This window comes from Ictalurus furcatus, chromosome 17 (genome assembly GCF_023375685.1).
Source record: "Ictalurus furcatus strain D&B chromosome 17, Billie_1.0, whole genome shotgun sequence".
Classification (NCBI taxonomy): Eukaryota; Metazoa; Chordata; class Actinopteri; order Siluriformes; family Ictaluridae; genus Ictalurus; species Ictalurus furcatus.
In genome coordinates, this window is record NC_071271.1 from 10,893,219 (window position 1) to 11,030,593 (window position 137,375).

Here is a 137,375-nt window from a genome sequence, read left to right on the forward strand (position 1 = left end):
GTTGGTCATGCAGCAGCATAACAACCCTAACCACCCAAATCATTCTACCGAAGAACGTTAAAGAAAAATAAAGTTAATGTTTTGAAATGGCCAAGTCAAAGACCTGACCTTAATCCAATAGAAATGTTGTGGAAGGACCTAAAGCAAGCAGTTCATTGAGAAAACCCACCAACATCCCAGAGTTGAAGCTGTTCTGTACTGAGGAATGGACTAAAATTCCTCCAAGCCGATGTGCAGTTGCTGCACAAGGGGTCAAACCAGATACTGAACTCAAAGGTTCACATACTTTTGCCACTCACAGAGATGTAATATTGGATCATTTTCCTCAATAAATAAATGACCAAGTATAATTTTGTCTCATTTTGTTTAATTGGGTTCTCTTTATCTAATTTTAGGATTGAGTGAAAATCTGATGTTGTTTTAGATCATATTTATGCAGAAATATAGAAAATTCACAAACTTGCAAGCAATTCAATTTTATTTGTATAGTGCTTTTTACAATGGTCATTGTCTCAAAACAGCTTTACAGAAACGTATAAACACAGGATACAGATTTTAAGTGTGTGAATTTATCCCTATTGATCAAGCCAGTGGTGATGGTGACAATGAAAAAACTCCCTAAGATGAAATCAGGAAGAAACCTTGAGAGGAACCAGACTCAGAAGGGAACCTGTCCTCATCTGGGTAACAACGGATAGTGGGAAGGTAAAAGAAAGTTTATTATGGTTTATACATGAAGTCTTTGTTGAACTAGTCCACTGTTCAGTAAAGGAGACCTGAGTGCAAAAGTGCATGTGGTAATTCCACATGGAAAAAAAAAAATGTTAAAAGGAATGATACTATTAATTAAATGAGTGTCTTCAAATATTAGCATCAGATGGCATTACATTTTAAATTGCAGATTTTTTTGTGATGTAAAAAAAAAATTTAACCAAGACAAATCATGTCAGATCTTTTCCCACCTTTAATGTGATTATAGCAACCAACAAAATGCAAGTGAAAAACTACTAGAAATGTTTTAGGAAAGAAAAAGACAAAACTTACAATAACCTGGTTGCATAAGTATGCATAAAGCACCTTTTGCTTGTGATACAAATTTACTCTACCAAATTAGCACATCCTCATTTGGGGAATTTTATTTTTAATACTCTTACTTGCAAAAATGCTCCAGATCTATTAAACGGCGAGGGGATCTCCTGTACACAGCCCTCTTCAAGACCTTCTACAGGATTTCAATAGGATGTAGATCTGGACGCTAAAACATCCATCATCTTCTTCTGAAGCTATTCTTTTGTCGACTTTGATTTGTGCTTCAGGGTCATTCTCATGCTGCAAGGTAAAAGTTATCTTCAACTGTCTAATAGAGGTTTGCAGGTTTTGTGCCAAAGTAGACTGGTATTTGGAGCCATCCCTGATTCCCTCTATCTTGACTAGAGACCCTGTCCCAGCTGAAGAGAATCATAATAACTGCTATGTCCATATTTGGTATAAGCTTATCTGCTGAAGACTAAGTCATTGCATGTTATGTTCACGTTTATACCATTTTTAAATTATATTGTTACTCTTTGGCACCTATCTTCTGCACTACCTGTTATATCAGACACTTCCACACTAAAACTGTGTATTGTTTGGCGCTACACTGTCACTTACTGTGCCTATTGTCCTGTTTTAGTAGTATTGTACTGTCCTGCGTTGTTAGCACACATCTGCACATGCACTTCGTGTAGAATGTGTAGATGTTATTTAGTTCTGTGTCGTCTCATGTGGTTAGTGTTTTGTTTTATGTAACAGCATGGTCCTGGAGGAATGTTATTTCGTTTCACTGCGTACTGTACCAGCTGTATATGGTTGAAATGACAATAAAACCACTTGAACTCAGCGCAATAGCAGTTACTTTCGAACACAAGTATGAATGTGTTTAGTTCATTCTTAGCACAATCACATGCCACAATTACAAAAGGGTGTGCACATTTATGCACTCAGCTTCTTGTAAGGTTTTTTTTCCCCCCCCTTGAATTTTGTTGGTTGTTATTCACAAAAATCTGCAGTTTTAACAGGGGTGTGTAGATGTTTTATATCCACTGTAGTTTTTTGAGTAGATGTACTGCCCAATACATACAGTTTAACATGACATTTATAGTGGTGCTGGACTTAATTCTGCTCCTGGCTGGTGTGGAAATCAGAGTTCAAGGTGAGAATGGCATGTAAATGAAAAGCACATTTGTTTTTTCAACAGTCTCAGCCTGCGTGTGTAATTCCTGCACAACTCTCTGAATAACACTTATAAAAGCAATAGGCTGTGGTTAAGTCTGTGGTCTGACTAGCAGTGTGTGCAATTTTGGTATTAAATCCTCATTATGCACAATGAACTCAACTTTGAATACAGATCTAAATCCAAAGTTATCCATTCACACTTTTCAGTTCAGAATCTAAAAGGGTGAACGAGTGATTGTATATAAGAGTGGACAACATGGCACCATTCATCCGTCCATCCATCTTCTATACCGCTTAATCCTTTTCAGGGTCAAGGGGAAACCTGGAGCCTATCTCAGGGAGCATCAGGCACGAGGCGAGGTACACCCTGGACAGGGACAACATGGCACCATTCACTCCTATTATGCAGTTTTAAAGCTTTTTTTTTTCCTTCAAAATGAGAGCCATTACTTTGTGAAAATTGGAGCCAGAGTCTGTGTAGTAGAGACCTTGGAGCTGGAGCATGCACAGTAGATACGGCCGGGTGGACAGTGGGTCCACCTGTCGCCTTTCCATATTAGTAATGGACACTGTTTTTAGCTGTTATGCTGATATTACCTGGAGTGCAACATAAGATTGCGTACCGGCTAACTCGAAGTACAGGCCTTATTAATTAATATGTGTGTATAATTTTTGCAGGTATGTTTGTTTTACTGTTGTCAGGAGATTATAGAGTTTTGATTCATGACTGATTTGAGCCATCATTTGCTAGCTAGGTGACATTATTGCTTTATGAATAGTAAAAGTAGCGAATGCAAGGTACCACCTGAAAATATACTGGTCAACAGCAGTCAACATTTACACTCAATATATATTTACTCTTCAGGATATTCTTGAGTTAAAAAATAACTGCTCTCCGTGATTTTTTTATTATTATTTTTAAATCTATCTGACACCTGTAGTAATTCACCCAGCTGAATTGAGAAGTGCTCTTTTTTGTGCCACTCATTGTGTTGATGAAGTGCGTTTATAAAGGAGTGACTGATTAACCTTACCAAGTTACTTCGAGTGTTCGCTAAGGTCACACAGTCAATAGTAAATTGTACTTTGAAATTTAGTTAGTGTTATCTGTCTGGGTTTATGCCACCACTTCACTCATGTTGGTTTGTTAATTATAATATCAGTACAACAAGACATCAAAATGAGCAACATTCATAACTCCCCAGTGAGGGTCTGTTAGAACAGTTTACAGCAGGACAAGACATTGGATTGCTACAGAACTGTCGAGCTTCATGTCCGTGTTGGAAAGTGCATGTGCATTCATGAAGCCTGAAAGTAATGTAAAACTGTCAATCACCTCATTAACCATGCCCTTTTATTGGGATGGCAGTGGTCAAATGAACATGTAAAATTGTCAGAACAGTATTCCTGAAAATAATTTGGGGAGATTTTTTTTGCCGCCTGTTCCATTAACTGATGTAGCCAGGGTTAAAATTGTACTGCAGCCAGCAACTAGAGGGCGTCAGAGACATTGTTGCTTCACTTTTGAATGAATCCCTGGGTGATAGCCAAGTCAATGCCAAGACAACCCCACTAGTTGCTCTGAAGAATTTCATTTTTCATTACTGTTGTGTTATGTGAAGACCCTAGTACTGGTGTATGAAAGAAGCACAGTGTCAGCATTTATTTTATACACACTATACATCAGGTTTTTCTTTAATCAGAATTGTCTGTACAACATGAAAGTCATGACAACTGAATTCATATGACACATGAACAGTTCTCTCAGATCCTCTTCTTATTCTGCTTTGTTTCTGGGCATTGAAGCCACCAGAAGCCAGTAACAGGAAAATCCAGTGCCTAAACAGAACCAGATAGATGAGATTTAGCAATAATGCACTAAGAGAGCTGCAGACTGGATTCAGAGATTTGAATAATGATTCCTTATCCTACCAACAATAGTGAGGGTCATGGTTACACGATAGAGTAGCATATCAGTGGTTCCCCCTTTGATATGGACCGGCAAACCATTGTCCTCCTGAAACACATATGATTGGTTAAATGTACTGCAGTCATGTTTCCTCTCTTACACTACATTAAATACACTATTTATTTGTATACTGGATTGAGTATTGCTCAAAACTGGAAAGAGCTCTATACAAGTATACAGTTTATGAACTGAGGAAAGTGTGTTTCCCTGCAACATGCTGCTCACCTGGAAAAGCTTCTGCTTCTCTGGAACCCTGTTCTTCATCTGCCTGGCTGTTGTATTGAAGGCCCTGGTGGCCACCTGTTGAAGTCTCTGCAGAAATTTCACACAAAGGATTTTTATTTCTACTAAAAATGGTATATTTCAATCAACACCTGTTAGACACAACTGTTCAGTTTTGTTATAAGCCAGCATGAGAAATTTGGTCCCAGTGATCTTGGGGGAAAATCTCCCCCAAGCTAATGAAATATGTTAACCTTTTTATATTATACACTATATGGTCAAAAGTATGTAGACACCTGACCATCACACCCATATGTGGTTCTTCTCCAAACTGCCACAAAGTTGTAACCACACAACTGTCTAAGCATGCTGTAAGATTAAGAATTTCCCTTCACATGAATACAATCCGGATGTACTACATGGTGTGGATTCTGAAAGCTCTTCCAGGCCAGACCCGTTGTCTTATGGAATAGCGCAGTATATACAGTGTCCACTGGATCCATACTGCAGAATCTGGGTATTTCTCACCTACTGTTTTAATATTGTTGTCTCGTTTGTTTAATTGGGTTTTCTTTGTCTAATTTTAGGGCTTGTGTGAAAAGCTGATGATTTTCGGTCATATTTATGCAGATATATAGAAAATTATAAAGAGTTCACAAACTTTCAAACACCACTGTATACAGTGAGGGAAAATATGTTTTCTGACACTTAAAAAAAAAATAATTAAAAAAAATAGTTATTTAATATAGTGTAGTTCCAAACATAAATTTTCCAGCACAAAATTAAATGTTATAGAAAAATGTTTGTATATCAGTAAAGAAAGCAGCCTCGATTATATAAGAGACCACTTTTCAGACAAAAAAAATATAATGAGGCTGGGTTTTCCTGCAAAAATTATAAGCGAGTGCGACAGTCAAAGTTTCCAGAAAAACTGTTTCTGGTTCTGCAAGACACTCAATAAAACTTACAGCTCATTTCCTTATAAAGCTGCACTAATTGTACCTGAGACTCCTTTTTTTAATCAAAGGGTCACACCAAATACCGACTTTGTTTCATTTATTACTGTTTACTGCTGTTTATAGTATTTTTGAATGTAGAAATATTTAATTGCATATTTAAGAAGGCATCTTTTGCTCTACAGCATTTCGTTGCATGTGTCCATGTATGTCCATCCATACATCCATTTTCTACATACATCCCCAAAGCATGGGGAGAACATGCAAACTCTGGAAGTGTGAGGCAAGCGTTCTAACCATTAAACCACCGTGCCCCCCACCTTTGCATGTGCATATGCATCATGGTGAAGGAGCTTCCTAAAGTTCTCAGGGACAACATGATTAAACAACTCTAGAAAAAAGCTGGTAAGACCTTAAACATCCCTGTGACTGCAAATGGTTCAATAATATTCTTTGTAGAACCCTATCTAACAGGTGCAAACACAAAAGATTTCAAAATGTATCTCAAATTCCCCGAAGATCAGCCGTTTCTGAAATACTCAAACCATCCCTTCTTGTACCAACATCCATGCCTCGGTTAAAGTCGCTGAGATCACGTTTTCCCCATTTTGATGTTTGATGTGAACATTAACTGAAGCTGTTGACTTGTATCTGCATGATTTTATGCATTGTACTGCTGCCACATGATTGGCTGATTAGATAACTGCATGAATGTACAGGTCTACCTTGACGGTGAGTGTATATTAAATAACAAACACAAAAGTGTCCGAATACTTATTTCCCCTCGCTGTAAATGCCCTGTGATTACACTATGCTTTAACATGCAGTAATGTTTCATAATAAGTCCAGTGTGCTGGTTCTGAGCCATAACAACAAAAAATTGTCCTTGTTCATTTTTTTTTTTTGCACTGTGTTCTTACATAAAACTCTTGATCCAAAAATGGTTTAAACACACAATATGCTGTTATTCCATTTCCAACTCGAGTCAAGTCTCTTTAAATGTAAATATTTTCAGTTCCAGAAAATATTATTTCCAACAAAGAGTCCTTTAATGTTTTATTTTCCACACAGCTGACATAACAGCATCTCCCACACTTTAACCTGCTTTCCATTGTCCTGATACAACCAGTTCTCTAGTTTGTTACATGATTTGACTGAATGCATTTTTTCCCACTGATATCTGCTCCGCCATTTTTGCTGGTCAAGACCTGATACCAATCTCTGTTTTTATTTCTTACTGACGTTGGCAACATTCACTCTGTCAGACTAACATAACAATGAAAGTTTTCAGCTAGCTACTTGCCCAGATCACAAGTTGCAGATTAGTTATGCAAGACAAAGCAATTTTCCACTGAACATTCACTTCACTCTTTCTCACATGTAAACAGAGCTCAATCACCTATAAACAGAAATATTTAATAGTTTTATTCATTACAGTTACAGTTACAAGAATAGGCTTATTGCAGTTAGATATATTGAAGTCGGGTAGTCAGAAACCTGTGTGCTTAAGTTGAGTTGTGGATATGAGCAGTCTAATTATATATATATGTGTGTGTGTGTGTGTGTGTGTGTGTGTGTGTGTGCGTACTCCAGTCTTCAGAGTGCTGGTGCTGAGCCATAACAACAAAAATTGTCTTTTTTTTGCACTGTGTTCTTACATTCAACTCTTCATCCAAAAACGGTTTAAACGCACAATATGCTGTTATTAACCTTGTTTAAATATTATAGGGTGTGTGAAGCTCCTGTCCCTTTTCCCCCGAAATATGATAACTTTATATTTCACAAAACAGCTCTCGTTCGATTTCAGCAGTAAGTGTACTGTGAGTCGGGTCACCTGTTTGCTACACATTATTCAGGCACACAGTGAGTGCTTTGGTGTCCAAGGTCAAATGTGCAAATGAAAATGGACTCGGGTGTGTTTTTAGCCTATGGGGACTGTGCAATGTTCACAGACCAATCAGAGCACAGTTCACTGATAGGGGTGGGACAGAGAAGCTCAGGACGTCCATGACATATGTGTGCCTCCACATGTACACAGGCTAAAGCAGGAGTGTGTGTCAGTGACACTGAAGTGACCTCTTTTTACTCTTTCTGAGATTTGAGAATAGATCCACATGAGGAAACATCTCCAATCTACAGCAAATCAGAGAATGCATAAGATGCATGTTTAGATTACAAGAAGGGCTTTCTTATACATTCTCAGAAGGTGACTTAAGAGAACAAATTAAGATGACACATTTCATTTGTCTAATGTAAGGCTTTCTTTAGCAGACTTTTATACAGCTTCCTTATAAAGTAGCTCCATCAATATCAGTTCACAAAGGTTATTTCTGGCCAACACATTTCCTCTTTTTTTCTTTTAAGTAACAAAATTTAATTCCTGAGGATTAAAACTGACTATTCAAATATGTGAGTCCAAGAGACAGAAACCAACATCTTGTTGTATTTCCCCTTAGACAGAAACAAGTAGTTCAGAGCTCAAGCTGTTATTGGCCTCTTTACATGAACAAGTTCCAATTGTTTTTTTTAAGCTAATTACTTTTTTTTCTGAACCTTTTACTGAATAAATACAGTTTCGTAGCCAACAAAAAGACAATGTGGAAAGAATGCAAAAGTAGTTACCAGTAAGTGTCTCATATCCGACTGTTCTCTGCGAAACGTCCTGCTGCTTGTCTAGTGTTGGGCCATACAAGGACACACACACACACACACACACAAACCAGACAGCTCTTGAACAGATGCCAAGTATGGTGTACAGGAGAGAACAAACTGCATCTGTCTTTTAGCTCTGCTCCACATGCTGTGTTCGAATTACCCCAAAGTATAACATGGAATTAACAATATAAACCAATATGAAGAGAAGAGAATGTTCCTAGTCCTTGTTGTTGTTGTTGCACTACTTTTATATTTTTCTAGTAAATAGTTTATAACTGCTGTGTGGATTAAAACACCAATATTTACATGAATATTCCACTTTGGATACATCTTTAGATTTATTGTTGAGCAATAAGCCAATTTTGACATGGCCAAGTGAAACTGGAAAGTGGCCTAAAAAACAGCATTCATGTGCTTTATGTGGTTTGAAACAGAGAAGTGTATATTAGCTGCAGCCTCGCAATCCAAGTAAACTTCAGAGTGAAAGTTCTGACTTCTGGCTGGAAAAGTATTTTAATGCTACAGGCTAATTATCCAGTACCATTTATATTATTTATATTATAAGATAAGATAAGATAAGATAATACTTTATTAATCCCCAGATGGAGAAATTAGGGTGAAGAAAAAATTGATACTAAGGAGAACAATACATATAAAAGAGTATATACAAGATGTATAAATATGTATAGACATAAGCGCAAACTACACACACACACACACACACACACGTACGTACGTGTATATATATATATATATATATATATATATATATATATATATATATATATATATATATGAGCAGTATGTACAACAAACAACAATGTACAGTAATCAAATATAAGTCAAATTATATAAACAGTATCAGAATGGCATTAAATTTGCTAAACATGAGTTTCATTTTACCCAGCCAATCATTTTGATCAGCTTGTAATTATAATGATATGATTACAGTAAAGATTGGTTCCAAAATTTACAAGACAAAACAAAAAGGTTGAACCTCACTTTTAAAAGAGCATATACAAACTAACTTCAACAAATTCAAACTTGTGACTTGTTTTATCCAAAATGACAATCAAATGTATACACTACATCAGTTATACTACAAAATTTTGTTATTACACAGTTTTATCAATTTTCTTACCCAGAATTGAGTTTTGCCTCACTGACTAGCTGAAGACAGTTACAAACACAATGTAAAAGACAAAAAGAATAACATCAGCTGTTTGTTTTGAAATTATCAAATACAACGTGACCTACTCCAGGGTTCCCGGTTCGATCCTGATGAAGTGACTACTGATTGAATGGTGGTTCACTTTTTGGTGGAAAATGGCTACATATTGAACTCTTTTGCGTTATTTGTTTGTAGAAGTTGGTGAAGGTCAACCAATTGTAATTTAGGAACAGTTTCAAAACACAGAATTGAAGAAGGGTATACTTTATTTTCCTCATGAATCTACCTACCTACCCACCTACATACCTGCTTCCAACACATCAACTTCAAGAACTGATTGTTCACTTCCTGCCTAATATATCCTCCTTCGCAGGTGCCATTGTAACGAGATAATTAATATTATTCACTTTATCTGTCAGTGGTTTTAATAGGTAATGGATGTATACACAGTCGATATCTGAGATTAACATCATACAGGAAGTGTGGGACCTGTAGAGACAGATCCATGCAGAACCCTTCATTCCACATGACAGGTTGCATATAGAAGAGAATTAATGCCTTTTTAAAGGCATTTATGTATGTTTTTACTGTTTACTGTTATTTCTAATATTTCATTCAATACTTTTTATCATTTGAAAGCATCTTCATTTCACAAAATATTTCCATGTTTGTAAGACTTAAAGTAAACAGATGTAAATGAAGTTGGGACAGCACGGTGGTGAAGCAAGTTGTGTTGGTGCCTCACAGCCCCAGGGTCCCTGGTTCATTCCTGAGCTTGTGTTACTGTCTAGGCATGTTCTCCCTCTGTTTGCTACATGAACTACATGATGCGGAAATACTAGTTCATGCATTCGTCACCTCTAGATTAGATTACTGTAATGCCTTACTGTCTGGATGTTCCAGTAGGAATATAAATAAGCTCCAGTTAGTCCAGAATGCAGCTGCTAGAGTCCTAACTAGAACTAGAAGGTACGACCATATCACACCGATATTATCAATACAGCATTGGCTCCCAGTAAAATCTCGCATTAACTATAAAATACTTTTATTAACCTATAAAGCACTAAATGGTCTCGCGCCACAATATCTAAGCGACCTTTTGGTTTTATATAATCCGCCACGCCTACTTAGATCAAAAGATGCAGGCTATTTGACGGTACCTCGAATAGTGAAGGCTACAGCAGGGGGAAGAGCTTTCTCTTATAGAGCCCCACAGTTATGGAACAGTCTTCCTATTAGTGTTCGGGACTCAGACACAGTCTCAGTGTTTAAGTCTAGGCTTAAAACGTATTTGTTTACTCAAGCCTACCCTGACTAGATTCTGTTCTACTACTTCGCAGTCATAATAATCTTTTTTCTCCCTCTCTCCTTTCGCCGAGCCCCACATGAATTTATGGAGATACTAGAGATCCAGATCCTTTCTGCCTCTGGATGGAGCTCAAATCTTCTTTAATTCCAGACTGCTGGGACTATGGCTGCTCCTAAGGCCATACAGACTTCATATAAATCCATAATGAACTTTTTCACACTATCTGTTGTTACCCAGATGAGGATGGGTTCCCTTCTGAGTCGGGTTCCTCTCAAGGTTTCTTCCTCTTAAAACATCTTAGGGAGTTTTTCCTTGCCACCGTCGCCACTCAGTGGCTTGCTCAGTTGGGATAAATTCGCACCTTTAATATCTGTATACCATGTTGATATTTCTGTAAAGCTGCTTTGAGACAATGTCTATTGTAAAAAGCGCTATACAAATAAAATTGAATTGAATTGAATTGAATTGAGTTTGTGTTTCCTCCAGGTTCTCCAGTTCTCTGCCAGTAAGTGCATAAGTCTAGCATAAATTAACAGATGTTAAGTGGTCTGCCGTTTCCCTTTTAGAATGCATGACAGGTGGCCCACCAACCAACATGTTGCAATCATTTCTTTTACCTGGCACGGTTAGCTAAATTCTATGTTTTTTTTTCTCTGACTACACCTGCAAATTAACCTACTGAATGAGATCTAGTCATGACTACAGGCAAAAAGTTAACAGTGAGAATGTCGAAAGAACTGGAAACCACTAAGCATGGAAAACCTTTTGTGAATTCTTGAAAAAGTCGATTTGCAACTAAGTTTTAAAAAAGTTATGATTATTAGATTGTCCAATTACTTTTATAAACTTTTATACACATAAAAAGTGCTGTAATTCCTACACTATACATCTGCTTTGGATGTCCATCCATACATCCATCCATCTTCTACCGCTTACTCCTTTTCAGGGTCACGGGGAACCTGGAGCCTATCCCAGGGAGCATCGGGTACAAGGTGGTGTACACCCTGGACAGGGTGCCAATCCATCGCAGGGCACAATCACATACACACTCACACACCCATTCATACACTACGAACACCACGCATGTCTTTGGACTGGGGGAGGAAACCGACATACCCAGAGGAAACCCCCACAGCACGGGGAGAACATGCAAACTCCGCACACACATGGCCCCAGCGGGACTCAAACCCTGGACCCTGGAGGTGTGAGGCGAACGTGCTAACCACTATTATTATTATTATTATTATTATTATTATTATTATTATTACTACTACTACTACTACTAATTATTCCATTTCAACTGCATTATGCTGTGTCAGACATATTTATATATGTGTATATACATTATACAGTCATAAATATAATGTCGTATAATCTCATCCCGTTTGAAAAAAGTTTGAACACCCCTGATGTATCACATTGTGGAGAATTGTTAGGGGCAAGTGTGCTTTCAGTCTTTAACAAGGCCTTCCAAATGATTGTATCACTTCCCTGTTGATGTTTAAATATGGAAACTGATGTATCTGTGTTTCGAAGCAGTTCTGCTTTCTGAAGATCAGTAGAAAAGGGAACCGAGTGCGATGTCGATCTTTGATCTATGAGAACTGCAGCACTGCCATGGCCTCGTGTAAGTACTTGTCGGTGATTTTCAAACAAAAACATGCAGTAAATACCGCACAGATATCGATGGTGATTTGTGACAGTTGGTTTACTTGTAAGACCTTCTTTCAACATGACAGAGCTTCTGAAAGTGTTAATGTATCCGATATTGCTTCAGATAAAATGTCCATCATCTGGGTTTGTTCTGCCGTTCTACTGATTGGATGGGTTCTTGCACAGGATCAAGCGCAATGGTCCACGAGCGAGATAAGCCAGTAAGTTTCACTTATTTAAATCACTGTGGAGCGTGAAGATAAAGGTTTGTCTGCTTTTAGTTTGTTATAATGGTTTTATATACACTTTTATAGATTCTTTGGGTAGTTAAGTGGTCTTTGGGGGTCCTAAAGGTGCTCTGCTTGGAACCGTATCTAAAAGGTAAACATATATCTGTAGGGTTCATAGAACCATTAAGGATTCCCTCCAGAGGGACAAACCAAAAAACCCTTAACTGATGTGTACAATATGTACACACACTCCAGTGCTGTACGAAACTATTATATTCTGTAGTTGTGTCATGTAATGGAGGATCAGACGGATGCAAGCGCAGTTCAAGCTTTTATTTAAGATACAGGCAGACGAATCCAAATCGATAGGCAAAAACCTAGTCAAAATGCAGGCACAGGGTCAGGCGATCTACAAGCAGGCATAAACAGGGCAGAGATAAGAAACCAAGAAATGAGGACAAGAACAGGATCAAATCACTGGGAAGTAAGGACAAAGATCAAAGGCTCCGTATGGCTCTGGCTGCAAAACACAGAAACGCAATACTTTCGCCCAGAACACAGACACATGGGGGTTTAAATATCAACAAAATCAAAGGTAAAACAGCTGGACACGCAAGGGAGATAACAAATAACAAGACAGGGGCACAGACAAAACATAAACCATAACAAAACACACAAAAGTAAACAAAGTTTGACAACCCGGAGGTTAAAATACTACCTGAATTCAGGGTACACTTAACAGCTTTATTATTTAACTCTTTCTTGCATTAATGATTATCAAACATATCCAGATTTTATTAATCAAAAATGCATGCGAATTCTATTTTAAAAAATCACCTACAGTGCTGTGTAAAAGTATTTGCTGATTTCTGATTTCTTCTGTATATTTCATACTAAATTGTTTTTGTATAAAATGAAATACAACATAGAATTAAAGCTGCAAGCAGCGATGAACGGGCCCTCGCACCCGGGTGCATGTTGGGGCTGCTCTGCCAGGGGAATGCCATTTAAAAAATTTTTTAGCACTTACGTGTTGTTAGGAGTGTATCACGATGTAAAACAGGTAAATTCCTGTTCCCAGCAGTTGGCACTATGAGTATAACTGAATATTGGCATGTAGATGTCTTGACGCCAGGACTCTTATCAAACATGTGAAGTTTTGTGAAGATTAGGCATTGTATGATTGAGTTGTAACAACTTCCTGTCCAGTAGCAGTAATAGCACGTTTTAGCACTTAGTGAAGTGTTGCTAGCATGTTTTAACATGTTTCTAGCATGTTTCTAGCATGTTTAGAATTTGCTGGCATATTGTTTTATATGTTGCTAGGAATACATTAGTGTAAAACATGTCACTTCCTGTTGGCAGCAGGTGGCGCTCTGACTATAACTAAATATTGGCAAGTAGATGTCTTCTGGGCAGGATTTGTATGAAACATGAAGTTTGGTGCAGATTGAATATTGTATGTCTGAGTTAGTGTAAAACTTGTCACTTTCTTTTGGCAGCTGGTGGCACTATGACTATAACTGAACATTGGCATGTAGATACGCTCGTTCGTGTCAAATTTGTGAAGTTTGGTACAGATAAAACATTGTATATTTACATTATAACTACTTCCTGTTTCGTGGCATTAAGTGCGTGCTTTAGCACTTAGCTAAGTGTTGCTAGCATGTTGTAATCTGTTCCTAGTATGTTGGTAGCATATTTACCACTTGCTGGCTTATTTTAATACGTTGGTAGGAAAGAATCACGGTGTAAAACATGGCACACTGTATTGTGTGTTTAATATACAGCACTGTATATATATATATATATATATATATATATATATATATATATATATATATATATATATATATATATATACACACACACACACTCTACTAATATTGGCACCCTTGGTAAATATGAGCAAAGAAGGCTGTGAACATTTTATGTAATTGTTTAACCTTTGGATCTTTTGTTCAATAAATTTACAAAAATACTCTGCTCTCATGTATATCAAACAATTGCAAACAAAACACAGGTTTATCAAAAAAAAAATCTTTGTTAAATATAGGTGTGCAACAATTATTGGCACCCTCATAGTCAGCACTTTGTGCTACCTGCCTTTGACAAGATAACAGGTCTGAGTCTTCTCCTATAATGACTGATGAGGTTGGAGAATACATGGCAAGGGATCTGAGACCGTTCCTCCATACAGAAGCTCTCCAGATCCTTCACATTTCGAGGTCCACGCTGGTGGACTCTCCTCTTCAGTTCATCCCACAGGTTTTCTATGGGTTTCAAGTCAGGGGACTGGGATGGCCATGGCAGGACCTTGACTTTGTTGTCAGTAAACCATTTTTTGTGTTGATTTTGATGTTTTTAATCATTGTCCTGCTGGAAGATCCAACCATGGCCCTTGTGAAGCTTTCTGGCAGAGACAGTCAGGTTTTCATTTAATATCTGTTGACATTTGATTCCATGATGCCATGTATCCTAACAAAATGTCCAGGTCCTCTGACAGAAAAACAGCCCCAAAACATTAAAGAGCCACCACCATATTTAACCATGAGCATGAGGTACTTTTCCATATGGCTACCTCTCTGTGTGCACCAAAACCACATCTGGTGTTTATTACCAAAAAACTCTATTTTGGTTTCATCTGACCATAGAACCCGATCCCACTTGAAGTTCCAGTAGTGTCTGGCAAACTGAAGACGCTCGAGTTTGTTTTTGGATGAGAGTAGAGGCTTTTTTCTTGAAACCCTTCCAAACAACTTGTGGTGATGTAGGTGACGTCAGATTGTAGTTTGGAGACTTTCTGACCCCAAGATGCAACTAACTTCTGCAATTCTCCAGATGTGATCCTTGGAGATTTTTTGGCCACTCGAACCATCCTCTTCACAGTGTGTTGAGCCAGTATAGACACACGTCCAATTCCATTCCATGTTGAGTAATAGCATTTGCAGTTGACTGGAACTTCTTAATTATTGCCCTGATGGTGGAAATGGGCATTTTCAATGCTTTTGCTTTTTTTTTTATAGCCGCTTCCCATTTTGTGAAGCTCAACACCTACCAAGGGTGCCAATATTAGTGGAAGGCATGGTATATGTTAACAAATACAGTAATTATGCCGATGTCTTCATAAAAATTTTTTTTAAAAAACCTAATAATGTTTGTTAGTCTAACTTTTTTTTAACTTGACTAAATATTTTGTGTAGCACATTTTGACAGAAATGCCTATGGGTTGTTATTTGCTTGCTTAACAAGATTAGACAGAAATGGCTTGTTTTTGTGTGTGTGTGTGTGTGTGTGTAACAAGTTTGGACAGACATGTCTTGCATCTGAGGGGGAACACCACTCAGTGGAGCAATAATAGTGATTTACCGCTAATATATTTCTAAAAAAAAAAAAAAAAAAAAAAAAAAAAACATGCATTAACTGGGTTAACTTTATATTTCAAAGACAGTTTTTAACTCTAAATGTCCATGTTCAGCTCTTGTAACTGGACTTGCATGCTCTTCACACTGCAGTGGCCAGGAAGCTTCTGTCTGGTGAGTCAAATAGGTTCAAAACAAATAAGTAGATTTATGTTTATCACAGAGCAGTGACGTTTTCTTTGATGGACATCTTGAAAATAATTGTATGAAGTATGTATTTATCTGTATGTTTCTACTCTGCCCATTCTGCATTTCCACAGAGCATCGACAATAAAAACATTTGCCGGATACCACAGGATATCCAGGAGTGGACCATCCATGGCCTTTGGTAAATATTTACAAAGGAAGAATCACTCAGTTCATTTAAAAAAATAGTTTTAGTTATTATGCATAATCGTTCAGTGCAATAATTACATTTACAATATGGCTGTAACAGAAATTTCACTAGCAAGTAGGAAAATGTACCTCCGAAAATACATCATCCTTTCTTCTTGTGGTTCTTGAAGGCCTCTGAAGGATCATTACTGCTGTGCATGTTGGCCAATATTTCATTCTCATCTTCAGGTAATCAAATACTCTAGACTGGCTTAAAAAAAGACCTGCTCAAAAACACCAGAAAAAAAACCTGTATTACATTTTTGCTTTTACAGGAATTGGAGCCAGAAATCTCCCAGCTTTGGCCTTCATTTATAAAAACAAGGAGCGACTTCGCATTCTGGTAATGACCCCTGATCTAAAACGTGTACAAAATCTCACAGGCTGTCTCTGGATATGATCTTCTCACCTGTGGCATGGCAAATTAATATGCAACACTGTAGTGATGAGTGTTGCCTGTCACTGTACCACCTTTTGTAGGTAGAATGTTTCTGAAATTGCGACAGGAAACATCACTTACTTAGCAGAATAAAAGCTCGCATGGGAAACTTGTGATTTCATTCTAATGGATAAAATTAAACGTATTTAGCAATAGAAAAATGCACATAATTATTGACATGGGAAAGGTATATGTAAGGAGATATTGAATTAACATGGAGGCGTCGTCAGGACAGAGGTCTTTTCAGTTTCTCTGTAACATGACAGGCTGCAGTCTTTTGTCATTAATTTCAAGAGAGAGAGAAAAAATTCATGAGGCTATAACACAAGTGACCACAGGAACTAACTTGTCTTGTGGATGTTATAGAACATTAAATGTAATGGTTAAAATATATAACATGTCATTCATTAATAAATTAAAAAATCGTAGTTGGCACATTTCTGTGTTATAAGAGGAATAACTTAGGGTTGATTATTTTCCACAAACAGCACATCCTGAAATGTTATATTCTTTAAGGACTGTGGTTTTAATCTCTCATGGCTTTTGGCAGGAAAGACGAATGGATTAAACATGGAACATGTGCAGGCTGTGTGGAGAACATGGGTTCTCCGGTTCTCTACTTCAAGACAGTTCTCAAGCTCCGGCTGCTCTTCGACGTTGATAGGTAGGTGTCATGTACCAATATTATCATAGCACACAGTTTTGTTCTGGATACAGTACTGGGAAGATGGACTTACAGTATAACTCTCATTTTGACTTGTAAATAGTGCCTTGGCAAACGCCGGCATTAAACCTTCCTGCAATGTTTCCTATAAGGTAAAGTTACTATTGTTCTCATGACATTTCATATTCAGTGCAATAAAATAACACCGGTTGACTGATGCATTACTTTCGATTGTAGCATGATGACCTGCATGGTGCACTGGAACCACTGCTTGGAGATAACTTTGTGTTACAGTGTGTGACGGATGGGAAGGTGAGTTAATAATTCTGTTAATAATGTTCCTCAGTGGTCGAATGAACTTCCGACCACAATCCGGACCGCAGAATCCGTCACTATTTTCAAAAAACAGCTAAAGACCCACCTCTTCCGTGAACACTTAACTAACCCCTAAAATGCCAACCCCTACATTATTTAAAAACAAACAAAAACAAACTTACTCTGGCTCTTACACCTCGATTCTGCACACTTCGCTCATCTAGAACTCAATTAAAGATCTTGTATAGTAGCACTACTTGTATTGTTCTCCGCTTGATATATCGCTTTGCTTGTATTTCCTCATTTGTCGCGTTGGATAAAAGGGTCTGCTAAATTAATAAATGTAAATGTTATACACCGATCAGTCATAACATTAAAACCACCTGCCTGATATTGTGTCGGTCCCCCTTGTGCCCCTCTGATCCATCCATTACAATTTGGCCCTTGTCAAAGTCGCTCAGATCCTGACTCCTGCCTGGTTTTCCAGCTTCAAACACATCACCTTCAAGAGCTGACTATTCACTTACTGCCTAATGTATCCCACCCCTTAACAGTTGCCATAGTAACGAGATAATCAATGTTATTCACTTCACCCGTCAGTGGTTTTAATGTTATGGCTGTTCGGAGTATACTGTAATATAAGGTGGACAACAAGCAAAAAACGCCTTGACTGTCCTTTATTGACTGGCTGCTTTCCAATTTTTAACCCTTTTAGTGAATGGATTAAGAGGAAAAACGTTTACGTCCAGTCCGTGTTTTTGTGCGGTCCTGATGGTGCTCTGAAGTTGGGCCTTTTCAAGTCATTCGTTAAGATCGTGATTGTTGGAGGAACATGAACGGCTGCAGCAAACTCATGAGTACATACTATGCAAATAATGCGATTTGAAAAGCATTGTTCGAGGATGTACATTGATTATTACAGCAATATGAGCCATGTTTGACATTTCCATCTACTTTAAAACCAGAACATTTCAGAAAACCTTTTGTACTTCTATAGTAATATTAACAAGACAGCTCTAAGGCTGTGAGGAGAGAACAGCATTACACATGAATACCAATAGGATCATTTTGGTTATGAAATCTTTTTACAGCATGCTCTATAAAAGTTCAAGCTAATGTAAACAGAGCATTTTTCATCGTGCATGCTGCCGTTTTACATTTGACACGACGGAATTCTGACTTAACCCGGGTGCACACTGCAATTTTTAACACTCTTTTGCGACTGGTGCTTGTCAGAGAGTATGAACACGATCCCCGCTGTAAGCGTCACACTGTAGGATCTCAGTCGTCATTAATGTCGGACTGTACGACAGGCACGACGTGAAACACGAACGCACGCAAGACGACTCGTACGGAGTAGGAGAAGCCACACTGCAGGACTGTACCTCAAATCTTCTGACACTGGCAGAATTTAATTCAGAGACTACAGATTTTGGGCTAGGATTATAGGAATCTTTTAGGATTCTCAAAATTTGTCCCAGACGACCAAATCATGGCCAAAATCGTACAGTGTGAACCCCGGTTTAGGTGACTGGTGTGGGAAATTGCACATTGTACTAGGAACTCAAGAACATAAAATACCAGACTAGGAAATGTAATGCAGCATATGGGTTGCCTTCTGACTTTTATATCTTCCAATACTTTTCTTTCCATTATACCAAACTTAATACTTATGAGATAATCAGCTGGTTATTACTGTCGGTTTTGTTTATTCAATGTGCAGGCATCTCAATTTAGCAGACAGCTTTTTATCAGAAAACATGCCTCCTGTTTGTCTTTCAGTAAATGGTTCACCTGTATAATTGTAGTCCCTCTCATAGCACAGAGACTGCTATAGAGCGTAGAATTCAATGCTTTATTAAAGAATAATTATTCTCTCTTGAGGTCGTATAAACAAGAAGCTCTCTTCTTTGAATTTAGGAAAGAGAGGCATGGGTGCAGTTAAAGATCCAGGTCTCTAAGAACGTGACTCTTGGATGCCGGGTGACAGAGGAACTCGAGAGCAACAAGGTCACGAACACTACTTACGGACACCCCTGCCCTACAAACACCACCATTTTCTACTTCCCTATAAACCATGAGCATCCAAAACAACCATGCACCTGATCACAGCATTAATCAGTGCTGTCTCAGGTACCCACTAAGAGGATTTCATGCTACATGCTACCCTGAGTAATCTGCTTACATGCTAGTCAGTATGAAGAGACTTAACAGTTGTTAAGCCACAATTTAAGACTGTAAGGGTAAAAATGGAGCATGTTCATATAGCCATGGTACGTGAATCATGTTAAAAGAATGTCTGAAGCATTGCAAATTGCAGTTTTTTAATTTTATTTTTTATTGACGTGGAATCCATTTGCCAGAAAGCAAGACATCAGTGATGATCTATAGCCACTATAACACTGACTAATAAAAAAAAATGCAAGTCATTTGAATTACCTCTTGATTTAACTCTATGATGGGACACAAAACCACAAATAAAAAATAAAAAATATTCATGTCTGATGCAGCTGTATAGAGTTCGTTTGTTCACACTTCCAGTTTTCCGAGGAAGCGGAGATTGAGAATTTTGAGCTGCTCGTCCAGCTCCATTCGGACGATGCCATCCTCTCCATCAATACTGAGCAGGACACCGGTGGCCTCTCTGTCTTCTCCCAAAATCACCTTCACCTGCATGTCACATCCACACATTTAATATATGTAATGCAAAAAATGTTCTTTCAGTGCTTTGAGCACCACAGTAGCTGTTATTTTTACTCCTATTCTGACATCATTTCATCTTACACAACCTATCCTAAAGACGGCCCAGGAAAAAAAGTGGGGTCTGTGAAGCTAAGCCAGAGGATCCATATTGTTTTCATTTATAATTACAGTTATTGGAAATCACAACCCACCATTATCAAAGATCATATTTATTATTAATTCTTAGTTATTAGCCTGTTTGCCTGGTCACTTGAATTGAATGGGTTTTAATCAAAACCATAATAACTCAATAACATCTAACTCACCTTAGATCTAATGTGTTTGGTCAGTGGAAATTTCAAGAATAGAAAAGAAAGCACTACAGCTCGAATTAATAGACAGTTTCTCCAGGATTTTGAAATTGTGGAAATGAATGCAAAAGCAAGCAAACGCCATCACAATATTTGGAGGAGCTTGCAATTTTTCAAAATTACTGTAGATTTGGGCAAAGCTGCATCGTGACGTCATCACAACGAGCATTCAGCCAAAATCCTCTTCAATTCACATACGTCGAACATGGGTACAGCTATGTTCATCGCGAAAGACCATGCGGAACAATTTCACACGATTGCAATTTCGCCAATTCAAGAATCAAAAAAGGCACAGCAAATTTTTTTAAATAGCCGTAGCAAAATCAAGCATTTTTTGGATGCAAAAAACTAACTGAAGAGACAACATATTTTTATATTATACATTAGGTTTATATATAAATCTGTGCTTAGGGGGTCCATGGAAATGATTTTATAGTTGAAGGCGTCCCTGGCAACAAAACGCTAGCGAACCCCTGGCCCAAGTAATCCTGATGCATCGAAATGTTGACTGTAGCTTTTGCAGTGTGTTTGTTTTGGCAACTGTACCTTGTTGTTTTTGGTCGGAGTCACAGGTTCCAGGTGTTCACTCGAGATGCTGACTACTTTCTCTGTTTCCTGCAGATAGACCGAGCACATGCCACCCTGCGTGCAAAACACAAACCGAGTCCAAGAGATAAGTGCCGACTGCCTTTCATGTGCACGAGCTTGCGATTTTTGTTTTGTTAATCACTCTTCACGGTCACATGAGATAACGCAGCTCTAACATTCACACTAAGGATTCAACACTTGAACACAAACTTAAAAAATCTTCAGCTTTTAAATAAATTAATAAAATATTATTAATTATATTATTATTATTAATAATAATAATAATAATAATAATAATAATAACAACAACAACAACAGTCGTCTTCAAAAGATACATGTAGAGCCAGAAGGTTAACATGACAATCAAAAGAGAATCAAAAAACAAAACAAAATAAGAAATAAAATAAGAGCTTACAGTCACGCTGCGGATGACGCCTGTCTGGTTGATGACTCCTCCATCCAGAAATGTGTCCTTGACACGCACCAGGATGTCTGTAGTGACCCAGTCACTGGAGGTCTGGTCAATGTTTGAGCCAGGGGTGTGAGGGTTGTAGCCGCCTGGGGATGGAGCCCCAGGAGTCATGGGGCTGTAGCCGACCGGGCTAGGGCTCGGACTTGCCTAAAGGTCATACAGTTAACCGTCATGTTAATTCACACTTCATTTGTATAGTTCTACCTAAAAAAAAAAAAGAAAGAAAAAAACAAGTGATGGACCTGGTATGCCATGGGTGAGGGTGTGGGGTGGTAGCTGGCTGGCGAGTGGGTGTTTTGGTAACCCACTGGACTCGGGGCCACCTGGTGATAACTCTGTGGACTAGGGCTAGGCTGATAAGAGCCCTGTGGAGACGGTGCTGCATATGGAGAATACTGGTCTGTGTTGTACCTGCAGAATAAATATACAGCCCCACGTTATGCTCCAAGTCCATCAAATCAGGCCAAAACAAGTATGACCACATACAAATACATGTCCAGAAATCGCCTCACATTGCTGGAGTTCCAGGAGTCTGGGGATTGTATTGGGGATTGACTTGTGGAGAGGGCACTTCTGGATAGCCAGGGGTCTGAGGATTAGGCGTGCCCCCATAGCCCTGAGGAGACGGTGAGGGCTCGTCATCATAACTGAACTCATAATCCTCATCCGGCCTGCGCAGAAAACAACATTAAGGCTAGGAAAATTAGAAGCATTAAATCTAAATTAAACTGGCTTATAATGTATGCAAGCCTTTCTCTCTTGCCTTGATGGTGTGTTGGGATTGTTGGGGTCCCAAGCTCCACTCTGTCCAGGTGTCCGGCTTCCATCATGCAGCGGGGTCTGGGAGCCGTAATGAGGTGTTCGGCTTCCTGTAACAAAGCAGACTTCTGGGAAAAAACCGCCAAAAACACAGCAAAGGGAGAAGCTTAAGTGATGCCTCTTAATTGGTCTTACCATCGTGGATGGGTGTCTGGCTGCCATACATCGGGGTACGAGAGCCTGAACCATACATGGGCGTCTGGGAGCCATACATTGGAGTGCGACCATGAGTGGAGGTCATTCCTCCGTGTCTCTTAGCACCACTGATTCATAAAAGAAAGAAAGAAAGAAAAAACAATTTTAAAAAAACCCTTTTGTGGAATTTCATGAATAAAGAATATCTTTAACTGAGGACAATCAATCATATATTTTGCTGTGAAGAGCTCCGTGATGAAACTTGAAAAAGGATGACATACACACTGGTCAGACGCTGACGGTCCACAGAAATAGTCTGACAGGTTGAGTGCAGCTCTACTCTTGCTGTTGATTCTGTGGCATCTTTGACCACCCCGATGTAACCTGTAAAAGGACAATAACCAGAGCCTTTAATGAAAAACATGTATGAATAGTTATAGCATTTTTGACTGATGATTTCCCACCAGGGAGCAGAAAAGAAAAAGGATTATTATGTAAAATTATGTAACTCAGTGCAGGAATTTCTTTAACAAAAGTGCTGCAATATAAAATATTTCAAACCCATCTCAAAGTATTGGAACAGCAAGGCCAATTCCTTTCTTTCTGTTATACACTGAAGAAACTTGGGCTTGAGATCAAAAGATGAATATGAGATGGTAGATCAGAATTTCAGCTTTCATTTCCTGATTTTTACATTTATATGTGTTAAACAACTTCGAACCAGACCACCCAATTTTTAGGTGAGTAAAAGCAGTGGAACAGATAGCCTTAAAGTAAATAACACTTAATATTCAGTAGCATATCCCTTGCTTGCAATAACTGCATTAAGCCTCCAACCCAATGACATCACCAAACATTGGTTGCATTCTTCTTTCGTGATGCTTTTCTAGGCTTGCACTGCAGTTTCTTTCAGTTATTGATTGTTGGGGGGGGGGGGGGGGTTCTCCCTTCGCTCTCCTCTTTATGAGGTGTAACGCATGCTCAATTGGCTTAAGGTCTGGTAATTGACTTGGCCAGTCTAACCCCCCCCCCCCCCCCCCTTTACCCATGATAAAGTTCTTTGTTGTGTTTACAGTGTTTTGGGTCATTGTCTTGCTGCATGATGAAGTTCCTCCCAATTAGATTGGATGCATTTCTCTGTAAACTGGCAGATGGGCACTGTATGTTCGGAGGGGACTGTATGTGCTGGACACACAAACCATATGGGTCATCACCACTCCTACCTTTGTATGGTCCTTGGGATATACGGACTGTCTGTCCAATCAGGTCATTGTCTCGTCTTCCACGACCACGTCCCATTCCACCGCCGCCACCTCCCCTCTGCATTTGACCTGGATGTGCAGACAACAGAATTTTGAAAGTTTAAACAAAATCACACAACATCCATCATTTGTTTTAGTATTTCATTTAGAATTATTCATGACATTGCTGAGGGCATAGCATCATTTACCCCCTCCTCCTGGGTGCATTGGACTGCTAATTCGAGGACTCATGGGAGCAAAACCACCAACAGTGAAATTGGTCACATCTCTAGGCTGTAATATCAAAATAGATCAATGTAACGTTAAATATTCTATAAGTAACAATAAAGAGGCCTTTTTTTTGCTTTTCAGGTTATTTTAGAGTGGTATGTGGTATAAGAGCACAATATTTGAAAGCTTATCGCAAACTTACCTTTGAACCGCCAGCCAGTACAAGATGGCGTGTCTTACAGACAAACATGCCTCCATTTTCAACAAGCTTCTTACAGTGAAGGAAGGCAAACCCCCGGAAGAGATGCCGAATTTCTCCCTCTCGCCCCTGTCAAAACACAATCATCAAGCGCAAATCCCTTACAAATTTTTCACATTAAATCTATTGTACTGTAGATACATTCTTTGAAGGATGTAACTGTAACAGTACACAAGACATAGGTAACTGGATAAATAATCCAAAAGCCTGGTGCACCTATCAAAACACAACATTGCCACTAAAATGTAAGGATTCCATGGGTGTAGATTTGGTTTGAACATTGGGGGAGGCTGAAGTGTGAATGTGTATGCTTCCTGATGTTTTTAATTTAATTAAAAATAATAATAAATTGGGAGACAAAAAAACATGTTATATCTGCAGTGTCATTACATAGTTATCCTCTGCTTATCTAGCTTTCTATCGATCTACCCATCCATCCATCTGTCTGATCTTATCAATCATCTACAAGTGTTTATGATCAAATGATATTCATTAAAACTAATTACACAGGGCATAATAACAGTCCAAATGAATGCACACTGTACCTGATTAAACCTTATACACATCATTAAGTGTGAACAACCTTGTTGTTGTTAATAACTGGAACTATTAAAATAAAATTAACATAACATGGCAGTTTTTCACAAATTTGTTTTATTGATGGTTATGGCTACATTGCAATAAATTAGCTAGCTAGCTATGATATATATGACATACAATATACTCGGCCAGAGCCATGTCACCCTGCAGTTCTTGCCTGGTTTCCCACTGAATTTAAGCAGGGTTGAGCTGGGTCAGTACCTGGATGGGAGACCTGAGAAAAACTAAAGTTAGTGAGCCGTGTTGTATGGAACCTGAACCAGACGGTATCAGTGGTGAACCGAATCCCATTCATCACCAGTGAACTAAAGTGTATCAAGTAATTACTTGTTTAACTGTATTGTTTTTGTATTGAATCATATACCAAGTATGGAAATGTTTAGTGGACCCTCTGACAGAGAGAGATTAACACCCCTAGAATTTTGTTATGGTTCTTCAATATGCCCAGCAGCAGACCAGAACAAGTGCATACCAGTATGATGTAAGTAACTGATAATTGAAGCCACTACTTTGTTGTAAATGACAATCCATGGGAGTTTGATTCACTTTAAAAGTCTGTCACATGATAGCTTTCACATGTCCTCCCCATCCCTCTTTCTAGCACATGGAGGCCAAGGTCACATGGCAGAGCATCTATAATCATTGGTCACAGGGAAGGAATAGTACTGCTCTGCTCGAGTGAAAAGGCAAAAGAATCAGCACTTATGGAATTGAACAGTATTAAAAATCAAAACGAGACTGTGGTTTTTGAATGATTTTTTTTTATGCAACCCTAGGCAGCAATTTTTAGTTCAATATCCTCTGACTGAGACTGAGCATCACCACTTAAACACTGTTGGAAAGGGATCAAATATACAGAAGATGCTGGAAAAGCAAAGAACGTTGCAGGACCTGGAGGATTTTTCTGAAGGACAGTGTGCAGTTTAACTGCTCAGGACAAACAAAAGGACTCATGAACAACGATCACAAAACAAAAAAGCAGTCGCTGATCATCCAGGTAACACAAACAGTATTAAGAATTGAGGGTACGTAAACTTCTGAACTGGTTCATTTGTGTAAATTCAGTTATTATTGTGTCTTGTGAACTATATGTAAACATCTGTTATGTGAAATAGTTTATTCAGGGCAGTATGAAATAAAAAACAAAAAATGCTTATTTAAAAAAAATAACAATTTGAAGATGCTACAAGGGGTATGTAAATTTATGAGCACAACTGTATTTTGTGTGGTTTACGGGTGCCTTGAACCTTGTAAACTGGCATTGCCATGTTTAAGCCACCAGCGCATACAGGCGCAACTCCAGACACTTCTCACTCTAGCTTATGCTGGTGTGAGAGACCACGGTCACTCATACAAACTCACACACAATTTCATTTTGTTGAACGTTCTTGCCCTCTTCTCTTATGACCTACATTTATATAAAACTTCAGAACTACATGTGATAAGTTGTTGCTGTTAATAATTCAATTCAATTCAATTTTATTTGTATAGCACTTTTTACAATAGACATTGTCTCAAAGCAGCTTTACAGAAATATCAACATGGTATACAGATATTAAAGGTGCGAATTTATCCCAACTGAGCAAGCCACTGAGTGGCGACGGTGGCAAGGAAAAACTCCCTAAGATGTTTTAAGAGGAAGAAACCTTGAGAGGAACCCGACTCAGAAGGGAACCCATCCTCATCTGGGTAACAACAGATAGTGTGAAAAAGTTCATTATGGATTTATATGAAGTCTGTATGGCCTTAGGAGCAGCCAATAATAAAGGTTACAAAATATTTTGACCCCAAGATTTTGATTTTGGACGCTATTCTTCAGTTCAGTGAGATATATTGAGATACGCAAGCTGATCTTTGCTTACCGAATGTGGTCCATCTATGACTTTGACAATGTCCTTTACATGGATGTTGTTCTGCTCAGAGTCCAGGGCGACAGCAAAGCGATTGTCCTTCCGCCTATTCACTGCCTGGTGCCGCACTGTCAGCACCTTACCATGCATGTTAAGTACCTGGGAGAAGGTCCACATACTGCAGGATTAGAATCATAAAAGCACCAACAGACTTTACACACTTATGGGTGCGATCTGAACCAGCTGTGAGCATATGTATATGATCAGAAAGATCCAATCAGATGACTGGACAGTCACTACCTGGAAGGTCTCTCTCTCCAACCGGACAATGACACCCACAGTTTGTGGATCCAGCTGAACCAGCTCCCCCCATTCATGCTGTCCTCCTGCATCAACTCCAGATGCAGTCTCTGAGCATAGCTGTAAGTCCCGAGGCAAGACCTTAAGCTGAAACGCACAATAAGATCATCAACGTGCTATATGTACAAGCAGTCAGGTAAAAATCATATTATCAAATAATCATGTGTTGAATCCCATTATAAAATGACTATACAGTGGTAAGTCTATGAAATCGTATGTGATCTTAAGAGTGCCATGACCATTGGGAAAAGGTCAGGTACGTTCTACAATGCTTACAGGTACTGAGGTGTTGTGATGCAGCTCACCTCATGCATTGTGAGATCAGAGAAGAGAATGACAAAGTTTTCTTCAACACGAACAATAAGGCCCGTGTCGCCTTCATAACGGCCAGCAATGACTTTCACATGGTCGCCCATGCGAAAGTACTTCCTCAACTCATGAGCTGGAAACTCTAGAGGGTCCTGAAGACAAAAAATTGAATCTGTAAGGCCAAAGTTTCAACTTCAGAGATTTTGCTACTGCGTGTTGAAAGTGTAGTAACTTTAACCTCTTTTACTGGTAGCCAAAAAATGGCATTTTTGTCTATTTTGGGGGTACCTGTGTTCAGCAATGATTTGTTTTGTGATATCACACACCACAGTAGTGGTTAATGGCTCCTATGAAAGTAGACACTTAAGACTTTAAGAATTAGCAGTTATTTCAAGTATTTCTTCTTTTACCTAACCTACCTGGGGCAATATATTCAGAATTTTTTTTTAATTATAAAAAAAATGATTTACTTTTAACACAAATGTTATATCTTCACAGCAAATGTTGATATCAATCCCATTCCTGGTCTCTAAGATGCCCCAAGTACTTGTCCATGAACACTCAAAATATGAGGAAGTTATCTCTAACCAATAAAATTGTGTGTAAGGTTATCCAAACACAGGTAAAAACCTCTCAAAAATGGCACAAAACCTCTCCAAAAGGCACCAAACTTCTCCAAATGACATAAAACCTCTCTAAATGGCACAAAGCCTTTAAAAATTGCAGACTTCGAGAAATAGCAAACATTTTTTTTAAATGCACAAAATAACCTCTCCAAAAGGCACCAAACGTCTCCAAAAGGCACCAGACCTCTCCAAATGGCACAAAATGCAAACAAATGGCAGTAGCATGAACTCTGTTACACAATGTGTAATTTTACACACACAAAAAAGTCTGAAACATACTTACAAAATATAATGTTTATTAAAAATAGTGCCAGAGCCCCAGGTGAATGAGCACTTGCTCTCCCAGACACACCAGTGACCCTTCTCCTCTGACTTCTTTGGGGGGGAAGATAGAGCCCCTCAACTCAATCCACATAGTCTTCCTCCAAAACTCAAGACCAACGGATGCACGCGTAAAAAGTTTGGTTGTGCTGACTACGCTTTTGATTTTCTCAGCCTCTGAGTGGTCACTCATGTCGAGATTGGGCTTGTTTGAAAGCTAGAAGTATCTACAATTGGTCCAAGTGTGTGTCAATCAAGCTGGAGTGCCCGATTAAAATTTAGGAGGCGGGTTGTTCAGCATAGCCAAAGCAGATTCGCGTTTTTTTTAGATAGTGTCTCAGTTCAGTTTATGGCTAATTACTAAATTCCAGAGGGGTGGGATATCAAAACACAATGCATTTTGAAGAGGACATTTGTGACTAAAAATGGAACTTTGCATTTGTTTTCTTCAATAAAGCTGATGGACTTTATACCGATGGAAAGGTGCATGATTTACAAAACCACAAGCGAACTGGATTTTCGTCTATGTAGGTAATGTAAGGTAGTAAACATTTATACAAGTCTGATCTTTGGTTTAAATGTTATAATTTTATTGTCAAAGTTGTATACAGTGTTCATCTATCAAAAAAGCTTTAGTCGTGCTCTCCGATTTATCTCTGCCTCAATGTTTTCGTGGAGAGGTGTGAATTGCTTGCCCAGCAGGGAGCTCAAACTTCAGCCTTTTCCCCATCCCCCTGCTCACCAGGAGTTAAGCACACAGTCATGAAACTGCACACAAAGAAAGCCACCAGTGTCCTGACTAATCTTTACCAGAACTAACTGCGGCGATAAAATAATTCATTTGTTTATACTAATTGAAAATGTCCGATAAGTCGTTTTTCATTCCGCCGGCAGAATGAACGCAAGTGTCGGGGTGAAAGGGGTTAATAAATTGGGTGCTCCTACAACAACAACTGAATTTTATTATTAAGATTTTACAAATTAATATAACAGTTTACTAATACTAATGCCTAAAGCACCACTGATAAGTTGCCTCATGCAGTAAAAAAAACCTTCGGAAACGTGAGAAACGCATAAGTCAACACACGACAAGACATTGACATAAGTCAACAAGACATTATAATCTAGTTGTGTGCATGTACCTTCAGGTCCTCATGCTTGGGCATGATTGTTATCTTGTTGCCATCTACACTGAGAATTTTCCCCTGAAGGTTGATCAGCTCACCCTCACACACCTCCACATTATCCCCAGCCTGGAGGTTGTGCTCTCGCTCTTTACCTGTAGAGATCAGTCAGTAACTTAGCACACTAATCCAAATCAATCCTTCTGTCTGACACACAAATTCCTAAAGTTTGAATCACACCTGTTGTTTCTGTCACCACTTCCAGATCAATGCCCTCAGGCTGATCCTCAAACTTCTCCAGTTCAGAGAGAGTTGGTTTAATGCCATCGGTGATCTACAGGGAAAACAACTGAAATCAACTACTCATCATTGTATCGTCTGTAACTATGTAGAACCAGGGCTGGAAGAAGATGTCTCTTACCACAGCAGACATGGCAAAACTTTTAAAGAGGAAGCCTTTGCGACTATATCGGTTTCCTTCAAATATCATAAAATCTCCATCATGGCTAACTTCCCCTCCAAGTGACCTAAAGAGAATGACATTCTATTTTTAGAAATCATATTTCTAAACAAAACAAAGCAAAAACACAAAAGACGTTACAGCATCACTGAAAACACAGGAAGCAAGAGATGCTCCTACAGAGACACTTCGGTCACTCTTACCTGATCTTCTCAGCGTCAAAGAGTCTTTGCGGTGGTCTCTTGAACTTTTTTCTCTTTGCAAACCAGTCTTTCTGTGAGAGTGATGAGGGATAAAATGGGCTTTAGGTCAGGAAACTCTTTTGATCAAATCATGTTTATATACGACAACTCTTACCATGCTCATCCTTGCTTTAATTCGATCCAAGTCAATTCGAGGAATCATTTTCAGTGATATTGTATTTTGGCTTGGTTCCACATAGTCAACCTAAAACACAAACTTCATGAATATCTAAACAACACGCACAAACAGCATCCTGGAAAATTCAATCTCTAAAACATGTCTCCTTTCTAGCATAATTTTTTTTTTCTTGATGTTCTACATTCACACTTGACAAGCTTGAGCACCCCACCTGCGCAATATCGTCTTTGTACAAGCCTCTTTTAAGCCGGACCCAGGATTTAGGTTTAAGATTTGTCACTTCTTTGACCACTTTGAGGACATCAGTCATCTCCTTAATGGGCACCATTTGCTGGTTCCAGAAGCCCATTCGCAGGTTTCCAACTCCTTCGATGGCAGCTTTGACATGGGTCTGCTTATATGCCTCAATATAGATATATCCCTTCACATGCTCAGGAGCCACTACTGATTTAATCTGAAGTGGCTGTGTTGAGAAAGAAAGGGGATAGGAAATAAAAATTAGATTAATATAACCATATTCGAAATAGATATATTCTAAAAAATGTGAACAAAGTTTTTGATTCATACTACACACACACCAAAAAGATCTTCTTATAAATATTTATCACTAAACATTGCTGGGTATTAATGAAGAACTTACTGTGTCAGTGCACTGGTAGGCAATGAATTTCCTCATTAACGCAATGGCAGTTGCTCTCTCCTCACCAATCTACACAGAAATATTAATATAAATAAGACCTACACAGTGCAATAAACATTTTAATTCCACAATTTAATGCATTATCTTAAACCTGCATACCTTACATTTGACTGTCCACAAATTTGGATCCCTGAAATACAGCGCATTTTTCACACATTACAAAGAGCGTCTTTGTAGAAGTCTACATTCAGAACATCATTTCATTTGATAAGGGAACTCCATAGACTATAACCTACTTGACACCAGGGAGCAACTGTTGCTGAGTGATGTCATCAGAAAGATCTTCTGATCCTCCATAGAAACTGGGAGGGGGGTTTGGGGGAAGAAAAATAAAGAAGTCTTAAACACGGTATATGACCACGAAAAACCACTGCCTACTCAAAAGAACTACTGATAAATGGATGACGTACTGTTCTCCTCCTGAAGACTTGGCATATTTCCTCATATAGTACTCTCCCAGCGCTTCCTCTCTGGAATCTCTATAGATGGGGAAAAAAGAAAAAAAAAAAAACAGTGTAGAATGATTTAATATGCCCAGCAGCTCATCCTGACAGGAGAAATCACAAACGTGGGCACACTTTCTCACTCATACCTCCATAGATTCTGCAGTCTGCGGGAACCGGAATGATCCTCATCCAGTGCTACAGGATCGAGGTTGGAAACTGAATAAAGGGAAAAAGATAGTGATTAGGGAAAAAAAAAAAAGAGAGAATAAAATGCTTTCAATTTTGAAAGCATAGTGTATCCACCTTACATTCAGCCAGGCACGTGCAGAAAAGGGGGTGGGGGGTGCGCTCTGGGGGCGTTCCCTTTTTCTAAATTATTTAAAAATGCCCCTTTCAACATTAATTAATAAACAAATATATTATGTAAAAATTATTCAAATGAACATAATAGCATGCACAAAACAGTAGCAAATAAATCACAAGAAAGTCAGAATTTTCCTATTTATTTGTCCGATTCGAGTCTGCAGGTATATGCTGAGATCACTAGCTCTTCTGCTAATCTTTTCATAATATTAGCAGCATTTTATATGCTTATAAAAGTTGTTTTCTAACTAATTGAGTGGGAATGTCTTGGTAAGTAAGCAGCACAGAATAATAATGAACCCACTTTTCAAGATCGTGAATATAGTTATACAATATACACATAGTAACTTTCCCCTTGTTTACTAATATGGTCAATTTTGTCCTGTACCCAAAGTGATCCGAAACAAGATCATTAAATTTTCAATTTATCTTTTTAAAATGAAATTTAGAAGGCAAACATGACAAGCTTTGAGAGTAAAAAGCCAGTTAAGCAAGCAGTGCTGCAGTTTTATGGAAATCAAGAGTGCTGCTGCCAAATGTAAATTTAATTGTGGAATGTAGTTTTACTGACTTTTACAGTAAGTGACACACAGTGGGTGTGTCACTACATTTGTGGATGGTAATCCCGTAGTTTTTTTTTTTATTATTATTTCACAATTTTTACATTTTCTTTTAAAGATGCTTTGGATTCATCTCCACTAAAATTTTGTTGTAATTATTCCTATAAATGTAAAAAAAATAAACTACCATTAGGTTATATTAGTAGTGTCATTCTCATATTCATTATTGTGACCACACACAGCCTGTTTACAATGTCTACCAGAGTGATAAGAATATGTAGTAAAATTAAAGTTAGAAAAGTAGTTAAAGTAGTTAAATTAGCTCTTTGGTGATACAGCCCTTTTTTAAATAATAATAAGAATAATAATAAACAACTATTTTATAGAGTGCCTTTAAAAGAGCTTCTCAAAGTGCTGTTCACAAAATAAGCATAAAAAAACCCCAATGATAGATAAATAAAAATAACAACAACAACAACAACAACAATAATAATAAAAGTAGACATCAGCAAGCAAATGCTAGTTTAAAAAAGTATGCTTGAGTAGAGCTTTAAATAGGTCAACGGTCTGAGCTTCCCTAAGTTCAAGAGGAAGAGAGTTCCAAAGGGTAGGAGAATAGACAGAAAAAGCCCTGTCACCCAGAGAACTCAAGCAGGTTTGTGGAACAGTTAACAAATTACACTGTGAGGAGTGCAGGCTGCGATTTGGGGTGTAAGGAATTAACAAAGCAGTTGAATAATGAGGAGCCAAGCCATGTAATGCTTTGTATGTCAGGACAATCAACATGGAACCTGACCGGGAGTCAGTGCAAGGACTCCAAAACAGGAGTAATATGATTGCATGTCCTGGTCCCAGTCAGGATCCTGGCTGTTTTCTGAGGTGAAAAAAGGATGCTTTAACAGTGCTCTGAACAAAAGAATCAAATGTAAGGCTGGTATCAAAAATGACTCCAAGGTTCCTCATTTCCCTTTGAGTCTCTAGAACAGAGCCATCAACAAACAGAGACAGTGGACCAGCTTTGAGAATATGATGACGAGAACCTATAAGAATAACTCTAGTTTTACAGCTATTCAATTCTATTAAATTACTGTGATTAACATCAGTATGAAACAGTTTTTTTACACTTGAGCCCCTGCCCCTGTGGAACTCTCTGCCAGTCCCTGCTTTCAGCCTACAGTCAGTAAGCTGCTTATCATTATCATCATTATTAGTATTAAAACTAATGTAACTGGTATTTAAGCTAAACTATGTGTGGATATGTTAGGGGAATGGCTGAGTTAGCTAACTGCTACTAATGGTAGGTAGTTCATCAAGTTGTTGTCTGGACCAGTGACTCGAGGTGTGCGTGGAACTCCCAAAATAATTCAGACAAACCCTGACCACACCTGCAGTTATTATTGTTTGCACCAGCCCGTGATATGTTCTGATAAACCCAGTTTGCTCTGTTTTTAAAAAAAAAATATAGATAAATGAGTAAATCACTGTGACCCTGACGGTGGATGAATGAAAGCAGTTAATGCATCATTCAGCACTGGAAGGGAATAGAAGGGTTCAGATTAGGCTTATGCAATATCGTTTTTTCAATTTTAATATTTTGTATAAATCATAATTTAATATAAACAATTTCACATTTAAGGAGAGGGGAGGCATAAAGATATTATTAGTTATGCATATATACACACACATATATATAAATATATACATCTTACAAACATTCAACCACTCGTTCTTGAGATATCGTGCTAACGATAACCTAGGACGAACTGACACCAGAACACATGATGCCTCCTCCACATAAAAACAGCATTCTAATTATTACCACCGTCACCAAGTGTTCACTGTAGGCCTATTTAATGTGAGATTGGGAGAAAGGGCAAAGCGTCAGGGAGAATATTGGAGAATTCAAAACACCTGCGCTCATCATTCCAAATTAATACATGCCTCATCTCCCATTTTATTGGGGTGAAAAAGACTCAGATTTTGGATTTTTTTTTAACAAGTGTCACAGGATATTGTGGCAGCATAATATCGTGTAGGGATGACAATCATCGTTAAATAATTGTTTTACTTATACATTGTTATATCGCAACAAACCTTGATTCACCTTAGGATCTTAAATTATGAGAAACTACAGACCTTGGATGTAATAAATTGTACCAAAAATGCAAAGATTCTTCATGTGAGCTGATAAACTGGATGCATTTATAATCACAGTAGTGAAACACATACCTTCAGCCTCCTCTGCTTGAGTCCAGCGGAGATTTGTAGAGGGAGGAACATGAGCCATAATACAATTTCATGTGCATACAGCAATTGCAGGCAAGGGCACAGATACATACACAAAAATAAACCAAAGAAGGGGAAAAAGGAAATAGAAAGAAAAAAAACCATCAATAATGAGCAGGCACTGAATGGTATTTATTTTAGAGATGGAGATCATGCCAAAGTCCTTGTTAGTTGATGCAATAAGCATGGGAGTTTACTAAATTCACTACATTTTTTAACTGAAAGGAGCAACTTCAGGCAAACGATCACAAGTTGGTTTCCCTTGAGATCTTACCAATAACTTTACATTCCTAATGTTCGTAAAGTTGAAGTTATTCATCAGAATCAGAACTACATAATGTTAAATGGAAACTATTTCTAGAACCTGAGAGAAAAGCCAAAACATGTATTTGCCATCCTTGCTCCTTAACCAGAAGGTGTGCAATTTGAACATTAGCAAAACAAATGCATGACATGTGTTATGTGAGCCACATAGTATGGGCATGAATTTGAACGAATATGGGAATTGTGAGAATTAAGTCAATTAGACAAAGAAAACAAAGATCAGAGAAATCTGGAGTTGGTTTACCGTTAACTGAAGAAGGCATGCACAAGAGACAAAGAATTATGAGCACAGGGAATACAATCAAATAAACTAGCACCAATTAAAATCATGTTAGATAAACACGTTTGTGAAATTGCTATAGTTAAAACTTGCTTGCTAACATTGTACATTGGTCTGTTACATGCCTTTTAATACTTAATCAACTAATAATCAGTCTTGCACCAATACTAGCAGAAGTCATTTAGCAAAGCCTAGCATTTACATACAAGCCTTTAAATCTTAATACAGTAATACTAAAAAAGTATTACATCTAAAAACAAACCAATAATTATCATTACGAGACGCTTTGTGAAAAGCTCACCTTTCTCCAAAATATCCTCGGCTCCTTCCTCCCACTGATCATCATCTTCATACTCATCGTCAACGTCTAATCACAGGACAGAAACACAACCGTAAATCAGCGCAAAATAAACTAATGTATTGGGCTCTTTAGGAAAAGTGCTCGAAACCAGAGAGATTAAATTTTGGTAGTTTTACCAGCTTCATCTAAGATAAAGCCTCCATGACGAGGTTTCTTTCGAGGACGGTCATCATCCTCTTCCTCTTCCTCATCATACTCCTCCTCATCTTCCTCCAAGTCCTCCCCCTCTTCTTCAGCTTTGTCACTACCAGCAACACTTCCTTGACCTTCGTCCTCCTGAAAGGGATATACCATTCTCATCAACTTGAAACTGTAAATTAATCTTTTAATTTATCATTACATTATCAATATACAGTAGGGCTGCACGATTATGGCCAAAATGATAATCCCGATTATTTTGATCAATATTGAGATCTCGATTATTTATCACAATTATTAATTGATTTTAGTGACAACATATTTTCACATTTATTAGTGACACATTTTAGTGACACACTTTCACATTTATAAAGTTTTCTCATGCCACAATATAACACACACCTAGCATGAGAAAATTTGAGCTGGTCAATTATGACAGAATTGTCTGGATTGGCTGGAGTCAGTTCTCGAACCGCTCTGTGTATATTGTGTATATATCTGAATAATCTCATGTAGGATGTGATTGGGTGAGTTCATTTACCCGTCAGATAAAGCGCGTCACAAAGCGCTTTAGTTTTAATGGTGTTCATTACTTACGCTCTGATCAGGATTTTTACAGCCGATACGATCCAGATACCAATCTTTTTTTATTTAAACTTTAATCAGGAGGTTTATCATAAACAGTTAAATGTAAGCCCTCTGCTCATGGTCACTGTTAATTGAATTAAAACAATAGCAATGAGACATACTGTTGGCTATTTGATAAATAAACAAGCATAAAATATTTATTTTTAAATATCTTAAACAATAGAGAGTCCTAATTAAAAGTAGACTAACACAAAAATTATCCATATTAGAAAAAAGGCTAATAGCTTTCGATGGAAACAGCGAACAAAGCTTAATGTCAAACTGATATTAAATTCAACTCATAGTAATTAAACATTTTCATTTCTCATTTTATTTATATTTTATGAAGTTATTATTATATCTATTTTTATATTAAATGATTTATTTACAACTGAGCACATTTTCTGTCTTTACATTTTAGTAGTTTTATTTTTGTTTGTTTATCAGTTTTAGATGGGTTCCCCCAGTACAGTGTCCATGTCTGCTGATAATATTGTGTTTTGGGGGATTACATCAAAACATGGAAACTGGAGTTGAATTTTCTAGTAATATCTGGCAACCATGAGTTTAATGAAGTGAATTAGAATTAGTGAATGGAGAGCGGCAGTGTACTGTATTATTTACAGACCGAACAGTTGCTACTATTGATTATGATTGGTGAGGAATTATTTAATAAATAAGTTTGAATTAAACCCACCTTGTAGCGTTATTATTAATTTACTCCGCATGAAGCCGCTGTGTCTACACTAGCAGGTGAAAGTTCAGGTTATTTTGCTGGATCAATAAAAGATGGCGGTTTGTGAGATCAGGAAGTTGAAGCAGATGTTCAGTGTTACTCTTCATCATAATGGCTTCTCTGCAGTATTTAACCCTCTTACCCCGTATGGCCGAAAAACCGGCTTGCCCGTCTTTGATCTATTCCCGTAAGGACGATATACCGGCTTGGTCGTCTATGCCAAATCCCCGTAAGGCCGATATAGAGGATTTACAATGTAAACGTTATCCTGTAAGGCCGGTGTACCGGCATTACTCTGCTATGATTCCTTACTTATTTAATTATTATTTTTTAAGCCGGAAGGTTGATGACGTCATGACGTGATTATGACATTACGCCGTCATTACGATGAAGCTGATCCAAGCGTGAATATTGGTGTACCAGTAGAAGTGAACTAAAAATGCCAGAGCGAAAAGCTAATCGTGTTCCAGCTAAAGTTACACCTACAGTGAACACAGGTACATCTAAAACAGTGAAAAAAAAAAAAAGAAACCATACACAGTTACACAGGCGAGAGCGAGGATTCTAGATAGTGACAGCAGTGAAAGTTCAGGCGATGTTGAAACTGAAACTGATAGCGACGCAATCTCTCCTGATTCAGACCCTGATCCGTCTTCATCTTCAGCATCAACCAGTGCGACTGACACTGCAGGGGTTTAGAGTCATAACCTGACCATCACTGTGCATTCGTGAAAACACTACCTGCTGGTCTGATTATCACCAGAAAGTTGACTTTTGGTGCTAAAATGCATTTATTTATTTATTATTTACTTGAATTTATTCAATTAAAATGTTGATTTTGGCCCAGGAACTCAGGGTTGGCGTGCTGTTTCTCTGGGGAGTATAGGGTTATGGGACATAATACTGTGGGAACTTAGGAGTAAGAGGGTTAAACATTTGTTCGGTTGACTGAGGTGATGAAAAGCAGTGTGAAAGTAACTGTTGCGCGGTGTAGATGTATTTTGGACTTCCTTTAGTTTTTATTCTGATTGCATCATACAACTCCGAACAGGTCACTCGCACCGGTGTGCAAAGTACTTTTCAGTCACAAATGCTAGTGAAATGGTCACACTGTAGAGCCCCGAGTTGATCTGCAAAGTTTTTTCCTGTTCGGCGTGATGAGGTTTAATGACCTCTATTTAGCATCGTGCTATTTAGCATCGTGTTAATTTCATGATTTCCCCTAGCGCAAGCACTGGAGCTCGAAGCGAAGCTAGCAGCTTGAGGGATAAAATGCTAATTCCGTTTCGGGGTTTTGGCACTACAAAATGACATCATCCCTGCGCTGCCCTATGTCATTGGCTTTAGTGTAGGAAGCGCTTGATTTGATCTGCAGCGGAGTTTTCTATGAGCGGAGGATGAACTTTAAACGTGAATATCGCAGTCGATCATGTTCATTTAATCGTGGGCAGTCAAAATCGTAATCGCGATCGATATTCGATTAATTGTGCAGCCCTAATATACAGCTTAAAAGTAATGCAGTGGCATGTTTAAATTACACAGAACACATTTTGGCTACTACTGTTTTAAAGGAACCTGCGTGCCCACAAACAATAACAGAGAGACCAAGCTCACAACGGACAAACATCTTTCTTGCTTGCTTGTGCATAAACAGAGAGCAAGTCTTTTCACATTCGTACGGAAATTTCAAATGTAATTAAATCTGACAGATCAAATTAAAGAATAAGGAAGTATCTCAGTAAGGTGTTGGACCTTTGGCACGGATCCTACAAGCCTCTGGAAACGTAATCGGGTGATGAACATTCTTCCTGAAGATATTCCCTCAGTTGATGTTTTGAGATGGTGGTGCAGAGCACTGTCTCACAGGTCGCTCTACAATTCTTCCATACAGTGAGGGAAAAAAGTATTTGATCCCCTGCTGATTTTGTACGTTTGCCCACTGACAAAGAAATGATCAGTCTATAATTTTAATGGTAGATTTATTTGAACAGTGAGAGACAGAATAACAACAAAAAAATCCAGAAAAACGCATGTCAAAAAATGTTATAAATTGATTTGCATTTTAATGAGGGAAATAAGTATTTGACCCCTCTGCAAAACATGACTTAGTACTTGGTGGCAAAACCCTTGTTGGCAATCACAGAGGTCAGACGTTTCTTGTAGTTGGCCACCAGGTTTGCACACATCTCAGGAGGGATTTTGTCCCACTCCTCTTTGCAGATCTTCTCCAAGTCATTAAGGTTTCGAGGCTGACGTTTGGCAACTCGAACCTTCAGCTCCCTCCACAGATTTTCTATGGGATTACGGTCTGGAGACTGGCTAGGCCACTCCAGGACCTTAATGTGCTTCTTCTTGAGCCACTCCTTTGTTGCCTTGGCCGTGTGTTTTGGGTCATTGTCATGCTGGAATACCCATCCATGACCCATTTTCAATGCCCTGGCTGAGGGAAGGAGGTTCTCACCCAAGATTTGACGTTACATGGCCCCGTCCATCGTCCCTTTGATGCAGTGAAGTTGTCCTGTCCCCTTAGCAGAAAAACACCCCCAAAGCATAATGTTTCCACCTCCATGTTTGACGGTGGGGATGGTGTTCTTGGGGTCATAGGTGTTCTTGGGGTCGTAAGTTCATTACTTGACTGCTGTTTTGCATAATAATGTTACATTATTTGGAAAATTGGATTTAAAAAAATCTGTTAAATTTTATCATTACAGAACTGAATGAATAATAATATTTAATTTTGTTTTTGTTTTGGTGTGTTCATTTCAATAAAAGTGTGATCATTTTATTGGTTTGTAGTTTTTCAATTCAGATGAATTACATTCATGAAATGAATTAAAAAGTCTTATATTATTAATATATTATATTAATTATATTATTAATTATAATTATTAACTATATTATTAATATTAAAAATATTAACACAATTATACAAAAAGCTATTTTAAAATGGGTTTTTACAAAAAATTCATTTTCGGTTTTCGCTCAAGTGCATCCTGCATTTTCGGTTTTGGCCCAGAATTTTTCTTTCGGTGCAACACTAGTAGTAAAAATTGGGAGGTTTATTTCATTGGAATGAGGTATACAAGCTCATGTGACAGTCTGGGAAAACCCACTTTAGCAATATTATGCCATTAAGATAAAGGTAAACCAGATTTTAACTGGGCTTGTCAAGATAATTACATTATTGACTTAACTTATGATATATTTCCATGACCTCGAACATTTTTGCTGACCACGGTATTGCCCGTTGTGTTTACGCATATTTGTTTATATAAGAATGAAAGTCACCAACATATTAACCATTCTGTTTCTGTCCTCTTGTCTGCCCTTAGGCTGTCAAATTAAAATGTCAAATATTCGGTGAATTTAAGATAAAAATGCACAAACTGTGCATTCGATTTTTAAGATGTGTAGCATGCACGAGCGCCGATTCTAATTAAAGCATACTGTTAAAAATGACATGCAAGATATTAACAATGCAATAACAGTGTTCGTTTTTTGAAGAAGAAAAATCTAGAAAGAATAGTTCTAGTGTTTGAAATAATCCAGTCAGACTCAGTAATATCGGGGATTGAGCCGCTTAAGCTGTGTGAACTGAAGCTGAACACTGAATGAACAGCGGTAAACTGAAGCACTTCACTAAAGGGTTAATAAACTCACTCGAACACATCCTATACACACGTGAGATTAATCAGACGTTTACACAACATAAACCTAATATTACAACTAATGCACAAAATGACACGGATACACAAGTGAGCTTAAATTTAAATAAGGCGCTAGGTAGAATGGGTAAATCACGCTGTGAATACGCTCTTTTATTTTCCATTACAATTCCAATGTCTGAATAGTGTTAAGAATGAAAAGGTCATTGCTCTCTGAAAAGGTGTACTTGCATTATTATGCTATTATATCACTGTCATAAAATTATCATAGACTTACAATAATAATGAACATCACAATTATTTCTGGGACAATACATCTTCCAACAAAAGCAGTTCAGTGACAGGCCTAAGTTTCACTTACTATCTAGTATATAGAAACACATGCATCCCGCCTACTATATGGTATATAGAAACAGATGCACCCCGCCTACTATATAGTATATAGAAACATGCATCCCGCCTACTATATAGAAACAGATGCATCACGCCTACTATACAGTATATAGAAACACATGCATCCTGCCTACTATATAGTATACAGAAACATGTATCTCACCTACTATATAGTATATAGAAACACGTATCTCACCTACTATATAGTATATAGAAACACATGTATTTCTCCTACTATACAGCAGGTAAGTGTGCAGTTTCGGACGCAGATGTACTCTCTTTTTAGCGTCAAACGGTTGAACAACTGCTGTGTGTGTGTGTGTGTGTCCTGTCACAAAATGCAATGAAAAATCCTACATGACGTTAATAGTGTGATTAAGGTGTGTATGTGTCTATAATGCACTTCGATAATGCGACTAAAACAGGAATACTCCACATGTCTTAACTCCATTTGTGTTTACTTCGAGTATGACTTTAGCCAGATTAAGGTCATCAATAATCGCTGTTTACATGGTAGTTTCTTAATCAGAGTACTGTCTTAATCTGGTTAATATCGAAATATTGTTGTCCATGTAATCGTACTGAGTAACTCATTTCCCGTGGTGGTAAACTTGTCATTCTTTCATATTTAATGATGATTTTCCATAAGTAGATTAGTTTGTAAATGTAGATGCGAAGGGAATCTTTTTAATGCTTTCCCCCCGTTCCCTTTTCACTTTTGGGGGTAAAATGTAAGCAGATTTTTTTTTTTATTTAATGCTCTAATTTTACTTCTGGTTGAGATTCATTTTCAGTGTAGTAATTAAATGGCTTTACTTCATTCTCCTCGGCCTCGACCTCCTCAGCCTCGCTGCTCCTCTCGCTCTGATTGTCTGAAAAGTCGCTATCGTCAGTGTCAGACATCACTGTGCTTCACCTGTTCCACACACACACACAGAGTAATAAGTGCACTGGCAAAACAAAAATAAACTAGCAGAGAAGAGATATAGAGCTGCCTAAACCTGAACTTCTCTCGTTGGGAATCTAACGCCTGACAGCACTAAAAATCTATTTCACCTGTGAGCTTGAGGATAGCATTTAGCCAGCTAACGACAAAAGGGTTTCGCTAAAGAATACACCCAAACACTTAAGTAAAGAGAACTGTACGAATTTGATGTGTGAGCGTGCTTTTATATGAATATAATTAGCTAATTTACTAAGCTAATAGGCTAACAATAATCTAGTGGCTAGCTAGCTAGCATATTTGCTACCTAGTGAGTGAAACGGCATCTTTCAAACAAAACATACATGAAAAAAATAGCACACGTCAAATAATTTCCAACAATAGCTTTGTGGTTATATATATATATATATATATATATATATATATATATATATATATATCGGAATACCGACAGACTCTCGTTATCTAGTTAGCGTTAGCGGGATTTAATAGCCAGCTGTTGGAGCAATGTTCAAGAGCAGCTCAGTTTTAAACACTGTGTTGTATTAGAAAACATTCACTTATTACTAAAGCATACTTCTTACCTTTGGGTGTAATCAATGTTAATACAAACAAGCAAGTGAGTAAATTATAAATATTATTGGGTTTAAACAGTTCCGCTCGCGCTGGGAAAACTACGGCTGTTTTCGCTGAACGGCACCACCCCCCGCACACAGATTCTGCTTCCGTTTCCGGTCCGCACAAAGGAACAGCGCCGCCGCATGTCGTGGAGAAACAACACATCAATACATGTCTGTATCAGTACAAACGCCAAACAGTACGGAGAAATATTTGACCCTACGACCCTAAATAAACTGTAGGTAGGTAGGTAGGTAAGTAGGTCAATGTCATGTAACAATACATAATAAATACATAATAAGCCTTTTTAGTGACATGCCTTCAAACAAATTGTGCCAGTCACCGTATGGATCCAGTACAGAGAGAACATATGTAAAACATTACAATTAAGCACACTCTAATCACATTATCCAACATTTGGCATTTCTGAAGCCTGCTGTATCATCCAGCTTAGTCTAACCAGCTGCCAAAGCACAGACCGAGCTGGTCAAACTGGTAGACAAGCCTGAGCATACTCTTCATAGTCATCTGTGAATCTATTGTTGTACTAAGACAAAAGAAGGTTGACGTAGTACACTACAAATGAATTTTGTACATAAGGAGTGGTCAATGTAAAAAAACAAAACAAAACAAAAAAAACCCAAACCAAAACAAGCAGTCAGAACCTATCATTTAGCACAGGAACTTGAGTCTGTGTTCTCTCCATCCTAATTACTCTCTATTGTCTCATTAATAAAATTAGCATACACACTCTCTTAGGTTTATTGACAGTGGTGGTGGGGCACTTATTTTCCATGGTGCCCTTTCACAGTCTGTTTTCTTTGTTGAGCTATGTGAGCTTCCTGAAGCTAATTTCTGTTTATATTTCAGAATGTAAGAAGTAATGGCATGTTATGATTAGCACAGGATACATAAAACATGCAAAAATGTAAGTCCCAGATGAAGACATTTTCACAAAAACCAGCTAAATGACAAGAATTTTTTTTATTTATAACACAAAACAAAAGCTTAACTGTTTGTTGTATTGTGTATGTGTGCTTTTCTTACTATATTGCCTCGCCAACAGAGTTTTTCGACTGATGGTATTCTTAGTCCGTGACCTAATGAACCAGTATTAGGATGTATGTATGTATTGACAGAGACTTCTAAGCACTTCTGTAAGTCGCTCTGGATAAGGGTGTCTGCCAAATGCCATACATGTAAATTATTTACATAACACATGTAATATATTTATACAGTAATGTAATATATTTACATAACAAATAAATATCATAAGCATGGTGTCCCTTGCTCAGTGGTGTTGCAGATTCTGGGGCCTTTCAGAATAGGTGCATGCATATATATATGAAGGTAATTGGTTGCACCAGCTCTTATATTATATTTAGGGGCTTCATAGCAAATGGGTTGAATACATATGCATGCATCACTTTTCCATTTACAATGTTTAAAAAAATTATTTAAACAAGTTATTTTTTTCATTTCACTTCACTAATTTGGACTATTTTGTGTATGTCCATTACATGAAATCTAAATAAAAATCCATTGAAATTACAGGTTGTAATGCAACAAAATAGGGAAAATGGCAAGGGGGTGAATACTTTTGAAGGCACTGTAGTTGTTGGTATCATATGAGCTGGTTTGAGTACTTCAGAAACTCCTGATCTCCTTGGATTTTCAACAGTCTCTAGAGTTTATTTAAACATTGTGCAGAAAACAAAGAACATCAGGAGTCCATGAGAGAGAACAGATGAAAATGGCCAAACTGGTTCGAGCTGACAGGATGACTACGGTGACTCAAATTACCACTCTTTACAACCATGGTGAGCAGAAAAGCATCTCAGAACACACAAAACCTGGATCCGTGAGGCAGATGGGCTATAACAGCACATGGAGTTCTACTCAGGAATATGTTTCACTGTGTACCTCAACTGTTAAAAGCACTCATCTTTTAGATGAATTACTGCTTGAACACATAATTCCCAAAATATGGAGCAAAGTTTTGAGAAATTCTTCTGCTTTTTCTTCTTTGTAGACCTCACACTGTGGGCAACGCTCAAACTTGTCCTGCAATTGAACACAGGAATCAAACACACAATAACAAGTTTTATGTCAGATTAATAGGACACAAGGCATTTTATATATATATATATATATATATATATATATATATATATATATATATATATATATATATATATATATATATATATATAAATATATATATATTTTGACTGGTGTGTGTGTGTGTGTGTGTGTTTATATATATATATATATATATATATATATATATATATATATATATATATATATAAACACACACACACACACACACCAGTCACAAGTTTGGAGACACTTGACTGAAATGTTTCTCATGATCTTAAAAACCTTTTGATCTGAAGGTGCATGATTTTGAAATCATTTTGAAATCGGTGTTGTAGACAAAAATATAATCATGCCAACATATTAATTTCTTTCATTAGAAAACTAACATTTTATTTACAATAATATATTTTTTTAAACTGATGACTTGGAGCGAAATATTCTGAAAAGCAGACAATAAGAGTCCAGCTTAGGTGTGAACTCCTTTAATACTGTTTAAAAAGCATCTCAGGTAAATTCCTCAAGGAATCGGTCGAGAAAAAGCCAAGAATACATTTCTGGAAATTCTAGGCAAAAGGGGGGTGTACTTTGAACATGCTAATTAAATTATTTTGATTTATTTTGGATTTTTATCACAACATAATTCCCATAGTTCCATTTGTGTTACTCCAGAGTTTTGATGACTTTATTATTATTCTAAAATGTGGAGAAAATAAATAAATAAAGAATGAGTGTGACTAAACTTTTGCCCGGTAGTGTGTGTGTGTGTGTGTGTGTGTGTGTGTGTGTGTGTATATATATATATATATATATATATATATATATATATATATATATATATATATATATATATATACACATATACACACACACACACAAAAGAAACGTCTCTTTTAAAGATAATTTAGTAAAATCCAAATAAGCTTTACATATCTTTAATGAAATGGGTTTAAACAATGTTTTTCATGCTTGTTCAATGAACCATAAACAATTACTGCACATGCACCTGTGGAACAGTCCTTAAGACACGAACAGTTTACAGACAGTAGGTAATTAAGGTCACAGTTACAATAATTTAAGACACTAAAGAGACCTTTCTACTGAATCTGAAAAACACCAGAAGAAAGATGCCTAGGGTTCCTGTTCACCTACATGAACATGCCATATGCCTGCTGCAGGGAGGCATGAGGACTACAGATGTGGCCTGAGCAATATACTGCTATATCTGTAATGTAAGATGCCTAAGACAACGCTACAGGGAGACAGGAAGGACAGCTGATCGTCCTTGCAGTCGTAAATTACATGTAACTATGTGTCCCCCAGACGGGATCGAGAACGGGATCGAGAAGAGTGGGGTACCATCTCACAGCAAGAACTGACAAATCTGGTGCAGTCCATGAGGTTTAGATGTACTGTAGTACTTAAAGCAGTTGATGAACACACCACATACTGACTGTTACTTTTAATATTGACCCTCCCTTTGTCCAAGGACTCATTATTCCATTTCTGCTCGTCAAATGTCTGTGAAACTTGTTCAGTTTATGTCTCAGTTGTTGAATGTTTTTATGTTAATACAAATATTTATATGTTAAGAAATTTGCTGGAAATAAAAGCAGTTGAATGTGAGAGGATGTTTCTTTCTTTGCTGAGTATATATATATATATATATATATATATATATATATATGTATATATATATATATATATATATATGTGTGTGTGTGTGTGTGTGTGTGTGTGTGTGTGTGCAAGCCAATCAGCTCTTGTGCCAGCAAAACAGCTCTGATCTTTCGAGGCATGGACTCCACAAGACCTTTGAAGGTGTGCTGTGGTATCTGGCACCAAGATGTTATCAGCAGATCCTTTAAGTCCTGTAAGTTGTGAGGTGGGGCCTCCATGGATCGGAATTGTTTATCCAGCACATCCCACAGATGATCTAACAGATTGAGATCTGGGGAATTTGGAGGCCTTGAACTCTTTGTCATGTTCCTGAAATCATTCCTGAACAATTTTGCAGTGTTGCAGGGAGTATTATCCTGCTGAAAGAAGCCGATGCTATTAAGGAATACCGCTGTCTTGAAGGGATGTACATGGTCTGCAACAATATTTAGGTAGGTGGTACGTGTCAAAGTAACATCCACAGAACATTTCCTGGACCATCACACTTCCTCTGCTGGCTTGCCTTTTTCCCATAGTTCTTTCTAGTGCCATCTCTTCCCAAGGTAAGCAATGCACACACACGCACCCGGTCGTCCACATGATTCATCAGACCAGGCCACCTTCCAGCTCTGATGTTCAAGTGCCCATTTTAGGCATTTAGGGCAGTGGACAGGGGTCAGCATGGGCACTCTGACCTGTGATGTACTGTGTGTTCTGACACCTTGCTATCATAGCCAGCATGAACTATTTCAGCAATCTGTGCTACAGCACAGTAGTTCTGTGGGATTGGACCAGATGGGCTAGCCTTCTCTCCCCACCCTCATGACCCCCTTGCCAGTTCACCGGTTGTCCTTCCTTGGACCACTTTTGTTTAGTACTAATCACTGCAGACCGGGAACACCCCACAAGACCTGCCGTTTTAGAGTCAAAGTCACTCTGATCATTACGCTTGCTTCCAACAAATCAACTTCAAGAACTGAGTGTTCACTTGCTGCCTAATATATCCCACCGCTTGACAGGTGCCATTGTAACGAGATGATCAATGTTATTTACTTCACCTGTCAGTGGTTTTAATGTTATGGATAATCTGTGTGTGTGTGTGTATGTATGTATATATATATGTATATATATATATATATGTATGTATGTATGTATGTATGTATATATATATATATATATATATATATATATATATATATATATATATATATATATATATATATATATTTATTATGTGCTTAACTATTCACAATGGTGACATGTGCACACAGACCATATTTGTTTTAGCCAACTGATGAACATTTTCCTCACCAGAAAGTTCAATATATAACAACAAGGCATTCCTATTATCAACATATTAATACATTACAAGAAATGTGCCTTGGTATACTGACCAATTACAGATATTTTTTTGGAATATATATATATGTGTGTGTGTGTGTGTGTGTGTGTGTATATATATATATATATATTTCATTTTCCTCAAAATGTTCATCAGTTGGCTAAAACAAATATGGTCTGTGTGCACATGTCGCCATTGTGAATAGTTAAGCACATAAGCATCACAAAACTCACTTAGTCTGGCAGCAAAACTACACATTCACAAAATGTTCACTGCCAAAAGCTCAAAAAGTTGGCCATAGGGCAATAAGACAATAGTTTTATTATCTTATCTAATAAAAAATAAATACTCAAATGAAATGCAATGCCAAAAGTTGTGAAGATATGAAATTATCTGGCTGGAGAATGAATAAATAAGTTCCTCTTCATAGACTCAATAATCAGTCGACATTTCTGACATTACTGTTGCAAAAAACATTGTTGACTTCAGGATCAAGAAGAGAAAATGAATAATAATTTTTTTAAACTTTGTTTTTCTAATATATTTATCACACACTACTACCCAATCATTATAACAATATTATTGCATAATAATATTCATTATGTTCATTCGAGTGAATGTTGAATATAAACACAGACCCCAAAGTATCAAACGTCACAAATATATCTTCAAATGTTCTTCCACAACATACAGCATTAAACCTTGGTCCTTTAACAGTATGAACATAAGCAAATTCTTATCTGTTAACAAGGAAACATCATACTCACACTAAGCTGTCGACTAAGACTGTTGAGCCTTTTGGGTAAAGTCGAATTTTGCCCAGTCTCTCCAACAAGAACAATCATCTCCATTTCAAAGCACCTCAGTGTGGATCTGGAACAGTTCTGCTGGAGCGAGAAGACAACATCTTGAAGCCTCTATGGTAAACACAGGCAAAAACACCAGAATATTTTATAACTTTATGTGCTTAAAATAAATACATAAAGAAAAAATACCATGTCTTGTGAATGTTGTGAATAAAAACTGTTTTTACTGTATGTAACTGTCTTGCCTGTATGCTTAAATATGCATGCAAACACATCTGTAAGGGGGGATATGGTTTATGTGCTGATGAAATTGTTCCCAGAAAATTATAAATACTGTATGTGTGTCCTCAGAAATACTGACATGTCAGTTAGTGTAGTCTTGAAGATTTAACAGACTAATTATGTATAAACATGTACAGAGCCCTCCACTAATATTGGCACCCTTGGTAAATATGAGCAAAGAAGGCTGTGAAAAATTGTCTTTATTGTTTAACTCTTTTGATCTTTTGTTAAAAAAATTCACAAAAATACCCTGCTCTCATGGATATCAAACAGTTACAAACACAACACAGGTTTATAAAAAAAAATCTTTGTTGAATATAAATGGATTTTTCTAACAAAAGATCAAAAGGTTAAACAACAAAGACAATTTTGCACAGCTTTCTTTGCTCATATTTACCAAGGGTGCCAATATTAGTGGAGGGAACTGTATAGGAGACACACTTCTGCTTTCATTTTTAATAAGTGTAATAATGAGCTACATAAATTAAAATGAAGAATACTATTACATGCAAGAAACACATACCCCATAATTGCTTAGCGTTGGTGTGTATAGCTTGGAATCGTTTAATCCCTGTTATGATAGAAGAATACATTGGTATCATTATCAAAATGACTAAATTATAGTTGTTATTATTGTATAGTTTTTTTTGGAATGAGTTTGTTAATGTAAGAGAGAAATTAAGTATAGTAGAATTTGTCAAAATAAAGGTACAAATTCATCTTCAGCTTTTACATCTATTATCATTTTAAAGGCAATGCCAATCTGTTTAAAACAGGACAGACTTGTAGTGATACTAATTTATTTGTATGAATTGAAACTACTAAAATTGGTATGCTGTCAAAAGAGAGACCATATAGTGTATCATGTCAATTCAGCAGCTGTCTAACAGCTATCATATGCCTGGGTCTTGGCAAACTTACAAGCATGCAGTGCAGCCAGAGATGAGTAGAGTAGCCAAAAAATTTACTCAAGTAATAGTAGAAATAATAATGTTAATAATTACTTGAATGAGAGTAATAAAGTATCCAATGAGAAGACTACTCAGACCACTGCAGCATATCACGAGACTTGCGACCTCATTATACGTGATTTAAACTAATTATTAAAACTACATGTATTCATTAACATTTAAAAGTAACGGAGGAATACCACCGAATGTAGCGAGGTAAAAGTACATTTCTGTGATTAAAAATGAACTTGAGTAAGAGTATAAGTATGGCCAGTTAAACTTACTCATAAAAGTACTTCTTTTTTTCCCAAAAGTTTCTCAATGTAACAAAGTAAATGTAGTGCGTTACCACCCAGCTCTGAGTGCAGCTAATGTGGAACATCTACAGAAGAATGTAAGTTGATCTGTTTGTAAACAAACAGCAGGAGTGGATAAAATCACTAGTTTGGGAACCCAGGACAAGAAGATGTCCAGGACTTTAGTTTCTTATTATAGATGCCCAACAGACATGTAAGCGTAGTAGGCTAGCAGTGACCAGCATTTTTATCTTCTCTCACACAGCAAAAAGATGAAATAAATAACCTAATCCATACTGACTTTAACAAAACATACATTTTTATCTTATGTATACTTAAATAAAATACACTGCACGGTTGTTTGACGAACTTTGATGCAGTTACTATAGCATGCATTATATATGCTGAATCCCACTGACTCTCCTACAGTCTGATTAATTAACAGGTATGTGACTTTTTCTGAATCAGGAACATGCATGTATGAGTAAACTGACAAAGCTGAGCAAAAGTCAAGTGCAATGTAAAGCTGTCATATAACTATCCAGCTAGAAAAACACCCAGACACTGCCCGGTTACATGAAATGGAACATAGTTTATGCTTGATGTGAAGAGAAAACAATATAGCTTACAACCAACAAAATTTTTGTTGAAGGCACAAACACAATGGCACAAATAATCACTATAGCCAAATCATCCCCTATGCTGGAATTCATATACTTGCTTCTGTCTGAATTAATGCACTTTACTACCTAACTAGTTCACCATACTTCATTACATTATGTTGGCTACCATTTTTAGCCTAGTCAGTTATTTTTCAGGGCAACCAAATTATGGGATTAGTGACGCATATTACAGCTTTCACTTTCACAATGAGCTAGCTAATGGATTTATGATTTGTCCACCACAAGACAGACTGCTCACTATCCAGTGTGGTTCACAGACAGGGCAGAGACAAACACTTTGGGCCAGGATGAAATCTTCATCCCCTGCTGTGGATGACACTGCAGTGCATCCAACAGACTACGTGACCAATGTGTTGATAGTCCTCCCGTACCTGCTTGACCAACAGACCAGACCATAAGCAGGTCATTGTGGCACAGCAGACCACAAACCTTGCCATTGTCATTCTGGCTCTGGGAGCAACCCAGCATACTGCAGCATGTAGGCTCAGCCACATCTACGCGCTGTTTGTATGCAGACAAGTAAAACGTTTTCTCACAGTGGATTAATTGGAATGGAACAGATTCATTCTTAAATCATTTGTACAAGAGTTTACACAAGAAATTAGGTATTCATGAAAATCCCATAAGTTCAGGAAAACGGTAATATCCTAGGGTGTTGTAGGTGTTCTGCGTGTTGTAGTTGTATCCTACTGTCAGGTCACTGCTGACAGTAGGATACAACTACATCTACAACACCCTAGGACAACACCTAGGATAACATAACATAGCCTACAAACATGGCTGCCACTGACTACAACACCTAACAACCACAGAGACAAGTTCACCAGCTTACTGATTACACTTTCATCTTTCTGCACAATCTCATAATCACAACCACACATTATATATATGGACTCTCACACCACCCATTCAGTGCGAAATATACATTCTGTGTTTTGATACCAGTCGATACCAAACCTTTCTATTGTCATAGTCTGGTTTTCTGATCCTGTTTTGATTTTCTCGTTTTTGCCTTTGCCTTGCTTCATGTTGTTTGTTCATTGCCTGACCATTGCCAGTTTTTTGACCACGTTTTTGTCTCACGATTTGGATTATCCTGCAAGCCATTGTCTAAATAAAGCCGTTGTCTACCTGCATTTGCATCTGTATCTGTCGCCTGACACCAACTCATGCTCCTGAGTGTGTGTAAATTTACACATAAAACGACAAAATAACTTTAAACAATTTTAAATTATATTTTTTGCACGGATTACTGCACTTTTATAGATGGAGTACTTTGAAGTCTTGTTAGATTTCCAAACTGTTGGATTTCCATGTATCTCAGGAATCTCCAAATCTCAGATTATGCCTTCCAGACCTCAGTCAGCCCTTTCAGCCTGTTCTACCATTACTTCTACTAACTTCTGTGCTGCTATGAGCTAGAAAGTGTGGTTTACCGCAGAGTTCAGGCCTGGGGGGTCTAAAATGAACACACACTGACTTCATGCATGCTCACACAGACATCCCACTTTACTCATGCAGAGCAGAAGTATTTATACACATTGATAACGGCAGTGCGTGGACGGTTTCTACTGGTGCAGGTGCCAGCCAGATAGACAAAACAAAACACACAGCACACTATGAAAATAAGTCTTTTCAAGAGACAGAAAATACATGTGCCAGCTATAAGAAGGATGGCAGTTGATCAGCTAATTTAAAGAGGTAATTAAATGAATACAAGGTAATTAAATGAATAAATTCATTATAGGTATTTGATAGCAGTTCATAATATAAGAGAGTACAAGATATAAGAGAATTTCCTTTCAAGTCTCAAGCCAAAACACATCCTTGTGCTAGTTCAGTGAGTCATGGACTAAGAATACCATCGAGAAAATTTTGTGAACACCAGTCATTTGTTTATTGGCATTAAATTAGAGAATCTAAAAAAATCACAAGAAGAAAGTGAGCCAACACAAAACTATAAATGAAGATAAATGAAACTAATCATTCAATTATGACAAAAGATATGTCACCGACTAAACAGGATGGACTAGTCAAAATAATTTCCATTTCTGCCTTTCATCTTTTATCTTTATCATACTTTAAGAGCCCAGCTATCTGTGCAATGGAATTTTTATCGCATTTCATAGGCATGACTTAATGCAAGTGTCATGTGTCTGAAATGCACTTTGCACATATGCATGCAAGTATGAAGAACATCTGCTTTTATGAAACTTTTTTGGAAAATCTGTTGGAAGATTTTAGTTCAGTTAGGCTTATGCAAACATTTCCACACAATATTGAAAAATGAGGCCACTGTGCATAAAAAATGTTTTGGAGCTTTTTGCTGGAAGTGTCTTTCTTGCCTTACTCTAAAAGTGTACTTAGGAGCATTAGCTGACCATTGAGCATTGGGATAGGTTGACAGTTTGCAGCTGGGAGTATAAAAATAGTCAAAACAAGAAGCAAAGTGTTTCCACTGTGGTTCAAGCCTGGTTCCACTGTGGGATCTAGACTTGGTGCTAAGCAGTTTGAACTTGCTATTCAAAGAAATGAAAAATATGGATATAACGGGTTTTGCTTAAGATAGTTTTTCTTGGCATTTGTTATGGCCATTGTGTCAGCACACAGTATCACTGCTGGGGACTATAGTTAAAGCCAAACCAAATCAGCCGTTCGGCCAAAAATATCGGCGCTGATGTTTGTTAATGAACCTAATAACCTATCTGTTCATGAGGGTCTAGTAAGGGCTATCTTGGCCATGGAGGTCTCCATCTACCTTCACCCAATTTTATAGTTTAAACGGGTTAATTATATTATCCAACGTGTGTAATATTTCATCCCTCATAAATGACTGAGGTGGTGCAATTAGTGTGAATACCTTCTTGTGTACTGGCATATGAATACTGTGCGCACATATAAATGCACTGTGATACCAGCTACTTTCTTCTTCTTGCCTTGTACACATATCAGACCACAGACCCCATCAGAGTAGCTGCTGTTTGTCTTCCTTCTGTCAGAAGATGCAGACTCCTAATGGCTAAAACAGATGCTTCAGGAACTTATAAACCCCTGTTTCTTTCCGTCTGCACTCCTGTAATATTTGCACAGAACTCCTACAACCCCAATTCCGAAAAAGTTGGGATAGTACTGAAAATGCTAATAAAAATAAAAAGGAGTGATTCGTAAATGTACTTTGACTTGTATTTAAACAAAAAATGTATATAGACAAGGTATTTGATGTTTTACCTAATCAACTGCATATTTTTTTGAAGATAAACGTTTATTTTGAAATTGATGCATGCAACATTTTCCAAAAAAGTTGGGACAGGGCAGTTTAGGACTAATAGTAATGTGACAAGTTGAAATAAGAAGGTGATGTGAAACAGGTGAGGCAAATCGTCTAATCATAGTATATAAGGAGCCTCCAAGAAAGGCCTAGTCCTTCAAGAGCAAGGATGGGTTGAGGTTCGCCAATCTGCCAACAGATGCATCAGCAAGTAAACCAACACTTTGAGAACAACATTCCCCAAATACAAATCTGTAGGATTTTGGGCATTACACCTTCTACGGTGCACAATATAATTGAAAGATCCAAAGAATCCACTAAAATCTCGGTGCGTAAAGGGCAAGGCTGAAAACCACTTTTCAATGCGCGTGATCTCCGATCCCTCAGACGTCACTGTCTTAAAAACCATCATGAGTGTGTAATGGATTTCCTGACATGGGCTCGGGAATACTTTGGTAAACCTTTGTCACTCAACACCATTCGCCGCTGCATCCACAGATGCAAGTGAAAGCTTTACTATGCAAAGCAGAAGCTATACATCAACACTGTCCAGAAGCACCAACGACTTCTCTGGGCTCGGTCTCATCTGAGATGGACAGTAGCACAGTGGAATCGTGTTTTGTGGTCCAATGTGTCAACATTTCAAATTGTCTTTGGACAAAACAGCCGTCGTGTTCTCTGGACCAAAGAGGAAAAGGACCATTCAAGCTGTTATCAGCGTCTGGTCCAAAAGCCAGCATGGTCCGGGAGAGTGTCAGTGCCCAAGGCATGGATAACTTGCACATCTGTGAGGGCATCATTAATTCAGAAACATATGCAACATATGCTGCCATCCAGAGCAGGACAACGCCATACCACATTCTGCCCGGATTACAAGCGCATGGTTGCGTAAGCAGAGTGTGTGGATGCTAGCATGGCCTGCCGGCAGTCCTGACCTGTCTCTGATTGAGAATGTGTGGCGCATTATGAAGTGCAAAATAAGGCAACAAAGGCCCCGTACAGTTGCGCAGCTGAAGAAATGCATAATGGATGGAAATGGGGGGAAATTGCCCTTGCTAAACTTAACCAACTGGTGTCTTCAGTCCCAAACGCTTAATAAATGTTATTAAAAGAAAAGGTGATGTTACACAGTGGTAAACAGTCCACTGTCCCAACTTTTTTGGAGTGTGTTGCAGTCATCAGATTTGAAATGAGTGTATATTTTCAAAAATAACTTCAATTCACAAAGTAAAACATCAAATAATGTATTAATAATGTGTTATATAGTACAGTATAGTAGTACAATATAGTCAGGATGAACTGAATTTATAAAAGACTCTTTTGCTTGTTTGTTTTTTGCATTTTCCATACTGTCCCAACTTTTTCACAATTGGGGTTGTAATTCTGATTCTATTAATGTATAGTCATTAATGTTACACATCTAATTTAATTACAACTGCTGCCACTATAGAATATATTCACAAAGTTTAAATCAATATGTATAACTAATATTTGGATATGTTAATAAAGTATAATCTAATACATATAACCAACATTTAGAATTGTTACTTAGAGGCATAATCTAAAACCATAAAACACTTTTTAATCACGTTACATTCTAAGTGTGCAAATTGAGTTAGAAGAACCTAGTGTTTGTCTAAAGCAGCTTTACTCTATGGCAATAAATTAGCGATTAGACATTCACCAGAACTGTGTTTCCAATCAAAGCCCTTTAAGCTAGCAATCAAGTGTCAAAATAACAGATAAGACCTCCAGGAGGAAGGGTATCAGGCACGGATTATAGGCAGAAAATAATTAAGGTATAAAGGTGAATTATGGGAAAAAGTAAAAACCCTGTCCTGATAAAGCATTTAAGAAAATACAACTGACAACACATGCGCCACATATGTAAGGTATCATATGGATATGAATAATTAATTAAGGCAATGGAGATAGGTTTGTTTCTAGAAAGAAAAGGTGAATGCCCCGACTAGGGATAATTTTAGTGCTTCAGAAAGGTAATGTAAACATGCAAAAAAAAACACACACATAGCCCCGGCGGGAATCGAAACCCGGAGGTGTGAGGCGTACGTGCTAACCACCACCGTGCGCCCCGGATCGTTAACTCAGCAGAATTCCCCAAAACATCTAGCCTAGTACTTACGCAAACGTTGATCACATTGGGAATAGAAAATAAACTATAGGCTAATGCAGCCAAGGCAGAATTATGAGAAACAGCAATGATTAATTAATTACTTATCCGGGTCTTCAGGCTATGCAGTCTGTTAGGTCACCTCACCTCCGGATCCGAGTCGTTCTTTTATCACGTCTGTTTCCTGGAATCAGAAATGATTAGTTCACCTTTCAAGTCTTCAGGTTCGAGTCGTTCGTTCATCCCCTGACCGCCACATAGGCTGAATGCAGTGGAGCTGTGACGTGATGAGCTGAAGTAATCATTTCTGTTTCTGGTACTGCATGGTGCATTGTCTATAGGCCGGTCACTGGAAGAACGAACCACTCTAAGCCGAAGACGCGAGATGTGAACTTATCATTTCTGTTTCCTGTACAAAACCTATGGGGATGTTGCGCGGTCAAAAATGAACGAATCACTCTGAGACAACTTGTATTCAAATTAAAGATTCGTTCAAAATGAACGACTCGTTCATGAACGACACATCACTTATGCTTAAGGCCTAGTGACCGCAGCCTATTACCGTTTGCATTTTCATTTACACAAACATACAGTGTCTGCCAAATTTCAAATGGAAACGCAGAGCCTTGCTTAGAAATATATATCTGGCTATTATAAGATCAGCCATAGACTATGAGAGTATGGTATATAGTTCGGTGAGCAAGTCAATGCTGTAAAAGATTGAGGTGGTGCAGACACATGATTTAAAATTATGCTGCGGGGCATTTAGAACATCCCCCAAAGCTGCCCTGCAAGTAGATATGGGAGAAATGCCATTAGAAGAAAGACAAGTAAAAATGGTATACTGGGTATCCCTGGAGGGACATAATAAAGAACATCCAACCAAGGCAGTATTTACAAAATTGTTGTCAACACGGAAGAGGAAATATAAAAAGTATAGGCTGGGAAGTGGAAGAAATTATGAAATATATAGGCTTAAACAAGATAAAATATAGTAATATAGTCCCAATGTCTGCAATCTCACCTTGGATGTTTGTAATGCCTATAATAGATCTTAAATTAGTAGAAGAAATAAAGAAACAGTATAATGACCCAATAAAAGTACAAGTTCATCAATATATTGACCATGATGTGACAAAATTATACGGATGGTTCAAAGGATCCAGAAATGAATAAAACAGGAATAGCAGTATTTGTACCACAACATGAAATAGCTATTAAGAGAAGAACTCCAGATTTTTTTATCCGTACTTGCAGCAGAGCTGGTAGCTATTGTTATGGCCCTTCAGTGGGTAGAGGAAAAACGGATAAAGAAAGCAGTAATATGCTCAGGTTCATTGGCAGAATTAAAGAGAATTCAGTATGGCCAATCAAAGTGTAGACAAGATCCTGTGCTTGAAATAATGCAGAGCATATTTAGATTTATCAATCAGGGCATTTCATTTCGGTTTCATTTATCTGGATCCCAGCTCATTTTGGAGAAGAAGGAAACGAGGTAGTGGATAAGAATGATTTGAAGAGTGCATTGAAGTTGAATAATATAGGAATTGGTATAAAAAAATAAGTAAAGCAGAAGCAAAGACAATTATTAGAAAAGCACTAATAGAAGCATGGCAAAACCAGTGGGATATGGAGGAGAGGCCGACATCTGTATAAAATTCAAAGGGAAGTAGGAGTACGAAATAATGATAATGATAATGGATTTAGAAGAAGAGAAGAAGCGATAATAACAAGACTCGGAACAGGCCATACAGCAGTGAATGGAAATCTGCATAAAATAATAATTTAAAAAAAAACATCCTAATGGATTGATTATGTAGGCACTGTGGAATGAATGAAAATGTTTTTGCAGTATACAGCATACAACAGAGAATGACAAATACTGGAAACAAAAGTACAGAAAGAAGGTGAAAAGAAGATGACTTTAGAACATCTATAGAGTAAACAGCAATGGGATAAAAATATAAGAATTGCTTTGATAAGATTTCTAAAAGAAACAGGAAATTACACAAGAATATAAGATATTTAATTATATTTAATTTCATCATCATTATTATTATAAGGGGTTTTTTTCCTAAGCACTGACGCATCACACTCCAGTTCAGAATGTGGCGGTAATGCACCAAATGCTGTTTTGCCAACCAGCAAAACAGTACAAGAAAAAGAATAATAAGAATTTGCAATTGCATTTCCCATGCGTTACACTATGACCCTGTCATATTGAAATAGCAATAGCAATTACCCTCCTGTTTGCTATTCATTTCCTCAGTGTGGCGTTCGGAGCTTACCAAGATTGAAACGGAATGGAAAATCCATTTATATTTGCATTTTCCATGCCTTACAATGAGACCTGCCAATCAGTGTTGGGATAAGAGTATACTATGGGGTGTGTTTGTATTTGGAAATGACGTCACTCACAGTCGACCATATCTTAGACTGCCTCGCGGTCACCTGAGATTCACTGCACATTCGAGATTCTCTCTTCTATTTCTCAAGCAATAAACACACAGAAATGACAAAACGTGTATGGTCTTACTCTGGAGTGGAACGAGAACCAAGTACAACTGAATATATTTGACATTTTTCTCCCGTTAAATCCCCCTGAAGCTAATCTCTCAGAAACACAACTCACCAGCGCTGTATAGTAATGGAGTTCGTAATGGACCGTCTAAAATGTGCATGACCTGGGCAACTGTGCAAGATTCTACCAAGATTACATTTACATTTACTCATTTAGCAGACGCTTTTATCCAAAGCAACTTACAAATGAGAAAATACAAGCAAAGCGATATATCAAGCAGAGAACAATACAAGTATTACTACCGTACAAGATCGTTTAATTGAGTTCTAGAAAAGCAAAGTTCGCAGAGCAAAGGTGTGCCAGAGTAGTTTGTTTGTTTTAGGATAATGTGGGGTTGGCATTTTAGTGTGTTACAGTTAGTGTGAAGATTATAGTCATCTACTTGACAGGATATCTAACGTAATTCAGTATTATGATACAGTATGAATACACAGTATTTATTTATTTTTATAGCATATATTATATTAATAATTATTATGATATTCATTTTTAAATGTGATTACACATATAAACAATTATTATTATATAAACATTATTGTGCCTCATAAAACCCAGGGTTAGTCTTAGCAACTACAGCAAACAGTCTGGCCATTTGAACAGTCTGGCCATTTACCTCTGATCTTTCATCCACAAGGCATTTCCTCCTGCCAAGGTGCCACTCACTGGATGTTTTCATTAGGTCTGTGTATACGCTACACAATGCTATGTAGGAAAATCCCAGGAAATCAGTAGTTTCTGCAACTACCCTATCTGGGACCAACAATTCTACCACAGTCAAAGGCACACTGTTCCTCATTCAGATAGATGATATGATCAGATAGATGATATGATCATTTCAGCATGATCATATGATCAAGCTCTTGAATTGTAGCTGCATGACTGAATGCATTGTTCTGCCACCGCATCAGCCAATTACTATCGATGTTCATTCATGAAACATGCCGTCAACCATAGCAATGCAGTCAGCCCTGCCCCTTACTCTTAGCTTCTTTTGTGAAGCATGTGGGGGGAAAAGTGGAGCAGAGAGAAATCTGTCACTTGCAGCGTGCAAAGTCTTTCACGCTGCAAACACATTTTACCAATTAGTGTCCATCTTGATAAATGGAGCACGTAAAGAAGAATCTCTCTCTCTCTCGGCGCATGTGCAGTGGAAGACAGAGCATGGTGTGTAGAGCACGTGAAAGCAGTTTGCCTTCTTGCCAAAGTTTTCTGCGAGATTGTCTTTTTGCTCTTCTTTCATTTAATTATTGAATGTTTAAGTCATAAGTGAGTATCAGTGACCGGTAAAAGGCCTCTGAGGCCTGCGGGGAGACGCAGGCAAAAAAAGACTTGGCAAATCATGCTCTATCTATAGAAAAAGTTTTTTGTCTAATTTGTTTACTTTGTTGGTGGTGGTGGTAGTACGTAATAGTAGTAGACATTTTAACTTTACCCACAGGTTTAAGATTACAGTTTATAGAGCTATACCGATATTTGGCTACTTAAATAATTTGCTAGATGAAAGCTAATCATTATCAGTAATAATGTAGTTAGCTATTTAACGTGGTTACCATTTCACTTGTCCAGTAAATGATGAAAACACAACAGTAGATATTAGATATAGACAACAGGTAACGGGATGGCAATATATTTTACGTTTGACGTCTCTCTCTCTCTCTCTCTCTCTCTCTCTCTCACACACACACACACACACACACACACACACACACACACACAATTCAATTGTCCAATTGTTTCAATTCTAGTGGCTGGTAGCTCTAGACCCAATGTATCCATTCATCCATTCAAGAATTCATTCATTAATCTGCACTAAGATTGCTCAGATTCTCCAAATTCTGCAAATTCTCAGTCTCCAAATTCTCCCCAGATGGGACACCAGTCCATGACAGGAGACACTACTCAGTGTAAAAAAAAAAAAAAAAAAAAAAAACAATTTCTTTGAATTCTTTATCAAGAAAAATAAAAGTAAAAGCTGAAGCAAATGTCCAAGGCAGAAACAGCTTTAGAATGAGCGATAAGAATCACTGGTTATAGATCTCGTCTATGCAAACGAGTGATTAGGCTTAGAGAAGCAATGGTTTCTCTTTCAGTTGAATAGAAACATGCGCGTTTGAAGAATAAAAAAAGAGAGAAAAGATACAACAGGATAGAAAGCTCTGACAGGTGAATAGAGTTCAGTACCAGTTTGGAGAAGTTGCTCAGGAACGACTGCACCAATGTTATAGACTCCGAACTGCAAACTGAGTTACACTTGGCTTGTCTCAAAACCATGGCGCCGAAATAAAAAAGCAGTGGCGTTAACTCCATGTAAAACTGGTGCTGTTCTGCTCTTCTCAAAACCATGATGTTCCAGCTCGGGCTCGCCAGGCGCACAACATCTCTCCGCATTTCCACATTTTCTTCTCGTCCTAAAATTAAATTACGCACCCTTGAATATCCATATGCGCCCTTCCGTTGTAAGACCCAGCGGGGAAATAAAGAAAGAAAGATAGAGAGCCAATATGGAGAGCTTGATCAGGCAGCTGCAGCTAGTACACACGCATCGGGTTGTTTTGCGTCTGAGATCTGGGTCCAGTGTGAAGTCCTAAAGTGCTAAACTGTTCGTATTCGACAGCTCTAAGATATGAGATTAACAAAGCTCCGCCTTAATAAAGAAGAAGAAGAAAAAAAACAACAGCATACATGACAAACAAAAACATTTAGAGGGAATTTTCCCCGTCATATCCCCAGTAATAATAACTTCAATAAACTGGGTACCCCAGTAACAAATATACAGAAACTGGGGTCCAAACTTTAAGAAACTGGGCTACCCCAGTAACAAATATACAGAAACTGGGGTCCGTTCAAAAGTATTTGTGTTCGTGTGAAAACATTATATACAAACTATCCTCAGCACGAAGTAAGCATTGTGCAAAAACATCCTGTTTGCTTTGCCAAGACAGTAAAAAGAAGCATAAAACGCAACAATCATTCAACTTGCTGTTAAGAATGATCGACTCTTTTGAGCTGTTATGTAAAGGACGCCCCCATGTGAGCACAACCGGAGCTTACAATTTTATTCACTCACTCGGCACATTTAATGTCCTTCAAAAACAATTTCTTTCTTCTAGGACTATTTGTGTTTTACTTGTGCACGAGTACAATTTCTTATTCCATGGACCTGGTCTCCTTTGTACTGCAAACTTATAAGTCCCCATAAAGTACTGGAACGGCAAGGCCAATTTGAATGTTTTTGCTATACACTGAAGACATTTGGGTTTGAGATCAAAAGATGAACATGAGACTATAGATCGGATTTTCAATTTTCATTTCCTGATATTTAGATCTAGATGTGTTAAACAACTTAGAACATGGCACCTTTGGTGGCAGACCACCCCATTTATAGGTGAGCAAAAGTATAGGAACAGATTGTCTTAAAGTAACGTAAATAACACTTAATTTTTGGTTGCATATCCTTTGCTTGCAATTACTGCATCAAGCCAGGAACTCACTGACATCACAAAACTGTGTCCTTCTTTTATGACGCTTTTCCAGGCTTGTACTGCAGCTTCCGGTGTACACCACAACCACTGGTGTACTAACAACCAGACGTTGAACAGGTCAGGCAAGGAAAACAACAACAGTTGATGACAGAAACATGTGCGTTGTGAAGAAACACTCAAACACCTCAGGGCCTTCTGCACACAGAATTTTTTTGTTGTTGTTGTTTTTTTTTGCACAATTCGGTGTAAACTCTAGAGACTGTTGTGTGTGAAATTACCATGAGATCAGCAATTTATGAAATAATCAAACCAGCCCTTCTGGCATCAACATCCATGCCACGGATATAGTCAAAGAGATCACATTTTCCCTATTCTGATGTTTGATGTGAACATTAACTGAAGCTCTTGACCTGTATCTGCAGGATTTTACGCCCTGCTGCCACATGATTGGCTGATTAGACAACTGCATGAATGTGGTGGTGTACGGGTGTTCTTAATAAAGTGCACAGCGAGTGTATATACAGTATATGGATTCTAAAGTGTCAAAATGTCTAATTAAAATGGATGACAACTCAGGAAAAAAACATACACAGATTTTTATTTATAATAAGGGGACAAATTATTATAGGGTGTATTCAAATGGTTTGACAATTGTCATATTGGAAATAACTATACATTATGAAATGCTGCAAATTCTGCAAACTCACATAGTCATACTTTTAATAACTATTCATAGTTATCACAATACATACTATAGTATAGAATTATACAATATATAGTTAAAACTATATATAGTTATAAGTACATAAAATGCTGCACATTGATTTGCTTATTCCTATTGAAGGAAGGGCAGGCAGGATGGACTGTATTATGGTATACTTTTTAAAATAAAATATTTGTTCTGATTCTTACTAACATTTTTCACTTTTTGTTTCTCATGTACAGAAGCAGACTGGAAATATTTTATGAAACCTAAAAATCTAGATAATCTAGAAAGCATGAATTAAGAGTCCACCTTACCATTACCACAGATATTACTAAGGTGCTTTCAAAGGATGTAGTGGATTGGGTCTATAAATGGACTCACTATGAATTTGGAATGATGGAATCTATCTCTCGATTAAAGCAGTGGCATGTTTGATTAACCTTAAAAAACAGCAACACTCTTCTACCTTCCCTTATTTGTACATACAAATTTCTTGTCTTACTACTCTGTAAAAAAACACAATCATTTAGATATGTTTGGACCACATAAGAAATTGTGCAAAATACAGAAAAAGAGAAAAAGTGCTGTAAAAAAAACAAAAAACAAAAACAAAAACTACTCCATAAATAAGAGAACTGCCTATTTCAGCCAAAGAAAAAAAAACCCTTCCTTTTCATCACAGAGGCTTTGGTTAAGTTACATAGAAATTAGAATATTTTACAATTATATCAAATAATAAAATAACACTGCTTAAAAAACAAACCAGAAATTCTAGTAGGGCAGTAATCCAAATTTGAGTTGTATGTGAAGCACCTTTTGCAGCTAAAGAATTAGCAATGAGTAATAAAAAGAAATTTCTTGACACCCGTAATTTGCCATCTCAGTAAAGTGGACATAAATCTCTGTCCGCCTCCTTTTACACATGGTAAAGTGCCTGGTAAAAAAAAAGCAGGAGGCACTATAATATGCCTCAGATGAGTTCCACTTAGAGCCTTTTGCAGTTCTGCAGTGAGAGTGTACAGCTATTTATACTGACCCTTCTCGTGCCCTGGCTCTCTATCACTGGTGCCAGAGTTTGAGTCAGGCTAACCTGGGCATTACTAAAGGATGCAATTCTCCCACTCCCGGCAATCTGTAGGTTGACAGTTGTGGCATAACTGGTTTTTAATGTTGTCTTAGTCTCCTTTATTGGCACATTATCCACTTGTTTTCCATCATCTGAGTGCTGAATTTGAGTGTCCTTTTCAGGTACAGGGGTGGCATGAGCCACATAGGCACAGATAAGGCTATTCCGGCAAGTAGTCTTCCCCAGTTCTGAGTCCTCCTGTCCAGTTTCAGGACAAGATGATGAGGGTAAAAGGTTACACTGAGACCTGTCCTCTGTGTTATAAACTGATGGCAGTTCATGCACTTCTGGCCAGTTAAAGTTTGTTAGGTGCTTTCCAGCATCAGTGTTCTTCTGTGCAGTCCCCCTAATAGGAGACTGAGGTCCTGGACTAACACACATAGGGGAACCATTACAAGAGCGCATTTGAGGAATAGTTGGGTGTGACTCCACATCAACTGCCCATTGTCCATTTTCAGCAAAGGACCTATGCTCATTTCTGAATAGACTTGATGGGCTGCCTGTTAGGTTCTCAAATGGCAAGCTGCTTCCTCTTGGTCTTCCCTGGTTCTGAGACAAGAATAGTGAACATGGAGATGATCCCGACACTGGTGAAGTGATTCTGGAGTCTCTAGGAGTAGAACTTGCCTCTGCTCTTGTTGGGGAGAAAGGTGTCACTAGTGGATTCATTGGCTGTGGGCTTACAATGCACCATATATTTGTAGGAATGCCAATAGGAGGTGGGGAGGTTACCCTTGGACTTGTACATGGAGACAAAAAGCAAGATGAAGGTGTTTGAGAAAGTTCTAAAGACAAAGGTGTGAAAGGACTGGCCCCACCCTGTCTGGGGGTCCGTGGATTAGGAGGCTTGGTTATTAATGGACCAGCACTACTCTGGACAAATGGTGGGGAACAGATGCGCGTGATTAGAGATGGTGAGTGAGAGGGTGAGGGAGACTGAACACGTGAGTTAGGCTCCGAGGATGGGAATGGTCGAGCAATTCTGTTGTAGGAGGTCCCTCGATGTGGATCATGAGAATGAGGACCTCTGTACATTTGTGATGATGGCTTTTTATGACTACTTGTCCAGGCATGACTACAAAGACTGTTACTGTTGTTGTTGTTATTGCTATTCAGAGGAGTATGAGGAGAATGTTCAAGATGATCAGCTCTTGTATTAGTAACAGAGGGGATTGAGTGGACATGTACAGGGGAAGAAGGGGATACTAAATGTTGGCTGTGATAAGGAGGAGGGGATTGTACTGTTGATGGACTATTCGAGCAGGAAAGGGAAGGGGGACGTTTTGGACTTTGGCATCTTGTCACCTTACTGGGTAAACCACTAGAATCTGACTGTACATATGAGTTCAGGATGATAGGTTTGGGGGAGGGAGACCTTAATCTTAGAGTGGATGCATGCAATGAACTGGAACTGGAAGGGGGAGAGGCAGCCTGCGTGCGAGTGTTCTTTTTGGCCATGCATTGAGAAATTGTCTGACTAATACAAGAAGCAGCAAGTGATTTGGCAAGGGCAGAAGAATTTGTAGAGGAGTTTGAATAGCTTATATTAGGTGAGGGTGAGTGCAGCTGAAGGCTAAAGCTAAAGGCAGATGATGGCTTTGAGTCAGAAAAACTTGAGGGAATGTTTGAAGAATTATCACATAAAGATGGTTTACTGGAAGACACCACAGAAGTTGATGATGAGATGTCTTGGTCATATTCCTTGGAGCAGAGCCGTGTCTGTGATAGTCTAAAATAAAATCAAAACAGAAATAAGATCAAAATGAAAATGATACTGTAACTCTTGAATACAAATCAGCAGACAGATATTAAGTAGCTGGTAAAGTCTGAATTTTACTTATAGTTTACTCTCCCTCTTATTAACAGTATTATTATTCTCAATCTGTATTATGTACATATACACACACACACACACACACACACACACACACACACCTGCAGTCTGGTAACTCTGTCTCTTTTGTTAGATTCATGTGATCATTTAACAATTAGATGTACCTTTTTTCCATAACCAATCATGTCCTAGAATTCTACAGTTCTCGGATTCACTGAGAGTATACTCTCCTTCTTTTCTATGGCATAACAACATCCTGCTCTTCTTCAGGGTGGAATTTTCTCCACCAGTAGCTAAGTGCAAATACAAAAACATACTCTATGAAGTACCTTTTGGAGGTCATGTTTGATGTGTTCCAGGGAGAAAAGCTTCTTCCCAACGCATTAGGCAGATTGGCAGGTCTTTGGCTGTTGAATTTTGGAAGATTATCTATGACAGGTCTACAGGAAGGCGATGTTAGGGGATGGCTTGACACCAATAAATCATTGCTTAGTACCTCTTTGCCTTCCAAAGACTCTGGATTTACCATTTGCCTGGAACCAAGCAAAGGTGGTACATTTGTGCAATTTGTTTCAGGTGAACATTGATACTGGAGTTCTGAAGAACACAACTGATGTGATACATCAAAGTTCAGCACATCTGGTGATATTTGGGGATTTTTGTTGGACATTGTTTCTGAGACTCCATTCTCCAAGTACAGTGCCAATTCTATTGGAAGAGATGTATCTTCAATATTAACAGGGGATACAGCTACATTAGGAATGGAGTTCTCAGTGCAAGAAATGATCCCATCCAGATCATCAGTGGAACCAGAATTTACTGATGCCCTCAACTGGGTATCACCAACTGTATCCTCAGTAGACTGTAAGCTTTCACAAGGCTTATTAATTAAACTATTCTTCTCTTCAACACCTTGGGCTTCTTCCTTGAGGCTTGCAACTTCTGATTCATTTATAGAGTTAGAATGGCAATCCATCACTGGTTTGTCCACAACCGATAACTGACTTTGATGTTCATCTTCTCTCTCAAAGATCAGATTTTTATCTACTGTTGAATGGTCCTCCCTAATCGAATATAAAGTGTGGTTGGCATCCTGCTCAAGAAAGTTGCCTTGTGATCCTGAGCTCTGAAGACGTGACATAGCTTCGTTTTCTTTGCAAAGTATTTCTTGAGTATTTCTCTCTAAGGAGCTCTGAGTTCCCAAATTTGTGGCCAACTGTTCTTCCATTATTTCAGATAATACATCAGATGAAATTGTGGAGGATTCAAATGAAATGATTTCTGTTGCACTAGCTCCAAGTTTGGTGACTTGCTCCTTTTGTCCAATAATATCGCAATAATTTTCTTGATGACAGGTAGTAGTGAAATGCTCTTTCACAATCACATGCCCATATGACCCAGGTGCAGCGTGAGTAACAGACTCCATGTGAACATCTGTCAAATAAGAAAACAAGCTCTGAATTGAAATCACAAATAGTTATGCATAGTTAGAGATGTCATCTATAAAAAATAATGTCTCACCTGAGAGTTGATTCTGTGTCTTCACTTCTGCCTGATGCAGCAGTATCTGAGACTTTGGAAGGGTATTTGCTTTACATGGTCCCTTTGTAAACCGGGTTCTTTTCTGATGTAATGGTACCTTCATACTACTTGACTTGGCCATATACATTTGTGCTAGCATCTGTACCTTACTCAGAATTTTTTCTGAATTCTCTACTAAACATTGATCCATTGGAGCGGTTTCAAAGAATCCTAGGCTTGACACATCTGCAATGCCTTCGTAAAGTGTCCTACTGCAGGTGACCGCCTTACCATTGCGAGACCACCGTCCAACTTTAATCTGATTAGGTAGACCATCCAAACTGCCATTAGGGTAAGTCCTGTCTCTGGGCACAGCAGTGGGCTGAACCTCTTTGATAGGTTTTTCTGTTTGTTCAGGGCTTTTATCCTTTATGCTTTCATTTTGGTCCTGTTCCAGTGCAAGCTGCTCACTGAGCACAGGAGTCATCCTGTCAGTTGCAGAAAATGGATCTTTTGCACATACTTCTTTGTCCTCTGCAAATCTACCCTCCTTACAGGCAGACACATTTGGTCTTTCTTGAAGACCTGAAGCTTTCCTCTCCTTCTCTTTCCAGAGCTCCATACAGGGTTTAAAGTCACAAATCTGCTCATCATCATCTGATTTCGACTCAGTCTTACGTTGATCTTGGCTGTTATGTGCAACAGCAGCATCAACACCGGTGTAGTCCGGCTGACTGAAAATCTTTGCATTTTGGTCAGGTACAGTAGGTGATGTGGACGTGATTTCATTCTCATTGGAATCTGAACGCCCACTCTCAGAATCACATACGCTGACTTGGTGGACAAAGAAATTAAAGCGTGACACAGAGTCTTTTACCAGGCCAGAAGGGATGTTAGAGAAGCTATTCCTGCGTGAAACTTGTCCATCTTCAGCCACTGCCTCTGCTGCCTCATAGTAGCTGCGAATTTTTTCAATGATCTGCCTGTGACTTTTAGTCAACGTTTGTTCAACTTCACCTGTAGGCAGCAGAGGGTCATCAGCAGGTTTGTGTACAGAAGAGGAGTTATCACACAGTTCAGCTGGGGTTCCATTGACAATTTCCTCCATTTTATTTGTTAGGGCAGATATTTTCTCTTTGGCAGCGGTGTCCTCACTTTCCTGCTCCATGAATTGTTCAGGCATGAGTCCTGCCATGACTACATCTGATTCCAGTGATTCATTCCCATTCTCATAGTTATGACTGGGCAAGTGAGATAATGATAATGATGAAATATCTTCCCCAGAATCTTTTGTAGATGGTGAGTCAGATTTTAAATTTTCATGTGGAAAATGATCAGTGTCATCCTCTTTGTTTATATTAATATCTAGTAGTGGTTGCTTATCCTGTGGGCTATTGGAAACAATATCCAGCTGATCTTCCTCTTTTACCACATGTGTTTTCTGATATTCCTTTAAGTCCTGTGGCTCAGTGCACTGGGTCTCCATGGGCTCTGAACTGGGCTCACTCTGTGGAAAGAGCAATAGTATGATAAACAGCCAATGCTTTGTGTGGGCAATTAAACATAGTAATCAGTATACAATATATTATCATATGTATATTGAATGTGAATGAATGTGAAGTCCTATCAAGGGTTGATTTACAGCATACTTCATAATTTTATTCTTTTGGCTTGACAACAGAAGCTTATTATAATTTTTTCTAGATTTTTTTTTTGTTTTTATAGATTATTATTATCATTATGAGACCCAAAAATTCAAAATGCTACTCCTCACAGAGCTTTTAAGCTACATGCACCAAACTCACCACCTTTAATCTGTTCTGACTTAGTGTGCTATGACTTTTCTAAGAGATTGATCAGACTATATTTTTGATCGAACAGACGATCAAAAATCCCAAAAATTCACTTACGCAGACAGAATGTTCAAGATTTCAAACTCCAACTGTCAAAACTCACACACACCTGCATGCCCCTCTTCTCTCCCTCTCACTCTGTCAATATACCTGTAACACACACCCTGGAGTCGCCCGCCCGCCCGCCTCTATTTTTATCTATCTACATACCTACCTACCTCTATTTCTATCTATCTATCTATCTTTATATATATATATATATATATATATATATATATATATATATATATATATATATATATATATATATATATATATATACCTACCTACCTACCTCTATTTCTATCTATCTATCTATCTATCTATCTATCTATCTCTATTTCTACCTCTCTATCTAGCTCTATCTATCTACCTACCTACCTCTATTTCTATCTATCTATCTACCTACCTCTATTTCTATCTATCTATCTATCTTTTTATCTCTCTCTATTTATCTCTATTTCTACCTCTCCATCTATCTCTATCTATCTACCTACCTACCTCCCTCTATTTCTATCTAGCTATCTATCTACCTACCTACCTCTATTTCTATCTATCTATCTTTCTATATATATCTATCTATCTACCTACCTACCTACCTACCTCTATTTCTATCTATCTATCTATCTATCTATCTCTATTTCTATCTATCGATATTTTTCTCTATCTCTATCTATCTCTCTATCGATTGATCTATCTGTATAACCAACTCTACAACTATTGGCACTCACTCACTATCAATCTATCTATCTATCTACCTACCTCTATTTCTATCTACCTATCTATCTATCTATCTATCTATCTATCTATCTACCTCTATTTCTATCTATCTATCTATGTATCTATCTATCTATCTCTTTCTATCTATCTCTATTTTTCTCTATCTCTCTATCGATCTCTCTATCGATTGATCTATCTGTATAACCAACTCTACAACTATTGGCACTCACTCACTATCTATCTATCTATCTACCTACCTCTATTTCTATCTATCTATCTATCTATCTATCTTTCTATATATATATATCTATCTACCTACCTACCTACCTACCTCTATTTCTATCTATCTATCTATCTATCTCTATTTCTATCTATCTATATTTTTCTCTATCTCTATCTATCTCTCTATCGATTGATCTATCTGTATAACCAACTCTACAACTATTGGCACTCACTCACTATCAATCTATCTATCTATCTACCTACCTCTATTTCTATCTATCTATCTATCTATCTATCTATCTACCTCTATTTCTATCTATCTATCTATCTGTGTATCTATCTATCTGTTTCTATCTATCTCTATTTCTATCTCTCTATCTCTCTCTATCTATCTATTGATTGATCTATCTATATAACCAACTCTACAACTATTGGCACTCACTCACTCTGTCTATCTATCTATATTTCTATCTATCTATCTATCTATCTATCTGTTTCTATCTATCTATCTCTATTTCTATCTCTCTATATTTTTCTCTATCTATCTATTGATTGATCTATCTATATAACCAACTCTACAACTATTGGCACTCTATCTATCTATCTATCTATCTATCTATCTCTATTTCTTTCTATCTATCTATATACCTACCTCTATTTCTATCTTTCTATCTATCTGCACACAGCCTGAAGCCCCTCCTCTCTCCCTCTGTCAATGTAACTGTAACAAAATACGCTCTCACTCTCTCTCCCCCTCCCTCTCTCTCGCTCTCTCTAAGTATTGGCACCCTATCTATCAATCCAACACTAAAAGTATTGGAACGCTATCTATCCAACTCCAAATGTATTGGCACCCTACATGTCCAGCGCTAAAAGTATTGGCACCCTATCTGTCCAGCTCTAAAAGTAGTGTCACCTCAAATAAGCGAGTTCGAATTAAAAGATGTTTAGTCAAAGTTTCTCGATGGAATTAGTTGCTTTGTTTTATTTTGGTAATGGCAACGAGTGTTCAGGATCCTAGAGAGTTGTCCCCATCAGCTGTTTCCTTGTCTTATGTTTATATAACTGGTTTTGAGAAGGAGCTAGGGCAAATGCTAAATATAGTGTGTGGAAAGAAAAAGACTAAACTATGTAAAGATCTTGGTATTTCAGAACAGACAGTGTGGAGTAGAGAGCAATGTTTTTCAGCTTTGGAGAAATGTGTCAATTGTAAAGACCCTGACGTAGTGGTGCAAGTGTTTAGACAATGGCATGCTTTCCTAATGCAAGATATGGTTGAGAAAATCACTACACTGATGCAGGAATGTGCTAATCATAAACATTTCCACTCAAAAAATTCTCAAAAAATTAACTCTCTCCAGGCTAAAGTCAGCTGCAGTCTTTGAGCTCGTCATATTCCAAGGATGAGTCAGGTGACTCTGGCTTAGATCCAGCAGACATCAGCGTAGCACCAATGTCGATTAAAGAATCAAAGCCAAAAGGGCAGGATGAGGCTAAAGTTACGATAAAATATCAGCCACTGAGCCCTAAGCAAGTAGATAAAATGACAAAAGATTTTAAACATCCTAGAGAAATGGGCATGGGTCCATTTCAGACTTAGATGTCACATAAAATGAAGTTGTACAATCTGCATCCGTTGGATGTTATTGCCATATGCTCTCAATTATTTCTGCCTACTGAAGTGGAGAAGTTGACTGATTTCTATGATGACTTTGAAGGAAAACAGTCACTCGTGTCGGTCAGAGGGGTACAGAAATATATAAAGGGTGTCCTCGAGTGCATTTGTGGTTTGTGGACAGTTGGCATAAAACTGCTGGGTGTCAACAAGGTAAAAAAGAGTCTGTACTAGAATGCACTCAGTGTTATGCTCAGACGTTCATGCTGTATGGCGGATACGAGGCGAGTTCCGTTTCTGATGTTCTTGGAAGCCGTGTTCCTGTTAGTCAGTGGGCTGATGGTTTAAAATCTGACTTGCCTAAGGTGCTGCCAATTCAACTCAAAAGTATTAGCACCCTATCTAGCTATTCAACTTGAAAGTATTGTCACCCTATCTATCTATACAACTATAGATGTATTGGCACCCTATCTATCTATCTATCTGAAAGTATTGGCACCCTGTCTATCTATCCAACTCTACAAGTATTGACACCTTAGCTATCTAGTCAACTCTAAAATTATTGGCACCCTTGCTATCTAGCCAACTCTATAAGTATTGGCACCCTGTCTCTATCCAACTCTACCAGTATTGGCACCCTATCTATCTGTCTCCCTTTCTTTCTTAAATTGCACATTTACCTTCAGATTTCAAACTGATAACTATTTTAAACTTTCAGACTGGCTTTGTCAAACCAACATGGTTTGTCGTGATGAAATTTACCTATTTCATTCCTATTGATATTACAAATTTACAAGATACTAACTGTTTTAGATATATCAGTGGTCATATTTCCTAATTTATTTCTTACCACATTAGAAGACAGCTCTGGCATGCCCTCTCGTGCACGGCTCTCATTGATAAACTGCATGATTTCTTCTGTGATGGAAAGCGTTGGAGGTGTAGGGAGTGGTGACATGTCCTCATCTTCATCCTGACCAAGACCCAATTTATCCTGGCCTGAACCAACCTCTATGACTGATGATGCAAGAGTACTGGCACTGCCAGAGGAGGCCAAACTCTCGACCTGTGTGTAAAGCTCACCTTCACTACCAGCCTAGGAAACCACAAATACAAACACATAAGAAGAACTGTCAGGTCAAGTACTTTTTTGTTTAGCACATGTTGTGTCTTCATTGAAAATGCTACAGAAATTGATACATTTACTCTGTAAAATAAGTCTGCTCTCACCTTTAAAGAGGCTATTGTCCAATGGTGCATGGTACAGAAATAAAAAGGAGCACAGAAAAATTAAAACCAAACTTTTATTTGGAATAAATGCTAGGTTAGAAATTAAAATATAAGTTATGGTAGTTATGTATTCATTTCCTATGGCATTTATTATGGGGAACACACTCACCACTTTGTTGAAATGCTGCTTCTATGTCTTTGGCAGGAGCTAGAAGCATAACAAGTCATTTTGTAACACCCAAGCCAAAAGTAACCACAAATTATTACTAAAATTAGTTATCTATGTGTTACCTCAAAGCACTCTATTATGAATATCTGTATGTTGTTCTGTAATTTTCACCTGACTGTCTGCGCCCTCTGCGATATGGCAGGTTCCCTTCCAGTAGCAATGGAAGGTTTTTCCTGGCCTTCTCAGGGGTGTAGATAAATTCTGGGGGTTCTGAAGAATAGCATAAGCAAAGTAGCAATACAGGATAATTAAATTCAGTTTCTTAAATGTACATGAAAGCCTGTGGTCCCCAAGTGATCTTCTGTAAAACAGCCCCTTCCTGCCCTCCCCTTGAAATATCTATCAGCCTATAAATATGGTGAAGTCATTCACACAATTTTCTATGGATTGCCATCTACAATACATTGATATTAATATAGTAACATTTCTTTAAAAAAAAAAAAAAAAAAAATTTAAAGTGTGAACTCTTGCTAAAACTTTCTTTCAAACCTGATTGTCTTCTTCCTCTGTGAAAGCCATGGGCGTCATCTAATCGAGGAGAAGGGACAGGCTTTCGGTTTGGCTCTTGTTCAAACTGAGGTGCTGAATGTTATGAGAAAATAGCTCATTAATAAAGAACACAAATTAAAGACACAAGAAATGCATAACATAATTTACTCAAGTGCGTGAAATCTGCATGAATGCAATGAGCTGACTTTTAGGGGTTGCCATTCCTGGCAAACCCTATGCAGCTGTAGTTATTAGCTGGAACATGGTTGTGGTTTTCTGGTTCTTGCACCATGCAGATCAAGATCTATCTAAACATGCCTGCATTACTTACATGGACAGAAAGTATCGCCAAGGACCTGCCTTGCCTGTAAAAACAAAATATTAGGCTGTAAGTTAGCTACTAAAAAGACTTAGATTCCTAGAAGTCATTCTTTATCATAGAGGAGCTCTGTACAATGTTTCAAATAATGTTTGAATAATCTTTTATGCTAGATTATAATTATAATAAGTTAGTAGATTATAGCACTGCTCTGTTAAATTCTTGATTGTGATTAGTCAGAATGCATTGATTCATTTTCTATAACAACACAGCTCTAATTCACAGGGACTTGTATGGTGGACATCACATAATTTTAAGTCTATAAGTTTGTTATTTAACAAAGTAAAATATATAATCATTCCTATGCTATCTTAAAGCTTTCTGTATGGAGAACACTTATGTAAGATTTATGGATTGAGACTTCACACTAGTACTTTGAGGTAATGTTGTTCTTTTAGGGTGGGACAGGAAGGAAGAACTATTTAGGACAGGTTTGAAGTCATAACAAGAACTAACTTGTTTCAATGTCATTCCACAACATTGAATGTTACTATGCAGACACAGAAAAGTATCTCACTCTGTCCCTTAATAAATACAAATGTGTAATTGTTGGTAAATCACTGTAATATAAGAGGGATAATTATTCCTTACATGAATTCTGATCATTATTGAATTCAAACGTTATGGAATACAATGCATGTCTTGGTGTAAATATTACCTTCTGGGGGAGAGATGCAGGATGGTTTTCCACTATTAGCCTCTTGAGGTAGTGCAGCCACAATCGTTTTTCCTCCTGGTTTTTAGCCTAGTAAAAACAGAAAGTTCATAAACTATAGACCAATGTTAAAAACAAATGGTAACATAGTTGTTATATACCATACCATTGTTATAAAAACAATGGTAATATATCACTGTGGCAGGAATGTAGACTCAATGAATAGCTGATTCTCAGTGGATAGTGAATAGTATTTTAATCAGGTACTCCTAAATATTGGGGCACCTATAATTTACCTTTTACATTTAAGTCATTTGGCTGACACTTGATCCAAAGTGGCTTACATTTGAGACAGGATACAACTGAGAAGTTGAAATTTAAAGGACCCGATTTTGCATGTACAGCATGTGTTAATGTTCCTGTAGCCCAGGGGCGTCCAATTTTATCAACAAAAAGCGGTGTAGGGTGTAGGTTTTCATTCCAATCAAGCAGGAATCACCACACCCAATTCTACCTGTTTAATCAGTTGATTAAAATGCACCCACACCGGCCCTTTCTGGAAAGATTGGACACCCTTGCTCTGGCCCTTCATCAGCATCAGTTTATGACCACTATTGGTTGGATAATTTTTAACTGGTAAACTGTTACTCAATCCAACAGTTACATTGAGGCGTTTAAACAGTGCTTCAACTGATGTACTGTGCCAGTATGGTGCAATACCATGGCACTACCATGTAAGTGTCACTGCTGTATGCCTGTTCAGGTGGTCCTATGCTGGTCCATACAGTATACAGTATATATAAGGGATAATCCACGGCAAGGTTGTGCGTTACATGACTTTAATGCACGACGTGGACACAAAGAACCACCCGACTTGAAGTGGGGTGCATTAAAATCGTGCAACGCACACCTAGCCGTGGATTATCCCACTTATAACGTGACCACCTGCCTGCATTGACAAGTTAAAGCCTTCACTGATGTTTGACTGAAAATATAAAAAATGTTTATTTAATTTAATAACAATTTAATTTTTGGTAAAATTTGTATGTTATTTTATATACGGGTCATCAGATATAGAATTCTGCCTGCTCTTAATCATACACAGAGATAAAGTAGTGTGATAAGAGCACATTAATTTGAATAAATAGCTATTAGAGATAGAGAGAGAGAGAGCAAGATGGGGTGTAGGGGAATTGTGTGTGTGTGTGTGTGTGTGTGTGTGTGTGTGTGTGTGTGTCTGTGCCGCATCTCTACTGATAATGAAGCTGTGAGTTTAACTGTATGTTTCTATGGTTACAGTTGTTTATAGGCGCATTAATTTAGAACAGCCATTAAACTGACTGGAACTGTCTGTGGTTTTAACGCACACCTTCCAGCCAATCAGAATCAAGTATTCAGACAGACCATGGTATAAGTACCTAACAGAATGACAAAGCAGTATATCTTTGATGTCTCCCATCTTTCATTTCTTACCTGAACAATGTGCTGTTGTTTTGGGATTGTCTGATCTGACACCTTGAAACAGAGAGGATCCTTCATGTTCTCCACCAAGAGCAAGTTACAACACTTGAAAATTACAAAAGAGGTTATACATGAACAATTTTTTGACTTTCACAACACTTCATATCTGGACAACTAATCCAAACATTACAGTATACCAAAAGATTTACAAAGTGATTTGTAACACTGATGACTCACAAAAATGTGTGTGCTGTAGATGAAATGTTCCATCCTCTTTTTTGCAATAAGCAGCATTTTATCAAAGAGGAAGAAGGCCCTCTCTTTTTTAACCCTCTGAACCCGGAAGGAACCTTCCAGAACCAGCTCTCCAAAGCCGCTGAGATCAGGACCAGTCCAGTTTCGCAACAGACTCTCAATCTCCTGTCAGAGTGTGACAAATTTGTTAGGTTCCACTTCAGTGCTAATAATTTTAGCCTTAATTGTGTGTATTTGTGTGTTTCCATAGCCTAAATACACGCCTAGGCAGAACCAAAACGGCAAACATTAAGCTTTTAATGGTCTTAACAACAAATCATTGGTCAGAAATTAGAAACAGGGAAATTCACATACAATATATGGTTTTCTTATATACAAAGGTAAAATCATGATAATCATTAAAATGTTTAATGTAAAATTCTAACTAACATGCCTGGGTGTATAAAAGTTTCCAAAAATATGTTCTGGGATTATTTTTTTTTTTCTTAAAAGATTAGTCATTACTATTCTGCCACAACTCCTGCAGCGCATCAAGGGCCACAACGTTTAAACATGTAGAGAAATCAAAGGGAAAAGTGTCACGGTAAGCCAAGGAGGAGATGCAGGATACACGTGCAGTTGAGACCTTTATTAAGGAAACCAATCCGAAACCAAATCCAAAACGTGAAACAATGGCGTGGTCAAAACAGGTGAACAGCAAACAGGATAAACTAGGCTAAGACAGGAATCAAATAACGAGGACCGGATAAACGCCATGAACAAACTGAGGAAAATCCAGCTTGATCTCTAGTAGACACTTTGCGATGAACATAGACACACGAGGGGTTTAAATAAAAACGTAATCAAGGGTGTAACACAAAACAGCTGTGATTAATGAGAACAATTGAGGGAGACATCCAGTAACGGTGGAGACAGGACATAAATCATAACAAATACACACGTACGACATAAACAAAGTCATGTCAGTGAATCCGAAAGTGCGTGCTGTCGCGCCTTCTGCGTGAGTGGAAGTCTCTGACAGAAAGCTATCCCATAATAAGCTACTTTATCTATTTGCTTAATTCTTGCTAATTTCTTGACCAGTTATTTGTTGTTGAGATGATTTAAAACTTAATATTTTGCCATTTTGGATTTGGCCCAGTTTAAAATTTATTTATTTTTTGCCCATTATACATATACATTTCAAGCAACTTTTTGGTAATTGTATCTCTTCTGTAGAGCTGCGACAACTACTCGATAAAATCGATAATGATCGATTATGGAAATCGTTGTCAACGAATCTTATCATGGATTAGTTGGTCTGCACGGGGTACATTTACTCATTACGTTACTTCTGTTCCGAAAACACGCTTCGGAGAATAAATACTAAAGTGTGTCCCAAATGACGTGATATACACTTTCACTATGCATTCTGCACTACCGTCTAGTGCGGTGTTTCTCATCCGGGGTCTCAACCCTAGTGGTCAGTGGTGTAATTGCAGGGGGTCCGTAGGAATGTTTTTAAAATGTTTAAATAATATCATGTGTATATTTTTGTTAAATGTATCAAAACATATTCAAATGAGATGTTTCAAAAATTAATCAATTTGGTTATTCGCAAATATCATGTTAGTTGAGCTGACGATCGTTCATTGATGGATTTATTTTACATTTATTTACAAATGAACTGATCATTTGCAAAAACCTGAGTGGTAGACAAGTTCAAGTGTTGCATTGATGGATATAATAAACAAAGGATAATTCAGAGAGTCAAATAAAATGTCACACCAACAATAAAATGTAAAAAATAAAATCTTAATGTTTTGATTAAATTTTAATGTTAATATTATTAATGTTAAATATTAATAAAATAAAGCAACATATATATAAATTACTGTTTAATATATAGCCTATAATTGTTGTGGAGGGATGGGGTTCTTGTGGCTTGTTAGAAATATTCTTGGGGTCCAAAGCTCACAAAAAGTTGAGAACCACTGGTCTAGTGTATGAATTTTAGAAAGGTAATATCGTCTCAAATGGAACACATTATTTTTTTACTAACCCGAATGTGCCCCCCCCCCCACCCCGATTAATCAATTAATCAAAAAATAATCGGCCAACTAATCGATTATGAAAATAATCGTTGGTTGCAGCCCTACTCTTCTGCATCTCTTATTTCTTAGTGTGTCAGTAGAAAAGACCTTATTTAAAAATGTATTTAGCCCCCAAATATTAAATGTTACCAGGAATCATTTTCTCTGTAACATTGAAGAAAGCAAGACATTTAGTTACAGGGCACGTTTCAAATCAAAATGTCATTAAGGTTGTCTGGTTTCACCTGGAGAAACAGAAGTGAGACAGTCAAAGTCTACAAAAGGATTATAGCAAGTTCTACAAGATTTCAGATTTCCTTACAAAATTATATGACCTAAGAGAACCGAGAATTGGGTTTTAAAAGGCAAATGTGGACATGCTAATTATTGACTTGGTTTAGTTTATTACTGTTTACTGGTATTTGTGGTCATTTATTTGATATATACACTCACTGGTCACTTTAATTGGAACAGATATACCCCTTCTCTTTCATATAAATATTCAATCAGCCAATCATGTGGCAGCAGCGCAATGCGTAAAATCATGCGGATACAGGTAAACAACTAAAGCTTTTGACCTGTATCTGCATGATTTTATGCATTCAGCTGCTGCCACATGACTGGCTGATTGGATAATAACACTTCTTCACCACTATCTGACAGATGGCGTCATAAAATCCGGAGACAGATGTATCTTTATTTATCTGCAGATGTGTTAAACTGTTCTGTATTAAAAGCAATGGCTTTGTATTACTGATACTGACTTTTTTTAATTACCAAAAAAGACAAAACATTTTTATGTTTTAGAGGGTACTGTAATTTGTAAACAACTTAATATTTTTTTTTTATGATTTATATTATTTATGACTTATTGCACTGAAAAACAAAAGACAAAATATTTCTGCTTGCACCTGGAGTCGTACTGCATGTTCCTGTTTCCGCTTCATGTCGTTAATGTACCAGGCCACAGCTGTCATGGTGATGATGGCGTCTTCCACCATCTCATATCCTGAATCACTCTTGTCAAAGTGCTTGGACAGCTCCTGTCAGAAGGGGGAGACATTGATTACACTCTTGAAACTGCTAGCTGCACATGAAAGAACTACAACACACTATTCTGGTTCTTGCTTCTCTTTTCTATTATGTTGCTTTATAACTCTTTTAGATAGAAACTAGCTTTCACAGAAACTACCTTAAACAGACAATGAAGTAGCAGTTACAGAATTTGTGTAAATCTTACAGATTAACACCCAAACTCTAAGCTAGAAAGAGCACAGTCATGTGTAAAACAACTCCCTGTCCATACACTGACCTGCAGCAATAGGTGGTACTTCAAGATCCTCTGTACAGGTTTTAGCAGGTAGGTCTCTAGTGGCAGTGAGTGGCAGAGAGTTGCCTGCCTCTCCTGGAAGAAGCGCACCAGGCTTTCGTTCTTCATGCATTCCCTGAGGACGGCCACTGAGCTGGTGTTTAGGAAGAAGGTAGAAGGTAGACAGTCATGGGCAGGACAGTCCACTGAGAGACATAAGATAAGCAGCACTGTCTGGCAGGCTTGTCATATCACTGTGCTAATGGATTCAGCTGATGGCTCTGTAAAACGTCCTTATGACAAACCTAAACCATTTACAAAAACACCCAGCATCTCAAAATGCAGCTGCTAAGGTGTCTGCAAACTGCATCAGGAAAAAATACTGCTGGTCCTTGAGGCATAGTGGGGTCATATGGTTCAGGTTCACACTCTCATACTAGCACAGTGAAAGCGGTGCAGTGGAGCCAGTGTTATTTGGTTCTGTGTCTATATGAGTGAGTAAATATGACTGTGGTCATGAATCAGCTTGAGCAGAACATCTGCTGCTGAGGCATTTTAGTGGCCCATGGGAATGAAGTAGAAGAAATGGAAACACAGCCTTCATGCAATGTAAGCCATCCATATGAAAACTGTCACTAGCAGTGAAGTAGTGATAGGAGCACTAAAATCTAATATCTATCAATAGCTCGACAATGGATTAAGCAATACTATATACCACAAGGTCAAATCGACGGTATGATAAGAAGGATGAGCAAACTATTAAACAGATTAAAGACAGATAAGCAGCTGCATTTGTGATTTCTTTTTGCGTTAAGTGTTTCAAGCCCATAATGATCTACTGGATTCAAGCTATACTTTAAGTGGACAATGTGTGCTTAGTCTATGGCCTTTTAGTTTCTCTTCCAAAGGGGAAAAGGTGCTAGCCTGTTTATACTTGCCAACCCAGGTCACTAAAATAAACCTTAGCAAAGGAAGTCAACCTCTTAGTCAAGGTTCTAAATACAGAGCATATTTTTTTAATCAGTGGATTATGTTACTTAGCTCATCAATGGGTCCAGACTTACATTCCTCCCACTCATAGTACACATCTGTACCATTAGTTTTGCTGTAGTTACTAAATAATTCATAGTACTTACAAAATAATATGCTATAACTGAATAAAAAGCCAACAGGGGTTTAAGGTAATGTGTGGTTTTTAAAGGCGTTTGTTCTGTATATGGTGGTTTGTTGTATAAGCGTTTAAATCTGAGGTAATTACAAGCCATAACAACAATTGTATAGTCAACATGTAGTGAGTTACTGTGTTCTGAAATGAGATATGTGAGTGCAAAGCATTCCATAACTAAAGCACAGAAAACATACTGTAAATAAATCTACTTACTTGGGATAGTTCATGCAGTAAATGGTGTAAATGTCAAAGGCTTCACTCTAAACCAGAAAAAAATAATTAATTTATTACGCAAATAAATACACAATTGTCTATTTTAATATCAATATACAGACCATATAGCTGAACTTTAAAAACTACTTATAACTCATACAAACATATACTGGAGGTTTTCAGAAGGGTGGATAATTGGCAGAGGAAACATGGGAGTCATTATAGCAACTTAAAGGGTTCAGCAATTAGCTTAATGGTGGGGATCTTCAGCTGCAGCTCTTATGATCCATCTAGGACACAAACCCGCAATCACGCAGCTGCTGGTTTGGAGCCCTGTATCAAAATGTAAACCAGTGCTACCCACATACACTATTTTTATCATCACATCATAATTACGTGATGTCCTTAATCTGCTTTGGATACTGTGTTTCATAACTGGGAACTGATGGCCACAAATGGGCTTCTGTCCAAGCATGTAAACATGTCTGATTTGTGCTTTATTTGGAGCCTGATGCTCACTTCAGAAATCTTTGTTTTGGAAAAATACTGGTGTCTGATATTCTTTCACTGAGATCCTGAGAAAAGGCCAAATTAGTCCAAATAAGGTCCTAAAATAGCCACTGCTACTGGTATGTACTTGGTATGTACTTCTATTTTTTTTAAATGAATTGATCCTACAATATTCCATTACTTAATAGATTCCTCTTCATTAACCACTTCATGCGGTTAGGAGCCAATCCTAGGAACACTGAATATTAGGTGGAAATAAACCATAGCATGGTACCATGCATACACACATTTACAGTTAGTGGAAATTTAGTGCAGCCAATCCCCCTATGGGCATGTTTTTGGGAGGTGGGAAGAAACCAGGGAACCTGGAGACAACCCACACAGAGAATGCATAGACTCTGCATAGACAATAACCCAAACTCAGGTTTGAAACAGGGGCCCTGGAGGTGTGAGTTGTGAGGTACTACCTTGCCACCCTGGTTTGGATACTGTGTATCACAACTGGGGACTGGAACTGGCCAGATATGGACTTTAAGCATTTAATCTTATTGGATTGGTGCTTTATTTAGGGAAGTGGTAGCTTAGTGGTTAAGATGTTGGACTTCTGATTGGAAGGTTGTGAGTTCCAAACCCAGCACTACCAAGCTGCCACTGTTGGGCCCTTGAGTAAGGCCCTTAGTCCTCAACTGCTCAGTTGCATAAATGAGATCATTGTAAGTGGCTTTGAATAAGGGTGTCTGCCAAATGCTGTAATGTGCTTTATTTAAAGTTTGATGGCTAAGCTCTCTAGCTTAGAACTCTTTCTTTGGATAAAAATACTTTTTTCTCTGATAATGGTTTAATCCAATGTACTGTGCTTAACTACACACTAATTGATCCCAAAAAAAGTGCTCCATTCGGCAAGAAGAAAATGTGGCCTTAAATCCTGGGAGAGAGGTTGATACCATCAGCAAACAGCAAATACAGAGAAAAAAACATCATTGACATATTCAACTCCTCACTAAACACAAAGATGGCATTGTCTGTGCTCCCATGCCACCCAGGTCTGGTCATTAGCCTGTCCCTGTAGTGTGGAGTGTGTCAGTGAAAGGGACTGCAAACTCCCTCAGTTGACACACATGCGCATGTTCAAAGGTCAGCACAGTTTGCTGATATGTTTGGGATTCATTCACAAAGCCCATCTGTCTTTCACACAAATACCTCACAGACAATATTCCACTGTTGTGCCTCTGCTACACTGCCAGGCTACATATGGCACATTCACACAGCTGTTTTTTTTAACAAGTTCAACAAGCTGTGTTTGAATAAGCAATTTCACCACTCCAAGGAAACATAAAACATTTTAAGACAATTTAAATTATAGAATTCTTTCTTACTTTGTTGTGGCAGTGAAATAAAAAATGGGGAAAAAAACAAATTTTTTTCTTTGCTGTTTGTAGGACACGAGCATCATGTGACATGTTACAGATTTACATGCAAATGATTCTCTATTAATGATATAATTTAAAAGTTCATGACCTCACTGTTCTTTACTTACCCTCTCCACAAAGCATTCGGCTATAGCTGCTGCATGAGGGCTTCGCTCCAGATCTTCCAAAAGCTCACTGTTGATAGACCAAATATTTTAGTCACATCTTGATGTGATTCACAAAGTGAGAACTCTGCTGCTGCCTGACTTCAAATTCTCACAAATACTGTTCATCTCAGAAGTAAACATGATAAGAATGATAAATGTTTCAAATCTAGGCAGTATCACACCGCAGAGCATGGAAGCCCAATTGTTTCTCCTGAGCTAGGATTTGGGACTAGTTTTTTGTTTGAGCAGTGTTATTCTCCTTCTATGGAGACATCTGGGACTGGTGTTTCAAAAGGACGACCCTGGCTACAGTAAACCCCGATCCCTGTCTCCATTTCCACATAGCATTCATTTGTTTCTTTTCCATCGGTTCAACCCCACTATCGCCTTAAGAGCACACAGATGGAATACATCTTATTTTGGCTCAGAGACCAACCCCCATCCCATTTCCCCCAGATCCCCACAGCAGACCTTACAGACATTGAACCCCATTCTCTGGATTTTCCTGTTGCAAGACCCCTGGACTAGAACGCTAAATAATTCTGAATATGTGCATGCCATGTGTGTGCTGCCAGCTCACATTTCTTCCTTAACTAAGATGTGTATAACATTATCACAACCCATATGCAGATAAATATGCTTCCTGAGAATACAGTATGCATGATTTATATCTATTAAATGGCAGTGAGCAGAGAGAAAGCAAAGGAGCTCTGCATATAGTGACTGAATGAATCAAAAACAGCAGGCGTGGATTATCTTGGACAGCATCGTTGGCGGGACAGAAGAGTAGTAGAGGGATTTAGGGTTAGTTTTTTGTAAAACAATAACTATCATGAGTCAGACATAAAACAGAAAAACTGGGATTTTTCACTTGTTCTCCAGGGGTTTTGGTGTGAGGTTGCAACCCTTCCCTTGAAGATCTAACAAGAGCTTGGTGAACATTTAGCTGACTGAACACATTGGACTTCATTCAATTCATCAGCAAACTTTGAACTATCATCACTAAAAAGGCATCATGTTACTATACTGGTCAGTCTGTGGGGAACCCTCCCCGATGCTCCAAAGAAAACAACGTGGTGCTCTGTAAGTTCTCTGATCACGCTTACATGTGGCCGAGGGGAAAAGTTCACGGGGAAAACCGCTGTGCTCCAGATTTCAGCGTCTTTTCCTCCTCCTCTGGAGACAGAGTACGTTTTGCAGCTGCCCTTTGTGGTGAGGGGGCTTCAATTTGGTTATAACAAAAGTGGAGGGGAATTCATGCCAGTCTGCTGTAAAGCACAACAAGGAGCTGGCGTTTCCTAAGTGCCATTTATGGTTTGTGATGCTCGAGGCTTGGTTACAATACAGAGGCAGAACAAAACAATATTGTTTATACAGCTTGGCAGTATGCTTTTTTTTTTCCCCAGAACAAAGATCTCCCCATATAAAAGGCTAAATAAGAGGTATAGTACTCTGATCACAGGCCATACATCTACTTATATTCACACTCTGGTAGCCAAGATGGCTATAATAACAACCTGGTTCATCATCTGAGAATTTGGCACTAAAAATCAGAGGAACATGTTGGCTCATCTGAGCCAAAGACTTGAGTTATATGCTTGTTATATGTTTGCTATTACTTTTCCATGCTGTCAATCGCGAAACACTTACATAGACTTTTAACACCATTAGAAAATGCAGGCCAAGTACTGATCAGATCTTTAAATGTATCAGAGTTGTTCAATAAAGCATACAGAATAATGAATCAAGGTTTCAGAAACCCCATGTGTTCCAAAAGTGCTGTTATGGAATCCGTATGTGGTGAAAGAGAAGTAACCTGGGGAATTTAACACTGGAAGTGTTGGAAAAAACGATGCTGATAATCCCTATTTCTACCTCCTATAGGTTTAATCAGGATCAGGAAAGGGAGTTACCTGCAAGGGACCTTAAATTCAAAAACTCCCTTCCTTGCCTTCTTTCCTTCCATCTCCACCTTAACCTCTTCCTATATTGTTTTAATGACTTATTTGGCCTCTTATTCTATTCCTTTACTCAGCCTACTGTCATCTGGCTTCTTTCACACATTCTCAACATCTGTCTGCTAATGCAGTTAGTGTGGTATGTACTGAGAAAAGCATACTTTATTTAAGCATTTTTCATTGTGCTCATATATTTTATAAAACTGTCAAACCTAAAGGTGCACTGGAGACATGATTCCATCCAGAGGCACTCGCTACTGCTCCATTTCTAGGTTTGGAGTGATAATTCCTCTTTTGGTCTCATGAGCTAGACTCCAAGCTTTGCTAAAGAGTGTCATAACTTTCATCACTAAACATGGCCAAGAACAGCTTACTTTCACAAGAAGGGGTGTTGGGACTTGCATTGGAAACAAGGAATCACATTTACCCTCTACCGTTTCATATAAAACTGTAACATTTTTAATCCCATATCTATATTTTACTCTTATAAGCTTATTATGTCCTGGTGTTGAAAAGTTGCAGAAATGTGCAGTGATCCAATTACACTGAAACCTTGAAGATTCTGAAGCATGGGGCCAGAAAATCTTTGCCTGGGGCAGGCAAAGATTCTAAGATTAAATGACAGTAAATCTACACCGCTTTGCTTCTGAAAATCATATAGAATTAAAGTTGCAAGCAATGTTCAATGGGGCCAACCACCAAAGGTGCAATGCGGAGCCTGAAGAACACGAAGAGGAGAAATAGAATGTACATGAATGAATAAAATATAGGTTCAGAACACAGCTGAAATTAAGATTGAACAGGAAGTTAACAGAACAGAGCAATTTATTTGCATGCCAAGAGGTTGAAAGGTTAGTGCAATGCTGAGCAAAAAAAGAAAGGAACCGAAAGACACAACACTGCACAAACTTTTAAGAACTTGCACCACACAGGAATCAAACCCAGGACCTTTAGAATTGATGCTTGCTGTTTATCACAGTGTGCCAATCATGTAATGACACCAAAAAAATGTATTTTGGACAATGTTTTCAAAAGTTATGTGTTATTACAAAAAAAAAACCCTTACATCTTTAGAACACTAGGTGGCGCTGCATTCAAATTTCTCAGGTCTCTAGAGGACATGCTATGAATGATCCCTACCACATTTTGTGCTGATATGTCAAATATTTTAAAAGATATTACAATATATGACAAATTTCAAAATGGCAGACAGGCGGTTCGTCCGATCCTGATAAAGTATTCAAAAGTTCTAAGCAAAAATAGTAATCTTTCAAATATCATGACCTATAGGTGGTGCTGTTCTCAAATTTGGCCTGGACCCCCAGATCATACTGCTGATGAAGTCTACCAAGTTTCATTACGATTGATCACAGTATGGCCGAGATACAGCCTCTGGTCCAATTTTGGGTCAACATCGTTAAATTTGCAACATCAAAATGTGATATTTTGAACAAATATGAATATAAAAATTCTGTTCAGTCAGTTTATGCGATTCTGTCCACTGATCATCTGAGCCAAATTTGGTAAGAATTGGACAAAATTTGAATGAGGAGTAAAGAAAAAAATGAATACTGTACATTTCAAAATGGTGACTACTGTAATGGGTGGAGTCTTAAAGTAAGACATGGATTGTAATCAGTATGAGGAGAGTAATCTGATGAACTACATTTCTTTTCTCTTTGACAAAGTGTTCAACAATTATAACCATTTGAACAGTGAATATTTGAACTAGTGGTGGCACTACAGACTTGGTCCTAGAGACCCCATAATTGGTCCAGGTACTACTCATGGTCATATATACAAGTGTGCCAAATTTCATAATTTTCCTACTTACGGTTCATTGGGCTGCCATAGACTCCCAGTGGGGAAGAAGAAGAATAATAATAATAGGAAAACTAATGGATACGATAGGTGCCTATGCAAACAAAACTGGTGTAAGAGTGTCCGGGGAATCCTCCCACGTCTGTCTTTAGCAAAGGATGCTGCTTAACATGGGTCCTTCCTCAAACTTGGAAAAAGTGCTACTGTGGACATAACGTCAAAGCCATGCAACAGATAAAGAACTCAGATGAAGGAACAGAGGAGATAGAGGTCTGACAGTGGTCTAGATTTCACTTAGTTGAGGAATCTGTCTGGAGGGTTCCAATAAATGCCCCCCTTCTGACCTCCAGGGTGAGAAATATGCTTTTGAAGCAGGCCTATGTTCTACATGCCTATGTTTAGGCTTCTTGCCCTGGTGGACCACATACTGTATCTCTCTTGTAGTCACACACAGACATAAAGTTATCGCTATGATTTATTCATTTACTAGTTAGAATGTAATGACTAAACATACAAAAATTTTAATCAGTCTACATTTAACAAAAAACCACTGTAGTTAGGCTTATGCTAGTGTTGGGGTTAGGGTTAGCACATGTAAGATTCAGAAGTGTTCCAAATAAATGCTGCATTTTTAATATTGCATGGAGTTTGAGATTAGATCATGTTTAATATCACCTCTACAAACGCATATCGAAGAGCCTGGCTTCAGACAAATAACGCTATGGTCAACTCTCCATGGGAGTAAAACTCATAACAAAATATTTGTGAAAAGGGAATTTCAGCACTTAGTTCATTGTGTGGAGTGTTTAACAATTAGTAGTGCACCAACAATGTTGTTTGATGAATAAGCTCCAAATGTGCTGCGTAAACAAGGAATATAACTGAGAAAAGTCTTTTCATCACTACCTTTCCATTTTCTCTATTCTGAGCTCAAAACACGAATTCAGAAGGTAGTAAATATAACTTGCTCTGCTACAGTGAATGGGCAATGAAGACTAAAATCACACTCTATAATTTCACTTGAGTATAGTACTGTAATATAACAGATATGATGAGTGTGGGAAGAGACAGTAGGCTGTCTTCTGGCTCAGCATGCACTTCTCGCCTGCCTGTGCCTTTACTCTCTGACAGGCCATGTGTAGAGTATTCACTATAGAGGCCTAGAGCGCTACCTCAGAGCCTGGCCGCTTTGGCTCCAGGTAACATGACATCTGTATGTACTGACTGGTGCCAAGAAAAAGATACAGCAGCATTGTGAGTGAAAACAGGGACCTCATTCCATAGAAATGACAGGATGAAATGGATAAAACAAAGAAGAGCAGGAGCAATAAAATATAAACTGTGGGAAAAAACAAGGTCAGCCTTCCACTCTAAACAAATATGGAGAAGAATGAGGAACTAATCTGTGCTGCAGTGGAACTGTGATTAACTCTCATTCCTTTACACGCAAAACGAATTTCAGAGAAGCCTGAGTGCCTGAGGAGGGAACAAAAACCTGGAACTGACACCCTGCATTTTATAGATAGTACCATACAATATGCCGCAAATACACCCATGACTTTTGTAAGATTTTCTGTTACCACATAATAAAGCAGATTTCCCATGGGGGCTGCTGGAAAAACGTAATGTTAGATTTCATCATTTAGTAATGTCAGAGGAGGTCCTGTAATGAGAAAGGCCTGGAGTGGACATGAGAGAGTGAAATGTGAAAACAAAGCCCTCAGCAGGAGAGGTCCTGGGGTGATGAAATATAAGAGGCATGAGGATGCTACCTCGAAAGATATTCAAAATATTCTAAAAACAGCTGATGAGCAGAGTTTATACTGAAGGCTTCAACACCCACAAGTGAGCTAAAGTCAAATAATAGTCATGGAGAAACTGTTTGACCAAATAATGATTATTGATAAACACAAAGTACCATTAACTCTTCTGTAATGCCCATATTCTACAGGCTGTTCTCTGGTTGATATGTGGAATGTATTTTTTTCACTCCGGAATATAGTTCTGTTTTCATAAAAGATATGCATAAATGGGAGCAAAATATGCAGAAATACATTTTGGGTGATTAAAATATTCTAAATTTGCAGCACCTGAAAACTCCTGCTGATTTTTTCAGTCAGAATGTTTTCCTCCCTTACCATCACCCTCCATATAAGTCGTACATTAGCAGTTATCTATGCGACTAGCTACCCAGTAATTGCTTATACACATCTGGGTCATTCAAGCCTGTTCATTAATTTTGCCCCAAGAATGAGTTTGAAATGATGAAAAGCAAGCAAAGGTTGAAATTCGAGAGCTTTTTTGTAATATTCATTATTTTAAAGCCAAAAACTGTTTGAAATGAAAAACAATTAATACAATATGCCTCAACCATAATCTGCTTCACTGCTCCATGTATGAACCCAGGACATAATGAACCATATGCTGCCTTTTGTGCTTATTTAAAATAAATAAATAAATAAATAAAAGCCATGACCAGGGCTTGTTAAGAGCATTGCAGGATAGCAATCAAGTCTGAGTGAGAGTCTTCTGGACAGGCTCAAAAGCGAAATAGTGTTCCTCTTGGCTGCAGCCTGGACATTGTCTTTTTCACTGCAATTGTCTACAGTCTGGGCCAACCTTTCTATGAGTCACGTTAAACAGATAGAAGAACCACCCAAGCAGTAGCGTCTGACCCAGAAATGACTGCAAAACACAGAGGGGCAGAGAAGGAAAGAAAAAAAAAAAGTTTTGACAGACAAAGCAAGAGTAAGCAGAGCATAACAACACTCACCTGTTGAACTCATAGATGTCTTCGATGTTGCAGAACAGTGTGCTGACCTCCTCTGGTTTAAGAGGCAGGTCTCCACAGTCAATGATGCACCCCAGATAGTCCTGAGAGAGACAAAGCAGAAAGAAAGAATGTGCTGGAACCTTGAGGCATTAGTTCAGCTGTAGATAAAGTGTTTCCAGCACTCTGGCAATAGTTTATCAAAAAACACATGAGCTATATGACATTTTATTTGCCTGTAATTACCTATAATTCGCTTCCACTTATCTTATTTCCATTTGAAGCAATTATACATAAATCAGTTGCACATGTACATGGTACGGTATCTACACAACTAATCCTTCCACAGCAGGAAGGTCTTCTCACCTCTGAGCAATCTAACAACACTAATCATTGTTATAATTTAATTTCCATAAAGGCTTTTTAATGAGAGGAAAGGCTGATATTAAGCTACTAAAACCTACCACGTAAACACATCATGAAAATGAGGAATGCAACTAATGGATGGTAAAAGACCCTCCCTGTTACAAGATTTATCTTTATTTATCTTATCTTTCTGCACTCTCGTGCTGTTGACCTGGGAAATAAAGCCATCATCTGATCTCATGAGAAAATGAGTCTTCTCAGTAATCACTGACAAGCAGATGAAACTGAGCACATCAGGAGAGCAGGAGTTTTCCAGTCTTATTAGGCCTCACTATAAACTGAGCCGATCAGCTAACAGGGCCCAAATGAACAAAATGTAGACAATTTTATTAACTCAAGAACCCTAAATAGCAAATTGAGAGTACAAATAAAAGAAAGTATTCACAAGTGTAACAACTTCCTTTGGCGTTTCCAAATAACACTAGAGCACACAACAATATGAAAGCACCTTCCATAGGCAGCTTCCATAGGTGGCAATCAGAGCCATAATCACCCTGCAGCTCTCACCTGGATTCCCACTGAAGTTAAGCAGGGTCAGGACCTGGATGGGAGATCTCCTGGGGAAAAACCAAGGTTGCTTCTGGAAGTGATATTAGTGAGGCCCGCAGGAGGTGCTCACCATGTGGTCTGTGTGGGTCTTAAGGCCCCAGTATAGTGGTGGGGACACTATACTGTAAAAACAGCACGGTCTTTCAGCTGAGACGTTAAAGTCAGGTCCTGACTTTCTGTGGTCATTACAAATCCCTGGACACTTGTCATAACCCCCATTGGCTCAATCATGGCCCCCTAATAATCTCCATCCCTGTATTGGCTAAATCACTCTCCTCTCCTCTCTACCAACAGCTGGTGTGTGATGGGCATTCTGGAGCACTACGGCTGCCATCACATCATTTCCCCCCATACAATGTAAAGTGCTTTGAGTGCCTAGAAAAGTGCCTAAAGATTCTAAGGAATTATTATTATTACAACCAATTACAAAAAAGTTGGGACGCTGTGTAAAATGTAAATAAATGTAAATAAAAACAGAATGCAATGGTTTGCAAATCTCATAAACCCATATGTTATTCACAAGAGAACAAAGAAAACATATCAAATGTTTAAACTGAGGAAATGTAACATTTAAATAAAAAAAAAAAAAGGTAATTTTGAAATTTGATGGCCACAACATGTCTCAAAAAAGTTGAGACAGGGGCAACAAAAGGCAGGAAAAGTAAGTCTTTCAGAAGTAAAGATGGGCAGAGGTTCACCAATCTGCGAGCGTCCCAACTTTTTTGGAATTGGGGTTTGGGTATTATTATTAGCTTTACTAATCAAGTTCACAGATACAAGCTAAATTAGCCTGTTAAGAATTATGATGATTAGTAAATCCTGAAGGATGGCACAGTGGTAAAGAGGGTAGAGTTGCCAGCTCAAGGGTCCCTGGATCAGTCCTGAGCACAGATTACTATCTGTGTGGAATTTCACACATTCTCCCAATGTCTTTGTGGTTCTCTGGTTTCCTCCAATCTCACAAAAACAAGCACGTAAGTGTAAGCTAAATTGCTCCTAGGTTGGGATGTGTGCGTGTGGCGATCTGTGATAGACTAGCATGCTATCCAGGATGTATCTCTACTCCAGATCCACGGTGACTCTCAGCAGTATAAGGCAGTTACTGAAGGTGAATGATGGGTAAGTCTTGGGTTTTAAGCAAAATAGGAAGAATGAGGCTCTTTTCCATTCAATAGACTGCTGTGCTATGAGCTAATACTTGAAGCTAATAGGGTCATGGAAGCGATTTTAATCATACACCAGTGTTTCCCAATCCTGGTCCTGAATCCTCTCTGGACTGTTTTAGTTTTCTCTACTCCAACACACAATTTTACCCTCATCAGGAGAGCTGATGAGTTGAGTCAGATGGTTTTGGAGCTGGGAACCCACAAAAATGTGCAGTGCAAGGAGAAATGTTTCATTATAATGCTGCTGTGATCCATTTATTTTATTAACTTGATGTGGAAAACACATGCTGCAATCAAATTAGCATCATTTATAAATACTAATGTTCTACAATCTCAGTTTCAGTCAAATAATATCTTTTAGGGCATTTTTTTTTGTCTGCTTCTAGACTAACCTATGCTTATGCTGTGCTAGTCAGGCACATCCATCAGCACATTATTGGTGTTCGCTGCTTGGCTTCATTAACTCTTTAATTGTCCAGCTTTTTAGTGCAAACAAACATGTGGCACGTGAAAACATTCCAGGTGCCATTAATTCCTGATGTAATCTGCCATGAGAAAAGTCACTATAATCAATATAAAAAGGGGCCACCAGGCAAAACAAACACTTAAAAAAGGCAGCAAAATGCCCCAGACTGGACTGGTACAATAAATAGCTCTAAACAAACATTATGAGGCATGCAAGACATTATTGTGGATGAAAGTGCTCTGGTCCCCCTCCTCACTCTGTCCCTACAACTCTACATTCCTGCAGTGCAAAACTAGGAGCTCTTTCTTGCCCTGTGTTTGTTTCCAGAGCCGCCATGGTGTCGGGGAAGGCAAACCTACTACTCCATGGTAGGTCAAAATGAGGTGGAAAATGAGGAGTCTGACACATTCATCACTTCTTAAAGGCAAAGCCGGTATGGGCCACTGTTATTATGCAGATTTACAGTCTGTCACAGGCCAGAGAAAAACTCCCTAGCTGCTATGCTGCCTAAGAGCTTGAGGGGGCAAAAGGGATAAGGGGGGTAATGAGTGAGGGATATGACAGTGAGACAGGGAAAAGTGCAAAACAGGACACAGAGAGAAACCTGAGTATCAGATTAATAGAGTAAACTCCAGAGTGATGGAATGGAGAACAAGGAAAATAAACTACAGAGGGACATTTTCATTAAAAGACAGACAATAGAATAAGAGTGAGAGCGGGACGGAGACGGGGTATAGGCTGAGAGTTACAGGAGTTGCACATATTCTCCTTTGTCTGAGAAAATAGGTCATAGATTGAGGAACTCTGTCCCTCTCTAGTGAGTGGGCCCCTCTACTTGTGCTCCAAGAAGGGGGTTAAAGCCAAGAACCCCATCCCCCCTGTTTCCTGTCCTAGAAAACAGGAAAGCGGGGCTTCACTCAGTCTGTTACCCCAAAAGTTCTCCAAATCACTCATATATACTCATGCAGATAAATACTAAAGGACTATATAAAAAAACTGTATATATGAAGCACAGTACACATATGGGAGCAGGAAAAGTTGGCCCTTCTTTCAAGCAAGTTAGACATCATTGTTCACTTACTTTCTATTAAAACCAGACAGCTCTTGCTAATAGAAGCTCAGCCAGGGTTTGAGACATGATATGTGCAAATCCCAGAGTAAGCGCTCTGACATCATCCAACAATCACACCCCATTTTGAGGCTGCAGACTGATAAAACAGCAGTACTCCTCCACTAGAAAACTCTTTCAGCAAATACTTCATGGCCATCTTCACTGAGCAGGCCACACTTGAGTATCTTCTCTTTTTATCATTTCTTGCTAATGAGGCTAACTTCAAAAGTCCCATCAGTGATAAGTGATAGTGATACATTCTGCAACCTGCAGCACACAACACGATAAACACTAATCCCGTCTCATTTTGTATTGGACACAAACACCACCACAAGAAAAGGAAAAATGTCACATCTAAAACACTAAAGGCTCCTTTGATTTGTCTCTCTGGGAGAACAGGGGTTTTCCCAATCAGAGAGGGTTCCAAGTCCTACTCCTTTAGGAAGGAAAAAAAACAAAACTTGTATGGACCCTTTTTTCCAGATTGAATACACAATATGGCCATTAATACCAATGCCTGGGAGAGCTTGCTGCACCAAAAGGACACCTGTTAAAAATGAACACAATCAAAATGTGTCAGTCAATCACCCATATACTGAAGATCAGCAAGTGAAAATCTTAAAACATATGTCCCATAAACTCTGAGAAAAAGGATCCTTTAGGAATGATTACTGTATGTAGGTAAAAGTACAGTACTTAGCTTCCTAAATAGGTTGAACCTTTCTGATAGGGAAGTATTGTTATAGTGTTTTACATAGAACATGTAAGAGGGATTAGTTGAAGAACCCTAAGAAATTAAGTTCTTCTTAATGTGTGCACAGCAGCAAAAGCACATTTTCACTTAATACCCTGCATACCTTTTGTACACATACCTTTTTGGAAGGTTAAAAGCTCTGTCCACTAGGGGGCAGGTCAGAGCTGAAACATACCTCATGGGCATCAAAATACTTTCTCTGACCACTTCCTCTAATTTTGCACAACAAGGTGCACAGTGAATATGACTAGAGATAAGGATAATGTGTACCTTGAAAAAATGGCAGAAACAGCCACAGCTGCACCAACATGATGGTGTTTCATTTCACCAATCTCCACGCAACAATAAAGAGTATAATTCTCTCGAAATTAATGAGAAATGAGAAGTGACATCTTGCGCAACATAGTGGCCATGCTGTTTATATGTTGGTATTGCACCACATGCATGTCTTGTGTTAATTTGTTTTGGAAATGTGCGCAATTATGGTGTCAAATGAATGCAGTACGCATATGGCAACCACCTTGTGCATCTGTACGTGTATTGAAAACCAAGTATTAGCCCTGCCACTTGAGTAAGAGATAATAGACTTTTTTTTCTAACAGTGCATGCCTCTTATATTTCACCACTCTTGATAGAAGCTTGACAACCTTCTCCCAAGGTCAGTGGTTTGACTCCATCTACAAAGAGTCTGTTATACTATTCACCACCATCTGATTGGTGATTCTACGTGTGTGAGCAAGCTATGAACAACAACCTCCTCATTGTCTTTGGTGGACTGACCCCACTGAGAAACATCACAAATGGGCTTTTGAAGTGGCAGATTAAATTTACTGTTGCTTTTATCCACTGCCATGGCCTCAGCCACTCCACCTGAGAGTCTGATGAATGGTGCTATGGCATCTCGCGGTGATCACGAGAAAATGGCCGCTGGCACAGCGGAAAGTCCAACTTTTTTCTTCTGTCACCTACGCAACCAGTTCATATTACAGCTTAAGAAAATATGATAGCATTTATGTAAAGATAAAGGCCTTTGTATTACTCTGGATTCCTATAACTCCTGTAAAAATGCCTCAGGCATGTACAACTGGGGAAAAGAGACGGTATACTAAAGATACACAGCTCTACTGAGAGCCTCTGATTTCGTCTGAATGACTACATATGTCTCATGTTAATGTTGCACTTAAGAGAACTGAAAGTGAGAGGTGTATATGATAATGACATGAACGAGAAACCATACCTCAACTATGCTTTTTAGATCCCTCACATAGGCCTGCTCTGTCTCAACGATCTCCAGCAACACCCGCTGCAGGCGTGAAAGTTTCGGCAGGGCTGTGGAAGAGGTGGAGGCTGGGCCTGACAATGGCGTGAGGTCCAGGCTGATGTCAGAGCCATTGCGCTGGGGTAGTGAAGGGTAGGCTGGAACAGCTCCACTGGGCAGCGAAGATGAGGAGGAGGACGAGTGGCCATCTTGAAGTGAGGCGGAGGAGGTAGAGGAGCTGAGACTCGCTCCCCGGTCGCTGTCAGAACAAACAGTGTTGACGGAGGTGCAGCTCCCACGAGAGGTGCCACCAGAGGAAGCCATCCGGCTCACGATCCCACTCAGAGAGGAGACAGAGGAAGGCCGCTTAGCAGCTACACACCCGCAGAGTTGGGGAGAAAAATGAAGACACAGAATATGAGACACAAAGTGGGAAAGAACATGAAAGAAAGTTAGTTTCAAGTCAGATTGCTAGCTACTATTACTTTCTCTTTTACTTTGGTTCTTGATCAAAGTGCTTACCATGTACTTTTTCAAACACTAAAACTTACAGTACACAGTCTTGAAAAAGTGACTGAGCAAAAACAAATTGCACACAATACAGTGCAAGTGTGTCAATCGCACGGCTTTGCACCAAAATGCTGCAACCTTACTGTGAAAAGACAGGAAACAGTAGTCACAACTTCCTGCCCTCAATTTCTTGGATGACCAAACATGTAAACATGTGATTTATTCAAACAGAATGCATCCTGTGTTAGACAGATTATCTAAGATACCAGAGTAATGTTCTAAGTGAAGAAAAAAATGTATACCAATGTGCACAAAGCAGTCTAGCCATCATAGAGAGCAAAAACAAGCCACTGTAGAACAAAAGACAGGCATTGTTTAGAAGGAGAATGTACAGCCATTGCCTCTACAATGGTGGCCCATTTATGAAACAGAAGCCAACTGAGACGTACAGTCCTCCATTTCCTGTGACCCAGCAGTCAACAGTTAGAAACCATGCTGGCTCACTGGCCAAGTCTGTCTACCAGTCATCTAACCAATCACTGGAACTGCTCACAAAGACTTCTCTGGTCCCAAGTTTTGAAAGCACTTTGGCACTATCAATTGTCCGGATATGATTTAGGCTTCCTCATAAAAAGTCTGAAAGCAAGTGTTTATCTTTTGTTGGCTGGTTTCCAAAATCAATAGCAATATGGCAGCAGTCTCAAATGAACAAATGTGAAAAGGGAAGAAAATAAGGCAAGAAAGTGAGTAATGCCCTCCACATCTAATTATAGATCATTGCTAGTGAGACTGGTCACTTCATCAGCTGGTCAATTCAAGGTCACATGAGTACACTAGTAGGCCAGTTCCAAGGTTTTCATACTGAGTGAAAAAAGAATGCAGGGCCAAACTGTTTCAAAGCTTAACATAAATTCTATTTGACAAGTGCATGACGCGTGATAATGTAAAGCGGATGCATCCTCTGGAACAGAGAGAAACACAAACTAAATCATTATTCAGTCTTGCAGGCAAAGGATTTGATGTGGCTCTTTAGGAATTCATCTTAGCTACAATAAAAAGAGAGCAAAAAAAAGAGAGGAAATGAAAGAGTGAGAGTGAGAGAGAGAGGGAGAGAGAGAGAGAGAGAGAGAGAGAGGAAACTGGATGTCATCAACAAGGGCACAGATTTGCTGTAAAATACTCTAATAAAATGTTTGAATTGGGAAGCTTCCAAGCATTCATGCTCTATAAATATTCTTGTCTATTGCTTTGTTCAGAACATGGAACATGTAACATGGAAATATATATATATATATATATATATATATATATATATATATATATATATACACATATATATATTGGCCTTCACAATTCATAACACCCATGTGAACTGCTGTTTTATACCTAAAAGTTACTTCTACTGCTTTCATTATATGTGACTACAGATCTACGTTTAAGACAGTCTTAACCAAGCTTAAAACTATTTTTGAAGCGTGACCGTAATTTATCAAATGTCTCTCACAATTAAGCCAACCATCTCATAACGGCCACTTCAGTGAAGGCCTGTAAAAATCTATTTGGCCTGGATTTGGGGATGATATAGCCACTTCACAGAAAACTCAAAATAAACAAGGGAACCTACCTGATTCACGCAGTGCAGAGCCACAAATTATATACAGAGAAAGCTAATGATGATCATCGCCTTTGATTAGCTAGCTAAAGTAACAATAAACATTGAAAAAATGTCTTTAGAAAGCCCCATTTGTAAAGCCCAGGCAGTAGAGCACTAATCCAGGACGCAGTAGCCAAGTTCTCAAATTACAATTGATTATATTTCTTTTTCCGGTAATGACAAGCCAACTCTCATGTCAGTTAACTGTCTGCTTAACAGCCCTTGCCCAGGAAAAACAGTTCAGCTGAGATCACTGAAAGCTAGAGATGTAGGTGTTACATCCACACCCATTTCTTCCTGTCTAACACATTAGTATGTTGCCTTGCAGAATCAGTAAACCACTCTGTATGCAAGTTGTGTTTCCCTAAATGCTAATGAAAGTATGTAATGCATGCATATGAGGTCAGTGAAGCAACACATTAATGTACTTGTCTGTACCACGATACCTTTGTGTTTTAGTCTACTTAAAGTTAGAAGGCAGATCATTTCAGCATTTTTCACACTGCCTTACACCCATATAAGAGTGTATTTATATAATTTATATAGTGTATTTATATAATAATAATGTATTTATTAACTTATTACATTTATTAGAGTAAATATTACAGTAACCAGTAAGTTTATAAGGGCTCACAATCAGGATTCATCTCAGCATGAGCCCTTTTGCTGTTTTCTGACATGAATTGTGTTACTTCCTTTATTCAGATTTTGCAAAGATGTAGAATTGTGGCATCTGCACCTGCCTATGAGGATGTGGTCAAAACCTGAGATCGTGTGCTTTACTCTAAAAGTGTTCGATGCACATCACCAGTCAGATATGCTAACAACAACCCAAACTATTGAAACCTTACCAATATTTAATGTGATGTTTATGCTGTCCAGCATTATTCACTGCATAACAATATTATTATTATTTTATGTGGAGAAACTAGTGTAAATAGTTTGTCATGTTGCTGTTAGCTTTGGATAAACCGGTGTCTTGTTGCTGTATTTTATAAAAGACCACTGCAGAACACACACGATGAATGGGTACTTTCCAGCAAACAAATGAAGAAACTAAGGAATAGTTTGGGCTTTCTGTTGCTGAATTATGGCTATATAAAATAAGACAGTGTTGAGCAAGCACAAATATATCTCATATGATACAAAGTGCTCAAATATGTGTTTCCTTTGGAACTTGCATCACAAGTCTGATCAGAGGTTTTTCCACCCATCAAAGAGAAATGAGCAGTCCTAAACAGCTGCATTTGTCAGAATATTTCATAATATAAGCTAGATTTATTTATAATGTAGGAGGAGACTACATTCTAAAAATATGGAAATCCTCAATTCATTCCTCTACATTCAGTTCAGGGTTAAATTTCCTATCATGCACAAACACATTTTGGTAGGTTATTTCCACTGACAAATAATTCATTTTTATCAGAGATATTCCTTTCAGTTGTAAATATGAGCTTTCTCATCATGTCAGTGTATGTGACTTTTATCTCGGGAGCAATGGTTCTCAAAGTTGGGTCCAGAGACCCCCAAAAGTCCATGAAGTATATCCATGGCATCTGTGATTTATTTATTTATTTATTTATTTGACTTTTTACCAGTGGTGGAAATCACAATCCACTATTATCAAAGCTGTTATGTATATGTTTGAGTTCTTATAGTTATTACTCTCTTTTACTGGTCATCTGAATTAAAAATGTGTCCAAACCTCAGTAAAGTAAAAAGAAGTAAGCCTATAAATAATGAGGGTATAAATAATGTCAGCTTAGGCCTAATAATTTTGGTGGTGGAAAGGTGGAGCCCTTTATCACTCCAATAATACTACTATACTGATTTAAATAATGAGACATCTTCATCCATCAAGAATAGTCAGTTCCTTTGCATGAATTAGGTTTGCATTTAATCAGCTGTCAGTCTTTTGCAGGTTGCATCTTGTGGCTACTCACCTTGGTTACTCGGCTTCTTCTGATTGTCCCGACCCGCCCCCTCCGGCATGGTGTGAATATGGCACAGGAAATATAAACCTGCAGAAGACAGGTTATTTTTTAAAAGTAGACACAATGAGGCAAAATGAGCTGAGACACAGCATTCTATACTGAAAGAAATTCTTCAGATCAGTCAAGGAATGGCTTCTGAGCACTGAAACTGTCAACGCCCCAGTGTGCTGCAAGTCAAGGTCATATTCAAAATGAAAGCTTAGAAGTGATACAGAACTGACAGCTATTTCTTACCACAAAAATCCAACAGAAATATTGGACTGTGTCATTTACAACTGCTCTTTGTTCCACTGTGTTTTTATAAGCAAACTTGATGAACTCACCAGCACTGATACATAGGAAATAAACACAGTAGTTTTTTACTGATTAGCTTAGAATATGAGTTTCTTTCTGCAGTACTTCCCTCTTTTAGTATAGACTAAGAAAAGCGAAAGGCAAACCCGCCCTCTTTATCAGCGGTGCAGTGCTTTCCGTTTCTTTCACTCAAAGAGGAAGGCTTTGGATACAAAAAATCACTAGGGGAAAAATATCTACATTCTGAGCCAAAGCAATTAAAGAGCTGAAGTCCAATAGAAGTTGTTTGGGAAACAGGGGGTGGGAGAGACTTGTAGTGACTTTCTCTGCCGTTCTGAATCTCTATCTCCCTTAGAAGAGGAGAAAGACGAACATATGTAATGGTTGGCATGGATACAAGAATGTGCTTCTCTATTGCTTGTGCAATGTGTTGAGCATTTGTCCTGTAAGTTCAACAGGAACTGGTGTTATAGTGAAAGGAAATAACAGGGCTGACAGGGCTCTGTCTGCAAAGCACTATCAAGTGACACCTATCTATCAAGTGATACCTGCCCTTGGCCTTTACTCCCATCATGCCCTCTGTCACAGAACACCATCAGCAGGGGGTCCATCTTCACAATGTTACCCAAATAGAGTTTTCAAGCAGATCGCCATAATTCAAACAGGGTTAGAGGTTTGCATTTCCTGCTGTCTTTTTGCTTTACAACCAAAGAGTTAACACTGTCTTTTTGTGAGCTTTGTTTTATGTATGACAATAAAGACATGTGTATAATCTCACAGTCTGTATACCCAAGAGAAACTGTGCTAGTGGCTACATAACTCCTGCTATTGAGGCCCTGTTGTTTGCCTTCATACTTTTGCTGTTTAGAACTTTTGCAAACAGTGTGATTTCCAAATTACTTTGGCATGATGCCCTGTAATGTCCTTTCGCGTGTGTTTCAGCACACTGCCCTGGGTCTTTTAGAACCTCATTTCCAGTGTTGCCTAATTAAAAGGCATCTCACTTCCTGTAACTGTGAGCATGAAGGACTCGGAGCGCTACAAGGCTCCGCGGTTAGACCCCATGTATACTATTTTGGCTCCAGAGCTTGTTTGTTGAATTCCAGAAGCAGAGTTGCAGCAAGAAGTAACTCTTCACTTTACCACTGTGAAGGTTCTAATAGAGGGTAAGTGCCTCCTCTGGGGGCTGGGGGTATTTTAAGGCCAAGCTGAAATGGACCAACATCTGCTTAACTCACCCAGATGTTAGAGTGACGCTTACACACTACTCTGTGCCTCCTAATGTAGAGCAACGTCCTACGTGTCAAAGTGCATGCTCAAAGTGGTCTAACATGCTCCTCAGGCAAAATCCTGTCATGATGAAAAACGCATGAAGGAAAGAATTTTACATCCTATAATTTCACATATAACAATCGATCCCTCATGGCATGCTTCAGGTGCATCTGCATGCTCTCCAAGCCCTGATCCTGACAGTAACAGACAGAGAGACACACACTCCTGCTGACATATGAGAGTGCAGCTGGACAGCTGTGTGTATGTGTATGTGTATGCACATGTGTGGATGGGAAAGCAGGGAGTTCTTTTTTTCTTTTTGCGAGTGATTGCGGAGACAGTAAAGAAGTCTAGGTTTAAAAGCTGAGAGAGTGTGAGAGGGATCCAGGTTTAAGAGTTGTACAACTTAGAAATGACTAAGTGCATGCATTACAACCTAATATGGTGTGTCCCAGCTTTCTCTTTGCAGAACCATGTGTAGACCTGTCATATGTCATGAGTAGGCAGTATGTCTCGCCTACATAGCACATTTGCAATCGTATAATAGTGATGTCATTACAGTTTAATGCGAAAGATTCAAACGACCTCCATCGTAGCATATGGTTTTAATTTTTAAAAAAAGAAAAGAATATTAAACACATTGCTCATGTTAGTCATTATCAGCATTTAAGTTTTACACTGGAAACTGACTGAAACCTTGTGAGTATATGTCTTACACATACTAGTTTCACAAGCCAGCCAGGTCTCCAGCATTCGCTAGAGAATCTGGTATGTTTTGTTAACAAATGTGGCCAAGAACAGAAAGAGCCAGCATGACTGACATGGCAGACAACCAGCCACAGACCTTTTCCCATAGCCCTTCCGCAAGATATTTTCATTTACTCTCCACTAACTGCTTCAAACAACATTCTTTAATAACTTTTAAACGGAATGCTGTGAACGTTTTTCAGTCCAGTGACTAAGTCGATTCTCAAGTGATGAAGTCCAAGGAAGGGCACTCCAAAAGGGGGGCCGCCCACGACAGCCATTTGTAGGGTTGTTCCTCATTGACATGATGAAAAGCAGTTACTATAAAAGGCCCTCCAAAATATACATCCTTGAAAGCAACAACCGATGGACACTTTGCTCCTGAGAGTCTCTGCCCTGTTTTTACTCTGAATTCAACAATCTCCATGGCAGTCAAGTTTATAAAGGTAGGCCAAGTTCAAGCAAAAGCACTGCATTTACTAATAGTAAAATGTAACTAAATTGAATAAAACAGCAGACAGTGGTGCTGCAGCAAATAGGTTCCTATAGGTTTCATGTTTTTATCGCTAGCTCAGGTAACATTCTGCAGCTTGTGCATTTGTATTTGTTTGAAATAGCCATTTCTTTTGCTTGGTCTTCTTGTTCATTATTATATAGTAGGGGTGGAATGCAATAACAATGCAATCTGCATAAGTATATGTTTAGTGCTCCAAATATATGTATCTAAACATGAAGCAGGCATGGCTTAAAACTGAAGGTTTTTGGATGTTTCTTATTAACTACTGTAGATATGAACCATACCACTATGTCTCCAGACACACTGGAAACACTGGAAAAAGGAGTAAATGCCAGCAATGTCACCATGGTCAATGAATACTGGCTCCTAAACCTCGTCTACAACACTCATAATTGATTCATAATTGATCTCAACCAGAGAAATAATCAAAAATAAACAACCTAGCCACGTAATTGAAAACAGCATGGCCATGATCAGGCAGTTACTAAGGATGAATGAATGGTGTAAATGCATGTTAATGAACATGGCTTTACTATTTGTGTCCTGCAAGATTTATATCTCACTCACACAAAAGTAAACGTATTCATATTGTTGTTTACATGTCAGTGGTTATGTGATGATAAAACACTGGCTTCAGCTTTGAAAAAAAAAAACAATTTTTTGCTTTCCAAATGGCCGTTACCTTCAGCCCCTATAGAGAGGGACCCACCCTTCAGATTTCTCACTATGAAGGGTGTAAAGGGAGTGTCAAAGGGAGTAGGGCATCACTTAACAATGTACCACAGCCTATATGTTGCTCATTGTGCCACAGTGTTCAAAACTGGAACGTTAAAGTACATATACAGATGTACAAAGAGCCAATCAGATTACAACCTTCAAGGGTCTGAAGCTTGTGGCTAGAAAACTGTACAAAAGTCAATATCAAATGCTTTGTGGCCAACACTAACACACCTGCATTCCCACAAACAACAGAGCCACACTATGGGCATTGTATTTTGGTTGTGTGACAAAGTACAAGGTTATACTTTGATGTCCAGTAGTTGATCTGCTCACTGAGGAAGGCCACCTGATGTACCCAAACACAAAAATAAACAGTGGAGATACTGCACATGAGAGACATCAGCACCAGCCTGCCTGTGCTATTGTCCACATTCAGACAAAGAAGGGACGTTATTGTTTCTTTTCTAGCTGACCTTCAGATTTCCCAGTGGACTCAACCCCTCCTGTAACAGCATTCATCGGCCCATGGCACCGGGCACTTCGGTCTCCTCCTCATTCTCACCAAAAACAAAGGCCCTCTCTTGTAGCCTGGGCAGCAACAATGAGAAATGTTTGGTTGAAGTTGATGCCCATACTTAAGCAGCAAACAGGGCAGTAAAGAGCAACAAAACCATTTCATATGTGGTCCTCAAACACCAAGGTGAAGAGTAACTAGATTGTTTGTTTGATTGTGCTCCATGTTCAAACAGTCCATAAAAAACCTTCTCTAAAGCTTGTTGTGTTACAAGTACCAAGTGGTATCGTAACTGTTCTTCCTTCAACATCAATATCCTAAATATCCTAAATGGATACAATTTGGTCTTGTAAATACTTACCCTAACTTACAACATATGTGGGCTGTACTCTTGTATTAGTAGATGGCACATCTATCTACCTATCTAAGATTTCTGGTTCAATTAGCTTCTCTGCATAATGTTCTCCAGCCCATATGTTATATGAATTATGTGTACAAAATAACTCCATGAAACTGACATTGTGTACATATTTCGTGCACTTGTCATGCTCTAAATCAGACATTCTGAAGTTGTGAAAGATTGGACCACACTTGGCAACTCCCTGAAGGAGCGCAGCAGCTGTGTGGGATAGTAATCGGTTACATGTGAAAATACACACAAATGCACCTACAGAGGAAAAAAAACAATTTTTTTGTAGTTGTAGATTATAAGACTGAGGCATTCCCGGAAGGCAGCCCGTGACATGGCAGGGAGAAGTCTTCTAACGACATGATGATAAGCAGCTCGGGCTGAAAATCCGAACCCGAGCCATTCCGTCTGGCTGTGAGGCATCATAATTTCACATAAGTGTGGTTGTTACCGTAGAGAGCATACAGTTAAGGAAAAGGGTTTGACCAGTAGAGCTGCAACATCCAGACTTTTCCAAGGCACTATAAAAGTGTCATCGGCTGTAGTAAAGAATGAGACTGTAAAAAAACTGTCTGGAGAATGAATGCTATCAGCTTGAGTCTCTCTTATGAGGGAAAATCCCTTTGTCTCTCTACGTGTGACTAATTATAGCTGGTAAATCATGCCAGAATGGAGTAAATAAAGTCCTAAGTGTCTGTATAGCAAATAAAAGGTGACAGGTAAGTAAGCACTGTTATCACTTAATCATGCATGGGTGGAAGTTAAATGGTGTCTATATTTAAATAAATAAATAAATAAATTATCCATGGCGCCTGAAAAAAAGCATGTCTATAAAAAAGCAAGTCATGCATGATAATTAAAATGCAATAAACTACAAAGATGGTAATGATTTATATGAGGGGAAGACACAGGGAGATGTGCTGAAAGGATGTCAGATGCCTGAGAAAGAACTATGCATGCAGAGATCTGATAAGTCAGAACAGGGATGTGGGCTAAAAGATTCATAGAAGACAGTAACAGTTTATAGAGACAAACAGGGTTATTTCTGAGTCAGCAGGCACCGGACAGCATTCATGGAACCACCTCACATTCAGAATTGTAAACGCAGCTGTAGCACCACTGCTTCCTTCCAGACTGACTCCCCCTTTCAACTAAAGCCAACGTCTATCTCCTCCACAGGCCGCCAGTGTATCACTGGGCTGGAAACACTGCCGCAAAAGGGAGATGAGTGTAAAACTACGCTTTTGGCTTGTAGAAGACTCGGGTTAAAGCACGAGAAAAGGAAAAGCTGCCTGTTATGGATGTGTAGAACTGTCTCCATCAAAATATGACCATCATCTACCATATGTATACATCAACATCATCTAGTCAATATTGTTACTTTAGTTTATTATGCAATGCAAAACTAGATGCATGCAAACACAACTTATGGTCTGGGTAATCATAAAGATGGAACTATTATACTGAAAGAGCATTAAGAATAACATATGGACTGCAATTGTTTTATTGCAGTATTTGGAGACACGTTTTGGCTTTTGGTCTAAAATAGGTCTTCAAACGACCTGAGCCTGTTCCAGTTCTTGGCAAAAATGTAAAAATGCCACAAGAGAAGAGACATGGTATAGAAAACTGCCAGAGGGTTAATGAAATATCATCCTCCTGAAATGAAAAGCACAGAATTTACTACAGATGTATATATTCTGTAGGCATTTTGTGGGATACTGTGCAGAGAACTGGGAAGATCATCATCATTCCTCTTGTTGTGGTTTAGAAAAAAAAGGGGCTGAAGATTCAGGTTATTCCATTGACATGCTCGTGAGGATGGGTGTTGCTTTCCTGTAAAGAGGAAAACGCAAGGCGCAGGCTATTTGTCAAAGTCTCTCTACAGCAGAGGTGTGAGAGATGAGTGCTTTCAAAGTAAATGTGTAGCTTTCCCTTTCATGGCCCTAAACATAAACTTAACATCTTTTAGTTCACACATTCGCATTCTTCTCTGTGACTCCAAATGGTGAAACCGCACCCATTCTCCTCAAAGATTCCCAGGTTTGCTATCTACGAAATATATTTTCCATGCAATACACAACAACATTCAAGATAAACAAGTAGCTGGGAAAAGACAGGAATCTCTTTCATGGGAAATATTTCCATGTTTTGCTATGACAGGGATATTAGAAGGAGTGCTAGGCCAGAATCTGTGACTGTCATGTTTTGCCAAGTTCTACATATATGTATCCAACAGGTCCACAGTGTGTTTACACAGAAAATAACCAGAAGTTGGGTGCTTTTCCAAGAGACAGCATTTGGCAGACAATCCACTCTGTGTTGCTAAGCTTTAGCACAGGTGCATATGGAGCAAGCATTTCTTTAGACAAATAATCCATTTTGATAAACAAATCCATATGTGATCAAAATTTTTCATCTCAGTGGTACCTGGCATGCTCAATTTTTGGCATGGTTTAAGGATTCAGGATTCAGGATTTGGTGTTTCAGACTTTCACGTGTTGTCTACACACAGTCTTTGTATTGCAGTCAAAAAGCACATATTATATGCATGTACATAACAACTTTTTCAAAGTTTGATTATGTTTTCACATTTTTTATTATGATTAATGTCCCTGTTGCTTGCACAAACCAGGACCAACTCTTGGCATGTGAAAGCAATAAAGCCAATCTGACTCTGATGACTGTCATCCCTGGCATAACAGCTAATAAAGCAATTTATTCCAGGCTCAAGTAAATGTCTGAATATAGAGCAGGCCATGTTTTATTCTTGAGCTCTGAATAGTCGGCATTCCAGTTGCTAAAGAAAATAAAGTCAGTTGAGCAAGAGGGGCCGGAGAGCAGGGCCAATGCTCCAGGGGTCCGTGTTGCATTTATCTACAAGCAGATCTGTTTCTGAGGGCTTTTAAGCAAGCCTCACTGACTCCGAAAAAATATATATATCAGTCTAAGCTACAACTAAGCTAATAAATCAGAGTGATGGGAATGTATTTGGGAATTTGGTGAACCTTTAAACGAATATCCATAAAATGCAGATTAATGATGAATAAAAGAGTAAAGTCAAATTGCTAGTCAAAGCAACATGTCTCTGATTACAGGATACACATTATACAGCTCGACTGAACATTATTCTGAAAAACAACAGTTATTAGCCTAAAACCTCTCATAATGCCAAGAAGGCACTTCATTTCGCTTAATATAAAATGGAGGAGTTATAAACTGAGTCATTTTCTATTGCAACAGGTTAAAGAGTTTAAAGAATATCAGCTACAAAACACTGCTTACTACCTTGACATATTATTTAGTAGGCTATGGTAATATGGTTATTATGTGTGCAGAAGACTTTACGCTGTACTGATGTGCTGTAGAACTCTAGATTACAGAGTGAAGAGCAGAGGTTCATGTCTTTACTGACAAAACTTTCTATTGTTTCAACTTTCAGGCTTGCACCAAATTGTCTGAGGAGTTGATTCCTAGCCTATTGATTCAGAGAGTGAGAGTCGGTTCAGCAACTGAATAAAGTTATAGAGTTACAGAGTAGTGTTTTGGTTTGAATAAAACTTTATCACTTCTAACACAACACACAACACTGAACAGCTTTAGTTGAAACTGTTTGGTCTATGCCTTAAACATAACATTAAGCGCACTTAGATGCTTGACATGAAGTGCGCGTTAGGCGCCTGTGAATGTTTTCCTTTGCGCCATCAACTGACACAAAGCTCTATGAAGATGCTATCTTACCTTCACAGGTGTGCAAATCGGACTCATCAAAGATCCTGAAGTCGCGTTGTGTAAAGCTGTGGGGTGTCCTTTTTCGCTGGAAAACCTTTCCCACGTGCGTCGATGAAATAAGTTTCCCAGTCAGGGCGCATTAGTGGGAATCTGTGCGCAACATTGGCGCAGGAAAGGAGAACAGCCGCGCTGTCCGCTGCGCCTCGCTTCCACGTTGAAAAAGAGAGATCCACACTGCTGTGTGTTCAGCTCCCACTGCTCAGAAACCTTACAGAACCACTGAACGCCCACTAACGGCTTAAAGGTCACACGTCACTCCAGCCGTTACACTGCCGGTGTTACAAGGACACGGAAGTCTGGAAGAAAAAATTATCCGAAACTCACCTTTCCTATTTTCCACGTGCCAGTAAACCGTGTCTCGTGTTTGAGGAGAGGACAGTGACTAGCCCCTCACTCATACTGTACGAGCTAGTTTATGGGAATAAAGTTAAACTGTTATTATACCAGATAGGACCAGCCCCTCTCTGCAGGGGAGGTGGTTCAACTCACTGACACAGACCCAGTTCTGACATGATTTTGTAGTCTAGTGTGTGCACATATTGTATAAATCAAGGGAACTGAACTGATGTGTAGGCTATATAATTAGATGAGTTTTATAATCTGCTGAGGTTTCGCCAGGGGCTGCAACTGTAGCTGTCTGTGGTCCACTGCGTATTTCAATAATGCACTGAGATCATCTGAGATGCAACATGATACAAATCAAGTAGTAATAACAAGAACAGGAGAGTGAACCTAATCACAGTAGTTACAAACTAGATAATTGGATTACTTCCAGAGGACGATATGTCTTTGTTTTCCCACATCGGCACTACCTAGGTCAATCGTGCTTATCTCAGGTTAGCCTGAAGAACTTATGAAAACATTGTTCCTTGTAGCACTGCTGTGAAGAACCATTTGTGGGTTCTTTAAAGCACCAGTAAATACATGAAGTTCTAAAGAACTTGAGAGTAAAAGGGTTCTCCTATGGCATCAGGCTGAAAAACCCTTTTTGGTTCTAATTGGAACCTTTATTTTATATGGCACTTTAAATGAAAAGCTTTTAAGGTTATATGTTGGGCTAGTAGTTGTACCTTTCCTTGGGACTGGGACTTCATTCAACATCCCATGAAATGCAACAGCACTTGCTTGTTCTATGTCTTATGGCATCAGGCACAATCAATTATGTTGGAAATTACACGTGTTACTGTATTATTATTATTATAAGCCTATATTTCACTGGTCCTTAACACGGACCCCTACTAGCTGTGAGGCCCTGAGCAGATATTTAATTTGCTTATGTGCAGAGCTGAACCTTGAAGCAAAAAGTGGTTCAGTGCACAGTGGTCATTCAGCCAAGAAAAGTAAATGCTTTCATATTTAATATATATTTATTAAATATTTAAACACAGTCCAAGGAGTCATAAATTATGCTTTCAGTCATGGCTAAAGTGTTAATTTCTCAAAATATTTAGATTATGTAGATTTATATAAACACTTTTAACAGCATTTGCTCATAAATGTATTCACATACAAGAACGTTATCATATGAAATCTCTGTCTTTTATTATTAAAATGGATAAAACTGGTCTTTGCCCAAAAATTTCGATGGAAAACGGGGGGGGGGGGGGGTAACTGTAAGTTAGTTTTGTGTACTAGCCAAATCAACATACGGCCATACTAAGTAGAGTGTCGAAAAAGTCATTAGGTTGGCGTAAGTGATGTACTATTTTTAAATGTTATTCAGTATGGCAGCATCTGGTTTGACTGTAGTCAGATTAAGATGACTTCATATTTGTCACACCTCTGTTTGGAACCGTTCTGTATTTCATACAGGAAAATCCCCAGTGTTGCATGAACTTGTATTTTGCTGGTCTTAAATATATGCAGTAGATGTTACTTCAGCTCTGAGTCAGGAGAATTCAGACAGTACCAGAGAAGTTAGGCAGTGAAATCATCCTGTTTCTTGACTGAACAGATGTTCAGGTACATGAGATGACTAGAGATTAAAGGAAGACTCTTCGTGTTTTCAGTTGACTGTTGGAAACTTTAAATGAAAGGATTGTGCCTGAAGCAACTCCATCAGTAGAGCCTTGTATAAGAAATATGAATGATAAGAATTTTCCATCCATAAATCAAAAACATTTGACTCATTTTCAAACATTTTGTTTGCTCGCAGACATTTTATAGTCTATATAAGAATCAACAGATACAGTATGTGCAAATAAACACACATATACACATAAATGGTCATTTTCACCCAAAAATATTTAGGAGAATGAAGAGTGAAAGACGTGGTGGGGGTGAAAGACATTCCAGTCACACAGTTAACTTCTATACAAACAAACAGGAGGGCCATGTTTTTTGCACAGGGTGGGGGCACAGTGTGAAGAATGCTCACTTCCAGCTTCAGGTCAACAGTTTTGACACAAAAAGAGAATTTTTTTTTTACACATCACACATTCTGTTAGTGTGATTATCCCCAAAGGCCGCTATTATATGAAGAGGTGACTATTATCAGATTATTTTCTTTTCCATAAAGTTTCTTGGAATGTGTTTTTATGAGTATTTGTTTTTATAACCATAGAACAAGGCCTTGCTTTCATTGTTTTTAATAGTTTTATTATATTGCAAAGACCAGCATGAATCATGCTTATTTTAGATTTATTTCGCTCATTTCAGATTGATAGCTTAGGTATACTTCATCTAATATCATTTTGTGTCAGAACTCATAAAAGTAGTCACAGGACCCTGAAGTCATTCAGGGCTATGATGCATAGAGTAAGCTGAGGAAACCTTCTTGTTGTGCCCCAAGCAGCTCAATCTAAAATGGGAACTCAGACTTTGTATTTGCAGAGTGTGCACTGGAGAGCTTTTCCAAAAAAGTATCTCACAACTGGAGTGTGCATAAAGGAATTCTGCATTTCAGCACAAGTAAGACAATGAAGGCCAAACAGGAGTTGTATAGTGTTTTCCTCCACTCAGATGATGGGATCAGCAGTCCGGGGTATAACTGGTAGATAGATTTCAGCATGGAAAGCTGGAGACGTTCCTGAATATTTTGCCATGCATCTCTTCTGCATTCTTGGTCAGACATGTAAGTTCTCTTTTTCCAGAACTGGTTGTGCAAATGAAATTATATATATATATATATATATATATATATATATATATATATATATATATATATATATATAATAATTTAGAGGATGGTAGTGTTGTGAGCTGTTGTGAGCTACTGGAGTGGAACTGTTGTGTAAAGTTACTAGTGCCAGCTTTGAGGAGAGAATAAAGACACCACAGCTGAAATTCTGCTAGAGAAAAAGTACATATATTAGACTTTTAGTGACCTATACGGAGACAAGTTGGCAGGGTTTCCCTTTGCACTACCCACATTTCAACAGGCACGAGCTGGAGGCTCAGGCTTGGGTTACTCTAATTACAGAAGTCTGGTCACTGGCTCTAACCTAGAATCATTAAAACAGCTTGAAACAGTGGTAACTGGCAACAGCCACCTCACGCCTGCCAATTGCAGTTACCCTATCTACCCAAATCATGGCTCTGTGTTAGTGCTCAACATGTGACAGAAAGACTAATGACTCAGTTACTTTTGTTGAGAATGTAAACCAGCATCAATATACCACAGATCCAAAGTTAGATGACCTTACATCTTTATTCACACTTAAATATAAGTCAGTATGAGAATAGCTTGACTGTCTCTATGTAGCTGAAGTCTTGCTGGAATCACTGATGATTCATATTCACAGCAGGAGGGATGGAATACACATGTGGAGCCATAGTGGGGCCTCTGTTGGTGGAGACCAATTAGAAATGTTTTCAGGACATCAGGACCTTGTTGTCAAGAAAAAATTTGGAAGCTTGAGAAACACATTATCAGACATTGTGCATGTCTGTATAATTGGGCTATGAGGGTTTTTTTTTTCTTTGGATGAAAGATGATGCAATAACACAGCTGTACAAGCAAACATTATTCAAAACTTCACATGGGCCAAAGAGGATTGGAATACATTAGAGAGAACTTTTATATTAGAGCAAACTTTCTAGGGTCATTTTCACCAAATGTTGTGTCTACTTGCAATTAATAAATACATTCTTAAGAATATCATTCTTAAGAATACCAAATCACAATTGTATGTTATAATTATATCAGCACATATCAGCACAATTAATTATGTTTATTGGGTTTACCATATCTGGCTAACAGAGTGTATATGAAAAAATGTATTGAACAATGCACTGGTTTATAGAGATCTCTAGATTATACTTGAGAATGTGTATTTTAGATTACACTAAGGAAAATAAATAAGGCGGCTTAATCACTAGAATCAAGCAATCAAACACCGTCACACAGAGTGAGTTTTTTTTTACCATTTAAACCAACATTGTTAGATAGCTAAGGTTCTTCTCTTTCAGTGTTACAATGCTTGTCTTTATGCATTAAGCCCTAACAAAACATGGAAAGAAAACAAAGCAGCAACAAAACAGCTGACAGAAAAGGCAAACAATGAAAGTTTAAAAAATGTATTGTTTTTTTTTCTGTCTACTGCAATATTCTGTAGCAGAAATGCAAAAGACCATTTAAACAACAAACAAAAAAAGCTACTACTATAATACACAAATAAGATGTTAGGATTTTAGTATCATCCCTGTCAGTACAGTTGGCTTGATAATTAGCAAGTGGAAAGTTCAACAAACCACAACTAATTTTCCCCAAAGAGGTGCACCATGCATTATTATATAATGTGCTCTCAGACTTATGATAAGGAAAGTAAGAAAGAAGCCAGCAATCATTTATAAAGAGTTGCAGGAGAACTTGAAAGCATCAGAAACAACAGTTACACAGAGAACAATAAGCAATGAACTGCACCACAATCTTTTCAGTTCCTACACCTCACACACAACTTCTTCGCTTAAATAAAAGGGAAAAAATAACAGAGATAGACCTCTAGACATAGACAATCAGGACTTTTTTCAAAGGAAATATGAATGGGGTGATGTTCAGAGAGGAGACTTTCAATTAATAGGCAAAAAACTGAATCTGGAGAGAAACTGGACATTTCAACAAAACAAAAATGCCAAACATACCGCTTAAAATATCTCAAGAAGGTGCTTGAATGTCTTTGCCAATCTCCTGACTTGAATCCCATTGAAAATTTATGGAGGATTTTGAAATTGCGAGTCCATCAGCAGGACCATCATAACTGGGGAATTGAAGACGATTTGCCAAGAGGAATGGGCCAAAATTGAACCATAATGCTGCAAAAAGGTAATTACTTCTTACTGTAGACATCTTGAAGCTGTAATTGCCAACAACAGATTTGCAACTAAGTATTCGTGTTGGTAATTCATGGAGTCTCAATTTAGCTTTTTATTTTAACAAATATATTTGTTTATTCTTATGAATACATCCTTTTATGCTTATATTTATACTGTAAGTACAAAGTCAAGAGACATTATATGTGTAAATTTGAAGTGAATATACAGTATGCACTGGACGGTGGCTTAGTGGTTAACACATTTGCCTCGCATCTCTGAGGTTAGGGGTTTGAATCCCACCTCTGCCCTGTGTGCGTAGAGCTTACATGTTCTCCCTGTGCTTCAAAGGTTTCCTCTGGTTAATCCATTTCCTCACCCAATCCAAAGACATGTGTTGAATGATGTGCATGATTGGCATTTCCAAATTGTCTGTAATGGGTGTGTGAATGTGTGTGCAATTGTACCCTGCAATGGGCAGGCACCACTTACCTGTGTAAGATAAGTGGTGCCGAAAATGGATGGATGGATAAGCACTTAAATTATATTAGATAGTTTTTATTCAATTACAATAGTTAAAACAATAGTTTTTATTCCCCCTCACTGCAGCTAACACAGTTTGCATAGTTAATTGCCTTTTTGCCAGCAATCACCTCAGCAAAAAGAGGGAGAACTGCATGCCTTGGTGGTAGATAAGCTAGCCTTGCATGGCTTGGTTAACATGTGGTCATATCAAACATTTTTCTAGCTAATTGATTGAACTCACTGCATTCCAGGAATGTAGTTGTAGACAGCTAAATCAATGATAATCAATGTCAATGTCCAAATATTTATGGACCTAGTGGAATAGTATGGAATAGTAGAAAACTGTACAAAGTATTCAACCTGCTCAAAGAATTCATCATTTTTATGTAGTTAAAATATGCTTTTTTATTCTGTTGCATGGGGTTCTTGTGCAACCTGAAGTTTATCAGTCACTGATCAATTAATCATTAGCAATATTTTACGTTACCTGTAATACAAGGCTGGCTAACTTTGTCATTTATAATAGTAATTACTAATATATGCTACCAATATACTGTAGTAGACAGCTAAAATAATAACTTTGGCAATGTCCAAATATTTATGGACCAACTATACATACCGTACGTTGCATGTTGCATGTGAAAGAGACAAACCTTAAACCTAGCCTATTATAAGATCATGAATAAACATTCATCTTGGTTCATTACTAATTGCATATGCCAAAATACATTTGTGCATCAAAGTTTTGTTGTATATTAATTTTTAATGCAATGCTAGTTACACCTTAAGTGTAGTATAAAACTAGTGTTAAAAAGTTCCAACATAGAATTTATGTTAGAATTTACACTCTTATCTATGAGACAACTGGTGCAACTGACAACAGAGGAAGAGGCCTTTTATTTTTTAGCTGTGTCAAGGCCTAAGTTACGTGACAGGTAAACGTACAGTAATTCATTGACTTTGCGTTCGTTGACAAAATGACCAGAAGGAAACGACTCGGGCCTTTGGGGAAGTAAACAGAAGGGTTGCATCCTGTCTCTGTCCATCTCACACATAGCCTGTGAGAACATTTGCTGTCTGTGACTTTGCAGTTGATCCGAGTGGAGTCTAATGCTTGGTAAAATGCAGTGCCAGGCCCTCCACCTGTTCCTGTGGCAGCAGAGAAATGGGGCAGAGCTTTGCAGCTTGGAATCTGTAGCCACAGCTGGTAGCAGTAACTTTGTTTGGGTCCACTTGGTTTCTGTGCTTGTAAATGGATGCTTGGAATATTTGAGCAGTTATGGAGAAGTAAAGGACAGACAAATGCACACAAGTCTTTTACAGAAAGTCTTTTATACAAAGAAGCAGGGTGGCTGTGTTATACTAGCACACTTTTAGCCTAAGCTGTTTTCAAGAAATAAAGAATGAATTTTCAACAGAAGATTCACTGATAATCAGCACTGTTGTAAACACAAATGTCAGCTTTGTTGAAGACTGTGTGATGACTGATTGCTAACATTCAGAGGTAGAAATTCAATTATAGTTTGTTACTATAAAGAAAGTATAATTTTAGGGTTTTTACTTTTCAGGAGTAGCCTTTGTGTGTAGCCTGCATTGTACTCACCCAGGTTCTGGAAGCTGTCCTCTGTAAAATGCTCTGTGCAAAATCAAACATTCGGGTTGTACTGGTCAGGAACAGCTTTATAAATAAACAGTAAACACTGATTCCTAATTTTCTCAGTTTTTGGAAGGCTAAACAAAGTGATTTTGCTTTCGTACCGAAACACACCATAAGACACAACACAAGTAAACGTGTTCCCAGTTTAGAGATCCACTATGCTTATTTAACTAATAGAAAAGTTACACTGATTAGCAAACAAAATCTTTTTATGAGACATGTTTGAGAATCTCCATATGATATCGCATCCACAGACAGGTGCTGGAGTAGGAGAGAAGTAATGATACTGTATGTCAGTAGAAGAGTTAATAGATACTAGATGGAGTTAATAGAATAAACCTTTGTTTTTCATCATTTGTTGTTTGTTGAGTGTAGCAGGCATAAGGATCCCATTTTTACTTATCTCTTGGACCATTGTTCTCAAACTTGTAGCGTGCGCATTCTTGCTTTCTCTTTTCTTTTGCTTTTCCTGGCTTCAACGTTGTATTGCAAGAAAGGTCAAACACCATAATTGATAACATATTGCTTCTAAACTCTTCCTTTTTGCTTGCACTCTCTCTCTCTCTCTCTCTCTCTCTCTCTCTCACACACACACACACACACACACACACACATACACACACATTCATAATTACAGCATATGGTTAATTCTGTAACCACCAATCAAACACAGCAGGGGTCCAAGACTGTGTAAAAAATCCAACATTCTCTGAGTCTTTATCACCCCACTTCCTGGAAGACACAAAGACTAAGTGAGAAAGTACCAAGACTCACCATCTTTCTTCCTAGGTAATATGTCTAATCTCTAAAATCCCACAGAAGAGTCTTTGTTAAGGTAATCTTTTCTGTGGTGGACATTATACATTTGTAGCCAATGTTAAGGATGCCTGCTTTTAAGTACATTCAGGCCAACCGTGTTAACTCCGTGTAAATAAATTAAACATATATGTTATGGATCACTGTGACATCTAAAAAGATGTTTTTTAAATGAAAATTACGTATTTGATTGTGACCAACAGCAAGTCTTACTGACTCGGCCCAGTTGAACCACAATCACCAAACATGGTAATAAGTGTTGAAACAATTAAACCCTAAACAAAAGCATTCCATCTGGGACTATTCGTGGCCATGTGGTATGTTTGCTAGGTTACACAAGGCTTCCAAATTAAATAAAAACTGTCCTGATGAGTGTTTTGTTTTTGGCACTGTGTGTTACTATTTTACACCATAGTACTTCGCTCTAAAGTTAAGACAGCAATAAAAAAAATTTATGTAAAAAAAAAAACAAACGCATGGCCACCTAGTCACAGGTATGCGTAGGGAATGCTTGCCAAAACTTCAGTGCTGGTAAATTACAGAGCACCTTTCACCCCAGAGCTGCACAAATCTCATGTAACGATATGCTGAATGTAGAACAGTTGATAATGGTGCTTATCTGATCTCAGCTTGCTGTTATGTAACAAATCAATTCACAGCCCACTTAGGGATGAAAAATGAGAGAACACGGCTCTATTCTTTTTTACTCAGTTGACGTACGACTTCTTTTTTCCTGACCGATTCCAAATGCTATTTACATTTTTGAATCAGCACCAAACATTCTTTCCTTCTGATTCTATCTTGCAAAAACACAATGGGGCATTATTATTATTTTTTTTTACGGGTGAGTAGGGAGGCAAAGGAGAGAGAGGGAATGGAATGAGGGTAGGAGAATAAGAAAGAGGAAAGAAAAGAGGGGATGACCTGAAAAAACTCCATGACCTCATATCTGACATCAAACTGTGGCCACGCCCATCAACAAAGATTTGTTCATTTTAAAAACGGCAATATCCCAGAATCCTTTCTGTGTCATAAATACAACTGATTGATCATAAAGTTTGCCACACACATGCTTGGCTTACCTAAAGGTTACCACCCACAACACAATTCACCTGACTGACATCCTGGGCTCGCAACTTTAGATGTGCCAAAGAACATATGACTGTGGTCTGAAAGATTTAGCATATAGTTAATTTTATAGGTCATTTAATTTTATTTTAATCAGTTGATCATTCTCATTTTATTTGAAACAAAGATTTTACAAGTTATGCTGTACGTGTGTATTCATCCATTTTCTAACACAAAATACTCCAATCAAGTTCCAGGACCAGATTTTTACCTATCAGCAATAATAGTTGGAAGAAGTGTGTCTAACTAAATTTGTCACAAGCCTGATTATTTGATATATGGAGCCTATCCCAAGGAATTTGGGGCACAAGTCGGGGGACACCCTGGGCGGGGTGCCAACTCATCCCAGAGCAAGTCATGATCCTTTATATTTAAATATTTCTAATTAGATTTAATCTGTAGTCACACTTCTTTCACTAGGAATATAAATTCTAAAATTTGAATCTTGACTCATGAAAAAGTATTTGTCTGTGAGATAAAAAAAAGCAGTTAGTTTATATAATACTTATGGAGAGAATGAGACGGAAAACGTACAAAAGGAAAATGGAGAACTTAGTCTAGCCGCATAACATTCTCCTGTTATCTGAACTATTTTTCCACTTCATGGTATTTTCTAGCGTTTGAAATTGCTTTTAATAAGCATGTACACTGTGACCTTGTGGCCGCCGTCTTACTTTCTTGCCTTTTTCAGTGCAGACTGTCCCTCCAAAATGCCACCAGACTTCCCATTTATAGGCACGTACTGTAGACTCTTGATGGTGGAACAGAATAAAAAGGACAAGGAGTCAGGAAAGTGGGAAGAGGGAGGTCGGTCAGTGTCGTGGGAACTGCTAGCAGAGTCTGGATTGCAAATGCTTTGCCCTCCAGAGGATTCACAACTGCTTTCAATTTTAGACGGGGTCACTCAAATTACAGTCCCCCTTCCGCCAAGATCCCTGCCGCCCACTATCTCAGCCCCTCAACTTCATCCAAGCTCTGAGAGACAAAGCCATGAATGACATCATCCTTGTCATGGGCAGAGCATGTCTGATTCTGCAACTCAACCCCTGTGCGGTCTTCCAGCTTTCCTCCTGTTTCTACCTCTCCCATTCGTCACAACCTATCTTCTACTTTTTTTTTCTATGCCCCCTCCTCAACCTCTGTGTCATTCTCTTTTTCTGTCTTTTAATCTTCTGGCTTCTGCTCTGGATCAGCTGGGCTCAGCGATCTGTCTGTTCTCCACATGGTAAAGATGTGCTGACGGGGCTGAGAAGGCAAGAAGGCTGCAGAGTAAGATGGCTGACAGACGTACGTTCAGGGGAAACAGCGCCTCAGGGGAACATAAACACTCACAACACAACAATGCAGCTATTATCTGTGAACGGAAATGTGGTGTCTACTGTGGACAAACACATATACATGCTCTTACTGGGCCAAAATGGAGCAAAATCCTTACTCAAGCAAAAGTGCCAGTACTCATCTAAATAAATACCTGTATGTAAAGTACAAACTTTTAAACTTAAAGTAAGAAACACCTTATAACATGTTATAACACGTTAATGTGGGTTAATGATACAAAATTAGTCACGTTATAACATGTTAATGTGGGTTACTGATACCAAATTAGTCACGTTATAACACGTTAATGTGGGTTACTGATACCAAATTAGTCACCTTTGACAAAAAAAATTGGGGCAAAGATCAACTAAAGCTAGCTAACAATTAGCTATCTAGCGAAATATGTTAGCTAAATCCCTAATGTCTCAATGGTTAGCTAGCATGATAACTGATAAAACAATAATATGCTAATTTTAATATGCTAATAATGCTAATTGCTAGCTCATACATTACAAATTAGCTAGATAAATACAAAATGTAAGCTCACAACAAATAAACATACTGTATGTAGTGATAAATATTAAGTCACTTTAGTGTTTCTTGAGATTTGAGGTAGAGCTTGTGAAGAAGTATGTTTGTTTGTTCAAAATCACAAAATCCTAGAGGGGCTGACATATATGTACAACCAATTTCTAGGAAGATGTAGAAATTTTGAATCTTGCATAAAATGCCAGCATATGGTTTCTAAAATGTGCTATAGAATCTGTTTTGAAAAGTAGTGAGTAAAATGTATAATACAAATACTTCAAAACTGTACAGTCACCAAAATTAATGCACATTGTCACTTCCCACCTCGGAATAATTTCTAGTGTTTCATGCACACATTTTGCCATACATACAGTATTAAGATACGAATGTTTACATGAACTATTCCATATATGCATTAAGTTTCAGATTCCCGTGTGTGTGTGTGTGTGTGTGTGTGTGTGAGGGCAGGAGGGCATGGCATACTCATGTACATGGAATGCCAAGCATCTTTGCAGTTAAAGAGGCAGCTGGTATGGGAGCTAATGCTAAGATACCACAATTACACTAATGTAGGATGAAAACCAGATGACCATGGGCTATGACAACATGCTAGGGTTACCGTGGTCAGAGTGAACATATCCTACGGACATACATATACACACGCAGACTACTAGCAGTCAGCACTACGAAAAAGTGTGACGTCTCTGTAAACACCATGTTATTAACACTCGGCTTGAAACACAACACGTTGAGCTCTTGGATAAACTTCTGTTATATTTTTCAGCAAAATCATTAGGTACAGTTCCAGGAGGATATTACTCTAAAGACATTTCAGACTTCCTCCACATAATCATCCATTCCGCTAAATTACACTAACTCAACACTTATATATCTGTAACCAGAACGTAATGTAGAGTTTCAGTGAAAGCGCCATTTTGGTAAGAGTCTAAAAAGCGAAACGCATTACACTTGGAAGAGCCGGTTGGTTGGACATGACTAGGAAATGAGCTAATGGCTCCGTCTTTATGACCTAATTTCAACTGCCTCAGCTTGCCGAGACAATGGCACAAACCCAGCACACTGTGCAGTTCACGGTGTCAACCTCCCAAACCCAAACACATCTCTCTCTTTCTCTCTCTCTCTCTCTCTCTCTCTTACAGTTTTGGTTTCAATAGATACAAATCAGGAGCTGGGTAACTGGTTTACTAAGCGATAAAGAAATCTATCCATGGAGTTGATTAAACACATGATTTATACACAATATTATTGGATCCTGTTTGCATTCATGACTGTATCTGTTTAAAAGAAGAGATCAGCTGTGTTAAGTTTCTTGACAGGAAGGGACTCGTCATCTCAAGGAAACTGCTGATGTCAATTCCCAACATCTTTTAAAACAGTCGAAGACAATGCAGGCAATAGGCAGAATCATTACTGCAGTTTTAGTGTCTACTGACATGAGTGCCTAACCAGCAGTGCCCCCTTGTGGTGCATAGGTTAACATATTAAGTAGGCTGTAGGCCAAGCGCTAGGGACCAATATCCATCAGTTTTCCATCAAGACCTTCAGGTGTTTGTTTATTAAGTTCTCAATACCAGCTCTGGACAATGTGCTTTAGAGCAAAAAATGCAATACACAAAACCAATAATTATGTAAGAACACATGGGAGGTAGGTGGTGCATTGGGTAACAGCCTCACAGCTCCAAGTTTGTTGGTTCAATCCTGAGCTTGGATTCTTGTCTGTGTAGAGTTTCTGTGCATGTTCTCCCTATGCCCATGTGTGGTTCCTCCAGGTTGCCCGGTTTCCTCCCACTCCCACAATAACATGCATGTATGCAAAATGGCTATGCTAGACTGCCTATAGGTGTGAACAAAAGTGTGTGTGCATGGCACCGAGCAATTGACTAGCGTCCAATCCGGGGTGAATAATTACACATGCTGCATTGAACTGGGTGCGTTTTAGCAAGGAAAGTGTTGTCTTCAGAATCATTCAATTAATTCAGTCGCCTCTGAAAGTATAGGTATTTATACTTATGTAAGACATTTGGACTTGAGATCAAAAGATGGACAATGGATCAGAATTTTAGCTTTCATTTCCTGGTATTTACATCTAGATGTGTTAAACAACTTAGAACATGGCACCTTTGGTGGCAGACCACCAAAGGTGGGGTTCTCCCTTCAGTCTCCTCATCAGGAGGTGAAATGCATGCTCAGTTGTGTTAAGGTTTGGTGATTGACTTGGCCAGACTAAAACCTTCCACTTTTCGTCCCTGATGAAGTCCTTTGTTGAGTTGGCAGTGTGTGTTGGATCATTGTCTTGCTGCATGATCAAGTTCCTCCCAATTAGACTGGATGCATTTCTATTTAAATGGGGAATCAGGATGTTTCTGTAGACTGAATGTTTCTGGTAGAGGTTAATTTTGGTTGCAGAACTTTTGTGGCTCTTCTCTGTATTTCTCTGAGAATTCCAATCTGGCCTTTGATTCTTGCTGATGAGTGGCTAGCATCTTGTGGTATGTCCTCTATATTTCTGCTCTCGAGGCCTTCTTCAAACGGTGGATTTTGATACCTTCACCCTTGCCCTGTGGAAGTTGGTGGTGATGTTAGTGACTGTTGTTTTGGGGGTTTTCTTCACACTTCTCACAATGTTTCTATCATAAACTGCTGTTGTTTTCCTTGACCAACCTGTTCCATGTCTGGTTGCTAGTCCATCAGTGGTTACTTTCTTTTTCAGGACATTCCAAATTGGCCATGTCCAACGCTTGTACAATGGCTCTGATCAATTTTCCATCTTTTTCTCTGTTTCAAAATGGCTTCTTTTTTTTTTTCCTCCCATAGACTGCTCTCTGGTCTTCATGTTGGTTTATCCTTTTAACAACAAATGCGGTCTTCACACACAAAACCCAGGGCTCCATCCAAGAGTACACATTCAGAGCTATTATTATTTAATCTATCAGTCTAGCAGGGCACACCTGGGTAGCAAGAAACAACTGTCAGTCACATGTTCCAATAATTCTGATGACTTGAAAAATGGAAAGCTGAAATTCTGATCCATTGTCTATTATTCATTTTTTGAACTCAACCCCAAATGTCTTCAGTGCATAGCAAAAAAAGAAGAGAATTGGCATTGCTGTTCCAATACTTTCAAAGAGGACTGTATACAGCAAAAGTTTGCATACCCATAGGACATTATGAAGAAGACCAATATATTTGATTCATAGCAACAAGACATTTATTGGTTACAAAGCTGCCTCCAACCTCTTTTGTATCCAACCTCTTAAGAGTTTTAACAGACACTGCTGTCTTCAAATCAGGTCTACTGACTGAGGGTCATGACAAAACAATTTTTCTGTTTTGGATGTATTTTTGCAGGACACACACATTTTCCACCCACAAACCAAGGCAGATGCTAACTATGTATATTTATTAGAGATGCACCGATGTATCGGCCGATAAAGGCAATTTTTCACGCTATCGGCCATTGTCCGATAGTTTAAAAACATCCAATGTTCAGGGCTGATTAAATCCTGTGAATCAAAAGAGTGCGGGAAAACACATCGATTTTGTGCTGTGTGTAAAGATGATGTCTCTTGTGTGGAATGAAGGCAAAACTGCATTTTGTAAACTCTATCATCTCTGCACAGCTAAAAATTGACACCGGAAGCGAGCAGGAGTGAAGCGGGAGTTTCAGCGTCGAGTCAAAATAAATTTTTGCCGTGCTGCTCGTGTTCAATTAAAGCGCCAGTACACCGTTGAAAAATTTCACTGAAGATGAGTTGACAAAAAAATATATTGCACAGAAAAATATAGTTGTAGAGTAGTATATTTCATATCCAATTAATGTTAATGAGTTAATATCATAGTTAATATTAGGCCTATATATTACCAGTTTGATATTCAATGATGAAGTAGAAATGCTTTTGTTTGTGGTGAGTGAATGTGAAACCTAACAGAAGGTTTTTTAGAATTCAGTCAATGTTAATATGAATTAATAACATTCAATAAGTTAAGAAATCTTCCTTTAATCTTCAGAATTTAGTTCGTGTGTTAATGTTAATTAGAGTAATGTGTTTTCTGTTTATGAGACCAGTTACTGTGAAACAACTTGTTGAAACAGAGAGAATAAAGTTTTTATTTGCATTTCTTTCGGAATTGTGGAATTAATTATTACTAATTTAAAAGAAGGCATAAAAGGCAGAACTATCGGTATTGGCCGATATCACTCTGAATAATCGGTTATCGGTATCGGCTGAGAAATTTTGTATCGGTGCATCTCTAATATTTATACATCCTTTTAACATAATTGGTCAATCATGTTAAAGCCAAAATTCCAGTATACAAACAGCATACATATAACATTAATATTTTGACACTAAATCTAAAACAGGTGACAAATTAAAGGCAAAAACAGTGGAGGTTGGGCATGAGAGTTCCCTGAATAGCTTTATCAGTATTAAAATGAAGCAACTCTCATGTAATGGCCTACCCAGTCACCAGATCCCAACCCAATTAAACACACATGGAAGATTTTGGACTGATGTGTTATATAGCACTCTCCACCACCATCAATAAACACCACCAACTGAGGAAATATCTTTTGCAAGAATGCCATTCATCCTTCCAGTACAGCTCCAGAGACTATGCCAAGGTGCAGCGAATAATAGGGCCAATACACTTTCTTGTTCATCATGCGTCTAAAGCTTTAAACATGCACTTTACAGTAAAGACCACACCCGATTAAAATACTCTGCCTTTAATAGCCTGCATCTTTCCATGAGGACTAACTGGAAGGATAAGAGAATTAACAGGCTTCCTTCTTTGAACAACATACTATAAATAACACACACAAATCATCATGGTATTAAGAAAAGTGTTTTCTTTATTATTATAGATCAATATCTTCAAAATTATGTTTCCATTTCCAGTTCTGAAGAGATGATGAAATATTACTTCAGCGTTGAAGAACTTGTTACATAATCACTAGTGTTTTATTCAGGTTAGAAAATAAGACAAACCAAATTTATATTTATAGAAATGAGAAATCACCAATATTAATCATGATAACTCTCGGTCCAGTACCAGTCTTAATATTGTTTATATAAACAAAGTGTACTTTATTATTCAGTATGCTTGTCACATTCAGTAGTTCAACCATTGCAGTAATCCATCTCAGTTTGTATGCGAAATATAACGTATATACTAAGAATGCCCAATTATGCTTCCTATCGGTCATATAAATAACCTCGTAATGTATTTTAATCTTTAAATCTTTCATCATTTTTTAATATATATTTCTGTGTAATCCACCACCAGATGGATCCATCACCTGTTGCTAAGGATTTTTATGTGTATACATTAATGTAGTAGCTTTTTTATCTTGAGTAGAAAATCTGAAATAATGGAGTGTACCATGAACTAAGAGTGTTCCTATAAAATCAACTATGTATGCCCACAATATCCTTCACATTCTACAATATTGGCTGTTAATTATATTTAAAAACATTTCACTGTATTTAAAAGAAAAAGGAAAGTCACTGATTCTAAAATGATTTGATGGAAAAGAATACATCACATGTGTAATCACCTAAAAATATTGCTTTATCAACAGGTAGAATAAATTAAAAAGGAAAAACAGAAGATCCCTTCATATTTTAGTGCACACACATCAAGATAGGAATGAGGGAATGTATTAATAAACCTTTTAAAAATCTGTCTATTTTCCAATGTACGCCGAGGCTAAGAAACGGTTTTGTAATGCGGAAATGAAATTAAATGTATTTGTTCATTTGCTGATTGCTTTATTTTTGATAGTGTAAAACAAAAGAGAAAAGGCTGTTAAAACACATTTTCCCCATCACTAAAAATAACTGAAGACTAAGTTTCTCACTTAAAGATTCAATGTTTTAAAGAACTATTAAGATCATCACACAATCATAAGAAAGCTGGTATGTCAGTGTAATTTCAATTTACAAGAAATTTCTGCCACATAGTTATAACCACTGGGTCAAATATTCTGCACTGTACTTATGCCCTACCTTCTCAAAGCTTTCCCAAACCCAAGATGTGTGTGACAGGCTGTGCGACAGAATTGGAGTGTAGATATATACACTGATGCTCAGCAGCAGAGACTGGAAAGAGAGAAGAAAAGGGATTTAGTAGGAGTCATTGTGGGCCTCCTACTCAGGATTGTGCTCCTCAGGTAGTAGTTCTTGCTTGTCATCCAGTAGCAGGAGGTGCTGATGCTTCACACGGCGCACTGAGATCAGGAGCAACCCAACAAGCAGCACAACGGACATGATGGCCAGAGTGGAGACCAGGAAAAAGGCTGAGGAGAAAAAATTAAGAAAGGAATGAGGAAAACTAACACAATTAAAAATGATTATTAGGAAAATTATATAATTTATATTATATATGTATATAAAAAAAACAACTTAGAAATGACCTGTTACATATTGAGGTCATACTGTCTTACCTGGAGTCCAGCGAGACCTGTGCTCTCCATGCTCCTCAAATCCCCCTAAAACAACATTGCATACTTATGACCATATGACCAAAAAAAACACAACAAGCAGACAACCACTGTTTAGGTTTGTTTGCTTTCACATATAAGAATTCCTTTCAAACCGTGGATTGGTTATGTGATTCCATACATCAGTTTTGTACATGCAGGTTTTTAAAAAATGATAAGAAATTAAATTATTGTCATTATATGCTGTATTTGCACGCTTGCAGTGTAAATCCTGTAGTTTATTATAACTGCGTTGCTCCTCACTCGCAACGTAGACACGCAAGTAAGATCTGTAATGTCTCATTAAAAGGCAGCCAGAAGGAGAATGTGGCAAGGAACATTAGCGGGTATAATAAACATGAGCAAGGTAGATTACTTGATCAGTCAGTCATTTTAAAACACCTCAGGACAAACTAGATTTAAGTAGACTAAACAAATACTGTCCAACTTGTCAAAGTACAAATTACATGAAGGGGCAAACAACAGAAGCATAATGTAGTTTGAACAAAAGAGCTGGCTAACAGCTGAAAACGGAGACATGGCATGACTATGGACTACCTCTAAAAGTGTTACCCATTTGTCCTTCAGTGAGTGTATTCCTGCGTGTATGTGTAATACTTTTATATTTAGTTTAGTATTATGACCAGCAGTCACTGCCTATTTATTAATACAGGTACAAAGAATTACCAACCTGAACATTAGACAACCTTTAACAAAATTACATTAAAGCTGAAATGTAACTCGACACCAAGGGAATATTATATACTTAATGTAATAACTACATCCTTTCATTTAAAATCCATTAAACCATCTACAGAATTTATACAACTCGACATAAAATCTCCTCCTACCGTCTTTCCCAGCACAATTGGACATGCATTCCTCCAGGGTACTGTAACGGTTCTTGTTGCCTTTGCAGCCTCCGTAGATGAACTCTTGGCAGGACTGAGTACTCGAGTCAAAGTAGAACATCTGGAAAGCGGCACGGCATGGCCCAGAGTCAGCCGGCACAACGCAGGCCGCTGTATAGCGCACACAGTGTTTACTGATGTTATGGAAGCAATTGATTTTTCATTCACACAACTGAAATTACTCATTTGATGAAAATGCTATGTTACCTTTGTATTCCGCATTGTCAGAATCGGTGGTTTTCTTGGAATCTACAATTTTCACTACAAAGAGAGGTTACAACATTATAAACTCAATTCACATGTATGCTCAGCCCCAGACACTCCACCCACAGTCTGCCAAGATCTTTTGTACAGTTTTCTGGCCACCAGCTTCAGAATCTTAAAGGGTGCAATGTGACTGGCTCGCCACACTACTGTGTACCGGATTCCAACAAACTTTTGAACACTGCAACATTTTCAAAAAATTTAATAAATAACTGATAAGGCAACCACAGAAAATGTCCATGGCTGCCATGTCAGTTAAATTACCTCTTTCTGTTTTGACAAGTACCAAGACTCTGGCTTGCACATCTAAACAATAAGAAACCGCAAATTCCACAGTGAGGATGATCATCATACAGTAAACACCATATACATACATACCTGTGCAGGTTTTCATGCACTCCTCCTCAGAATTATAGTTGTTCTTATTGCCACCGCATCCACCATATCTGAAACGTTGGCACATGCCACTTGTGTAGTAGTAGCGTGGGATGGAGGCCCTGCATAGCCCTACCTGTGGTTCAGCCTGGCACTTCTCTGAAAATAAGATAATGAGACGGCGTTACCACCTGCCACACCACCAAATCCAGTCTAGGGGCCAACAGCCCCCAGTTACAAAGAACTGAATTTTAAAAGTTAGTGATCACTGACTTTGATATGAGACTTTAATGTCCTGCAGCCAAAGTAAAGCATTTCATTAAATAGTCTGCTAGGGGTCAGTGCTGATGTTTGTACAGTCTCAAAGAAAAACTACAAGCAGAATATAAAGCTAGAAAGAAATAACACACTGAAAACACACACACACAGAGAGAGGGAGAGAAAGAGAGAGAGAGAGAGAGAGAGAGAGAGAGAGAGAGAGAGAGAGACACAGACACACCTGCATACTCTGTTGATGTCATTTCAGGCAGGGGAGCTTCAGAAGATTTAGCTGAGGATGCAGACATGACATCAAGATATAATTCACCACATGTGTATTTATTCTAATATGACAGAATTCTAATAGTACATAGCTTTGCCACACTTTTTTTTAACTATGTGAACAGACAAATATATTATATTTATTATGAGACATGCGTGTTTATTTTCACACCAATAAACACAAGAGCGATTACAACAGACCAGAGCTAGGGCAGAACAGAATTACATGAATGATTAATACACTGAGAGGAACAATATCTGAATTCACAGGGGAATGTAATGCTGCAGAATTTTGTGTGACTTTCCTAAGGTGAACAGACTAGCATCGAACACTTGGAAGAAAGATAAACGTGAGATTTCAGAAGCCGGAGCAACATTTCATTCATACTACAATCAGCACTTATTAGCCTCTATCAAAAGTCAAACTGATCCTTTTTTTACTTTAACTAAAAACAAATATTTAACTACTGTTAAACTGAGTAGTATAAAGCAATTTGGTAGGCTATAGTAAGAAGGATATTACCTGTGATGTCTTGAGACAAGACCTTTCTGATTTTTGGAGATCCTGAAGTATCAGTAAGCACATCACCTGTACACAGAACAAACATTTGCAGAAACATAAACTTAATGTTATGTTCCTAGGAAGATAACATCCTCTTTTCAACAACTCTGAACTTCATGACTACAATGCTAAATGTAAAGTATTACACATATAATATTATATATATATATATATATATATATATATATATATATATATATATATATATATATATATATATATATATGTATAAAATGTTAAGTGCATGAGCAGTAGCTTGTTGAAAGTCATAAAATAATATGATATTCAAACAGAATGATTAAACAAACCCCTGTACATTCGTGAAATCATAAAACTAGCTTCATTTTAATTCATCCATCGCTCACATATCACATTTTGATCAGTTACATTTTGCAGTTAAATGATAGACAGCAGCAAAGATCAGGTCAAACCACACTTCATTTAACAGCCATATACAGACTACAATTTACATTTCCAGCTTCAATGTTTTATTAGCCTACACTGTTAATGATTAAATAAATTGTCAGTGCAAAAGAGTAAATCTGTGGATCATTCTTAAATTCATAAAATGCAGAAGTCGTTAACACTGGAATGGAGAGCGCACAGCACAGAAATCTGTCAACAAAGCCCTACTCAGAGACTGGCCTTCCTTGGATGGAGGTTGTTATACTGGATGTCTACAACAGTGTCGGGGAGGTTTTCCCAGGCTGATAATGACATGGGACTTAAGAGTGGGACTGAATAGTGACACTGGAACTGTCGCGATTCCTGTGAATGTGACCGCACCTTGTACTCTGGTCTGCACTTGTTCAGGAAGTAAAGTAACCTCATTAGTTTCCACAACACACGTGTACCATAAGTCGCAGGAGAATACTGTGGGACACTGAATAGGTCCACTGCAGCACATAATCAATTTTAAAATGAATGAATAGCACCAAAATACTTTTTTAATTTTATATATATATATATATATATATATATATCACACATACATACATACACACACACTATACGCTTAAAATGAACCACACTATACGGTTAAAATGAACTCTTCAGAAGCTTCAAACCCCACGGCTCTATGATCAGTGCATAAGTAAGAGGCTGCAGAAATCTGACATTTAGCCAACTTTGGAGCTCTATTTCTACTACAGAGCTCATTATGCCCAGGTAAGACACTTTGTTCATTGAATCAAACTTTTTGGAAGAATTCATACATTTATTTATTTATTTTTAAGGTATGGTGAACCTGTGGTACATTTTGGCTACAATATTAAAACATAGCAATCTGTTATTTATTTAGTTTTATACTGAAAAATATGCACGCTGTTTTGCAATGTTTTTTCTACGGAGATAAAAGAAAATTAGTCTTTTCAGTCATAATTTGTCTTGATTCAAATTTGTGAAAATTGTCGGAAAATCGAATCTAACAGTGAACGTGGCATTGTGAATCGAATCATGACTAGAGTTTGTTACACCGCTACCTATAGCAAAAATAAATAAATAAAAATTTCCCAGGATTCCCCTACACAATGTGCCTTACAATGTATCTATCCTGTCTAAAATATTGAGACTAGATCGAATTCTTTACGGTCTGCCTCACTACTGTCCCCGCCCTTCCCCCATCTTGTTGAGAGCTCCTCACTGTGGTAACTAGTGGAGATATCAGTCAACTAGTCTATGCAACCTCAAAGGTAAGGGAAAGGGTTAAGAGAGCACATAAAGCATTCTAAATGCATACAGGTTGTCAGACAGGTTTCTTGAGAACAGCATTCAACCGAACTCAACAAAGGTCACTCAACCGGTTACTCAACAATTAGGTGTAATCTGAAACCACCTGTGCTATCACTTCCTGCACAGTGAGTAACGACTCAGCGCTAGCTTTGCTAAGACACAAGCAACACAGTATTGTGCAACGCAGGAAGCAGAGATCAAACTGTTCATTATCCTAGTCCATAATTAACCTTGATGGACATTTTGCTTTCCACAAACTAAAATGGAACTGAACTAATATGCAAAGTAGCTTCCTGAACCAAACCGTATCATTTTACCTAAGCAAACTCTACCAAGTTAGATAGGCACTAAAAAATTTTTTTAAAAAGTGTTAAATGCAAATGATAAGGCTCTTAAATTATGGTCTCTCTAGAACTTTCTCTTATATCTCATCAATGAATGAACATCTTTGATATGGTCTACTTTACCTTTAAATTGCACAATCAGGAACTTCACAATAATAAAAATGACATTCAATCATTTCCAAAAAAAATAGGATAAGAACAGATGTCTGTTATTAAAGTATATGCCTATAGATCGGTGTTCTGTTTTATCTGTTGGTTTGGCCTCCTGTTTAATTGTCAGTCTTTCCTCATAAGTAAGAAGCATTAAAAGACAGAATCAGTGCTGTCTAAATTAACTGAAGAATGTAGTGACAGCTAGCTAAACCTATAAATAAACAATAAACACGATAATCGAGCATAACTTACTTAGATTTTATTTGCAATATTTACCAACTACAATGATAAAAATTAAAAAAAGACATACTAGTTGTGTAAAACTGTTATGGATTTGGCTACTGTCCACTACTGAGGCTTTGAGCACTTCGTGGGTCTGACTGGCACCGATAAGTTTTATGTTTCAGATGTTAGTCACATTCGTTACCATTTCAGAGATTGGCAGGTGGTTACAAGGTTCCCGTCCATTAAAAGATCTCCTAATCATATGGAGAAGCTGTTCATCTGGTCACGACAAGTGAAAACCCACCCTCCCACACTCCCGTTCTCTCCCAGAGACACACGGCATCCGGGTGAGACTCGCAATGACGTATTAAAAGCCTGTTATCCTGTAAGCGTTAATCTCTGTAATCTCTTTCTCTCACTTATGTACCTCTTGTCAGGTTCCAACTAAACCGAAAAGGAAAAACAAAAAGCAAAATTCTCTACAAAATAAAATGTGTGCGTAGACATAAAAATGGTGACAATATTTTAAAGAGTCCACAATGACATTCTTGAATATTATGATGTATTTATTTACTGGTAGACTTGCATTATAGAATAACAAGTAAAGTCATATTGAAGTAAAAACAATGGCAATGTTTGCCATTGAAAGATGTGTAATGTGTCTGTCACAGTAAGGATTTCAAACATATCAGACAGCTTTATCAAAGTGTAGAAGAAACATCTCCTCAGCAAAATTCCCACGATAATGTCAGGTTTCAAAAGTTAGTCCATACAGTATTTAGCTGTTTTTTTTGTGATTGTTGCGGCCAAAAATGCTTGACTTTGCTGCAGCTTTTTACGCTCTTTGCTGAAGTTTTTTTGTGAAAAACTACTTGAATTGGCAAAATCGTAATTGGACGAAATTGTTTTGCACTGACTTTCGCAGTGATGTTTGTTGGTAAATGAGACCTTTTAGCTGTACTCATGTTTGCCACATGTGAATCGAAGAGTGCTTTGGCTGAATACGCGTTGCAATGACTTCACATGGCGCGTAGTGATGACGTCACATGACATGTCTTTTTGCAATTTTGAAAAATTGCAAGTTCCTGCGAATGTTTCGGAGTTTCCTTGATTTCGCGTTTATTTCTGTGATCCTAAAATCTCAAAATCCTAGAGGGACTGAAAAGTGACATTTTTGCACAGGTTATTCTGTTTTGCCCGTCAGTTTGAGCAGTGTGTTATCACATCCATAATCATTTCTAGGACTGAACTGATCTAGATGTTTACAGCCATCATAACTATTGTGTTGTTCAGACAGAGCTCAAACACACACTCAACCACACACACTTACCTGTTACACCATTACAAGCACTCTGACATTCCTCCTTTGTTTTGAAGTTGTTGGCGTTTCCTCCACATCCCCCATACACAAAAATTTCACAGGTTTCGGCAGTGACATTGTAGTAGAATCGGGGTAAGTATGCCCGGCAACGGCCTACTTCTTTTTCATAACGGCAATAATCTGAAATATACAGAGAGGAGGGCTGTATACATTGTTTTCCTTCAGCTACTAATGATTAATCCACTATAGTGTGGATTATATTATGTGGATTATAGTGTATGGTCTATAGTGCATGCTCTTAAACAAGTAGCCAATAGTATTCAAACTATTCTACAATGTTTTTCAGTTGTCATTAAGTATAATTTCCTGCAACCAGAAGCTTATATAAGAATACCAGTTTATCAAGCAGTTCAAGTGGAAATGATGAAACACAGTGAGACAAAGGCCAGAAAAAAAAAAAGAAAAAAAGCTGCTGTACTACATTTTTGTGTGTACGTGTGTGTGTGTGTGTGTGTGTGTGTGATCCATCAGTCCGTGTTTTAAGTTTGGTACAGTCTACACCAAAATTTTTGGACAATTGTATTTATAATTATAGTGCCACAGCTGCCAGGTCTATGTATTAAAAATGTAATGGTGACCCCTTCACATGAAATTTTGACAGGACTGTCCTGTATTGTATTAAGAAAATGATTTATGTTTACCAATTTTTGTGAAAATTCCTACCCAAAACCTTGTTTAAAAAAAAAGGAAGGAAAAAAAAGAAAGACAGCCATAACACACATCTGCTTTAAAAGAAGGACTCAGTTAAAATGTATTTTTCAAGATGTTAAATATTTCCTCCATTTTTATAAAAATGTTGCATGTCTTCACTTTTTTCTGAAGATACACACACATACATACACACACACACATATATAATAAATTATATATATATATATATATATATATATATATATATATAAATATAAATAAAATATATAATAAATTTTATATGATATATATATATATATATATATATATATATATATATATATATATATATATATATATATATAACGTTTTTTTGTTGCTGTTTCTTATAATCAGCAAACAGTTATCGTGAAAATGTGTTCAACGTAATAATTTTATTATCTTCTATGAGCTTGGTGGCGTAGTGATATCTAGTAACTCGCGCATTTCTCCTGTATGGTTTTGAATGTAAAACTTCAGACTACAGTTTGAGAAACGCAGATTCACCTTCACCACTTAAAGTGGCGTATTGCACATTTAATGTGGTAATATGTGGCTCTGGGAGTAGTAGTTTTTTTCTGTTGGAAAATAATACCACTGAAAGAGTGCGACATTCTTTACGGAAGCCATGTTGTTGTTGTTTTTACCTGTTGAGCTGTTGGTGCGGTCAGAGAAATGAATCTTAAGGTATGCTTTGGAGTGACCCCTCGCTTCCAAAACACAAACATCTTTGCCGTCTTTCATACAGTTCACCAGGGTGCACTGGGGTGAGCCATCGGCTGGAGTCTCAATCAGGGCCAGCTGACAGTCTTCTCTAGCACAGCAAACCTCTCGGCACTCCTGCTCGTCGGAAATGTTGGGCAGGTGAGCGGAATAGTTTGCGCCCGCGTCCCAGGACTTCGGGTCCAAACCTTGGTTCAGCTCAGTAAACACACATTCTTCCTGCCCGAGAACGAATCCCGCACCTAAAAGGCAGACAAAGGCCAAGATAAACAACCGAGCCATGTCCCACTGTAACTGAGAACTGTTTTCTTCGCAGTTAGAATCTGATGTGTGAAGCTCACAGGTGACTTCCGCTTTAGTTTCCAGCAGTGTACTTCCTGATACTGACGTCAGTGTTTGTCCTGATGATGACGACTTGCTCCTATTTTTTTTATCCTGGGAAATTCAAGTCTTCTTTATTTGGGAAAATACCAGAATACAAAAGAAATTTTGTATCAGTAACACAATTAAAGGAGTATGTTACAAAATACTGCCAAGTATGTTCTGGAAAGACTTCATATACATTTGAATTTTGTGGGGGAAACAATGGTATTTACTCAAGATTATTTTGGAAGGATTTAGAAAGTTATATTAATAGAAAACTGGGGTGTGTTATAGAAATGTATGTATTTGATGTGCTTTTTTATTTTCTAAATGACATTTTGGAATGTAAATAACAATCCAGTGTGCAGTTGTTTATTTTATTAGGTAAATACCATATACACAAGAAGAAATGGGCTCTTGTCTGGAAGCATTAATGTTATGTAATGTAATGTAAATAATGCAACTATGTTCAGTTCTCCTACTGTTACATTATTGAGCACACTGACTCCAGATTCTTTTTGGTTTTTACAAATTTGCAAAGGATGATACAAACAAATATGTAAACAAATCATGTTAATCTAATCATTTTATTAGCAAAATACCAGGTTCATAATTTTTTTTCTTTTATTACACTTTGGAGTTTTAAGTGTATTTTTGAAAAATAATAATAATAAAAGAGTCTGGAGTCTCACACTACCACGCAAAGTGACTTCTTCTAATTAAATATACATACATTTGCATACAAAACATCTTTTGTTAGAATTAAAATATTTATTGCAGCATGAAAACACTCAAGAGAAAGAGTTCAATTTCAATGAAATGTCATTTAGTTTTTTTTAAATGTCATAAAATGTCATTTCTGTGCTTTGGTAATACTGTAACTGTTCCAATGACTATGCCAATAAAGCCAATTGAATTGAATTTCACTGAACAGGTGGTTGGAAAATCATTTCATTATTGTTTAGTAAAGAAAATACCATGAATACCATCTTTCCTGTAACCATTTCCTGTACCGCTTATTCTACACAAGGTCACAGGGAGCCTGGAGACTATTCCAGGGGACTCAGGGCACAAGGTGGGGGACAACCTGGACATTGTGCCTACACATCGCAGGGCACAATTGCACACACACACACACACACACACACACACTCTCTCTACAGACAATTTGGAAAAGTCAATCAGCCTATAACACATGTCTTTGGACTGGAGGAGGAAACCAGAGTACCCGGAGAAACCCCCTGAAGCATGTGGAGAACGTGCAAACACCACGCACACAGGGCAGAGGTGGGAATCGAACCAGGGGAAATTCCTCTCTAATATACTTCTAATTAGGGATGGGGAAATTTCATTTTCATGAAATCCAGAGATTTTTGGTTTAGATTTTCGGTTTATTGCAAGAAAAATCAGTTTTAGAAATACAATGTGTTTTAATGCGAGTCCTAGTTGTAGTTTCATTCTTTATAAAGTTTATAAAGGAAACTGGCATATATGAAGATGTTGAACACAGTTTTTTTTGTTGTTTTTTTTTTTAACGTGACCACATGAATTTTAAAAAGGACTCTTTTTTTATATTTATATACATCATTCCACCACAGCATCACTGGGTCACTAAAATGTCGAGTCTGATTGGTCAAAACTCTTCAGTGACAAGCCATTCTCACTCACTCACATTCTGAAGATTGCCCACAAGGGGGAGCCAGCGTAGCTGTTTATTAGATTGTGATGAATTTTGGTGGCCCATGATAGACCACTAAACAGTCTGACCATTTGGAGATACTAATGAACCATTTTATGCAACATAATATGATCCTTTTAAGGGTGAAATTTGTTCAAACAAGACATATGTTTTCCTAATTCTTACCAAAAAAAGAAGCAGCTAAAATAAAGTGAATTCAGTTTTCTTGCCGTTAATAAAACATACTGTATAGCCCAACACATGATACATTTCCTAGGGCTGACTAATTCTAAATAAGCATAGCAAGACTGACTGAAAGCAATATCATCCTCTTTGATAGATTTAAAACATAATTTATTTGTAGCATGTTTATTTACTGCTTCAATAAAGAATTCAATAATAAGATTTGGGGGGAAAAAAAACCTCATCAACATATTCTAAATTAAATTGACTAAAATTAAAGTAAAACTGACTGAAACTGATTTCTGGCCTGAGTAATATTCTATAATTAATTTATTATAGGAATAATAACAATAGCAGGGCTTAGAAATTCGTCAATATTTTCCAAATTCATAACCAATAATTTTTCTGATTAATTATGAACCGATAGAAGTAAAAATCGCAGTATCAGCCACCACTAAAAGGTAAGAAATATTTTATCATTTATTTGTTGCAGTAGGAGCATAACACCAGATTTGAAAAAAAAAAAAAAAAACACAAAACATTGACAATATATGAACTTAGTATGCAAAATAAAAAATCTCTGCAGTACTAAGAAGCAGGCTTACTACAACTACTAAATAGTAGGCTTGACCATCACACCCACATGTGCCTGTTGAACATCCCATTCCAAAATCATGGGCATATGCATTTGTGTCCCACTTGCTGCTACAACAGCCTCCACTCTTCTGGGAAGGCTTTCCACTAGTTATTGGAGCATGGCTGTGAGGATTTAAACCCATTCAGCCACACGAGCATTAATGAGGTCAGGTACTGATGTTTGGTGAGGAAGCCTGGTGTGCAGTCTGTAATCCAATTCATCCTAAAGGTGTTCAGTGGGATTGAGGCATGTGCAGACCACTCAAGTTCTTCCACACCAACCTTGGCAAACCATGTCTTCATGGACCTCACTTTGTACACAGGGGCATTATCATGCTGGAACAGATTTGGTTCCAGTGAAGGAAAATCGTAACGCAACAGTATGCAAAGACATCCTATACAATTGTGCATCCATCTTTGTGGCAAAAGTTTGGGGAAGAACCACATATGGGTGCAATGGTCAGGTATCTACATACGTTTGGGCAAACTTCCTGTTTTATGGTGACCACACCCACTTACATGAGGTTAGATGAATTAATGTTATGTAATGTTCTATCAAAAAAAGTTCCACTGTGAGGTTTGAT

General features: G+C 38.0%; 8 protein-coding genes across 19 annotated transcripts in view; 2 read left to right on the forward strand and 6 right to left on the reverse strand.

The window, feature by feature from the left end:
- chp2 (calcineurin-like EF-hand protein 2) overlaps positions 1 to 2,729 on the forward strand; it is a 10,789-nt gene extending 8,060 nt beyond the window's left edge. Inside the window, exons 8-9 of one of the 3 annotated variants that reach the window (XR_008388284.1) lie at positions 588 to 705; positions 1,172 to 2,726. The gene's annotated coding sequence lies outside the window, so the exon portion shown is untranslated. Of the gene's footprint in view, positions 1 to 587 lie in introns of all 3 variants that reach the window. The other 2 variants (XR_008388285.1, XR_008388283.1) reach the window with 2 other exon arrangements.
- Positions 2,730 to 3,875: 1,146 nt separating this feature from the next.
- LOC128621505 (cytochrome c oxidase subunit 7A2, mitochondrial) lies at positions 3,876 to 8,090 on the reverse strand. Its single transcript, XM_053647319.1, has 4 exons — positions 7,984 to 8,090; positions 4,409 to 4,495; positions 4,147 to 4,231; positions 3,876 to 4,053 (listed from the first exon to the last, which is right to left on the reverse strand). Exons 1-4 carry the CDS (start codon positions 7,996 to 7,998, stop codon positions 3,992 to 3,994), a joined length of 249 nt encoding a protein of 82 aa, XP_053503294.1. The 5' UTR covers positions 7,999 to 8,090; the 3' UTR covers positions 3,876 to 3,991.
- Positions 8,091 to 12,006: 3,916 nt separating this feature from the next.
- Positions 12,007 to 19,877, forward strand: rnaset2l (ribonuclease T2, like). 2 transcript variants are annotated; one of them, XM_053647861.1, is made up of 10 exons: positions 12,007 to 12,123; positions 12,274 to 12,370; positions 15,858 to 15,915; positions 16,062 to 16,129; positions 16,308 to 16,365; positions 16,452 to 16,519; positions 17,166 to 17,279; positions 17,383 to 17,431; positions 17,517 to 17,591; positions 19,515 to 19,877. In XM_053647861.1, the coding sequence occupies exons 1-10, from the start codon at positions 12,114 to 12,116 to the stop codon at positions 19,698 to 19,700; spliced, it is 783 nt and encodes a 260-aa protein (XP_053503836.1). In that variant the 5' UTR covers positions 12,007 to 12,113; the 3' UTR covers positions 19,701 to 19,877. The 2 variants fall into 2 exon arrangements, with proteins under 2 accessions (XP_053503836.1, XP_053503837.1); XM_053647862.1 differs by lacking the exons at positions 12,007 to 12,123; positions 12,274 to 12,370 and having other exon boundaries at positions 15,850 to 15,915.
- Positions 19,878 to 19,908: 31 nt separating this feature from the next.
- On the reverse strand, positions 19,909 to 42,962 carry supt5h (SPT5 homolog, DSIF elongation factor subunit). Of its 3 annotated transcripts, none has more exons than XM_053647857.1 (30): positions 42,830 to 42,962; positions 42,119 to 42,218; positions 35,860 to 36,019; positions 35,684 to 35,749; positions 34,722 to 34,733; positions 31,716 to 31,785; positions 31,534 to 31,602; positions 31,360 to 31,425; positions 31,223 to 31,253; positions 31,064 to 31,132; positions 30,635 to 30,886; positions 30,400 to 30,489; positions 30,246 to 30,316; positions 30,004 to 30,109; positions 29,823 to 29,916; positions 29,601 to 29,737; positions 27,508 to 27,663; positions 27,143 to 27,289; positions 26,855 to 27,001; positions 24,336 to 24,461; positions 24,112 to 24,196; positions 23,885 to 23,992; positions 22,943 to 23,045; positions 22,662 to 22,789; positions 22,471 to 22,576; positions 22,220 to 22,378; positions 21,950 to 22,118; positions 21,651 to 21,854; positions 21,194 to 21,289; positions 19,909 to 20,264 (listed from the first exon to the last, which is right to left on the reverse strand). In XM_053647857.1, exons 2-30 carry the CDS (start codon positions 42,203 to 42,205, stop codon positions 20,124 to 20,126), a joined length of 3,255 nt encoding a protein of 1,084 aa, XP_053503832.1. In that variant the 5' UTR covers positions 42,206 to 42,218; positions 42,830 to 42,962; the 3' UTR covers positions 19,909 to 20,123. The 3 variants fall into 3 exon arrangements, with proteins under 3 accessions (XP_053503832.1, XP_053503831.1, XP_053503833.1); XM_053647856.1 differs by having other exon boundaries at positions 34,722 to 34,736; XM_053647858.1 differs by lacking the exon at positions 34,722 to 34,733.
- Positions 42,963 to 43,714: 752 nt separating this feature from the next.
- il15l (interleukin 15, like) lies at positions 43,715 to 62,819 on the reverse strand. Of its 6 annotated transcripts, none has more exons than XM_053647865.1 (4): positions 61,143 to 62,819; positions 49,576 to 49,623; positions 48,732 to 48,848; positions 43,715 to 44,927 (listed from the first exon to the last, which is right to left on the reverse strand). In XM_053647865.1, the coding sequence occupies exons 1-4, from the start codon at positions 61,347 to 61,349 to the stop codon at positions 44,805 to 44,807; spliced, it is 495 nt and encodes a 164-aa protein (XP_053503840.1). In that variant the 5' UTR covers positions 61,350 to 62,819; the 3' UTR covers positions 43,715 to 44,804. The 6 variants fall into 6 exon arrangements, with proteins under 6 accessions (XP_053503840.1, XP_053503839.1, XP_053503838.1 ...); XM_053647864.1 differs by having other exon boundaries at positions 48,732 to 48,851; XM_053647863.1 differs by having other exon boundaries at positions 48,732 to 48,881.
- A 1,315-nt stretch (positions 62,820 to 64,134) lies between these two features.
- Positions 64,135 to 73,136, reverse strand: plekhg2 (pleckstrin homology domain containing, family G (with RhoGef domain) member 2). Its single transcript, XM_053647671.1, has 4 exons — positions 72,930 to 73,136; positions 67,631 to 69,137; positions 66,439 to 67,543; positions 64,135 to 66,004 (listed from the first exon to the last, which is right to left on the reverse strand). The coding sequence occupies exons 1-4, from the start codon at positions 73,035 to 73,037 to the stop codon at positions 64,135 to 64,137; spliced, it is 4,590 nt and encodes a 1,529-aa protein (XP_053503646.1). The 5' UTR covers positions 73,038 to 73,136.
- Positions 73,091 to 108,729, reverse strand: LOC128621852 (pleckstrin homology domain-containing family G member 2-like). 2 transcript variants are annotated; one of them, XM_053647859.1, is made up of 16 exons: positions 108,277 to 108,729; positions 100,012 to 100,089; positions 95,884 to 96,278; positions 90,178 to 90,278; positions 83,587 to 83,653; positions 81,540 to 81,586; positions 80,162 to 80,312; positions 79,761 to 79,892; positions 76,760 to 76,942; positions 76,535 to 76,627; positions 75,065 to 75,151; positions 74,359 to 74,392; positions 74,028 to 74,120; positions 73,650 to 73,748; positions 73,479 to 73,517; positions 73,091 to 73,320 (listed from the first exon to the last, which is right to left on the reverse strand). In XM_053647859.1, the coding sequence occupies exons 2-16, from the start codon at positions 100,058 to 100,060 to the stop codon at positions 73,091 to 73,093; spliced, it is 1,800 nt and encodes a 599-aa protein (XP_053503834.1). In that variant the 5' UTR covers positions 100,061 to 100,089; positions 108,277 to 108,729. The 2 variants fall into 2 exon arrangements, with proteins under 2 accessions (XP_053503834.1, XP_053503835.1); XM_053647860.1 differs by lacking the exons at positions 100,012 to 100,089; positions 108,277 to 108,729 and adding an exon at positions 98,039 to 98,659.
- A 15,672-nt stretch (positions 108,730 to 124,401) lies between these two features.
- Positions 124,402 to 134,311, reverse strand: spint2 (serine peptidase inhibitor, Kunitz type, 2). The gene is made up of 9 exons (XM_053647492.1): positions 133,856 to 134,311; positions 132,489 to 132,659; positions 128,667 to 128,732; positions 128,103 to 128,153; positions 127,607 to 127,762; positions 127,172 to 127,225; positions 126,905 to 127,075; positions 126,018 to 126,062; positions 124,402 to 125,870 (listed from the first exon to the last, which is right to left on the reverse strand). Exons 1-9 carry the CDS (start codon positions 134,211 to 134,213, stop codon positions 125,722 to 125,724), a joined length of 1,221 nt encoding a protein of 406 aa, XP_053503467.1. The 5' UTR covers positions 134,214 to 134,311; the 3' UTR covers positions 124,402 to 125,721.
- Positions 134,312 to 137,375: the final 3,064 nt, after the last annotated feature.

Coding starts and splice junctions, on each gene's coding strand:
- supt5h (XM_053647856.1), bottom strand. CDS start 42,205: ATGTCTGACACTGACGATAGCGACTTTTCAGACAATCAGAGCGAGAGG. Junction 31,603..31,715: donor AGACTGCAGAATCTATGGAG/GTATGAGTGAGA, acceptor CCCCATCTATAG/AGATTCCAGAGAGGAAGCGC. Junction 31,133..31,222: donor TGTGGACAGTCAAATGTAAG/GTATGCAGGTTT, acceptor ATTTCTGTGTAG/ATTGGTGAGGAGAGAGCAAC.
- LOC128621852 (XM_053647859.1), bottom strand. CDS start 100,060: ATGCCGGAGGGGGCGGGTCGGGACAATCAGAAGAAGCCGAGTAACCAA. Junction 83,654..90,177: donor GACATCTATGAGTTCAACAG/GTGAGTGTTGTT, acceptor GTCTATCAACAG/TGAGCTTTTGGAAGATCTGG. Junction 73,321..73,478: donor AGCAGCATTTCAACAAAGTG/GTGAGTGTGTTC, acceptor ATTGGACAATAG/CCTCTTTAAAGGTGAGAGCA.
- il15l (XM_053647863.1), bottom strand. CDS start 61,349: ATGCGGAGAGATGTTGTGCGCCTGGCGAGCCCGAGCTGGAACATCATG. Junction 49,624..61,142: donor TGAGCAACTTCTCCAAACTG/GTACTGAACTCT, acceptor CTATCATAACAG/GGATTAAACGATTCCAAGCT. Junction 48,882..49,575: donor CAACGCTAAGCAATTATGGG/GTATGTGTTTCT, acceptor TGTTTACCATAG/AGGCTTCAAGATGTTGTCTT.
- spint2 (XM_053647492.1), bottom strand. CDS start 134,213: ATGGCTCGGTTGTTTATCTTGGCCTTTGTCTGCCTTTTAGGTGCGGGA. Junction 127,226..127,606: donor GTGCATGAAAACCTGCACAG/GTATGTATGTAT, acceptor CTCTCTTTGTAG/TGAAAATTGTAGATTCCAAG. Junction 126,063..126,904: donor CAATTGTGCTGGGAAAGACG/GTAGGAGGAGAT, acceptor ATGTTGTTTTAG/GGGGATTTGAGGAGCATGGA.
- plekhg2 (XM_053647671.1), bottom strand. CDS start 73,037: ATGTCACCACTCCCTACACCTCCAACGCTTTCCATCACAGAAGAAATC. Junction 69,138..72,929: donor CAGAGCTGTCTTCTAATGTG/GTAAGAAATAAA, acceptor CTCTTTCCACAG/AGTGAGCCCAGTTCAGAGCC. Junction 67,544..67,630: donor GACACAGAATCAACTCTCAG/GTGAGACATTAT, acceptor CTTATTTGACAG/ATGTTCACATGGAGTCTGTT.
- rnaset2l (XM_053647861.1), top strand. Junction 16,130..16,307: donor TGGACCATCCATGGCCTTTG/GTAAATATTTAC, acceptor TGGTTCTTGAAG/GCCTCTGAAGGATCATTACT. Junction 17,592..19,514: donor AGTGTGTGACGGATGGGAAG/GTGAGTTAATAA, acceptor CTTTGAATTTAG/GAAAGAGAGGCATGGGTGCA.
- LOC128621505 (XM_053647319.1), bottom strand. Junction 4,232..4,408: donor AGAAGCAGAAGCTTTTCCAG/GTGAGCAGCATG, acceptor TATGTGTTTCAG/GAGGACAATGGTTTGCCGGT. Junction 4,054..4,146: donor CATGACCCTCACTATTGTTG/GTAGGATAAGGA, acceptor GGTTCTGTTTAG/GCACTGGATTTTCCTGTTAC.